This window comes from Xiphophorus hellerii, chromosome 12, assembly GCF_003331165.1.
Source record: "Xiphophorus hellerii strain 12219 chromosome 12, Xiphophorus_hellerii-4.1, whole genome shotgun sequence".
Taxonomy (NCBI): domain Eukaryota; kingdom Metazoa; phylum Chordata; class Actinopteri; order Cyprinodontiformes; family Poeciliidae; genus Xiphophorus; species Xiphophorus hellerii.
In genome coordinates this window covers 25,774,992-25,919,170 of record NC_045683.1, presented here as the reverse complement: position 1 = coordinate 25,919,170, position 144,179 = coordinate 25,774,992, and the positions used below count along the sequence as shown (strand labels likewise).

Below are 144,179 nucleotides of genomic sequence, written 5' to 3'. Positions count from 1 at the left end.
GAGCTTGCAAAGAACGACCACTCACGCCGCCATCTTGCTCGGCTCCCCCTCTCTCTGCAGGCTACACGCAGACTCGTTGCCATAGCAACTGACAACAACGTCCCTAAAAAAAAAAAACACTGAAATATTTCCCACACAAAGAGCAGAACATTCAGTCTGTTGCAGTAACATGGTTTTAGGCTTAATGTTTATTTTGCCTTTATTAATAAAAGTGATTGCTGTGGTAAGAGGAGAAAACTATAAATATATCGCTGCACTTTACTATATGGCTAGCTCCATGGCTAGCTCGCTGTTACTCTTACTCTGCAGTTGTGGAGTCACAATGTCTGGGATCATGAGCGCCCCCTGCCATGAGGCAAGAGAACTGCCTGCCTCACCTCGAATCTGTTCTCTGCCGTTTCTGATCGCTCCTCAGCACACGAAACACGTTACATACACAGTTGGTGACAAAAAACACTGTACATTATATACATAAGCTAAAATATGGAAAAGCAGTTCATACTGTATATGAAATGTTTTTTTAACCATTTTATTGCCGACGTACAGACAGGAGGAACTTGCTCTCATAGACTGGCAGTTGGCGAGAGGTTGATCAATCTCAGGTGAGGCTCACCGGAAGCTGGGCTTCCGAGCATTTGAATAGAAAAATGCGAAAATTCAGCAATTATATATAAACAATTTTTTTTAAATGGTTAAGCTAAATAAAAGAATAATTAATTTACAGTACAAACCACAGGGTAAAAATAGCAATATAACTTATTTTATCATTATATTTTTCCATTATGACAGGTGAGCCTCTGGCTCACTTGCGTCCCCTGACCGCACGTAACTAGTAACTATGGCAACCAGTGACAGTTTAAAAACCCGTTGACTCTTTCTGCAGACAGACTGAATTGGGATACAAAGAAATGCAGAAATACTCAATGAAACAGCTCGATGAGATGTTCGATACAAATAAAAAACTAAATGCTAAACTTAGACAGCAGCAAGAGCTGGTGAGGAAAGGACTCTCAGAGAGCAGACAGAGCAAGAAGTCAATGGTTTCTGTTCAGACTCAGACAGATTCACAAGAAATCCCAAAGCAGAAAACAGCACATTATCAATCTGCTTCAACGCAAACTGAGATGGATGGACAGGAAACCAGCTATCCATTAAAACCAGTCAGTCAAACAACTTCAACTCAAACTGAGATGGATGTGTTGGAATCTAGTTATCCATTAAAACCTGTTTACCAAACAATTTCGACACAAACTGAGATCTCTTTATTGCTAAAAAAACACAACTGAATGGGCATCAGGATCAGCAGACCAAGATATTGAAGAGATCTACAGGTAAGAACAGGACAGAGTCAGCAATGAAAGCTGCCTGTGAGCTGGAGATCCCCAATAATGAAAACGGTGAACAACAAGAAGTTTCTATACTAGGAACAGTTGTGGATCATATAGCCTCCATTAAAACGTACATTCATATGATTGAAACAGAGATCACTAAAGTAGAGCAGATCAATGAAGGAGAAACTGTCTCTGAAACCCAACTAAGTGGGGACCAGCAAGATGACAAAAAACCATCAAAGAAATCTAAGCGTAAGAACAAAAGAAAGGCAGCAATGAAAGCTGCCTGTGAGCTGGAGACCCTCAGCAATGATAAAGTTTCTCTGGAAGACACTGAACAAGATGACGTTTCAATACCAGAAAATTTATTTTCCGAAATTGTCGGGGATCAGACAGCCTCCATCATAACTGAGATTCATAGAAATGAAACAGTGATTGGTGAACTACAGCAAGCGACTGAAGACGAAATGGTCCCTGAAATACAACAGAATGGGGATCAGCCAGATGAGAAAAGACCATTGACTAAATCAGAATGTATAAAAAAGAGAAAGACGGCAATGAAAGCTGAACTAGAAACCGTTGTAAACCCAATAGAGACAGATCAAAACTTGATCCACAACACTAAGACGGCAAAAACAGATTTAGAAATACTAGAGATCCCACAGACAGATTCTGAGCAAATAGAGATAAAACCTTGCAAAGTCTCAGAAGACGTAACAGGTAGGGTTCCTGTAGTTTGCACAGAGGGGGAGAGTGGTCTCATAGAAAAACAGAGAACATCGCCTCCACAGATAAAGGTTGAATTAGACGAAGATGGAATCCAAACAACACCTGAGAATCAGAGAGTCAAGCAGCTGGAGAGTCAGCTGAGCAGAAGTCTCTGAAAAAGAAGAGAGCCCCATGAAAAAGATTTCTCTGTGGAGGCGAATCAAAAAGGCTTTAACTCCATCATGTCTGCGCCAGTTCAAAGACAGAAGCAACGTCCATCCAGCATAGACATCAATTTATGTCTCCAGTATATTAGATTTAAAAGGGGTGTGGGGCCACGTGTGGGTTGGGTGATTGGCGGTAATTGGAAAAAAAGCTACTGTTGTTAATTGGACATTTCAATATTAAAAAGCCAGGACTGCACGGTGGGAAACGTCTCCCCGTGTAGCTGTGGGTTCACTCCGGGTGCTCCGGCTTCCCCCACGTTCAACATCAGTACTCATGTTCATTCATTGTAAGATTTTTATTTCTAATTCTAAACAGAAAATAAGACAACCACATTTATTAATTAAAGAGAGAATTGGAAAAAGAAAATGTAAACAACATGGAACAAAAAGAGCCTTTGAGAAGTCTAAACCTATACAAATTGGAAAAAAATTTAGAAAATTATTTATCTTTCTGGGCAAGATATATATATCTAGATCTAAATTTAATTATATATAGAGACATAGATATCTATCTATCTATATCTATATGTAAATCTGTCTGTCTCTATAAATGTATATAAATCTATATGTAGATATCTCTCTCTCTATATATATAGATATCTACATATGGATATCAATCAATCTATATATATCTACCTCTTCCTCTCTCTGTACATGTACGGAGACATATATATATATATATATATATATATATATATATATATATATATATATATATATATATATATATATATGGGTGTGTGTGTGATAATCAATCTATCTATCTATCTATCTAGAACAGGGGTGTCAAACTCAATTTCACCAAGGGCCACTTCAGCATATTGGCCACCCTCAACGGGCCACATTGACGGTATAAATCAGGAATGCCCAAGTGCAGTCCTCCAGACTGCAACTTTTAGATGCGTCCCTGCTAAAACATACCCCAGACAAAAAGTTGACTTCCCTCATTAGCAGCAACTCAGTTCTGTAGAGGCCTATGAATGAGTCAATGATCCAGGTGTGTTAGAGAAAGAACGAGGCTAAAGTTGCAGAGTGATAGGTCTGGAAAACTAGACCTAGCATAAATGTATGAAAATACAATGTTAAAAATAAATTAAACAACACCTCATATTGTTAAATAACTGATTTTATGTATTCAAGTTTTAAATATTACATTTGAGTTTGCATGGATGTAAAATTACTGCTCGGTTTAAAATGACAATAGTTTTAAACTGATCAGTTTAAAAATATGCTCAGTATTTTTAAACTGCTCAGCTAAACTTCGCTCTTTAGCTTGTTAGCTTGTCGATGTTTCAGTTTTATTCGCTGGGGAAATTAATCCTTGTCTGCTTTAAAGATAAGCAGACAAAGAATAAAAACAAGTTTTGATATTAACTCTCAACTTCATTCACAAAACCTTTTCGTTATTTATTACACAACGAACATGCATTTCACATAAGAACAAAACAATGAGGTGATGTTGCCTGTCCTTGAACACAACGCTGATCCTCTTCACCCTGTCACCAACTCACACACATCCTCATTGTAATAAACACAAAACAAAACACAAGCAAAATCAATAAACTATATGCATATTCCAGTATACTGAGTTTTTGTTTTACATTCATTCTATTTAAATTTAGTTTGTTCGTGCTTACCAATGTTTTCTGGCCGGATGTCAGGCACCGTTTTCCCCTGGTCAGTTCGTCCATGTCTGGTTTTAGTTCTATTCTGTGGCAATCCGCAAAATGGCGTGTAGGTTTTCGTCAGTAATGCGCGATCTGTGCTTGGTCTTGTTTAAATTCATTATTGAAAACATCTGTTCGCACAGATAGGTGCTTCCAAACGTGGACAAGAAACACAGGAGCTGCATGGAGTCGAAGCTGCGGCATCAAATCAGGGCGCAGTAGACGGTAAAAGTCCTCGATTGAAACATCACGGGACTTCGCTCTTTAGCTTGTTAGCTTGTCGATGTTTCAGTTTTATTCGCTGGGAAAATGAATAATCAGCTTGAGGTGACTCTGCTGCACTCTAGTGGGGAGAAGCCGTAATGTTGGCTGGTAACAATCGGAAGGCATTATGGGAAATGTAGTTTGTAGTCAATTCGTGCTCAAAACCTATTTTAAGTCAACTGTGTGGAAGGGGGAAGGCGGCGGGGTGGGGGGGGCACATAAAATGACGTAGCGGGCCACATGTGGCCCGCGGGCCTTGAGTTTGACACATGTGCAGTAGGGGGTTGTTGACTTCTCTGCAAGAAGATCAGGAAACCAGAGTAAATGTTGGGTTTTTTTTATAGTTGGGTTTAGAACAGCGCCTGTGGGAAAAAGGCAAGTTCAATTTCACTCACTGACTACAATTGACTCTTAGAGGCTATTAGAAAATCCTCACTTTCGGCCATCGATGACTAATTTTCTTTGGGAAAGTATTCTGGGGACTGACTAGAATATTTCATCCAGACTGTTACGGCAGAGAGTTAGGGCCACGCTAATAAAATGGAAATAGTGCAGTTGCTAGAACAAAGTTGTCAAATTGAGAGTAAAGTCGTGAAATTGAGGGAGTAAAGCTGTAACATTACGAGAACAAAGTCAGAACAGTACAAGAATAAATTCGTATGGTGAATTAAACTGAGCTGCATAATTGTCATTCTGGTGATTAATATTTTTTATTTACAGAGACATAATGTTCTTTTTTTAATTATGGTTTTGGTTGCATGTAGGTTTTTATCTCCATTTTATTTACTGTGTTTGGTTGTTGTGTTATATTTTAGATATTTTAAATATTTCCCAGTTCCATATTTAAGTGTTCTTATGTTGCGTTTTCTTGTTCAGTACTCATGTTTCTTTTCGTCAGATAGCTGTGTTCGCTTTGTTGCTAACGTTCAGGTTTTAACTTCTTCTGTTTTGTTAGAACTGTGCTGCCCACACACAAGAACTCGCTCTCACTGCCCCCAGTGGACAACAGCAGTACAACATGCACATAAACAGAAAGTGACCGGACACAGAACTTGCAGCTGTGCCTTTCAAAGTAAATTAGAAAACATGAACACATAACACAAAATAACTCAAAGACAAGTTAAGATGAGAACAAATTCTAACAATATATTACATAAAAATGAGCTCAAAACAACATTATTGTTTGTCGCAATAGTTACTTGGACAACTCATTGTCCGGCAAAGTTTGTTTTGTTTGCATCCTGGGATACATTTCGGTAAAGAACATCACACCAACAGTCAAACATGGAGGTGGTAGTGTGACGGCTTTTCTTGCTTTATAAACAGCCGAAAACTACAGGTTTTCTTTTTTATTTTTTATTTACTGACATAATCGTTGCCTGATATATAAATAAGTTTGATGATCTGACACATTTAGGTGTGAACAGAAAAAAAATCTAAAAGAGAAAAAGTCTGTAAATGGCAAAACACTTTTTGGCAGCACTGCAGATCTCCTCCTCCAACAGGTGCAAAGATATAATCAGCATCACTCACTTCACCTGTCAGTAGACCTAATGTTATGCCTGGTAGGTGTACATTTTAGGCCCGAAGTGGGTTTAAAATGAACAAGTAATAGACGTTGGCCTTTTTTGTTTGGTTGGTTTTATTAAGGTAAGCACACATTATGCCTTCCTATAGGATCAGCTGAGAGGCTTGTCACCTGCGTTTGACGGCAAATGATAGTGGCTGTCATCCATGAAAATGATCACTTTGTCTGTTTTTGACAGCCTGCGGACACGAGGAGTCACGTTTCCAGTTTTCACATTCAACATGATATCCAGCTGATAACGTGTTTGTAGCGCTTGACGCCTGATCAGACGGTAAACGCGACGCACTCCCTCCCATCCTCTGCGCACTGACTATACCGCGGATCCTCCCTGCGCAGCGCCGATTTCAAGCAGCACCTCCTCTCTTCCACTCTTGAAGAGAAGAAGTTTGACTGGCATGTGATTCTCCTCAAACACGCGTGAGCCTCGCTGCCCCCCTTTTGAAGAGCGGATTTTATTTGACATTCAATTACGGGCGGGCGCGTCTACATACGTCTGGGAGCCACTGAATGAACAGAACGCCTCATCTCGCATCCTCTCCCGCTGAGATGCTCCGGGAGCAGGAGAGGCAAACTCACCTTTTCATTACGCAGACCCACATACGGTACGCTAAGTTTTCGTTTGGCAGAGAGCAACCCCCGCCTCTCTCTCTTTCTCTCTCTCCACCTCAAACCCGTGTAAATCCATCATGATTAAATCCTCAAGCCAAAACAAAGCTGGATGCTTTCAGCTTTGACATTTCTGAGGTCACAGAGTTGTGGCTCGGTATCACCAATTTAAAAAAAAAATAAAAATCCCCAAGTAATTTCACATTGTGAGCACAGGGGGTCGCTGTTACCACATTGTTTGACGTGGAAAGCTGTCCAATGACGTTTCCCAGAGTCTGTTTTGAAGCAGGGTGAACAAAGTGTGGAGGATGAGGATGGAACGGATCATAATGAGAACCGTCTCTGTCTGCCGGCAGACTCCGAGGGCGGCACAGTCTGACGCGTTCTGTTAATTCAGGCTATTGGTTTAAACACTGTTTAGTGCATGATCTCATGGCAACCGCGTCACAGACAGACAGAGGTGCGAACTGCTCGTCTCCATCACACGGAGGCTGTTTGCATAATTAGGCTTTGACACCACTCTAATAGGTGCAACAAGTGTTAATTATCGGTGCCGAATGACTGGTAACGGAGAAATGAGCCGTAAATTTAGAATCTGCTACCACCTATTTTAGCTGTCATCATCATCATCATCACCATCATCATCATCATTATGGTTGCTCAGTGTGTTGACTCTAAAAACTGCTGAGGTTTCAAACGACCTCAGTTGTGTCATCTAGCTAACCTTTGGTGAAGGTCGGATGATTGGTCTGATCCAGGGCCCAGGGTTAGGTTTTTAATGCAAAAAAACAAAAATAAAATAAAATAAATTAGACTTAATGTGACTTAATATTTTAATGTTGGGACCTAATTGATACTTTCCAGTCCAATGCACCGCGTGGCATAAATATTATTTGGGGCAGCCAGGAATGTGAATGCTCCCTGCAGACATCTGGAGCTTATTCTCACACTAAAGAGTAAGAATAATTTTCTCTGTCCAAGAATGGCACCAAACACACAGCAAATAAAGAAAATGATGGTTGAAGAAGAAGAAGAAGAAGAAGAAGAAGAAAAAGCAACGAAATTGTGCTGCTTGTGTTTTTTTTTTTTGTTTTGTTTTGTTTTGTGAAATGCAGTCAGAAAAGATCTACTACCACTCCGCCCCCGCCCCTCCAGTTGAATCATATAGCATATAGCTTTTGGGAACAACAAGAACATAAAACAGCATTGGTTTTCTGTTGAAAAATCACTGTATGCTTCCTTTTCAGGGCTTTTCTTCTTCTTCTGTTCTAAGGAGACTGGATATGAAGCCCCATATTTTGTCCCCCCAGGAGGCTGGAGCCTCGGAGTGGAACGCTGTGGATCAACACAGTCCAAGGCCTGAACCTTAAAGTGACGGTTGACGAATAATACACAATTTAGATTACCAAACAAATAATATTTGAGTAAAATACAGATAATTAAAATTTTAACGTGTACCCATGCATATATTGTAAATGAGAGACAGAATAATAAACTTTGCAGCTGCATGCTGGGTTTCCATTATATTTGTTTTTTTTCCCCAAAAAAATCTTAAATGGAAATTTATTGAAGGATATAATTGATTTTATTTGGAAACTAAAAGCAGCAATTATCCCTTCTGCTGCTGAAAATATTATAGCGTGTTTATTATTATGATTACAATGGCTTTTAAAACCTTTGTTTATTGCTATTTTAATGCGTGACTCAAAGCAAAAATAAGGAATTGGAGCGCTGCACCTTTTAGAACGGCACAAGTATAACAAGATCACATTATTTGGGTAATTAGTCGGGCTATTTGTTCTAGTAGAAAGCCAGACATACTGCTTGTAGCTTTCTCACTGTTGAAGCCAGTCTGAAATTAATAAAAGGGCTGACTGGTGCTCATTTAATTTCAAAGCAGTGAGAATCTATTTTTGCCATCAGAAATATTTCCAAACAGCCAAATGTGCCCTTTTTGCAATCAGGGAGCAAAAGAAACACACACACACACACACACCCACCCCCACACACACACACACAGCACATAGAAACAAGCACAACTCTATGCTCCATATGCTCCAGCACTTTCTCTGGCATTTCTCTAAAAAGACTTTTACACAGAGGGAACAGTGTGACAGAGATTATAAAGGGTTTTAAAAGCATCTCTCTTTTTTTTTTATAGCTTCTCTACTGTTATGTTGCTTGATCCTCACAAGGTCGCAGAGAGGGTCAACACTGCTTTGATCGTTGAAGACATCCCTGTCAATGGGCAGAAAAGACAAGCACGTCCCATAAGGGACATGTTGAAATAAGCTAGGCTAACACATGTCATTGTTATGGGAGACTGGAGTGCACAGAGATAACCCACAAACCCAGGAAAAGTGTAACTTTTCACCAAGTTTCACCAGAATTAGCATTAGCATTAGCATTAGAGCTGTTGCTAAACTGAGACGGAGTTTAACTATGCTGATTCATTCACAGCACAAATAAACATATCAGCCTTAATGGCTGTAATGGCTGATTCAACCAGCGTCCTCAGTTGTATTAAGATGTAGAAAGAGAAGCTAACGTTGGTGCTAACTGATAATAGTTTTATAGCTAATATGTCATCTCCTCTAAAAATGTTGGTTCCTCCACCTGACACTGACCACAACACACTAAATAAACACATAAAGACTAATTTGTTTTACTGTCAACAGATGTTTCTTGCACAAATTTCTGCATGATTGTCCATTCTTGATTTTTGCTTGACTGTTAGGTTAGCTAAATACGCTAAGCTGCTCTAACATATGAGAGTGTGTGTGTGTGTGTGTGTATGGTTTTTCTATTCTATTCTATACCTATTCACAAAATACATTTGCTTCAACCAGTTGTGTTTATTTTGTACAGTTGAAAATGGAGGTCTGTGAAGAACAATGAGGCCCTTTTCAGTCTGGTCAATCAATCTGGGTCACATATTTTAAAGGGGCAGTAGTACACGTTTTCCAGCCACATTTTGTGGCACAATGAAGTAACTATGTTACCTTCAGTTTTTTTTTTTTTTATTAAAATGCGGTATACATCAAATATGTCTTAAAATGAATTTTGCTTTGTAATTTAACGCCTTGAAATTGTGTCTGTGTCTCTTTAAGACCCTCTTGCTCTTTCTGAAACTCCGCCTACAGGAAGTCGTCACAACATCGCTCCTCTGCTAACCACTTCACAATATTTCTATGAGCGTCGCACTGAGAAGTAGCTCGTATAATGAGCTCACCAGACGCACAGTTCCATCAGGTGTTTGCTAATTGCTGCTGGCTAGTCTGAAGGGGCTGAGTAGGGGAGTAGAAGAGGAAGCACTGCTCTGTGAGGTGGAAGCTTGGAAACTGCAGCTTCCAAGAGGAGCTTTGTCCTCCAAGGCGGAGCTAGGTCAACCCAGGCGTTTTGCACAGCTGAATGGTTGCTATGGTAGATTAACATGCATTAAGGAATCAAGGCAACACTCCAGGTACGTTTATGATGAGGGAATAATATTATAACATGAAAAAAAAAAGTCAATCTCACATAGTTCTGCTCCTTTAATTAAATCCAATCACAGCAGATCAACACTGTGATTGGCCTTCTGGCAAACATCAGAAAAATGAACTAAATCTATTAAGATTCAGAAGAAAATCCCTGGAAAACTGTTTTATTTCACCCTTCATACCAAAGGGCACGGTCCACATTTAAATTCAACATCCCTAAAAACACCAGCGGCAATCCAATGAAACTGATAAACACTGCTAGCAATAATTAGTTAATGGCAGGATTTTCCGTGGCAGAAACCCATCATCATTTGTAAGCTTAGGTTCTTGAGGACGCCTACGCCTCCGAGAAAGGAGTGAGGTAAAGAGAGGCAGGAGGGAAAGAGAGCGCAGAGAGGAGGAGGAGGGGGTGATGTGCATCAGTCCACTGGCGCTCAAATGGGTAACTGCGAGCACAGCGGACTGAAGTGGAGCGGCGGGTCCAACTACGAGCCAAGTGAGACAGCGTCCCCGTTTCCGAAGCGTCACCCACAGGACCCGGCGCGGCTCTGACCGCTGCGGAGAAACTTGCGTCTGCTCCCCAAGTGCAAGCGCTCAGTATGCGGACCGACCCCTGCAGCTGCGCAGACTGACTGAGACCAGTTAAAAAAAACGCTCCTAATCCATTTTTTTCCTCTCCTTCCCCCGGAGGATTACTCCTTTATTCAGTGATAATGGGTAAGTCATTCAGTTCTTCACTGTTTTAGTGACACAGTTTCTGTCTCTTCAGTCTCCTTGTAGCCAGGACGACAGCTGTGATCAGCTTCAACTGAAAGATTTCTACTATAATGAGTCTGTCTCTATTCGTTGCCAGTATTTTTCTGCTAGGAAAACTGTTTTTTGAATAAACCTGTTCGCTTAATCAAAACTACATTCATCTCTAACTTGTCTTCATATATGCATCTGTGAATAGTAAAAGTACCTGCGAACATTTCTTAATGAAGCAGGTCTCGAAAACAGACCTCAAGCTGTTACCCAGAGCATATCCACTGTCTGAGGAAATGAAAGTCCTACCTTTACTCATTCAATCCATGTTGTTGCATGCATTTTCAGAAACTGAGTCATCCCTTTGATTGCCTGTGCCCCACTCTACCCCCAACAGGTTCTGTGATGTTGGACTGGAGGTTATCTTGTCTTCTTCTGCATGCAGCTGCTCTGCTGCTGCTCAGCAAGGGGGAGAGGATGTGCCCCGCGAGTTGTCGCTGTGAAGGAAAGATTGTTTATTGCGAGTCCGGCATCTTCCAAGACATTCCAATAAACATCACGACGGGGTGCCAGGGTTTGTCTCTGCGCTATAACAACCTGCTGGTTCTGCTGCCATACCAGTTCGCCCAGCTCAATCAGCTCATCTGGCTCTACTTGGACCACAACTCCATCCACAGCATCGACGCCTTAGCCTTCCACGGCGTGCGCAGGCTGAAGGAGCTGATCCTGAGCTCCAACAAGCTGAGCTTTCTGCACAACAACACGTTCAGTGCCATACCAAACCTGAGAAATCTGGACCTTTCCTATAATCAGCTGCAGTCTCTGCAGCCGGGCTATTTCTACGGGCTGCGCAAGCTGCAGAATCTGCACCTCAGATCTAACGGGCTGAAGCAGATCCTCATTCGCACGTTTCTGGAATGCCGCAGCTTGGAGTTTTTGGACTTGGGTTACAACCGCTTGCGCAGCCTCACTCGCACCACGTTTTTGGGGCTCTTCAAGCTGAGAGAGCTACATTTGGAACACAATCAATTCTCCCGGATTAATTTCTACATTTTCCCACGCCTTACCAACCTCCAGGCGCTCTACCTGGCGTGGAACCGGATCCGGTCGATAAGCCAAGGGGTTCCTTGGACCTGGCCGAAACTGCAAAAGCTGGATCTTTCCGGGAACGAAATCCAAACGCTGGAGCCGGACGTCTTCCGCTGCATGCCGAGCTTGCAGACGCTTAACCTGGAAACTAACAAGCTGAGCAGCGTTCCCGTGGAGGTGGTGGAGGCGTGGACCGCCCTGACCACAATCAGCCTGGCCGGCAACGCCTGGGACTGCGGCCCCAGCATCTGCCCCCTCATGGGGTGGCTCCGGACTTTCAGGGACCCCAAAGACATCAACATGATTTGCAGCGGCCCCAAGGCCACGCAGGGCGAAAGGGTGGTGGACGTGGTCAGGAACCACTCGATATGCACAGACGCTGCAAACATATTCTCAACCACAACTGTGGTCATTCTAACCTCCACCCAAGCCGTGAGCGTCACGGTTTGGCCGGCGGCCACTGGAGTCCCGGCCCTGACTCGTCCATCACCGCCGCCACAGAAACCTACCCCATCTCCTCTGAGTCCTGCCGGGACACACATAAAGATGGCGGATCCCAGCACCCTCAGCTCTATGCCCCCCTTCTCGCCACAGACCTCCACGCCATTTATCCCAGAGCTGCAGTTTGAACATATGGCTTTCCATAAAATCATTGCAGGCAGCGTAGCCCTGTTCCTGTCAGTGGCATTGATCCTGCTGGTTATTTACGTCTCGTGGAGGCGCTACCCCAACACCATGAGGCAGCTGCAGGAGCACTCAGTCAACCATAAGCGCAGGAAAAAGGCCCGCAAGCAGGAACAGGACCTGAACTCTCAGCTGCAGGAGTACTACCTGACTTACCACTCCAACTCGGAGGCGCTGGACTCGTTGGTGAATGAAAACAGGCCGTGCACGTGCACCATTTCAGGATCCATAGAGTGCGAGGTGTGAGTGCTCCGCCTTTAGGAGACACGCGGTCTCGTTTCCGAGCGGAGATAAATGGATTTTTATTTTTTCTCTGTTGGAAGATAAGGAGGCTTTATCTCTGATGCAAGCAGATAGTCTGCAGCGCTGAAGGAAATACTTGGGGCTTTTGGCACAACGATGTGCGCAGAAAGGATGAATTGAATGGGAAGATGTATTCGGAGCTAATTATCGCCCCGACTGACATGGAAGGAGTGGTGGGATTAGCCGTGTACGGCCCAAACTCACGACGGGACATCTGCTGCGGTACAAATGGGCTCTGCGGAGAGACTGACCTTGTTCTCAGTCGGAGCATACTCTCGTGAACCTACAAAGCCACTGTTTTTACTTACTCATTCGGTTCCAATCATGTAGCTCATAAAGCATTTAGGACATGTGCGCTCTGTGAGTCTGTACGTGTGCGAGTGCGTCCTGTTGCCATCTGGTCAGACGAGTAACAGCTCTGCACCTTCTTCTCACAGATAGCATTAGTCCGGTTGAGTTATTCCACAGTTGGCAGACGGGCTCAGCCGTAGCAGCCGTACCCAGTGTGTGTATGGGGTGTGTGGGGGTGTGTGTGTGTATGTTGAGGGGTGGGGGGCAATCACAAAGAGAGCATCATTTGCATGAAGCCACTCTCCTTATTAAAGATGCTTCTCTTCCATGGGAGATGATCTGTCTGAACGGATAAAAGAAAATGTGTACGTTTTCCGTTTGTATCGTCACAATCGACCCAAATGAGGGATATTTAAAGCTCGTGAGACTAACCTCAGGACTGAGATGTACAAATGTGTCAGGTCCAGTTAAGGCCTTGGATGACTGTGTGTGTGTGTGTGGGTGAGTGCGTGAGTGTGAGAGGAGTAACAGCGTTAATTTTCATATCAAGTTTTGTATTTATTATTGCTGTCATTCATATTTATGCATTGTTTGTGTAAAGATATATATTAATATGTGTGTTCTTGACTGTACAAATTAAAAGAAACACTGACGGTCGATGGGAGGAAAACAAACAAAAGAAAAAGAAATCACAAAGACAGAAAAACAAAGTCTGTATTTTACCCATTCATGACAGGAGCAGTGGCAGAAGTGTACACACTCTGGTTAAAACGTCATCTCATGAGGTGAAGCCTTTAATTTGATGCATATCAGTTCGGCTGAAGAAAGAGAGGAAAAATATAACAAAGAGAAAAGTGCAATAGCCCGGTTGCATAAGTTTGCACACCATCCACCTAATGCGCACCTTTTGGTTTCATCTCAGCATGAAGATGCACATCAACCTTATGTTGTTATGAATCGGATTAAATCGAGATGATGTTCATCTGTCCCGGTAGGATTTTGCTGATGTTTGCTCGCTTGCCTCTGTTAGCTCAAGCTCTCATTTCCAGAGAGAGGTCACAGAGGATCAAATGGATCTCGTTGCGTGAAGGTACCAAAAATTACACCGCAATGTCTGTATGCCATGGTCCACTGAATAAACTCATCAACAACTGAGGAGATTAATTGCAAAATAAGCGACACATTTAATAAAACAACAGCAGGGGGAGGGGGGAGATGGGGGGCTGCCAAGAGGATTACAGCAACACTTGGAAGAGTTATAGGACTTCCTGTTGCGTTCTGATTGTACTGCAGTAGAGCCTTACCCCCCACTTACAAAAACTAATTGTTTTGTTGTCTAGAAGCCTCTTATAGCTTTCAAATTTAATTGTAATTTGTAAAAATAAATAAATAAATAATAAGATCTTAGGTCTCTGAAAAATGTCTCTGCCCTGGTCATATGCCATTTGCCTCCCGTTCTGCTCTCTCTCCGCATGTAAACACAGTCTCCTCCATTTCTCTGTCAACTTTGTGGCTGAAAATCACTTATGAACATTTTCCTGGAAAAAAAACAAAAAAACATGCGGAATGACAAGAACTCAATAAAACAGCAGAAATGTTCACTAGGATGGAAATGAGGTTAAATATTTAAGGTCATCTATATCCAGTGAGATCTAATTTAAGTTATGTGGAAAGGAGAAATGGCCGGTGTGACCTCTTGACAGAGGTCACACGTATTGAAATAGCAGACAGCATGGTTTCTTGCGTGATGACAAGCTGAAGTTTCATTTTCTAAGATGTGTGGTTTAACAATACCACGCAGAACAAAACCTTATGTTCAAATTCTTCAACTTACATGTAAGAAATAAATTTTTTAATATAACCTTGTTGTCGGGGCTGAAATATTCAATACATTTTTTTCAAGTAGCCAAACAATTTATTGAGGTTTTATACTTGCTAGAACCAGAATCAGGAAGACATTGACACTGTTTGGTTAAGCCTGTGTTTACTTATACTTTATATATATACTTTGTCATATCGCTATGACATCATTCACCAACTTTACACAACACAGCAGCAGATGACTAAACTGCAAACAAAGCTCCAAAAGCAAAAGTAAGTTAAAACGTTCCAGTCAAAACTAACATTTCTATTTGTGCGATTAAGTATGGCTGATAGACAGAAGAAAATATGTTGGCCTGGTTAAAATCTCTGGTAAAACAACTAATGGTGGGGTGAACCCAAACTTGAACCTTTCACTGTGCATCACCAAAAAAAAACACACACAAAAAAAACATACCCTCCCCACAATGAAGCATGATGGTGGCAGCATCATGCTGTGGCGTTACTTTTCTCCTTATGAAATTGTTTTTTTTGTCAAGACTGATTAAGAAGTTCTGGAGGTTTTGGGTCCATTTTGACTCAAAATCAGCTAAAGGTGAAGAGAGCTCTCACGTTTGCCCATCAAAACGAGCCCAAACACGCCTACGAAACAATGGCTCCACCAGAAAGAAGAAGACTAATGAGTCAGGATGGCAGAGGCAGAGATGTAGGGTGCTGAGAGAGCAGTCTGCAAGCTGAAATTAAATAAAAAGGTGCTTCAACAAAGCGTTAGTTTAAGGATGTTCACTCTTATGTAACCGGGTTCCTCCTGCTTTTTAAATTTTTCATGTGCCAAACCCTCGCCCTGACAGATTGCTTCGTTTTTATGATTAAGTGTACAAAGCTAATGTCACATTAAAAGGTGAGAATAGTTTTAAAACTATTTATCATGGTGTCTTTTTTTTTTTTTTAATCTTTTTTTACATTAAAAAAAAAAAAACTTAACAGAGGGTATGCACACATATAAGAGCCACTGTGTGGAAAGAAAGAAATGCCTTTCAATCCGTGCCTTTTTGCCTGAACGTCACACATTTCGGCTGTCGTGGTTCCAACACGCCTCCCTTCGCTGCTTTTCTCCTGCGAGCTCCTCTGGTTCTCCCAAATCCCCGACGGAAATGTTCATTCGACCCACCACAAGTGGATTACACGCTCCACCTTGGACTCCGGAGAGGAGAGCCTGGAAACGAGCGGGTTTAAACTTTTAGGTTCTGCTTTCAGAGCCAGAGGAGCTTAGGTGGCAGATGTCTTTCTTTGTTTTGTTGTTGTTTTTTTTTTCTGTGGGATGACATGAAACCGATTCGGATGCAGAAACGTGCGGGAACCGTGGCATAGAGAAGCCACGGTTCTACCTCTCGGGGCGAGAAGAGTCGCTCTGGAGTGGGAACATGAAGGAGAGAGTGGAGGCGGTGCGGCCGGGGTCGAGACGGGTTAGCTGTAATTTAGTTGTCGTCCACCTTGCTGCGACCTTTTCTCCCCGCTCCAATTACTTGTTCATTTAGAGTGGGGAGCATTACATGAACGTGTTCTACTGGTTCTACTCTATAGACTTGGACGTATTTGTTGGCGGCCTTGGTAAAGATGTGTTAAGACCCATTGCGGATGTAGAAACTTGAAAATTTTACCTCAAGGCCATTTATTGATTAGAGAAAGCAATACTCCATAACGTCAGTGTTTACTTGTTAAAGGCTATAGATGGCCCAGCTGCTACCCCAACAATCCCTTGAAAATTAATTAAGAGAAGCATTTTTATAATGAATTCCTACTTTCCCTGCTGCATAAATATGACATGAAAATAGCATCGATTTCTTGAAAAGGAAAGCATAGCTATCTTGCTCAGTAGAGAAAATGAGGGTATGAAGGTGGAAAACAAAAATGTCCACTGCTCACTGATGGAGAATGACGAAGGGTGGCCACCACATCTCCATGACAACCATTAGTCACTAAGTGGCAGTGGTTCTTCTAGGAAAAAAAACAACTTTTTTATATCGTACTAACACAAGTGTAAGCAGGTGGAGTCTGCAGATCTCCATGGCAGTTTAGCTCAACTTTCGTCGGATGAAGGACGACAACGAACGCTCTGGGCAGGTTATGAGACCAACCCGAGAATGAGCAGATGAAAACATATGGTAGAAAATCTATGACGCCGTCGGCCTCTTTTCCTCTCCCAAAGACGTCTTCTCAAATTGCATGAAATTAATTTGTTGAAATAGCGGAGGATTTGAAATAAAAACCTGATGAACTCTTAACAGAAAATGTATTGGGACTTTAGATTACAATGGCTACGCAGTTAGTAGCACCGTTGTCTTGCAGCAAGAAGGTCGTGGGTTTGAATCCCGGCCTGGTGTCTCTCTGCGCGGAGTTTGCATGTTCTCCCTGTGCATGTGTGGGTTCTCTCCAGGTACTCCAGCTTCCTCCCAAAGTCCAAAAACACGACTGTTGTCTCTCCAAATTGTCCTCAGATGGATAATGATCCACAACTTACTATGGCCGTCTCAGTCCCCAGTTGTTCATCCTACAGAAAACGAGTGGAGTAAGCTGAAGAGAACGTAAGAGAAAAGTCCAGGTTGATCTAGAGAGATCGCAGAATAATCCGCCTGGTTACCTTGTGAAATGTTGCGAGGAAGACTGAATGCTCCCTTATCTAAGCGGGTAGCGTCTGCCAAAAACTATTCCACCATGAAAAACAATGATTTCTAACGTACATTTCTCAGAGTAGGTTTATGCTGATACACTAAAACACTTTTTTATTATAATTTTTTAAAACTCGTTGCACGTCTTTGCCAGGGGTGGAAACAAAATTTGCCCGCGCCGTCTGGAGCTGAAAACAGCAGGCCGTCGTGAGCGTCCTTTACGGTTCTCAGCCATAAACGAGCGTTCCGATTCCTCCAGCTCCTTATCGGCTACGTCAGCGGCTCACAGGCCTCCTGCGCCGCACGCCTGGAGTTTCTGAGTGGTCAAAGGTTGTTCCGATAAGGATTTATGATCTCCCACAGTCCACATTTAAAACATGACTCAGGCTTTCTTTATGCTCCGAGCTGGCAGGGAGAGAGGCACGCCGCCAACAGAATTTATGTCCATAAATTCAGGCCACAGCTCTTGCATAAATGATGAATTTCTTTCAGGGTCCACTGGGGAAACCTTCAGGGGAAAAATGTAATAAGACGAGCAAAAATGATTTGTTGGTATAATTTTGGCAGATATTGTAATTAGTGTTTGACTTGTCATATTGTGGCTGACGAAAAGGCAATTCCTTATGCTTTGAAACCTTTTGGTGTTGTGTAGCTGGGAGAGGAATGCTGATTAGAGCGCTGTAGTCCCGCATGCCGCTGATCATTACGCAGGGTATTTGTTTGGGATGAAATATTGTGGGAGTGTTGCAGGTATCGACCGAGCCAAAAAAAAAACAATGCACAAATACAACTCTGAGGGCAAAAATATTGCAAAAACTCACGCAGAGACACGGGAGAGATCATTACACCGTGAGGCATATAGAACGAAGTATTCTAATCAGATGAGCGTGGAGGGAGGCCAAATGTAGAATCAATAAAAGCATGGCAGGAAATACAGCAGGAGAACGGTGCGTTTCCTGGCCAGCTCTCTCTGTGACCAGAGTCTTATTCTTTAAAAAAAAAACAAAAAAAACACATGCTGATGTAGGAAATGTACTGGGTATTTTTGGAAAGTGTGCAAGTCTTTGCTAGCAGTTGCGATTGGTTATTTAACGAGAGAATAAAATCGTTGCAAAGCAAATGCGGCATTTCACCATTCGTCATCAGCAGACTGTGTTTATTGGACTTCCTGATAAGCAGAATCTGGTTCCGAGACGAACCTCAGCAGCTTTCCAAAAATGTTCGTACTCTCTCCGCTTTTTTTTTTTTTTTTTTTACATTTTGCCCCTTTCCAGCCACAAACTTAAATGGTAAGATCACAATCTAATACCCCTTATTGGGATTTCATATAATAAACCATTAAAATATGGTTAATAATTGTATAGTAGCACTAAAATGATACAGGTTTTCAGATTTTTTTAACTATTAAAAAGCAAATATTGTGATCCACATTTGTATTCAGCGTCCCCAACTCAATATTTTGTGGAACCACCTTTCTCTGCAAGCGTTTTTTGAGTATCAGCTTTAACATTTTTAACACTTTTCAAGCCTTGTCTCTGATTTTCAAATACACTCAGGTGTGAACTTTGACTGGGCCGCTCTAGCATGTGACTGAGCTTTGATCTAAAACAATCCACTACAACTCTGGCTTGTAAGATCAAAGTCGTCGTCCTACTGGGATCTGAGAGCCAGGTATAAGTCGGCCTCTAACTGGTATTTATCTCAGATCATCTCTGACCAGCTTCTTTGTCCCGTGCCGATGAACGGTCTTCCCAGAATTTGACCGTCCCAACTCCATGTTTCCTCCAGTGGGGGTTATGGCGTGTTCTGGTGAATGTGTACTGTTGGTTTATAACCACGGATTATAACAAACTGCAAGTGGGATCACTTGTGGGACTCTTTAAGGAGCAGATGTGTTCTTGCTCCTCTTCCACGAAGGACAGATCTGCGGCGCGCGCAAATAGGAGTTGACAGATTCTTTCATCTGAGCTGTGGATCCCCGCAGAAAGCCCACAGTTACCATCTGGAACCTTCTTCCACAGGTTTTTCCGTCTCCCCCGTGTGACACGATGCAAACTGCCAAAGGGGCTTGCAGTGGCTCTCTTTGAATATTTCAACTACCTTCTCTATCCACCATAAGCAGCAGATTTGCGGCGAGCACAACTAATAGTTGTACCGTTGACAGATTCTCCAAACCATGGCAGTTGATTGCTGCAGCAATCGCCTTCTGAACCTTCTGGCTGCTTCTCTGATTAATGCCGTTTTGACTCGTCTTCTCCATTTAGGTAGACAGTTGAGTGTCGGTAGGTCTGAAGTTGCACCATACTCTCTCCATTTCAGCCGATGGACTGAACCCCCAGTGAGAGGTTCATGTTTTAGGATACTGTTTTCTAGCATAGTCATGCTTTAAGCTGGTGTGTTCTTTGGCTCTTCATGATGATGTTTATTCCCTAAAGTGATCAGTAAAAACAAACTTTTGCAGCACATTTCAAGTAACATGTACCCAAGTTGACTCAATTGCACTACAGACACACCAATCTGTAGGCAACTAAGGGTGCAACTTGGGGTCAAGCTCTTTGACCAAGGGCACAACGACGTCCTGTAGGGCAGGAAACTTGAATCCAACCCGCAGTCTTACAATTAAAAGATGGATTTATTCAATTACACACAGGAAAACTACGTATTTACTAATTAGATGGCTTGTGAAAGCAATTGGTTGTCCTGGTTTTCCTTTAAATGTATCAAAATAAATGGGGCTGGATACAAAATGCATGCCTCACTTTTTCACATAAAAAAAATACAGAATGTGTTAATGCACCATATGGAATGCAAATAAAATAGAAGAATTTTTGGGGCTTAATGTGATTAAAAAAAGGCACAGTAACCTCTTAGACGCATGAATCTACGACTGGTGGTTGACAGGATGGTGTGTTCTCATGTATTTATTGGTTTCCTCCAGTTTCTTAGCATAAGCTTACATGTTGATTAATTGGGGTATTTTAAATTGATCTGCAGGATTGACAGTGATTTAGTTGTTTGTCGTGTGTTCTGTGACCCCTAATGAATTTGGACGGTGACCACTCACCCGGCCCTTTGATCACTGGGATTAGCTCCAGGCCTCCTGTGACCCCGAACAGAACTAAGCGGTGTAAAAAAGTTGAGCGAATAAGCAAAACCAAACCTTTCAGAGTACATAATGAAACCGCCTTGGGAATCTTTGTGCGCCGTATTCAAAGATGATGAAATTGATTATGTGCACTGGCTGGCGGGACTCGAGCTAAATCAGGCAGGTTTCTCAGCAGCACTATGAATTTGACTCGCATTTGAATGTAATGGCACACAGCTTCTCAATAATCCTGACGACTCTAAAGTTCCACAAATTCTCGCAGCTCCTGTCCTTGAGCATATTTCACAATTCTATGGCCTACTGCTTCCGTGGAGGGGCCGCCGTCCAATCTCTTCAAGGACGATTGAGCCGTCGAGCCTTACATTGGACAAAATGAGTCCCAGGGCCCCGGCCAGTTTCCTCCTTTCTCTCTAGATGAATTTAAGGATCCAACGCGCATTACCCTTAAGCTGGCACATTGAAGTAATGAGTTCCGGGCTGTTAAATCCAAACGATTAATGAAAATAGAATCAATGAAGAATAAAAGTACTCAAAGGGAAGTTGTCACAGTTTAGGAAGAAAAGTTGTTCTGTGCTCCGCGCTGCACAACAAGATCTCTTTGTTAAGCTCCCTTTTGTGCAGAGCATGTCACCTGTAAAATTCATTCGAATACCGAGGCGTTGCAGCCTTTTGTCGCATGTCCTGGGAGACACTCGAGGCAGGGACAAAAAAAAAAAAAGAAGCAAAAAAACCTCCTTATCCTTCTGTTCCTGCGAAAGTGGAGGGCGGCAGAAGACCCATGAAGAGCTCAGCATAAGGAACTTTTTCACATATAAGAAACATAACCGCGCCGACAAAAGGACTGCACTGCAATTTGTTCCTTCTGACATCTTTTCAAGGTATTATTTAATCCAAAAGTTGAAGAGAGACAAAGTTTGTAGAGGGAAATAACATTAAAATTAAACAAAGAACTGAAGTGTTCTACTGCAGTTTGAAGGACACGGCCGTTCTTTGGCAGGTATTGTGTTACGGTGAAGTTGTTTTGAGTTTTACATGCACTTATCATCAGGATGAATGTCACTATGTCTGGGGCTTTTAATTATTTATTTTTTGTTTTATCATGGATGTATAAAATACTCTTCATACAAGAAAGGGAGGAGGCTACTTGAATTGATTGCCGTAATTTTCAACAATGCTAAATTCAGGGTTATTCTAGAGGGCTTTTGTTAGCCTACCTTACCCATTGCAAAAATAGTGCACTAATCTCTTCTGTCTCATGCACACTTAAACCCGACTCATCCAACTAAGTGGCGAGAAATTGTGTGTGTCAGTGGGTAACTTGAACCCCCGCCTCAACACTTTGGTCCTTTCACCAGATTCAAGAGACGGTGAACAGGCCTCTAAGTGTTTGTCCAACATGCTTTTGTTTCCTGTGTCCATAGAAATGCTTCCAAGCAGTCATGTGACTTCTTCAAGTGGCCAGTCGGAAACTTTCATCAAAGTTGACGGTACTGACTTCTTGAAAAGGGGATTCTGTCCTCAGGCTGAGACAGACTAAGAAGGTGGTATGAGGGATGAGGGTCGGTGCCTCCAAATCCGAGGCCATGGTCTTGAGCCGGAAAAGGGTAGAGTGCCTTCTCCGGGTCAGGGGGGATGTCTTGCCCCAAGTGGAGGAGTTCAAGTATCTCGGGATCTTGTTCACGAATGAGGGAAGAAAGGAGCAGGAGATCGACAGGCGGATTGGCGCAGCGTCTGCCCTCAAGTGGGAGCTGTACCGGTCCGTCGTGGTGAAGAGAAAGCTGAGCCAAAAAGCGAAGCTCTCGATTTACCGGTCGATCTACGTTCCCACCCTCATTTATGGTCATGAGCTTTGGGTCGTGACCGAAAGAATGAGATCGTGGATACAAGCGGCCAAAATGGGTTTTCTCTGCAGGGTGTCTGGGCTCTCCCTTAGACATAGGGTGAGAAGTTTGGTCATCCGGGAGGGACTCAGAGTAGAGCCGCTGCTCCTTCACATCGAGAGGAGCCAGTTGAGGTGGCTCGGGCATCTGGTCAGGATGCCTCCTGGACGCCTCCCTGGTGTTCTGGGCACGTCCCACCGGGAGGAGGCCCCGGGGAAGACCCAGGACACGCTGGAGGGACTATGTCTCTCGGCTGGCCTGGGAACACCTCGGGATTCCCCTGGAAGAGCTGGGACAAGTACTAGATTTTTTCCCCCGTTTCTGTGTTACAAGGTAACAATCCCAAGCGTACATCAAAACTCAAAACTGGGTTTGGAGCAGATATAGAAAGCTTACTTGATCCTTTTGAAATACGTCTGACCATATTCCTTTGAATGTATATGGAACTGTGCTTCACATCCAGGCCCCAGCCAGAAAAGTAAGATGCAGATTGTGAAAACACGAGATTCCTCCGCACGATATAATGAAATTTCACTATCTAGTCATGCCTAGGCATTAAATTCTTGTTTTCAAAATGCATTGAAATTGGAGGGCTTTCATCATTCCATCCTAGAATATACATCATTCAAAGCCCCCAAAATTAATATGACATTAATGCTGAAGATAAGTGAATGTGGGTTACTCCCTGCCACTGTACATCTGCCCGTGTTTCCAAGATAAAAGCACAGCTAGCAGTCAAATCTCACTTTCACACATTTATAGAAAGAGAAGGTAAAAATGTCCTGTGGAATATGTTACATTCTGCGAGTTATTTTCTCATTCATAAAGAGTGATCCCAGAGCTACTTTCGTTTACTTAACGTCAGGAAAACCATTTCAAGCAGAAACTCGGCTGACAGCTTGACCTTTCCGGCTGCATTTCTACTTGCCTTTGAGAAAATGTCTACCGTATAATAGTGCCTAAAGTCATGTTCATAAATTTATATATGACCCAAATGAAATGATCTTGTAACCAATACACGTTGTGCCACGGGGCCCGTGTGATGCACCAGTTTGCGCTGCCTTCTTCTGAGATGTCACTGTGGAGTTTCACCTGTTTTATTCCGTCTGATTCTGCAGCCGCTCTGCTGCCCACACCTGGGAAATCACCCAAAGCTAACAACAGTTAAACGTATAAGATTTATGAGCAGAGGGCATAGTCGTGCTCTTGGTTCTTCAGTTATTAAGCATCAGCATCAGACGTAGTGATACCCCAAGAACTTGCTAATGTGTTGCAATGTTCCAACTACAATTTTTTTTTTAATGTATTTTAATTGGATTTTTTTATGATGGATCAACATAAATGTACCATTTGCAAAGTTGCAGAAAAATGGTACAGTAAAAAAACAAACAAAAATATCTGAAAAATATTCTAAGCTTTAAGGACTAGGAGGATCTAAATACAAGACAAGAGATCCTGAAACAAGCTTCACACTCGGGGAGAGGTTCACGTTACTGCAGAATGATTGGAAACACACTGCCGGGGGATACAAGAGAAAAGTTTAGATTAATACAAAATATTACACTGGGCCTAGTCAGACCTAAAGTCCAGACCTAGGTCCAAATAAAAATCTGAGATAAGACATGAACATTTGCTGATAGACCCTAACAGTGATTCACGAAAGCAGCATCAGTCCTGGACACGAGTTTGATAAAAAAAAAAAAAGTATCAAACTCATCTCAATAAAGATAGAGAAGGCTCCATGGTGAAGGTTGTTAAAGGGCAGAGTGGGGGGGAAAAAATGAGGCTTTGCAGGAATGAATGGACTGTTACATTAATGAGCTTTGACTGCCTTTAACGACTTGATCCTTATGGCAGCTGAAATTTACCCCACGGGGTTCTATCTGATTGCATGGCAGCTGATTCTTTTTCACCCGTCTGTGGAAGTTCGCTGTGGAAATCGGTGGCATTTATTGACCTCTCCTGTGAGACACTGCGGCGGCAATCAACATCAGCCTGGCATGTCTGACGCAAGTGTAAATATTAAAACCCAAGAAAAGAAAAAAAAAAAAACCCCATCTGTGAGCAAACGTGAATGACGGACAAAAGAGACGTCAAAAAGCCGCTAAATCAGAAATCCACTTTGTTGTGTTTTGTTGGTTTGAAAACCGTAGCATTTGGCCGAAGCTTCATTCTCCGCAAATCTGTCAACAATATATGCCTGATTGTAGCCGGCGAGGCATCAAAACTTTCTCTTGTTGAGTTCCAATTTCTGCTGTCAAGTAGAGCAATTTGGTTTTTATGTGATTGAAGGTCTTACTCTCCCAATCATCATTCATCACAACTATTGTTGACACAAACCTACCTCTTCAGGGCTGATTTAAATGGTTTGCTCTTGATTGTTTGACACTGGGCTTTCCATAAAAAAAGGGGGTTGAATTTGGCATTGAACTGCACCCACGAGAAAAGAAAATACATTGATTTGGAAATGAGTTTACGTTTATACCAAATGTTTCCTGAAGATTAGAGCTATGTTTCTTTCCTTTAAACACAACGTTGCACCCTTACGAATTTCTTGAAGTAGTTTCCCAAAGATGATTTTATTTTTTACAAGGTCAAAGCTTTCCCAAAGATACCTCGGCCTACGTGAGAGCATAACTCCCCCTAAAACAGAAATCTAATTATGCCACAGATGGCGGCACAGGAGCACAACTATCACTAATCGTTTACTGTAACTGGCAGCGAGCCTTTTACGTCGCTGTGGAGAAATTTTGATCCACTTCGTGTTTGCAGAATTGCTCTAAGTTAGCCACATTAAACGGGTTTTTGGGCATGAATGGTTCTGTGTAAGGTCAAACTTTAAGGTCGTGTCTTGGATTGTTGTCAATGTTCTGCTTCTTTACTGATTCTGGAATTGCACTGCTCACGGCGGTTCTGTGTTTTAGTTAAAGTGTTGGATGTTTGGACAATTATGCTGGAAGGATTTAAAAAAAAATCTTACTTCTCTACTTTGGACAGTGATATGATGCGCAACCATGGCAACAAGGTATAGTTTTTAAATGGTAGCAGTCGATTAGCATCTCAAAAGCTCAAATAATACCTGAATCATGACCCCAAATTTAAGAGGCGTTATAAAGGAGGCTTGGCTGCGAAGCATGACCAGAGTAGAGAGAGAAGGAGGAAGTTCAAGCCGTCTCTTCCATCAATCACAAAGGGCAAGGATCATAACCCCGATTCCAATGTCGCGCTGCCTGGTTTGGAGCTTTAAAGAGGAGCAGCAAAAGTAAATGAGGTGGATTAGCAATTGCTGCCTGGAAATCGACCTGTTAGCATTTCTTCAGATTCGCTTTAAGACTGACTGCCCACAGCATCAACGTCCACAACGGCTCTGTGAAAATACTCTTTTACGATAACATTAAATTTCCCTTCTGGATAAATAAAGTAATTTTGAACTGAATTGAAAAATGCTCTGATCTGAAAAAATGCAGGCCAATTTTTTACTTATTTATTTTCCATACTTGCTCTGACCCTGCTGTGGATAGAGGATGAAGGATATTTTCTATTGCTAGCTTCATTGTTAGCAAAACAAGCTATCTTGGATAACCTTACCCTTGTCTTGGCTAGACATTTAATAAGCACCCAATACCAAAGCACTGAGTCACTTTGAGTTATTTGTAGTTTTATGAAATGGTTTAAAGATGACAAACTCCTCTGTAGCTGATTTTTGCTGTTTAATCTTTCTAATAAATTGCATTGCTTGTAAGAGCGTTGAAATCCTGCATTCACTGCCACGTTTACTGTAAATGCCACTGATGCACATCGAACAGGAAGATAAAGGGGTCTGTAACTTCCCTTTATGACAGGCGTCTGCATTGTACTGCCATCAAATGTACAGTACAGGTTTTCGTTCTAAAGGAAGTGATGTCGTCCGTCCTTTTGTTTGATTACATTTGCGATTGACTTGCAGCAACAAAAGCAGAGGGTGGAGTCGCTGGAAGAACTAGATGTTCTTTTAATTTCTGCCCTAATTTAACGAAAACTAAACTTTCCCAAAAACGACCCACTGAGCCATCTTTCTCCTAGAGCGTCGGCTTGAAATTAATATTCCACAGCTCATGTTATGCCCAAGTTTTGCCAGCCCTTCAACTAAATGCAAATTGTACCACCTACTGAGAGGCTGAGTTTTGCTCCTATACCAACCCAGTTGAAAACTTTATACACGCAGCTGCTTATTCCCCGTCTGTGCAGAGTTTCCATGTTTTTCCCTTTAACTCGGTGGGGTGAAAAAGTCAGTCTTAAAGGGCCGGTATCCCACACTTTTCCCTGGGTCAACACACCTGAATCAAACGATGGGTTATTGGCCAGCCTAAACAGGAGAGTCAATCCCTTAAGACTCCAGTTGGTGAAGACCGGCGTCCTGCAACTGTTAAATGTGTCTCTGTGTACAATTATTATAACCAAAGATCTATACTGACGAAGGGCAAGGATGTTTGTTTAAAAATGTTTTGCACGTATTGAGGGAGCGCAGAAAAAGCACAGAAGAAGATGTGCTTTTCAGATTAGGCCTAAAATAAACTCCAACATGCAAAAACATTTTGCATGGCAGGAAACCAACACTATCCCCACTATGTGACATGCTTGGAGGCTTTTCGTCAGCAGAGACAAGGGAACTGGTCGGTTTAGACGGGAAGCTGGATGAAGTTAAATACAGAACTACAAAGGAATGGTTTTTATTTGAGCATATTCATGTGTCAGAGTAAAAGGGATTCAAACAGTGATTCTAAATCTTTTGAAATTCTCAGTCTACTCTAAGAGAATGCAGAAAAGAAAACATTCATGATGATTAAATAATACCTAAGACCTTGAGTTTGTGGTGAATTAAACTACACAGGGAACGAGCAATTCGGTGAACATTTATCTAATATTTAATACGATTAATGATAAAAATGGATCAAAATTAACACAAGTTTCTTCCCTGAAGTTCTTCAGTTCTATCTAAAGTGTTGTTAAATAGTTGCATGTTTTTACCACAGAAAACAATTACTGTCTGAGCCACTGAAGTTAAAAAATGAATTAATTAATGGCAACACAAAGCAGCGATGCTCCATACTGCTTTGTGTTGCTAAGCTAACGCCTTTAGTTCCCCGCTGTGAAATGTTTTAATAGCATTTAATGCGTGTCGTTCTGGTTTCTTAAGAAACATCAATCTTTTTTTGAGGGACTGACTGAATCCTCCGCGCTGGAAGGCAACGCGTCAGGCTGCTTCCTGTAACTCTAACGCTGTACGCGGTGAATAGCTGACGTTTAGACGGACAGCCTTTGTTTCCCCCCTCGCTTCTAAAAGGAGCCGAGGTTTTGCTGCGGGACATGATAAAGCTCTACAATTCAGTGTAGTGTTTTCTTCCACTAATCACACGAAGTGAACGCCGCGTAACTCACCGCATGTCTGAACGGCCGTGTGTGGCTATAAAACGCATTCAGCTCTGCGCTCCTCAGGGACGCAGGATAGATTTTCTAGTTCAACACGAGTTCAGCGATTTCCGGATATGAAACAATGAATTCCTCCGTTAGCGGCCATAAACAGTGAGTTACTGTTTTTATTTGACGTCGACTGTTCAGTTTTGAAATGATGTTAGTTACTGTAAAGGCCTTGAAAAGACACACAATTGTATGATTAGCACATTTTCATATCTTGCACAACACATAATATGTGTTTTATTAGAAGGCACTGCTCTTATAAACTCTGTTGTGGGTGCAGTAAAAATGATAATGTGATGATCATTTGTATAGCCATGTGCTGTCATAGATAGATGCTTGGGTCTGTTGAACCACAAAGAGATTTTACCATTTTAAAAAGGTTTTATGCATTCATTTATTGTAATGCATGTAAAAAGGCACGCGTACATGCCAGAGCGGCTAGTAAGCTGCTGCCACTCAGGGACAGTGGGGTTTTATTACTTGTTCTCTGTTAATGCGACTGTTTGACATGTCTGCGGCCCCAACCTTTAAAGGATTATGGAGCAGAGTAGCTGCCGGGCGTTTTAAACACATCCACATGACATGTAGAACATCTATTTGAATTGTAAAGCTTTTGCTCCAATCAAAAAAAGAAGAAAAAAGCAGTTGACTTAGCAAATCCTTACAGAAGTAGAACATCAAGCCTGAACTTTACAGTAAGTATTTCCCCAGGGGTTTTTTTTTTTTCTTCTTCTTCTTTTCCTGCTCCCTCTGGGTTTTCCGGTAACATCCAGCGGGGCTTCGGTTAAATGAAAACAAAGCACAGTTTGGTAGAGTGACATTTAGTAGAAAGCAGCGACTCCCGTCTTACAGGACTCTACAAATTTTCTGACAATTATTTTCAAAGAGAGCAAAAATATTTAAGGAAGATAACGAAAGTCAAAATAGAAACGATAAAAACTCTCATGTTTTGCTGCCAGCTTTATTTGAGAGGTTTCTCGCAGTGCTTGTGTGTATTCCACTGAAAAAAAAAATCATCTGCCAATTTAAATTTTTTTTATCTCGTATCCATGGATTTATCATAAATAATAAGGACTTAGAATTTAACCGAAAGTTATTTTCTAAAGAATAGTTCCACTTGTTTGAATAAGAGGGACATTTGGGCCAGATAATCACCCAAACGACCTCCTGCTGGTAAATATGTCATACTTGCAGTCAAACATTTTCTTACAGAAGTGATGTGAGAAAATGCTGCATGTTACTAAAACCATGAAAATAATAATCCTCCATTATCTAAGCTCAGAGACACTTTGGAGATAATCAACAGAAGCAGGTATCAAAGACCTTCAGCAAAACTGAAATTATTTTTTGTTGCCCCCCCCCCACTTCCTCCTGTTGCTGTTTCATAGCATGATCCAATCATGAGAAGATCTGAAGGTCTATCCGTAAAAAAACAGACCGCAAACTCGTACACATGACCATCACAGGGTCCTGGGTAATTGGTTTCCCCACATCAAACTTAAACAAAAAGGTACAATACCACATATAGTAACCTGATCAGAACAAGACATGGGTTCCTTAACTCACTAAATTCTAGAAAAAAGTGATTTTTCTTAAACTGTCCATCTGAGGATTTCTTTTGAAATTATTTGGTTCCCAAACGTGGACCCAAGGTTGTTGAATTTATTGTATTCAACAAACGTCCAGGAATGGCAACTCCTCTTCATATCCCCAAAAGTCTTTACAAAAGATACATTTTTTTTTATCAAATAGCCACATTTATTCCATTGCAGACTAACCTTAGATTACAGAAAATTACTTTAAATTATTAATAGTCAAAGGGAGAACAAAAAGTTAATTACACAAAAGCATCCCATGGCTCATGGTTCCTTCATGTACCTAAACTACAAAAGTATGAAATTGGAGTCACATATCCCTGTTTGGGTTTTTTTTTTGTAGAGTTTTGGGCAGTTTATAGAAAATGACACTGGTTCATAACTTGTCATAGTGGGAATGAAACACGGCAACAACTTGTGCAAATTTACACACGGCAGAACCAAATATCCTGTGGTGGACTGAAAGATATCAAACCTGCACAGGAATGGAACTGGAGTCACATAATTACTTTTTCAACAGGACACTATGTGGGGAGAGTACAAAACTTTCTCTAAATCCTAACCAAACATCACAAATATGCACATAGTTGGTACAAGGCGTCTTGTGGAAAGAGGCTCAATTTTGTTCTAAAAAGTGTGAAAAGGACTAAAACTGCAAAATTACAAAAACAGGGCCATATAATGTAAATTTTCTTATCTCTGTACATGATGAAGAAGAATATTAAGTCATCGAATGTCAAACTCACTACAAAAAGTCCAATCGCGTACAGCGCTTGAAAGATTTGGGTGCAATAAAGCCGGAAACATCATGCTGGTTGTTGGGGAAAAAATCCAAACGCAGAGCAATAAACTGTGATTGAATCTGAGAATTGTAATAAAACTCAACAAGCTACAGGAACAACGGAGAGTCATTAGGAACATGAGAACCAAAGAGCTTAAATACTGAAGCAGAGGGGGAAATGACTGAGCAAACCAGAGGAGCTAATCAGAGGCAAGAGGGGAACAAATAAAATCTAACATTCAAAAATCCCTCACTGAAGAACGTGCAGCCACAATTGCAATAACCATTTAATTTGATAAAACAAAAGTTAATTAGAAGTTTCACTTGGATTAATGTTTTTCGTCCAATATAATCTATCCATTTTCTGTTATTGAGAGGCTTCTCTGTAACATCCAGAGCCTTATCAGATCCTCTCCGCTGATTTATGCAGCCAATCATTAAATTCTCATTAAACCATCTTGATGAAGAGTGACCTGCGTGACTGCTTCGCTATCAGGGGCTTGTCACACATCAGCAGTCTGAAAATTGAATTTTGCTTCAACAAAGTTGAATTTATGAAACCTTGAGACATGACAGCTTGGTCTGATTATTTTGTCTCGGGACCAAATCCATGACAGGGATGTTTTTAATCGTCACATCTGCTTCCCTGCACTTCGACGAGTAACGAGGAGCTGGAAGGAAAGGAAAGATAGATTAATATAAACGGAGTAAATGTATGATATTTACTTTATAAATGTGACATTTTGTGTTATAGTTATGATGCAAAATCCAACAAAAACCTTGGTCTTTATGGACATTTTCCACCAATGTCATACTTTCTGATTGCATAAACCCTCTTGAAGGTTAAAACAAATGGAAATACATACTGTACATGTATCAAGTTAAACACTTGGGGTCGTCTCTTTTGAACCTTTCCTGTTGTTTCTTTTTTTTTTTTTATGAGATGGTTCACAGGAAAACTGCTCAGACTGGATGGTTCAGCCCATGTAATCCCTATTGAACCGGGTGATATTTGCCATCTGTGTGTTTTCAGTTGAGCTAGTCTGGTGTCAAAACTCTTCCTTTTCTCCCTCTCCAGCGAGAACGGGCAGCTCAGTTTAGCGCTGGCCCATCCGCCCACAGCGCTCATTCATCTGAATGACCTTGTGGGTGTACGTTTTTATACCAGCAGCAACAGCAGTTTATAAAAGGAGAAGAAAAAAACAACAGGAAAACAAAACTAGAGGTAGGACTCCATGTGTCTTGGTGAGTGTCAGTTCCAACCATATTTTTTTTTATTTTATAACCGTCGTGTCATCGATGGAGGGGGGGGAAAAAATCTGGTGGTCAAAATGTTTAAGCTGCAGTGTGAAGGGTTTGTGCTGCGTTCCAGATGCACTTAGAACTGGGAAATTCTGACTTCCAAGCTGGAAAAAATCGCCTGGAACGCTGGGAAGCTGGGAGCAACTTCAAATACCCTCATTTACGAGATTTAAGGTGGACTTCGCGCTTCGCACCAACACACTCTAAAAACATAAAATCCTACTGAGTATTTTTATCAAGTTTCTAGTGCAAATATCTCAGTACACTGTAAATAAGGCAAAACTATCTTTTCAGAAAAGTTTAGGAGCCTTCTTAGTCAATAATTCCTTAATATTGATGAAAAAGTACTTGTTCCATTGGCAGATTGTTTCACTTGTAACATGGGAAAATATCATAAGTGGGAAATAACAAAACTAGTTCTTCATCAATATTAAGGAATTACTGACTTAAAATTAAGTGTTACTTGTAAGATAGTTTTGTCTTATTTCAAGTGTACTAAGATATTTGCACTGGAAGCTGGACCAAATTACTTGAGATTTTGTAGTTTTGTAATGTAGTGGTAACGCTGCGGTGGAACTATGTTTACCTTACAAGACACTTAAAAAAGTGCATCTGAAAACCAATGTTGCATGTATCGTCTCCAACTGCAAACTGAACAAACTAAAAGTGGTGTTTGCCTATGGAGAGCAAAACTTAAAATCAAATTTGTAAGAGCTATTGCAAACAATGTTTATGGGCGTCGCCAGTTGAAGTCCAGACTTCGTAACTGGAACGCAGCATTAGATCCCAATTCAGGAACTTGACTTGCATTTTCTAGTCCTCATTTCTCACGTCTTCAATGTTAAAGTACCACAGATGTATAACAGGAAAAGCACTTAAGAAGCATTTGCCTTCTTTGACACTTGAATAGTCCAACACCGGATGAGAAGGTTAATGGCACTATAGAGGTGTAGCTATTTTTTTAGTGAGCATTAGAAGTAAAAGAGTGAGAATTGATGTGGACTCTTTCCTCCAGTTTGGAGACGGATCCGGTCTGTCGCCTGAAGAACGACTGGAGTCAAAAAAAGGGCAGTTCTCGATTTACTGCTCTGCTCTGACCCACACCTGTGGTAATACGATATATGGGTCACGGCTGAGCTTCCCCTGCGGGGGGGACGGGTGCAAATGTGCCAAAGCCATATTTAGAGTTTTGCTGACGATGACCCCTATGTGATGAGTTTACAGCGGTTACATCAGGTCACTCTTGCTGTAGTTGGTTTCCTGATTTGATTTCCTCCTAAAATGATCACAGAGCAATCTATATTTTAATTAAACCAAAAGCAGTATGACCTTCAACAAATTCAAATCAAACGTTTCAGTTTAGCTTCCTTTCTTCCGTCATTGTCGTTTTGTCAATTTGCTCTCCCTCTTGACTCTTTGTAACGTCCTAGAATGGCAGAAAGCAATTGGGAAAGTTCTTTGGCTCTACACTAAGCATATTTTGGAGTTACTAAGTAACCCCCCTGATCAACCGTTTGTGGAATATACGTAGAAAAGGTGACACTCTCCAATCAAGCGATGTAAATATGAAGAGAAATTTGCATAAAGATGCCGGTGGATATCTATTAAAAGGTGGTTTGAGTTGATTGAATGAGCTAATCAAGTCTGAACTTCAACTTCTTTGTTTGCTCAAAATCTCTACCAGAACCTTGTGGGGCTGAATACGTCACATTTTCAACATATTTTCTGACCAACCTCGGATAGCCATGAAGAAGATGACCAGCACTTTCAGCTTTTGGCTTTCCCCGTTTCTCTATTCTTTTATTTTTTTTTGAAGCCGTAGATGTTATCTGATTTCACATGCGCCTCTGGGCAACACCTCAGTGTGAGGCTGTGAGGACTTCTTGCCCTTTTGCAGTCCTCGTGTCAAACTGCTACCTGAGCAAATCGATGGAAACCAAAAATGCTTCAGCTAGCCAGGTTTTGCACTGCTCGCAGTCATGCCAGAGTATTTCCATGTGCGTGAACCAGAGGAAAATTATGAATTCAATTTAAAGCACTTTAAAAAAATGAGTGGAACAATGGCCTAGATATATGGTCACAGCCAGTTTGCAGTTAGAATTGAGCTCGCCTACATTTTAAATAACGAGATCAGACAGCAGCAAACGACGAGAGCGAGCGTCACTTCCAAACCGTGCGACGGCGAGAGGGCTGTTTGTTTTTTTTTAAAGCTTTTATTAAGACCGAGGAGGGAACAAAGTCACACTCGCCAATTTGCAGCTCTGACGGAGAACAAATAGCATCAATAGACTGAAAATTAATTTCCACATATAAGTGTGTGGAGGAAAATTGCCATTACTGCATGAATTCCTCTGTCGGTTTCAAGTTAAGAGTGCAGGCGAATGCATTCGGAGCAGCTTCAGCTCTCCAGAAATAATTTCCCTTCCAAATGAATGCCTGCCTCTTATTGACTGATGATGCGACGGACGGCGAGGCAGAACGTCTTCCGTCCAATCTCATCCTCATCACCAGTTACTCTCCACCGCGCGGCTGGTGGGCGAGTCCGCCGCGCCTCTCTCTTAATTTGTGTTTTCTGAAGAAGATGACAAAAAAAAAAAAAATGGGAAAAACGTAAATAAATAAATGAGCTCGGAATGGCATCGTTAAATAATAATTCCCCGATGTTTATGGGAAAATAAGAGCCGTCATTACGGCAGAGACCGCGGCTGAGGTTTTACTGTTTTTCTTTGATCGCAGAATGCAGTTTCCATCTCACTCTTTTACAAGCCAGGCTTAGAGGACCAAACTCTCCACGGTCCCCCTCTGTGTGCCAGACTTCACTGGGTTTAGCACAAGAAGCACAACTTATTGGATTATGGAGTCCACCGTCTATTCTCATATCGCTGCGGGCTGAGAGTTTGTGTATGTGTGTGGGATAAGTGGCCGGCTTGAGCACATAGAAAGGAAAAAAAAAGATGCATGGTTGGTAAATTCCTCTTTACCTTCTGGTTTTAGATGCCTGTTCATATCTAGAAGTTGGTATTTTAACACTTCAAGGCTCATTAGGGGTTCTTGTTTCACATGGATTTAACTGCTCCACTCTAATTTCAGTCCTCGGGAAGTGTTGTGTCTGCACAGACAGGATAAGTTTTTGGCACTCTCTCTGTTAGTTGGACTCCCCGCTGATGATATAATGCTGCATAATTGAGCACAACGAGACAGAGATTTGCAGTAAAAGTGATTTACTGGCATGCCTTCTATTTGTGCTCTCAGTCTCTTGTTCAAAGCATGAAACCCTTAACTTTTCACTGATTTGTCTCTAGATAAGGTGAAAAGTTCCCCCCCATGAAACCCTTATCCTCCATTGTCTTACTGTCATCTCAGTTTTTTTTCCTAATACACAAGGTTAAAACATTACAGAGCCCTCAAGGGGACATGGGAAAATAAAATTTTATTTTGCGTTCCCTCACAATATTTTTCTTCGTTCCCTCGCAATACTGGTTACCTCGCAGTAAGTTTGGCGTCCCCTCGCAATGTGTGTACTGGTCTGTTTTGTACAAGGCCACGAATGTCAATTAAACATTTCAAATATATACACATATAAAGAGCGTCAGTGAAAACCGTGTTTGTTATTAACTTTTTGGTGCAAAAAGCTGATTGAAAATTGATTTATTCCCTGTGTGTTTATGTCTGTGTGTGTAAGGGACTGCACATGAAAACGCCCTTTAAACCATTCAGGCTACCAACACAATAGAGACGCAATCAAAACTGTCAGACGACTCATTACCCTGTGATAATAACTCAGAAACGGTCCACGTTTGAATGCATTTTTTCCCCTTCTTTCCTACTTATGGAAAGTTTTTGTTTATATCATAGGCTTGTGGTGCATTTTTAACCTAAATAAAAAGATGTAAAACTTCAGATGTTTCCCAACGAGATATTAAGATACATGGGAAAACCTCACGAAAGCCTTATAGCAGAAAGTACGATGGCTACTGTAAGAAAGGTTTACTGTATTCAATTATGACCCGTGAACTGATCAGAACATTATTGCGAGGGAACGCAAAAGAAAAAAAGAAAATGTCCCCATGTCATGTGGGCTCCGGAAAGCATGACAGCTCATCGTTTTGTAGTGAGGAAAACGTGTTGCAGTGCATTTGAGGACAGCTGAAGACATGAGAAAGTTCTTCCAAAATCACCCAAGTTGGTTATTCTATAAATAATTACGTATGTGACAATTTGTGGTGGTGACATCCACCAGTAAAAAGCTTTAAATGGGACATGTTGTTCCCGAGATGTATGCGATGTATTTTAACTCTAATCATGGATCATACCCCGAAAAATAACTTTTATTCATCCTCCTAACCTTGCCGTTGCCAAAGGAAATTATCTCGCTGACGTGCAACCGGTTTATGCCATAGCTGTGATTATTTTGGGGGATTTTTTTTAAAGGTTTTTGTGGCACTAGTGGCCTTTATTCATCAGTAACATGACAGGGAGAAGGACGAAAACAGAAGGGGACGGCATGCAGGAATCGAACCTGAGAAAGCTGCGCACCGCCGCTGAGCTACCTGGTGCGTCACCACAAAAGTGGTTTTATCTAAATCTAATATTCTCCTAACTATAAAGATGCACCCAGCAGAGATTTGTGGCTGATTTCCAACCTGTGGTTTTTTGGAAAGTTATGAGCTGCCAATGCTGATATCAGCTGACGCTGTATTTTGCTCAGAATGTTTCTTATTGCTTTTTCTGCTGTCAGTGGTTTTAATTTTTCACATTAGGAGCAGAGACAACAGCATAGCCTGCGAGTGAGAGAGAGCAGTGAGTGTGAAGCGAGGCTTTTTACTCATTTAAAACAAAAGACAAACAAAGGTTCGGAGCTGACATTTTAGCATATTTTGTTAGCAGTTAGCACAGTCAGCATTAGGCTGCGAGCCTCGGCTTTTCTATGCGTCTTTCATGGGAAATGCAGCTCTTTACTATAGTAGAGATTTCCAGAAGACTGAAAACATTTTTAAGTCCATCTTGCTCCATGACAGACACAAAAGACTGGAAGAAAGCAAATTTGCTGCAATATATTCAGGCTTCATGTTATCAGATTTAGTTAACTCTGGGTGAGTTTGATCCATCTTAAATAATAATTATGTCAAAATGCTCAATATTTCAGCTCCTTCCTTCAAACCATATATGTAAACTATTGGTTTCAACTGAAAACTAGCACTATTTTGATTTAAAGACTGTTCCAACATAAATATTACAAATGTAATGCAGACTTAAATATGACAAATATGGCAAAATGTCAGGTCTATGTGTGTTTGTTGTTGTTGTTGTTGTTTTGGACAAACTGTTCCAGCTTTGGATACGGCGTGTTTGAAAAAGAAAAAAAAGAAAGACAGGAAAAAGATTTGAACTATGAGTTTTGCTACTCTGGTCTGGTCTGGCTAAAAATCATTTGATTCCAGTAAAAAGCCAATTTCTTGGAAAATTCATTCTTTATTGTTTTACTGGATAAAAAGGTAACCAAGGATTTATAACATGATGAATTCATTACATTTTAATTTCAATATCAAGGTTAGAAGACGACGGCGCTAGATGGTCATCTTTTCTCCGTTAAAAGGACAGTATGGATGTTTTGTGAGGTGACACTTGCTCCGCTCTGACTGGCTGAACACCTCAGTGGAAACTTGTGGCTGGTTCTCCAATCTGAGTCCCGTTTCCTGGAGGATGGACCCCGACGGAGGCCAGCTCCACAGAAACCACTTCAAAACTATCCAAACCGTCCCTTTTGGGGAGGCTGCTATTTTTTGAGGGAGAACTTAAGAATGGTGTGTTCTCTAATCCTTTACTTGTTTAGTTCTGATATATAATACTTCCTGCTGTCTTTTGTCTTTCGAGGTGGGTGTTATACTCAAGGTGGTACGAGATTTTTTTAAAAAAAGCTCCTTCTGGATGGTGACTCAATCTAAAGATGGTGATTCTCCTCTGTGGAAAAGCTTACTTGTTCCAGCAACAGACTGCAGAGTGGGCGCATACGGGGCAGAATAATTGAACTCTGATTGTTGTACAGATATATATAAAGTGAAGAGAAGCAGCAATTGTTAAAATCAAGGAACATGGTGTCTGGCTGTACTTGCCCTCCTTCCTGCCAGAGGCGACAACCTCATCTTAGTGACTTTCAACCTTTAGAAGACAAATGAATCCGTCTAACAGGCTCTCTGACATGGACGCATGGTGATTCATGACGCGGTGCCGTCCGAGCAACGGCTGCTGGCTAAAGCCACGATTTCCCCCAGCCTCTCCCGTCATTTGTTTCCTGCCCTGCCACGCTGTTTACATGTAATTTGGAGATCCGTCAAGGTGGCGCGCTCGCCACCCCTTCGTCTGATTAGGTCGCCTTTTGCCAATTCGGCGAAGATGAATGCGGACGGCAGCCTTCACAGACCTCGGCTGTGAAGGCTGCCAAAGTCTGGCTGCTTTTCATCCACCGGGATAATTAAGAAGACGCCGGGTGACGGGGGAGAAAAAGAAAAAAAAAAAAAAACACGGGGTTGCTGGGATGCAACAACTTCAGAGCATTTTCATATCCGCCTGTCTGAAACCCCACCTGTGTTGTTTGTTGTCGTCGTGTTCAGCGCTCTGTGATGTCTGTGTGATCCGGCCTTGTTTTTGTCACGCGGCTCGGTCCCGCGCGCCAGCAGGATCACCACCTGGGGGCAGGAAGAAGAGCAATTAGCCACACCTGCTTGTGAGGCAGCCATACTTCGCAGCAGTGTTGTATAAAGTACTGAAATCTCAGAGTCAAGTAAAAGTACAAGTACCTCTCCAAAATATGACTTTGGTAAAAGTCGAAGTCACTGACTGAAATGTTACTTGAGTAAAAGTCTTAAAGTATTTGAAACTTCTTGTACTTAAGTATGGAAATTACTGTAAAAATGGATGTACTCAAGTAATGTAATGAAAAGTACAAGTAAAAAGTAAAACAAAGCAAATGCAGTTTGAATGACATTTTTTATATTTTGGTAAACTTGTCAAATACACTTAAAATAATGTACCCAACCAAGTGCAGGCAAAATTAAACCTGCTAATAGATATACCTGCAGGCATCATTTAGTTAAGAAAATTAGGTGCTTTACCTATAGCACAAGGTTAACTTAACCTGCTTTACAACTGAACCAGCTTCTTAGTATACCCTCCAGGACAGAAAATACAAAGTTTTTGTAAGCCTTAAGTTTTCCCTTCAAGTAAGGTCAGTGCTGAAAATGAGAAAAATAAATAGTACAGAAAATGCGGCCAACATGAAGAGAAAGAGCTGTTACGATTACTCTACTTCACAAATCAGTGAATCAGTCAATGCTACAGTCAGTAGGTGGTGCACACAACTGGTCATTATGCAAAAGAAAAAAAGAATTGGGAGGGAAATGCAGCTTATTGGCATCTGTAAACCTGGTTTTGAACTTGCATGCCTTTCCTATATTCGTTAAATTTAGTCTAAATTGCTATCGCTATGGCTTCTGTCCCCCCTTGAACAGAGGAGTCTAGGTAGCCTGCTACAGTCAATATTAGGCCTAAGCTAAATACACCACGTGTGGAACTGAAACAATGCCAAACAAAGTTCATTTATGGTCAAGATTTCACAATACAGTAGTGCCTAGTGACCAAGCTATAGTTACTGAAACAGGAGGATTATAACCATTTCATAAGAAGTTACCTCGATGTGTTTCTTCAAGTTGAACGGGGGAGTTTTTGTAAGATAGAATTTCCATGTGACTGCTACTGATTGCGAGACTTGCTTTGTGTTTAATGGGAGAAGCGAAACAGGTGTATCCTAATTAAAAGTAAAGAAATCAAGAAATGGCAAAAAATGTGGAATGAAGATAAGAAAGGAAGAAGATTATATGAAGTACAAAAGTCAGTTTGAATTCGAAGCATTAATGAACAAAACAGAAGAGAAGAAATAATAATTAGTAGATTAAGAGTAGGTCATACCTACTTAAATGATATGCTTTATAAAATAGGGAGGAAAAATAATGATAAATGTGAGAGATGTGGAGAGAAAGAAAATGTAGAACACATATTGATGAACTGTAAGTCAAATGAACTCGAAAGGGAAGAATTAAAGAGAATAGTTAGAAATATGGGGCATGAATGGAATCTTAAAGGTATATTAGGAAATGAAGGAAACATAACAGATATTCACAAATTAAGGAAAGCATTGTTTATTTATCTTAAGAATACAAAATTAAAAAGTAGAATTTAATAGATATGAAGTAATGCTTCTACACACTCATGTACAGTAGGTGGCGGTATGCACCTTAAAGTTGCTTGTGATCCGCCATAATAGAAAAGAAGAAGAAGAAGAAGTATCCTATTGGTGGTGATGAACCAGCCCAGGCAAGCAGGCTACGGACTTTGTTCGGTAGCCTGCTTGCTACTTGCTAATCAGTAGGTGGGATCAAAACACTTGCGTTTCTCTCTCTCGCTTTTTTGTAACGAGTAACTAAACCACACATTGAAAATGTATCGGAGTAAAAGTATGCAATTAAGTTCGGAAATATAGTGAAGTAAAAGTGAAAGTCATCAAAAATTTTCATACTCCAGGAAAGTATGAAGTACTCCAAAATATACTTAAGTAAAGTAGTGAAGTATTTTTACTTCGTTACTATACAACACTGCTTCGCAGGAGCTGCGTTCCCAATAACTACATAACATAACATAGCTACATAAATTCACTTAAAGGAAATGTATCAGAAAAATACGTGCATTTTTTCCATCAAAGTTGTTACGATGGGATTAGTTTTTTTTTCTTTTTCAACCGTATCGATGTATGTCACAGAGCCGTGATGGAGACACTTTTTTCCACGTTACAGGAGTCACGTGATCAACAGCCGGATGTTAGTGCTGGCGAAATCCACGAAGAAGACAACAGGAAGTAGTCTTCTTCTGTGTTATGTTCGCTACAGAACCTCAATGGAACGTGACTTGCTTTATTAGACATTTTGCCGAAGAACATAGGGAGATCAATGCGCTCAAACGCCACACCTGGTGTTCTTCCACAAAGAACACAAAATAGTACCACTGAAAAATGTATTGCTTTTACCAAATACATAACATTCTGGTTTGAAGTTACTTCTTTTTTCCAGACAGTGTTTAGCTGACTCCAACAGAGCTCGCATCGCAAAGTTAATAAAAACCTGTGTGTCATTCGAACGTGTTGAATCCAATAACTCTAATGTAAAATTGCTGATTACCATTTCCCCAAAACGCTGCAGAAGTAGTCGCTCCCTTAAAAGTAAGAAGTTTTAAATTCCTCCAAAGCCCGAATAAGACTCCGGCTATTGCTGAATTATGAACATAATCTCATGTAACTGAGATTATGTTCATAATCTCATGTAACATCTGTTGCTGCCACGGTTTTTAATGGCTTATCGCTTAAACAAGCTTATTCACCCCTGATTTCAATCTCATTTCTTACTTAATGGGAACACCGCTATAGCGAAATTGTGTTTTGTTTTGTTTTTTTCTCCCCAACATTGGCAGAAAATGGACAAAGATTCGCTCACACTTGCGATGGAAACGCGGGCTACTGTCAAGCAAACTCTGGAACGCCCTGCAGCGCCGGCCTGTCGGGGCGCGGCGCCACCCTGCACAGAGAGCCGAGGTCACGGCCTGAAAATACGCAGCTCGGAGCAAGAGAGGAGGGCGGGTTGGGAATTTGCATTCTGATCATGTTTCATACCGAGCGCTCCTAATTTGTTCATCTCCTTAATGAACATTATTGGCAGCGTCGCATTAAACCAGCGCATAAGTTTCCTAATGGCCAACGTCACACGCCGTGCTCCCCGTCATACTGTACGCTCTCCTGCAATCGATGCTGAGCAATTCCACCAAAACCTGCCAACCTATACGTTCGTTGTCGGATTTTTGTGATTCAGATCCTTCACGTTCAATACAAAATTCAAGCCGTCTGCGGCTCTTGTGATAATCTCAATCATTTAACAAGAAATCTAAAAATAAAAACAACAACAACTTGTACTCCGAGCACAAACAGCAGCAGCTGTCACGCTGCAGTTTGCTTCCCCGAATTTGCAGCCGTCAAATCCTCACGGCTGCCATTGTCTGCCGTCTGTCTGTCAGTGAGGAACAACAACCGTGATGGGTCTGTCAAAAAAGAAAAAAAAAGAAGAATAGGGAGAATTAGGGGAAAACAACTTGTGGGGCCTGTCAGACTTAGTTACTTCTGTTATGCTGCTTTAAAAAAAAAAATCGTAAAGCGAGACAGTCATTATTTTAGACTAGAGCACTTCTGCCAAACCAAATTTACAGCATTCAGAACCCTATCAGCCAGAGGTGAGCCAGCACGGAGGAAGTTGAGATATGCACAGCTTCCCAATAACAAATCACGGTGGACGAACGGCGCCAAAAAAAAAAAAAAAAAAAAAAGCTGAACGTCAACATAGTTACTGAGCTACTCAAGAGCGAACAATATTTAATCTCTGTCATCAGCCGCTTCACACACACACCCGTGTATAGTGAGCAGTATCAGTCAGATAAGCACGGCCCTCTCAGGTAGTCCAATGTCTGAAATAGTTGTGGTTTTAAAACCAGGGAGAAAAAAAAAAAACTTCCTGTGATGCAGTTCCCACGGTATAAGTCTTTGAGATATACTTCTTGAGTTTTCTCTGGCATAGAACGCATCACTAGCACCTTACGTCTATTTATTGCTGCCAGTAAGCTATATGTCTTTACTATTTGTTGGTTTTATTCATTTACTTAGCTCTCATAGAGCTCATGCCGCCCCCTGAGGTCGAGGCACCCTGTGTGGAGAGTCAGACCTCCCATATTAAAAACTGCTACAAACTAGCATGTCTGTCAAGCAGCTGAACGTAGGCTTTACCGGAGCAGATAGCCTGACCAATATAGATAAATATCAGCTTGATTTGTTGTTTGTTTGTTATTTTGTAAAAAAAAAAGCAGGACAACAAAACCATATAACAATAAAGTCTTGAAAACTACTTTGACATTTAGCAGGTATTTTAATTCCTGACTTAAAAACTTAAGAGCGATATGATAGATATTTTTTTGTATTAATAATAATAAAAAAAATCAACTGCTGCAATCTGAGTTTATTTCTCCTAATTTCCCCCTTTTGAATCACAACGTCGAGGCGCTGAGTTCCAGTAAAAGGAACTTCAAGCCCATAAAAGCTGCGTGAAGGAAGTCGGTCTGGTTCTGCAGCTCTGGGAGGGGCCACGCACATGAACTGTGATCAGCGAGGGTGTGGCCATAGTTACAGCTGCTGAGTTTCACCTGAGAGCAAAATAAGCAAGCCTTCCTCCCTCTTCCCCCCCAGCAGGGACGCAGTGACAGGCCTCGGAGGACTCGCGTTTAAATTGGACTCTTTCCTTCCCGCGTGTCTTTAAGGTACATCAGAGCTTCCAGTGTTTTTCTTTCTTTCTTCTCATTGATCAACAGATCTTGACATTCTTGCGGTGCATCCAGACGGGACCCGGTTTGTCAGGCTTCTGGTAAATCATGATTTATTCCAGACCTTATTGTGCATTGAAAAGCTAAAGAATCTTTTTTGTTGTTGTTGTTTTTTTCTTTTTTTATTCGTTTCTTGTTCAGCTTCACGTTGAAGGGCAAAGACGTTCAGAGATAACAAGCTGTGACTGAAGCGACTTCCAGGACATTTATTTACCTTCTCCTTCCTCCTCTGCTCATAACGTCATGTTTGCTCTCAGGGTTGCGATGGATCCGGTGTGCGGCAGCGTGTGGCCGAAGGTGGCTGTGCTGCTGCTTCTCGCGGCAATGCGGCCGAGGACAGGTGAGCCTCAATCCCACATCTACACAGACTGCTTTGTGTCTTCCTCTCCCGCCTGCCCCCACCTGCTGCTGATGCTGATGCTGATATTTTCACGTTTCAGTCCTGATCTGACTGGTGGATTGCATTCCAGACACTTGGAAACAAAACAAAACAAAAAAAAAACCACATACATAAATTTCAGGTGTCTGATGAGCACCTTGAGTAACATTCATCATTCTTTTGCTTTTTCTTCCTGTTGCTAAGGATCAGAGCAGCGTATAACCCTGAGAGACAGGGTTTTTTTTCTTTTTTTTCTTCTTCCATCCCTGAGAGAAAAAGAAATTAGTTCTTGGGCTCCTTTCAAGCTTTCTATTTCAATTTACAAACCTGATAATGACAGAAGTAAAATGCAGTGAGTGAGCCACACGCAAGCAGGTATGCGGGTTGAAACACAGGCTGAAACGAAAGCATCCACACCTCAACATTTTCAGCTGCTAGAGGAAGGGTTACCCTACCCGTGTGGAACAGTGAAAAAGCGTGTTATCCACATCGAGGGGGGAAGTGAGAAGGATTTAAATATGTTTGTATCAAGCTTAGTGACTGGGCTCAATGGCAAGCCTCCTAAAATAGAAGGGTGAGGGGGGAAACCACATGGTTGTGCCCAGGAGGGCTGTTTCGCTGTGTAAACATCTGATTGACTAGTTTGCGCTGCTTTCCTGCCTCCTCTCATCACGTCTGACATTTCCGTGCCTTCATAAATACCTGCGACACACTTTGTTTTGTTTTTTTTTGTCTGTTTTGCTGCAATCTGAAGTGGTTTTGTTGTTGTTGTTTTTTAATGCTGGGTTAAAGAGGGAGCATCAACTGAGCAGAGAATGATTTCAACTCAATTTTATGCATTAAGTGAAGGTAAAAGATCTAATTGTGAGAGATGTGTTTTCCTCACAGTCCACTGGAGAAGCCGGGTGTGTCTCAATTTATTTCTACACCATTACAGCTTGTAGGTATTTCTTTTTTTTTTTTTTTTTTTTTGTGTGTGCTGGCGTGATAATTAAAAGTCGTTGCTGTAAACGGTGAGTCACCAGGGCGTGTCTGATCAGACGGTGAAACTGCAGCCTGTCGAGTGTGTTTTCAATTTTGGTTCTGTTTGTTTTTTTCCACTGAGTTTATCATCATCGTTTACCGATGTGTGTATTTCTTCCGGTTAACGAGCCGCCAGAATTATATTAGGACGTAGCTCATTTCACAGGAAATATGTAACTTTTTCTTCTTTTTTTTTTGTATTCCAGCTCTAAACCCTCAATTTTCCCATGACTTCAGAGGCCAATTAGTCTCACATCGGTACTCCTTTCCCACCCGGAGCATGCTCTGGAGCGCTGGCCCACAGCTTGAATATCATTAAGCTGAAAAACTTGTTAATGCACTTCTGAGTGAAATTAGTTTGATTCTTTTCTCTCTTTTACTCCTCCAAAGTTTTGATGGAATTAAAATTTTGGAGGGAGGGGGATTAAAAAAAAGTGGATTTGATGAGTTAATAAAGGGATGTTTCGGATCTTCTTTCTGTCACAGAGGCGATGACGATAACATCGACAGGGTCGCAGACTATTCAGCAAGCGGAAGGGGATTCTGTCAACCTGGGCTGCACCTACACACCGGCTGCAGAGGACAAAGGAGAGCTGGACATAGAGTGGTCCAACGTCAGCCCGGACATGACGCAAAAGGACAAGCTGGTGAGCTGCAGCATACAACATACAAACCTCAGTTTGTATGTCAAAGGGTTTTTTTCTGAGATCTTTAAAAACAACCTGCTAACAGTAAAACTTTGCATCTCAGCTCTTGTCTTACGCAGCCGGAGCGACGCACAACTACTACCCGGAGTTTACCAACAGGATGAAATTTTTGACGGAGCCGAACCAGGGAGACGCGTCCATCACCATCTCAGGTCTGAAGGTCTCTGACACTGGCACTTATCAGTGTAAAGTGAAAAAGGCTCCGGGCGTGGACATGAGGAAAGTCACTCTGGTTGTGCTGGGTAAGGAGGAACTTCTGCTTTTTTTTTTTTTTTTTCTTTCCTTTCTTTACCGGTTTTACCTGTTTATTATCTCTCTGTTTGTCGCCGTCATTCACCTGGAATGTCCGAGCTTTTACTACACACAGGGTTTTGTTTTAGCTGTAGGTTTTGGGCGTACACTTCTCAAAACCTCCCAAATGGATTCAGGGAATTACCCTCAACATGTTCTTGCATCACAACTACAAACTTCAGTGTGTCTGGGGATTTTATGCGATAACCAGCACAAAATTGCGACGCGAAGGTGGCTTCAAGTTGGAGTTTTTCCAACATTTGCGCGTTTAAATTGGAAGAACGTAATGCATTCAGCCACCTTGACCCTGACGACCCTGAAAGGAAAATCCAGTGAACCAGTTGCTCTCAATTCAAGAAATTTGAAGACCTTAGAGGGGTTTTTTTAGACAACATTGGTAAAAGTACAACTTTATGAAGACAAAGGAACTCAGCAGACGAGTCTGGAAGAAAGTCTTAGAGACGTTTAAAGCAGAGTTGGGTTATAAAACATCCCAACAACTGCAAACCTGGACTGGATAAGAGTCACAGATCAAGTTAAAAAGTGCTGCAAAAATCCTTTGTGGGGCAAAAAAAACCTCTGGACATTACCGTGGTTACCATCCCAACTGTGAAACACGGTGATAGCCATGTGCAGATATACTTATTATTCAATAACAGGAGCAGTGGTTAATATAGAATATGGACTGAGTTAAACACAGGCTAGTAGTACAGTACAGGCTATCTCTTCTGTGAGGACTACGACCCGAGACAGCCTGAGCTACAATGAAATGATTTAGATCAAAGTCTGTTCAGTCAGACAAACCCTGTTAAAGATTTGTAGCAAGAGTTGAAAGCAAATGTTCACAGTTGCCCTCCGTCCAGTCCGACAGGGCCTGAGTTATTTTACGAAGAAGAATTGACTAAATCTTCCGTCACATTTAAGACTCAGAAATATTTTATTCATCCTGGAAGGAAATTAAATGTCGTAATTCATATCGTTCAAGCGTCTAAGCAGAGTCGCTGTGGGCAGGATGGATCTCCAGGAGCAGTCAGTATCCTTAAAAAAATGTTTTTAAAAAAAAACTGATGAAGCTCAATTTCTGGCAGCAGAGATGATATTCCACCATATTGTGACATGAATAATGTGACATGAATCGGTTGTTGACAAGCGCTGCTAATCCACCTCATTTGCTTTTGCCACTCCCCTTTAAATCTCTGTTCTGTTCAACTCCTGTGGCGTATTCGCCCGTAGCTCAGGTATTACTTGAGCTTTTGAGATGTTGATCAGCTGCTCCCAGTTGTAAAAACAACACATGGTTGCAAAAAACAGACGAGCAAAAATCATTCCAGTGGCACAGCATCCAAAACAACCTAAACAATAATGAAGAATGAAATGTTCATTATTGGGCTGCTGGTGCAGAAATGAAATATGAAACTCTACATAAAGAGCAAATGTGACACTCCCGGAGTGCTTCTAGCATCGTAGTCCAGCATGGTGGAGACGTACTCCAAAAGACCTTTAAATGCTGCAACAGGTTGTTCAGCAAAGTCTAGACTCAGGGCAGCAACACACTTAATACTGTTACATAAAACCCCAACGAAATACTTGGAGGTCTGTGGCTCTGACCTGTGGAAATGTGTCAAAGACGTTCAGGGTTTGGTGATACTTCTGGAAGACCTTGTGTGCCCTGAATTTGTTCCGTCTCATCATTAGTGCCCCCCTCCACGCCAAGGTGTTGGGTTGAAGGCGGTGAGGAAAAAGGAGCCACGGTGTCCCTCCGCTGTAAATCCTCCAAGGGATCCACTCCTCTCACTTACGTGTGGACACGAGAGACCGGCGGTGCGATGCCGGCCACTGCGACGCAAGGTATGCAGACCTACAGGTGACGGCAGACGTTGTTGTTGTTGTTTGGTTCAGGTGTGTCCTGAAACATCTTGCCTGTCATTTAGACAAAGGTGGAGAGCTTCTGATAAAGAACCATACGGACAGCAACACCGGGACATATGTGTGTGAGGTGAAAAATGCCGTCGGACAAGCACAGTGCAGATACGACCTGCGTGCATACAACCGTACGTCAATGAAATCACTGTGCGATTTTTACTCGGAACATGTGAATATCCCGAAGCTACTTTTTAATTTTGATGCTGTTTTTGCCAGAGTGCTCATGTGAAATAATTTTTAAAAAATTCCACGCAAGCCTCTTGTGAGAGCTGGATTTTAAGGCTTCACTGACGTCTCTGCTCCGCGTCCTCTCTTCCAGCTACCAATAAAGTGGGTGTCATAGTTGGTGCGGTTATAGGCGCTCTGCTGCTGTTGATCCTCCTCCTGATTCTCATCTGGCTCCTGATCATCTGCTGTCAGAAGAAGCGCTACCAGAAGGAGGCTGCAAATGAAATCAGGTATTGCATCACAGCCGGCGAGCGTTTCGGGCCCCGATCGGAGCGGCATCTCATCGAGATTCGCCTTTTTGTTCCCTTGTTCTCACAGGGAGGATGCCCCTGCTCCAGAGAGCAGACCCTCCAGCAGGCAGTCAAGCAGGCACTCCAGTTTCCAATCGATGGCAGGATACCGTACTCACCAGGGGGTGCAGTACACTTCTGTAAGGGGTCATCTGCCCAATATCCACGAATCGGGTCCCATCTACAACGGCGGCAGCAACTCGCCAAGCATAGCAGGGGACAGAGCAACTTCTCTGAAATATGACCAGCGATACGGCTATGCGGTTTAGCTGCAAGTGTGTTTTTTTTTTAGCGAGGCCAAAACTGTACAAAATGTAAAATATGAAAAGCCACGTGAAGGAAAAATGCTATGTACAGTTACAAGTTACTCAAAGTGCAATCCCAGTGGGAGTGCCACACTGCGACGCTTCTCTGCGTTCATATGAAGGGCAGGTTCTTGTCGTTTAAGTCGCTATTGCACAAATGTTAGCTGAAGCTTTATGTAAAATATATGTAACAAGCATTTGAATAATTCATTAAGGTGTTTTTACCTCCAACATACAAAAGTACTGTATGATTGTAATATTTTATTTTATTTTAATATGTACAGATTAAAAAAATAAACCTTTGCACATTGGTTGGAGCTCGCACCGTCTCGGACGACTATGCACCAGAGAACAATATTTGAAACCAAAACTGAACGCGTTGAGACGCGTACATTTTTCAATGGGAGGTCCAGACTGGAGGCTAAGACAAGATGTCAGCTTGATGAGATGTCGGCAGCTGAAGAAAATCTATATTGTTACAAATCTACATTTTCCACAGTCGCCAATGGAAGCGATTTTTGGAACAGCAAAGTGATAGTCAGCCTAAAATCACAGAGTTTGGTCAGTAAACGAGGTTGCTGCAGACCTCCAAACTTCTTTTGTCCTTCAGATCAGCTCTGGAAGTGAATAGAAATATTTACTGAACATGTATCAAGGAAAACCTTAGACCACCAAGAGTGATGCTAGACTCCGGAGAGCGGTGGAGCTGCAGTATGTAGAGAGGAATCAGGCCTTTCTGTCTGGCAAAACAATGGATGAGCTTTTGAGATGTTAATCAGTTGCTCCCAGTTGTAAAACTGGCATTCACATACGTCCCCATGGATACGTCCCCATTGACCTGGGGACATTTCCTGCCACCATGTTTTCGTCACTGGCAGATGAAAACATAGCGGCATAGTCCATGGCATGGAGATGATGCTGGCCGAGTGTGAAAAATGCCGGTAGGCAGTGTGAGAGAGTACGAACTTCCTGCAATCGCGTGACTGTTTGGCTTTGGGTTAGGTTTGGGAGAGGCAGACCAACACATTTTTAAATAATGAAATGAATGCTGCAGCTCATTGATACACACTAAATTCTTAAATGCATATGTATAAAAACTGTTGGGAACATAAAACTGAGTAGGAGAGTCGAGAGTTTGTAAATACGGAGGCCGTTAGTCCATATTTGTCTGGGATCCAACTCTTGACCTTTGGACCTTTGCAACATGTCTTTTCTTCTTCTCTCTATGTCCATTTCCTGTCCGATTACTTTCGCTGCAGGTCACTAGTGCCACAAAATCTTAAACCAAAGTGTAAATCGGTCACAATTACTATTACAACATTCTTTGGGAGAAGCAGAGAAACCAAAAAGAAGTTTCAAATCCTGACCTCTGAGATTCAGCAAGGGTAAGAGACAAAAAAAAAGAAAAAAATCTATGCTTTCAAACTCAAAGTGAGAAAACAGAAAGCTCTCAAGTGTGTTTGTGGATCAATGTGAAATTGAACTTTGAGCTACTCGTGAGTCAGAGCGTAAGGATGAAGAGGTGAATGTGGTGCCCAGAATCCTCCTCCCTGTGTGTTTCCCTCTGAATTTTTTTTTTTAAGCAGAAGAAAGAAGTGCAAAATTGCCTTCTTGTGTTGTGTTTTTCCTCCAGCGTTTCCCAGCCCCCCCTCCAAACAGCCACTAAACTGGTTATTAGTCGACTGCAAACAGTTGCAGCCCTAACCTGCAGCTGACATCTCCGCGGGCAGAGTGCTGACTCTGCCCGCGGTCCAACCTCTTCTAAAACGCCCCGCGATGCTATGATCCCGTCTTCAGAAAGTCTGTTGAATTAATAACGGAGCCTAGAATGGAGCTGGAAGCTGGTGGGATGTCAGCAAAAAAAACAACAACAAAAAAAAAACACACCTCTTCTCCTGCTCCTCTCAAGGGTAAAGACAATCCTCTGCTAATATGTAGCAGAATTTATTTACCTTAGCTGCACCTCTGCTGTGTTTGACTTTGTCAATTTTTGTGCTTCTCTTAAAGGCAAATTGACACTTTGGTTAAAAAAAAACAAAAACAAAATAATCCTTTGCCCTTTTTACGTAGTTCATATATAAAGAAAATCCAGGGTACAATACACTGCAAGTCAATGAACCAATATTTTTACAATAAACCTTACAAACAACTTTTTCAGTGTTGCATTTCAAATTCTATTCAGTTTAGTCTGTGTGGTCTTGTAGAGACGCTACGAGTAATCAGTATGCTACGTGCAGTAGCTCTCTCTCCTAATGTATTTATTTGACGAAACATGATAGATTTCCAGCTGACAGCTGGTCAGAGGGGAGTCAAGTCATAACTCAACTAGATTAAATGTGGCTTCACTTTTATAGCGCTTTTCCAACAGCGGTGAAACTCAAAGTGCTGAAAGCAAAAAGATGATTTTACAAAAACCAGAAAGTACATAAAAATGACAAAACAATAAAAATGTATAAAAGTTAGCAAAAGGTTGTTTAAAAAAAAAAAAAATCCTGTTTACTTAAAATCACAGGAAACAGTTTTTTTTTTTTTTTAACATCACTTCAGTTTTCTAACTAGTTAGCCTTGGAAATTATTTCTGCATGAAAACAATTTTACAAATTAAAAATATAGATAGCTATAGTGGTTTGTGCCAACCTTTATACACAACACTCACAACAAGAGGCGTCATCTCTACATGATAACACTTTTAGAGGTATAGCGAAGTGAAAGTAAAAATAAATGAAGACAACAAAGTCACAGCTTCATAGTGGAGATCGTTCAGATGAAGATTTTTTTTTTTTTTTTGTAATTGGAAACTTCACTAAAGTCCTCAGAGGAGCTCTCCTTCTAAAACCTTTAGCACTCATCCAACACAATACCCATAAACTTGGCAGCTCTGGCATCCCGTACCTCATCATCAACTGACGACCTACCAGGACTTCCACTAAGATGATAATCACAAACAGGCTCTTGCTCTTTGCTGAGCTTCTAATATTTAGGAAATATATAATATTTTCAGGGTTTTAGAAGTGAGGCCCTTCAGCTTTCCATCCTGCACAGTAAAAAAAAACAAAACAAAACAAAAAAACTGTGAAGAAATCAGAGCCCACTGAAAAAAGCGGGCCGGCTCATGCTCTCCGGTCATTCAGGAACCATAATCATTAAGAAAAATGGGTGTTCATACGAGTTCTTATGAGATTTTAACTGAAAACAAAATGACCTGGACACTGAATTTCAATAAAGCTGTGATGTAAAGGTTTGTAAAATGCTGTTGGCAGGAGCTACGGTTGCATTTTTAATTGAAGATATTTCAACATGGCACAAATCCATTTTTTATTTTCAAACTATCAGACCAGTCTCAGTGTATTCAAAGTAAGAATAAAGAGAAACAGCAGCACCTACTGCAGGTAACAATTACAATTTATAAATCTGTTACCACTGCTACAAAACATGCAAGATTCTTTACATGAAATATCATTATATTGAAAGTTTTAAAAAAGGCTAAAAAAAACAAAAAAAAAAACATAAGTCCTTCTACTGTAGTCGTTTATTGAAGAATGAGGAGATTTTCAGCATTCTTTAGACACTTGATAAAAATATCCAGCTTGGCCCAAAGTTGTTCATACCTTGGCAGATTTGAGTTTAGGGTCATCTTAAATTCACCGACACTTTTCTACAGACTGAAAGTAGCGTCAGCGGACCCTGGCCAGGATCCCAACTTTAATCTGACAGAGAATCTATGGAGGGAGATGCAGATCAGTGTGACGGCAGCAGACTCGGAAAGCTGGAGCTCGTCACCAACGACAAAATAATCCAAACTCTGGTGGAAACATGCAAAAAGCTTTACACGTGCTGAAAGACGCCAACAAAAAAATAAATAAATAAAAAAATCGAAATCTACCAAAGTATGAATAACTAACAAATTTGTGCAATGACAAAATGATGTCACTAAAAACTCATCACCCGCCTTTAGCTACGGGACACAAACAAGCGAGCGCTGCAGGACCTCCCCGGTGAAACGGCGCCTGTCTTTAGTTTGAAAACGAACAACTTCCCTGTTTGATACAGAAGCTGTTTTCGTGCATACTTGCATGGGGTTTATCGTCTCTCATCATTGCAAGTTAAAAAAAAATAACAATAATCCTCCAAAGAGATCAAATTGCGTTCCATTAAAGAGCTCAGACTTGTTGAGAGTCTGTCCACAGACCTCACCTCCTCCACCGCGCGGCGCACAGTGATAAGGCGCCTGCATATGGACGCCTCCCAAAGGTAATTTTGTGATTATTCGCTTCCCTTATCAGGTAAACAGGTGTGCAGCTGGTCTGCGGTTTGTAAATGTGCGGCGCCGCTGCAGGAACAACCATTTGCATGCGGCATGTGGCAGACGGCGGTCTGTGGGCCGACTGAGCCGTCACGCAGCGCTGATGGACGTACAGTAAAGTAGCCGGACGCCCACAACAAGGAAAAAAATCCTGCCCGGCCAGAGTCCATGCAAACTGGGCCTCACCACTTACCTGAGGTCGGAAAGGATGCAAATTAGATGCTTTGATATAAATCCTTGCGAGGGAATTTCTGACTCAAAGGGCTTCACCTTTGACAGGAGAATGCTTCACTTGCAGATAAAACTACTAATTTAAAAACTTTTAGAGTTAAAAGAAGTGGGAAACAATTCATCTGGAGCTTCATTTCAGGTAATAAATAAATAAATAAATTAGCAAACATCCATTGCCTTATTGAAGCTTGATTTGCATGTTACTGTCTAAATTTCAGATTAAACCGTAATGGAAGAGTTTATCTAAACCTATTTGGGTTTGTTTTCTGTATTTCAAAAGCCAAATATGTTTTGTCCCGAGGCGCCCTCTCTGACAGTGACTGTGACCAATTTTATTCTGTCACACCAGTGATGAATCGTCTGGTTTGAAGTGTGTGAACCTAATCACTATTTTTTTTTTTTTTTTTCCTCCTTGTCATCTCTCTGAACGCAGCGAAATCGAGCCGCCGCAGAGTTTTCCCCCACCCAAACCCAAACAAAGACGCCTGACGCGGCGTTATTGAATTACTCTCAGGAGTTTACGGCTCCGATGCGTTCTGTGCCGAGATTCCCGACCCGTTCGGAATGAGCAAATTGGCCCTGTGGGTGCTGACGGGCCTGACGGCCGTCACCACCGTCTTCTTTAACGCCTACATCTTTCTGATGACTCTGTGGAACCAGACGGGGAAGAAGGACAGGAGTCCCAGCGAAACCATCATCATGGCTCTGGCGGCGGCCGACGTCGCCTACCAGCTGATGTGCTACGCCTGGATGACCATGGACCAGGTGGACAGCGACTGCCACATGGTGGGGATCTTCTACACCATCCTGCTGGTGCTCATCTCCAGCTTCAAGTTCACCATCATCTGGGACACGAGCTTCCTCACGTTCTACTACAGCACCAAGCTGGTCAGCACGCCCAACCACTGCTACACCCAGATCCAAGCCGCCATCCTCAAGCACGCCACCCTGGCGGTTTTCGTCATCCCGCTGCTCGGCCTCGCCACCTGCACGCCGATCCTGGTGGTGTTCCAATTGGACAACCGCACCCAATGGGAAACCAACGACATGGACTGCGGGATTCTGCTGCCGGAGTCTACCGTCGGACGGGCCTACGACGTGATCTTCCTGCTGCTGTCGGACGTGCTGCCCGGGATGGTCATGCTGAAGTGCTGCATCTCGATCTCCGTCCACCTGGCCATCCACCTGCGCCACATGAAGGCCAGCACCAACGGCGCCCACCCGCCGAAGCTCGGCTCGGAGATGAGAGTGGTCCAGATGTCCTTGGCCCTGGCGGGGAACTTCCTGATCTTCCTCGCCGTCGACCTGTACGTCAACTACGAGGTCGTGGTGAAACACGAGAACTCCCTGGCCATCGCGCTCTTCATCACGTCCGTCTACACGACCGTCACGGCCATGCTCCTCATCTACGGCAAGAAGACTCTGTGGAAGACGATGATACGCGACATCAACACCTGCCTGGACGCATATCCGTGTTTGTCCTGCCTGAAGCTGCCCGAGCAAAAGGCTCCACCCGGCAGTCCTCCAAAGGTTAAAAAGTGAAAATGCAGACGTTATGCCACCTTTCTTGTACTTCTGTCACGTTACAAAGCAGCAAATAACTACAATTATAGATAGACAAGTAAATTTGCTTAAAAAAAATTTAAAATTTGTTAGAAAATCTCTGAAATTTTTTAGAGAAAAAAAAACTGGACAATTTTCGACTTTTCAAGCTCAGACATTTCCATTATTATTTTTCTAAAATAAATTCTGAGATTAATAGACTCTTATTTTTTTCTAGCAATATTTTAACTTTTCAATTTCTGAAATGGTCACTTTTTCTAGGTTGATCTCAAAATTTCTTATTTTTTTCTTAGCAAATTGTATACCTTTAATCTCAGTAATGTTCTTGTTTTTTCTAGAAAATTTTTGAGATTAATCTCTTTTTTTTCTAGCTACAATGAGTTCGCTGTCGCGCATGACTGTAAATCAGAGTGCCATGGTAAGAAAATTGTAAAAGTTTGTAAAGTGTATCTGTTCTGACCCTTTAATTTTAATACCCCCAAATAAAATCTAGATCAACCAAGCTGTCTGTAGGATATATTTTGTAGATAAGAGTCCATCTCCACAGCTACTCTGTAACGGCCTTAGAAGAACATTAGTCAGTCCTGCCCAAAATTTTAAAAAAAAGGTCAAAAATCCTCCCGGCTGTACCGCATTATGGACGAACATCATCGTGAAAACCAAGGAGAAGCAGAAGACACTGCAGCCGTGTGGAAGAAGGTGCTCTAGTCACTTTTTAATTATTTTTTTGGCCTACATGGAAAAAAACAAACAAACACTATATATGGTTGAAAATCACTGTGTTAGTCAGAGTTAATGAACTCCATAACCAAATGTTTACCTGCTGCTGCAGCAGGTAAACATTTGGTTTGGCTCATGGTTGGACTGCTGGTGCAGTGGGTGAATAAACTTTTGTAGATTTCCAGCTGCAAAATATGTTAAAAAAGAAAACAAAAAACCTGCATCATTTTAATCCCACGCTACAAAAATAATGCATTTCTTTGTGCTGTTCCAAGTTCGCGGTCGCATAATGTGACAAAACGCGGGAGATTGTCAGGCTGCATGAAAGGCAGAGCGGCTTTGTGCTGAAGGTCTTTTCCTCCTAACTGCTTCAGTAATGACTGATGTCCTGCTGCGCCGCAGGTTCCCGAGTCGCAGAGAGACGGATCCAGTTTGTTTGCTTCTTAGGGAAGGAACAAACGCCGACCTCCTTCTTTTCTTTTTTTTTTTTTTGAGCAGGCAGGTAACAGCGCCACGCCACGCCACGCCACGCAAATCACAACCCTGCTTACCTCGGCGCGATCAGTGTTAATATTTCAGTGGGACAAATAATAGGCAGGCCCGGGAAGTCTGTCTGCGAGCATGGCTGGCTGGACATGATGCAACTCGGTGCCCATCTTAAATGTTAAAAAATACATGCGACCGCGGTGAGAGCACAGAGCATATTAATAAAACAAGACCGCACACACAACCTGATTTTTTTTTTTTTTTTGTTCCTCTCCTCCTCCTCCTCCTCCTTCCAGGCCAGAGTGTTTTCCTCAGCCAGGTCCCCTCTACCTCAGTGGGGCCGCCAGGAGCTGGAACTGTTCCCGAACACCCTGCGAGTGAGAAAACAGAAACGTTGATGAAGAAAAGAGGGTCCTCTTCCTCTTCTTCCTCCTCCTCCTCTGCATGTTGATTGGCTCTCCTTAAGACTGCGCGTGGCTGCAGTTGACCGCTAGGTGTGATTGTGTAGCTTTACATGTATATATATATATATATATTGGTGTGTGTGTGTGTGTGTGTGTGTGTGTAGCGAGGAAGCAGAGCGTCAAAGTGCACTCAAGCGCCCAAAAAAAAAAAAAACTTTGAGTAAACAGAAGTTTCTTAAGAATATAAAAGGCGGACTTGTGTGCGAAGCTACATTAGCTCACAGCCTTTGGCACCACCTAGTGAAGTTCAAAGCCGGGAGACAATAATGCGGTTAATCCGGCTGCGCGCAGAGGGACGGGGTGCCTCCAGCAGTCAAGTGGACAGTGAGAAAGGGCATATTTTCCTTTGATGCAGAGGGATTAAGTTGTGCCGAGGCCTCTGCTTTCATAACCAGTCTTTGTAGGCGTTCAGGAAGGAGCTGGGTCCAACACGACGGAGGCGAGAGAGGGTCAACAGGAAGAAAAACGCTTCACACAAGTAAAACAAATCCCGTCTTTGACTAGATAATAATAATAATTAAAAAAAAAAAACATCCGTAAGATCAACTTCTAAAATTAATTTTTATATCTACATTGTAAATATATATATATATATATATATATTACAGTTGCATACAAATTATTCATGGCTGAATTATTCATCCACATCCATTTTTACCAGTGAGCATGACGGATTGATCATTTTAGCATAAATCATTCAGCTATTTTACATTTTCAAAAAGGAACACCTCTAAATGTTGGATGTGCAACACTTTTCTAATGGAGGTTCCTCAACGCCGAGTCGTTCACGTGGATTCCTGTCCAACAGGAAACTCCAGAAGGAGCTGATATTAGAAAAAATGTAAGCTTGTTAAAAACATGGATGTTTTAGGATATCCAAGCAATTCATGTTCCAGTCATTTACCGTGTGATCCAGAGTTCTGCAGATCATCACCAACTTCAGCTCTTGTATGTTTCATTGATCTCACTCCTTCAGAACCAGAACCAGAACCAGACTGCACCCCAACCTGCATTAGCTTCTGACCAGGAACCTCCTTCAGAAACCAACAGACGATGCTACAAAATACGTAACGAAACAACAACGTCTGTAATGTTTTTTTAATCACTTCTATTCACTATTCAATCATTTGTACTTTTATATTGCATAAATGTTGTGTCATACCTTCTGATTTTAGTTAACAGGTTTGTTTCTTCTTCCAGTTTTCTCCACCGCAGGCCTGCTGGACGCTTCCTGCTGTCGTTTTCGTGTCAGAAACTTTTCCGTTTCGCCGCTTTAGCTCGAGGAGCAAATGAGCTCGATGAATTTGAAAAGAAATTGTGGAAGATGAGCAAGGAGGATAACAACTTCAGCAAATTATTTAAACTTATATATCATAATAATGATTGAAAACAACTTTGATTCTATAATAAAAAAAAATATGATAAAAAATTTAGTAGATTTAATTTTCTTTTTTTTTGCTAATCTTTCCTCCAGCCCCCCTAGCGCTCCCTGGTGGCCCCCGCTTTGAAAACCACCGCTGTCAGAAAACCAACGTTTCAGTTCTGGTCAGGGTTCTGGTCGGGTTGGACGGATCAGTAATTTCAACAGAATCTGATGATAATCTCTCAGGACGCTAACGGCTAGTCGTCGCCGCTCTCTCTCTCTCTTTCTGGATGTTAGCGGTTAGCATATAAGAACCAAAAGCGCTCCGTTTCCACTGTTGGACGGGGTTCTGCTGACTGGAGAATGAGAGGTCGCGACCTTTTTCACAAAACACTACAAGACCACACAATAGCAGAAAACAGAAAAAGTACAGCCACATTTATACTACCTAAACATATAATGGACGTGATAAGTCGACAGTTTTGGTGCATTGATCATAAACTTTGGTTTTTACCGAGTGGATAAAGGTTGGTGTTGAAGTTGGCGTACTTGGCTTGCATGTCTTCTGCCAACTGTTCCAATCATCGGGTGCAGCATCATGAAATGAGGATTGGTCTAATGAAGAACAAAGTTTGCATGTTCATCCCATGCATGTGTGGGTTCTCTCTGGGTATTGTTGCTTCCTCCCACAGAATATGCATGTTGGCTTCATCAGTCACTCTTCATAGTGACGGCGTGTGTGTGTGTGTGTGTTTCTCTATTCCCCTGTAATAGACTGGAATCCTGTCCAGGATGTACTCTGCCTCTTGCCCATTGAAAAGATGGATTTGGATAGAAAAAACAAAGTTGGAATTAAAGGTACTTACAGGGAAATGAGGATGAACGTTCAGAGCATCGTTGCGTGATTAAAGGTCCAATCAAGAGTTCGATCAACGTCTCTCCCCAGTGTTTCTCAGTCTGGACAGATTCTTCCCTGGCTTCTCCTAGTAAGTGCAACTTTGTGACATCATCAGGCACCCATCTGAATTAAGGATTGCATTTCCACTTGACATAAAAAAAATACAAGAATATAACTTCCATTATTTTTTCTTTACCTTTTTGTTAAGGTTTTTAGGAGGAGACAGTTTCAAAACAAAACTAGATGAGATATGTTTCTGGCTGCAAGCTGTTTTTGCAATCAAGCTTACCGATATGCAATAGTCTAAGGAGAGATCATTTCATGGATGTAATCCATGTTATGAAGGAAAAGCCACTCATCAATTAGCTGTGAGTTATTTAGAAAGCTTACAGAGTTCTGAACAAGGAGAATAAAATCATTCACTTTAAGAAACACCTTCAAAAGTATAGAGATGAATCCAAATAAAAAGTTTGTAACATTATATATATATACATATATATATATTCTGCAAAAGGAATGCTGGGGAAAAAGTGCTGACTAAGAGATTACACATTAATGAATTCCATTCATCTCAAGATTAAAGAGTACATTTTTAGATCTGAAGAAAATAAAATAAAATCCTTTTAATCGAGATGTTTGAAACCTCTCGATTCCAAATGTTTCAAACTTTCCTACGTGACAAACGTCCTCACGTGGTTTACTCCTCTCCAAGTAAAGCGCCCTGTTTGTTTTCCCCTAAAACGCATCACAGCAAAGCGTTTCTCCATGCAACACACGAAGAAGCTGTGTTGATTTAAAAAAAAAAAAAAAAAAAAAGATAAAAAAAACTCACGCTGCTTCAGGGAGACAGCTCTGTGTGTCCCTTGGACAGACACAGCACCAAGCTGTGCCTACAGTTTACGAGTAAACACACACACACACACACACACACACACACACACACACACATATAAACAGAAACAAGGGAAACAGAGCAGAAACGGCACTGAAAGGCTGCGGTTGAAACTATTACCCTGACCTGAACGAATTTTTACACAGATGATTTTCGTATTCTGCACACAAGTGTCACAAAAACTCCAAGATGAGACCGCTGGAGAAAACACACAAATGGGATAATGAACATTTTTTATATATAGGTTCCAGACCAGATTTAACTACAGATGCTTTAGCCTTTAGCTCCCTTTAAGAAAAATCAATACATTTTGTGCTGCTTGATGGGCTTTTTAATCCAGTTTGAATGCCTCAACGTGTCCAGATTCTGATGAAATGAGTCAAACGCACATCAGACGCTGTATGTAAAAAGGACGCAAACGCTACATTTTGTCACATGTCACATTTAAAACTAGATTTTTTATTAGTCAAATAAAAGGTGTGGTGTGCATCTGTATTCAGGACCTCGAGTCGATGCTCTGCAGAACCACTTTCTGCTGCAATTACAGCTGCAAGTCTTCTGGGTTTTCTTTTTTTTTTTCTTTTTCACCAGCCTTGCACATCTAGAGACTGAAATTTTTGTCCATTTTTCTCTTTCCAGTGATCAGCATCAACCTTGTGCTGCTGTTGCTGTGCGAGTGAGGGAAATGCAACGGCTCCGATTTGGACAAACACCTGGAGATAAGGAACTTTAATACCAAATATTTTAGCTTGTCCAATTTGTGTAAAATTCAGCGACCCGGATGATGCCGCCACGTCTATAACAGTTCCCGCTCACCTGGGAGTGCGTTTGTGGGAAATGTTTGACAGTCATGTCGGGAACAGGAAGCAACGATCTCCAAACTTTTCCCGCAAAGGAGGATGCAGCCGTCCAAAAGGTGGAACTGCTCCTGCTTAAGTATTAGAACTTCCCTCTCAGTGGAGCTAATCCAACTCCTGTGACTGTACTAAATGTAAAAGAATGAATTTTTTTCTTAACTTTTCAGAAAAGTTTGCAACAGTGTTTAACAGAACACATTTCCAATCTTCAGACGGCGAAGGAACTCAAAGGCACACAGACGGAGCGACTGGCCTGGAGTCAACCTGAGCTGTCAAAGAAGCTGGAAAGACACCAAAAGGAACAAAAAGAACGATACTGTTACAAATAACATGCTTTTTTCTTTCTTTTTTTTAAATCAATTTAGCATGAAGCTGTAAGCATGTTGCATTATGCAGGCCCACTTCCACAGAGGGGTTCCTGAGCGTCTAGTTAAAGCTGGCAGCTACAACACCGCTCTGTTTGCATGAGCGAACATCAGTACAAGTGTTCATTGCTCCTGAGGTTTCCTGGCAGAGTTATCTCCCTTACCTCACAATCTGACAGGAGGGGTACAGGCCATTAAAAATCCTGATTAGCCAGACCCAAGCTCACAACACACACACACACACAAACACGCGAGCATCCTCCATAAACATCTTATAAACCCCACCCCAGTCGATAACAAACCCCGTGTGAATCACCGTGAGCTACAGCAGCATCATTTACCTTCATCTGACCCGTGGTATTTGAAAAGCATAAATCACCTGGGTTTTCTTTTTTTTTTTTTTACATTTTTTTATGCCGGCTTGTTGGATGTGTTGAAACCGAATGTGTAATTTGTCACGCTATCAGCATCCAAACCACTATCGGAGTACCCACAGAGAATAACCTGTGTTCTCTGTGGTTGCACAACTGCACTTAAGCGACGGAGAGAAAACACTTTTCAAACAAAAGGAGACATGCTAAGCTTGTTTTTTTTTTTCTTTTAATCTTTATTTTATTTCAGTCAACAGCTTGTTCATTATAAAAATATCACTATATGTCTGTAGAATCACTGTTTATAAACATTTCTGCTTTTTAAAGAAATCTGCACTATACAATGAAATGAATCCCTTGTAAAACATCGGTCTAAAAATAGAATAAAAATAGCAAAGACATAATTATCAGTTCAATTTGATCTCTATCAAAACAGCATGCACTCAGATTCAGCACCCCGGAGGCACATCATTTGTTTTGCTTATTTAAAAATAATAATAATAATAATAATAAAAAAAAAAAAAAGATTTACAGTGTTCGGTAAAATGACTTTGCTTCCAACATAATGTAAACACCCGCTGTGCAAATCTCAGAAGTTTTTTTTTTGTATTTTTTTTATGAACAGAAACACCACCTGAATTTTCAAGCTAAAGTGACCTCCAGAGACGTTTTGTATTTATGGCTCCGTTAAAAGTCCCAGCAAAAACACATTTGGAAACTTTGCTCATTTACTCTCCTGTCAAGAAACTTTTATGCCCCTGCAATAAATATTTACCGGGAGCCTGAAGCAGACATGCTCAGCACGGCGACCCAAACCCTCATAAACGTGCTCATTAACAAGATCTAATTTGGGTTTTATATCATTTTTAAAGGCCCTGCTTCTCAAGCTGTGCTCTCTTGGTTTGCCTTTAGCGTTACCGTTAGGAAAGTTTGGTATCAATTACTGTTACAGATAAGTTTGTGAACACACCAAACAATGTAGAGGTAAGAGGCGATGAGAGCCAAAAAAAAAAAAAAAAAGAACTTAAGTTCATTTATGTTCTACATAAAAAGAACTTAAGAAGAGTACTAGAGCTCCCTGAAGCAGATTACATTGAAGAACGAAGTAGCTCTGGTAGCTAGCATGTTATTTACCTCTTGTGTCGTACCTTGGCTCTCACCCAACTGCTCCCCTTTGCTGAGTTGGAACACCAGCAAGAGTTGCAGTAAAGTTAAGAAGAAAAATAAAACAATAAAGGAATTGCTAATCAATGAATCTGATATTCAGGCTAACCGGAGTTAGCAAGGGACGCTAACAGTAATACATTTCATTTGGACTTTCAAATACTTTAGCAGTATGTTCATCAACAGAGGCCACATAATGTTTGTGCGAACAGTTTAACAAGATGCATCTGAACTATCAATCATGTATGCGAGGCGGCCATATTTTATTTTGGAACCTGTGATTTTTTTTTTTCCCCCACTCAGGATTTCAGCATCTGGAAATCTACTGTGGAACTATAAACTTGCAAATTCCTGCTTCTGAGGAGAAAATGGAATGCATCATTAATATCCATCAAATAAATCAGAACCAAGAAGGTTTTAAAAAGATATTTTCTTATTTTGAGGGTCACACGGGCTGCGATAAAATGAGAGAGAGCAAGACTTTCAGCAGATAACAAGAGGGTCTAACAGAAAATGCCAAAGTTGCTATGTTTGATTCTTTAAAGCAATCAACCTGTCCGTCATGGGAAAGGGTGGATTTGGAAATTTCGGCAGCTTTTTGGAATTAGAGACCAACGTAATCTAACTGCAGATTTTCTGACGCTAACTGCTCTAATTGCAAATAGAAGTTGCGAAGTCGATTTAAAATGTTCAATTGTAATCATTGTGTCTTTTTGCAAATTGTATAAAAATGAGAACAATGCTGCTTTTGCTTCAAATATAAATAATTGCTAACTTGGTCACTTTGTTCCTCTTTCATAAACAGACAATTTCAAAACGTATGTGTTGCGTTATCCACTTGCCTACATTTTTTATATATGCCATGCTTTGCACATGGACAAATAAATATATTTCTATTTATTTGGGTTGGTCATAGTGGTGGGTTATTGGGATAAAGATTAATCCGAATAAAAAATTAAAGTACAAACTTGGAAACCACATTTGTGCACTTTTCCTGAATAAACAAGGTCCATATATAGATGACTTTGAGGTAAAATGACCAAGACCCAGAAAGGTTAGACATGTATATATGTTTTGTTTGGAACAATGCAACATTGTTTAAGAGAAATCAAAAATAGCTCAAATCTGAATAGGAAAAATGGACCCAGAAAACTCTGTTTTTCTTTCATAACACAATAAATGGAAAAAAATCCAAATCCTGTTAAGAGACCATCAACATGTTTGTCAAGGTGATGGTCTGAGAGAGCTGCAAGATGGTGGATGTTATAAAAAGTTAGAGGAAAATTGTTTAAAGGCGTATTTAGGGAGCTTCAACACAACTATACACAAAACTAGGAAAAAAGTCCGTCAGGTTTTCAACATCAGGTTTTGCACAAAGCAGACTAACAGCATTTGACGCGAACCAATCGCGCTTCGTTTCGTTTGCTTTTTGGCTCCGGCTCTACACTTAAGCAGGTTTGACAGTGGTATCAAATGTTTCCTTTATCCTTTCTTTTTTTGGTCAACACTGCCTACCGCAGCGTAGCGTATCAACAGGTACGGCGTCGGGTTCGTCGTTAGCAACGAGCGCAGAATCTGCTGCACATTCAATAATGCCATCCAGTGTCTCGGAAACCTTGGCGGGTCGGAATGAAAGGCTGCGCTTTCACAAATAAAACAGGAACACAATCAACAGACACAGACCAACTCCGCTTCAGACCAACAGTTGCCTTCTGTACATGGTAATCCCTGCCTATTAGTTAAGTTTGACATTTATCTAATGCAGCTCTTTGTATAGGGAATGCTGTTAAACAGCCAGAGGGAGAGTGAGTCATCCAGTGTCGCTCCATACACAAACATAAAAATAAAAACATGACGCTGTACCATTATTCATTCCATTTGTTTGCCACTGATTAAACAGAAAATGCACTGCTGTGACCCATCTTGAGGGAATGAGTCTTTCATTACCTTAATAAGCCCACAGAGCCTAAGATTGTACCTTAAATCACAACCCAAATCATGCATCCGGTTCTGCTGTTTTGACGACGGATCCTTCCCATCAGATTAACGCTGCGATAATCACTCAAATTTAAGAGCGGAGGACAGCTTGGAAATCAAAGTGAACTGAAAAGAAGCAAATTACTCCAACTAAACAAAAAAAAAAAAAAACCCCGAAGAAAACAAGCCAGCCCTGCTTCTCCCCTCAATGTTCCGGTTCTCTACTGTACCCCCACTGTGGCGTCTCCATGACGTCTAAAACGAGACTGCGCTTTCATCACAGCCAAATCAGGGAATTAATGAAACTCCCAAGGTCGGCGCGTAGGTGTTGCCTTACTGGGGTGTTGCTCTTACGAGGGGAACATTGACTTTCGAGTCTTCGGAGGAGGCGGAGGAGGCTTGTTCTCAATTTTCACAGGTAGCGGAGGGACAAACTGTGGGGGAAAAAAAAAAAAAGGTTCGTGTTAAGACTTTAAATATAAATAAAATCCAATTTAAAAAAAAACAGAGCATTTTCACGTTTACTAGCCATTAAACATGCATTAGGGAGGGGCTGTTATTTCCTCTAAGCAGATGTACCTCTGAAGAGATGGCGAGGTTGTCAATCTGGTGCGGAGGTTTCTTCGGAGGCATGGGTGGGGGAGTCCCTGGGGTGTCGATAGTATTGGCATCGTTGTCGCTGAGGAGTGATGAATAACCTAGCGAGGGGGAGGGGCGAATAAAAACTCTTCAGACCACATCCGTCTGTGAATGTGTGTGTGACCTGATTAGCTCCGCAGACCAGAATGTGCTTACGCCCCAGAAAGAAAAAAAAAAAAAAAGTCTGTCAGGTTCCCCCCTTTATTGTGTGGAAAAGCAGAACTTTAAGACGGGGAGAAGTGCAGTGTGGTGCTTCTCAGAAGAGGAAGGAGCTCTTTGCTACGTACTGGAGCTGCGCGGCGTGTTTGGAGTGTGTGGGGAGGCGGCGAGCGGGCTGAGTTGGTTAGACAGGCTGAGCTGGGATGAAACGCCCTGGAAAAGGGAGAGGGTGAGCCGTCTGTCACCGAGCTGCAAACTTTTGGGTCTCTGCTGCTTGTCTGGTGAAACCTGGGTGGTAGTGGGAGGGGGGGGGGAGTCAAGAAAAAAACAAAAAAAAAAACAGGCGTGGAAAAATAAGATCTCCAAGAAAAGCACAGAAAACCATAAAGAAGTGCTCTGTTTTTCACTATTACACTTAAAATACCTTCAAATGAGCAAAAGCGCTCACACTTCTCCAACCGCGCTGGAATTTTATTGGGATTCTATGAGACAAATCAAGACCAAGTCCCAAACGGTTGAGATGAAAAGAAAAGGGATACATGGTTCTGAAAATGCACACCACATAAGCGCAGCGTTGATCTGTATTGAACCCCGTTTCCTTCTGGACCCCTAAATAAAATCCACTGACACCAGCTGCCATCAGAAGTGAGTTAAACTGTGAATACGGTCGTGTGTAGCTTCATCTCATAATAAAAGACCCAGATTCAGCTAGAGGGACTATTTGGGCTCTCCAGAATGAAATGGAGAGTTGTAGAGATATTTCTAGCAGGGTAAAGTTATAACAGGGTTTCTGCAACTCAAATTTAAGACTTTAAAGACCATTAAAGTCTTTAAACAGCTTAAGACCTACATCTCCACAGAAATGGACCAACTTTGTCCAGCCGACTGGCGATAAATGTGCACTTGCCCAAGACGGTCGCAAAAAAAAAAGAAGCTAGCTAGTTAGCTTTTTATTGCTAGCTAGATTTTTAAAATTTTTAGCAAGTGAGTTACAGCTAGCATAAACTGTCTCAAATCACAGAACGCAATGAATAAGTCTGAGCGTCACTCTCACAAGGGTTTTTTTTTTTGTCAAAACTTGCCATAAACTAAACACGATTCCCATAAGCATTGTGGGACATTACATATTACAAGTAAATAAATAAAAAGAAAAAAAGAAAACGCATACTCAAATCCCAATCTCAGTCAGGTCAAAAGGGTGTAAATACAGACGTTTGAAAACCGACCTCACCGGTCTCAGTCTCTTCTCCGTCCTTGTGGTTGTATTGTCTGAGTTGCTGAATTTTAAAGCCTAACTTTATAATTATTAATATTGTCGTGTTCTGCTCCTCAGTATAATATAATAGCTTACTGCCTGGCACCAGTTCAAATCCAAACAATATTAATGTGTTAGGAAGGCCCGGTCAGACTGCAGATCTAAATCTAACTGAAAGTCTGTGGCAAAACTCGAAAGTGGATCTTATGAGGCACTCTTCGTTTAATCTGACTGAGATTGAGCAGGCAGATTACAGGATGAGGAGGCAGTACTGTAGAATCTAGACATGCGAGCTGGCAGACGCTCACCCCAAATGACTTACAGCTGTAATCTAGGCAAACTGTTGAAAGCCAAGTGAAATCTCTTCTTTTTACGCTTTTCTTTTTCAGCTATTCACTATTTTCTGTTGGTCATAAAATACACAAGTGTATGCAGTTATCGCACAAAGTGAAAAATATCCAGAGGTATGGATAATTTGGTAGGGAACCAGAGCTTAACATACAGCAACTGTAAAAATGTATTCATCCCCTTGGATCTTTTGCCCTTTTATTGCTTTAACAAATCAATCATGATCAAAGCAATTTGGCATTTTTGGAAAAAAATATTTTTTTACCAAAAGCAAAAATGAAAACTGATTTCTACAAAGTAATGACAAGCAAAAATATTTCACATTAAATGAGTGACTGTGTAAATATTCGCCCCTTCAAGTCAGTATTTAGTAAACATGCTGTAGAAACTATAGAAATGCGTCTCCATTCTTCTGTGCAGAACTGTTCAAGCTCTGTCACGTGGGGATTCGTTGCGAAGTCCTGCCACAAATTCTCTATATGATTGAAATCTGGACTTTGACTAGACCAGAACATCCGCCTAGCTGTCTTCAAGGCATTTCTGTGCTCTGGGTTTTTGTCTCACTGGAAAACAAACGTTCTCTGAAGCTGTAGTTCTCTTCTCCAGCATTTCCCTATTTTTTATTGTATTTTTTTTGCTGCATTCATTTTACGAACCTTCCAGGGATTGCTGCCGGGACGCATCCCCACAGCATGATACTGACACTGCCGTGCTTCACAGAGATGATGCGTTTGTGGTGATGTGTGTAGTGTTTAGGGTCTGTCAAACATAGCGTCTTGTCTGATGGCCAAAAATGTTCATAGCCTTGGAGACTTTTTTTTTTTGTGTCCAGCTCCTGACTTTTACGTTTCAGTAAGCTTTTCTCTGATTTGTGTTCCTTTGACTTCATGCTGATTAACCAGTGAACGGACCTTCCAGACACAGGTGTTTTTATAATACAGTGACTGCACTCAGGTGATTTCCATCCACACATTGTGAGAATATTTTTTACCAGTTGGCTCGTCCTTTGTTCAATTAGGCAAGTCGCTTTAAAGGGGGTTGGATATTTACGCACTTACCTCATGTTAAATCTTTTCATTTAATTGCTACTTTGTAGATGTGCTTTTGTCAAAAAAAGCAGAGTTTTGCCAATTGCGGTTGATATGTAAAAGCAATACGAAGGGTAAAACATCCAAGAGGGCGAGGACTATTTATAGGCACCGTGTAACTGTACGTAGCACAGTTGCACAGACATAAGGCCTCACCTCATCTGCATCCGACTGCTTCTCCAGCAGCACTTGCGATTTGCTCACGCTCCACTCCTTTCTGTTCTTCCGAGCGATCCTGTTGTCTTCCTCGGAGCGGGACAGAACAGAAACCCTGCGATCACTGGGACAAGCCGACGAGGAGCGGTTAGCGAAACCACCCGAGGCACAGAAACAGACGCAGGAAAATGTAAAACAAAGGGGACGAATGACTCTGTTTTATGCAAGAATAGTAATTAAAGAAAAATGAAAAAAAAACGTGTGATTATCAGTCAGGGCGATGTGAGGATGTGGCTGCACTGACTCTTGGGAGGAGGCCCCGTCCGAGGAGCCGCTGGAGAGGCCCGAGGACGTGCTGGACAAGGTGGACGCAGTGGACATGCGGCGCAGGGTGGAAGACATGATGTAGGGCACGACGACCGAGCCCACGCGGCTCTTCTTCTTCTCAGTCAGAGAGCAGGGCTGGGACACACAAATGGGATTAAGCGTCACCGGGGTGCGGGTGGAGGGAGACGGAGAGGAGAGAGGGAGGGGTGGTGGGATCTTGGCAGGAAGATTCAGAGTGACAAGCGAGGCACAGGTTGAAAAAGCCTGGCTAAAAGAAGATTTATGGTCCTGTGCTAAAATAATGTACACTATCCTTTGAATGAGAAACGTTTGATAGGAAGGCAAGAGGGCCAATAGCAAAAGTTGGCACCCCGCTGCACGAAATCGAGTTTTCAGCTGGCAACCCACCAAGGTTATGACGCCGTACAGCTTCTCCACTTTCTCCCGGAGATCTCGGAAGCAAGTGACTAAACGATTGTGTAAGGGCTTCAGCTGCTCCGTCGCCTTCTCCCCGTGGAGGCGAATCCCGTCTTCCAGGAGCGGGATCTGTTGGGAGCGAGGGAGGACATAAGTAGAGCACAGGTGTCTGGCGAAAGAGAGAGGAAAAACAAGGGTTTTTGATAAATTTTACCTGCAGGGCGATGAGCTGCTTAAGGACCCCGATGCGTTCGCGGTCTCCCGGGTGCTCTTGGATGTAGGTGTCAGTGAAGAACGCCTGAAGAAGATGGAAACTGGGTGACGACTGGGCGGCATGTTGAGCGCGCTCATTAGAAAATGTGTCTGCGAGCAACAGAGAGCCGGCTGCTACAGCGTTACAAAGACGCTCCCGTGTGAACAGGACTCCGCAACTCCGAACACAACGGAAACCAGAAATCATGTCAAACAGAAGTGGGCATCCATTGTTAAATGACAGCCAGACGACTTTATTAGTGCAGCCTGGTGATGTTTGACCACATCATCCTCAGCTATATCCCAATGCAGAGAAAAGTGTTAAGTCACATCAGTTTTAATAACATGTATGACCTTATTTCTATGGTATAAAAATATACTGTTAAAACAAACCAGATATTTATTAAAAAAAATAAGGTAGCACTTTATTTGACGGGGTTTTTAAAGTGTCAATAATGCAAAGTTGGCACTTTTAATGGACTTTCAATGTAACTTTCACAGCAACTTTGCATTAAAAGTGTCATTATTTATCAAATGACATTTCATGATAACCGTCAGACATTCATGAAAACTCCTTCATCTTCATGACAGACATTATATCACATTCATCTCAGTCTTACGCACACCCCGTCAAATAAAGTGCTACCAAAAATATCATTTTTTATTTCCCTGTCTGAGATGAAAACAAAACTTTTCCTGGTTTAGGTCAGTTGGAATTACCAGAATTATTAATGTCCGGATAGTGATAGAGAGTAGGGCTGAGCAACATGCCTTAAAAATTAAATCTCTGATTTTTCGTTTTACCCCAGGCGAGATCTAATGTTAATAAATGTTTTTTTCCTCCAACTGTCTTTCCTTAAAAAAAAAAGAAAGATATTACAAATGACAAGATATCAATCCTCCCTTCTGTGAGTTGTACGCCCGAGTATTAGAGCCAGCTTATTTAATTACAACATAGTCGCAATATTAGCAACGAAAGATGCACTGTTACCAGGAGAAAGTTTTAAAACTATGAGGAAAAAAAGCGAGAAATGAAGAAAAGTCTTAGATCATTTTTTTTGTGTACGTGTTGGAGTTCTCATAAAGTTATGTCATTCTCCAAATATTCCGACTGTATTCTTTTAATATTGTAACTTCATTCTCACAATTAAGAAAGAAAAAACTGATTGATCCGTATATTTTGTCGTAGAATTGGCCTGAATTCAATTGAAACCGTTAAACAAGATGGCCGTCTGAACTATGGAAACCCAAGGAGAGAATTCGTAGGGAAAAAAAATGTAATCTTCAAAAACCATAAACAATCTTAATTAATAAAATATAATCAAACCTAATAGAATTATTTTTTAAAGACATTTATTTAAATGTTCCTCTTTTAAAACGTTCTGGATATCTTTCCGTTTGCTGGAGCACTGACCCTTTCCTCCCGACTGAACCGGAGTCAGGTGCTCACACACACCTTCACACATCCCACCACATTTTTCTGCACAGGACTGACAGCAGGATTTTGTGTCGGCCACTACAAAACACCGACTGATTTAACGGTAAACATACGGTCACTGTCCATTAGGAGGCTCCATTTGTGCCGGATCTTTAACTTCCTGGCTGAAGTCTTCAATATTTCCACTTAATGTTTTTTTTTTTCTTCGTGGTGCCATCAAGTTTCCTCGCCCCCAGCAGGAAAACACCCAACGTCATCAGGGCGGAAAGGTTCCTCTTTTTCCCTCCAGACATAACGCTAGTCGTTATGGACAAAGAGTTCAATTTTAGTTATATCACACCAGATATTAATGTCTTTGTCTCTGAGTTCATTTGCAAACTGCAGCTAGTCTTTCTATGTCGCTTTTTGAACTAATGACTTCTTCCTCTCTGATTGGCTCTCCAGGCACTTCTCTTGTTTTTCTTCGTCTTTATAAGGTCTACTGCTTTTGTTCTGGAGTCGATGCTCACTTGTCACATCATGACACTTTCACCTGTGGGAAACAAAACTCGTTTCCTTCCGTAAACCGTGTGAAGGCTGGTTTTTCATATGTGGCCTAGAGCTGCATATTATTGTTAGAACTGCTTAAGCAGATGTGGCATCTTCGGGCAACAGGAAGTGATGGCCAAGGATGAGGTAGACAGGTGCACAACTGTCGTCTCAATATCTTGGCTTACATTTCTTTAGAATTTTTGTCATGTCACTTAGAAAAAATTGTATATTTAAAGTGTTTTAAAGTACATAAATTGTTTCTCGTCTTGCAAAGTCATGATGTCAGTATTTGGGCTTTTGTAGAAAATTTCCAGTCATAATAGTCTTACTGTATGTATACTTCAGGATTAAAACGAAATCTCTGAAAATATGATCATCACTCCAAGATTTAGCAAATAAAAATTAAACCGTGAATCCCAACAAACCTAAAACCAGAAAAGTTTGGGCTGATTTATTGTCAGACAGTGATAAAAATAAATAAAAGTTATATCTTTCTGTACATTAAAAATAAATATCTGGTTTCAACTGTATGCTTGGTCGAAAAAACAAAAACAAAACCCACAAGAAATCTAGGTTTCAGTCTTCTTGTTCTTCATCCAGAAATCTTCTCCTTCACTTATTATTCAGCAGAGTAAGAAGGAGAAAGTGTTCACTGGAGTAAAAGCTTTTGGCATCGAGCGGTGGTTCGATATTGTTGTGGACATAAAAACATTTATTATAAAGGGAAGCGGAGGATATGAAGCTGAAGGAGTTGGAGAGGACGTTACTGTAGCGGCAGAGCGGCGCAGCGTTCGCTATGAGATCAGTTAAGAGAAATAGTTTTGTCTCGGTCGGTACATTTCTAACAGGAAACAAAAGCTAAAAATTTTATTCTGTTAAAGCAGATCTTAAGAGAATCAGTAAGCCTCTCCAGTTATTCACCACTGAGTACCTTTGCTTTACTCTCTTAGCAGAAAGATATTCATCGAAAAAACATAAAAAGGATTTTACAACAGAATAAGCTGACAGGGAAGTTCAAATATAGGACAGTGGGAGAAAAGACTGAGATCAGGGCCCAGATTACACATCTGAGTGATCAATTCGTGTGTTTGCTTATGTCTGAGCAAATATGAAATAAAATTGGAGTCTAGTCACCAAGCTAGATTTAGAAATAGAAATCTACGTTGTTTTAATGGTTTGTTTTCTTCACCAGGATTAAAAAAAAGAAAGAGTAGAGGAGTTTCTCAGAGTTAAAGTAAAAGCCTAAATTATCTAGAGGATAAAAACAGAGCTGCTATTTGTAGGCAGTAATGCTAATCATGCTGACTGATAAAATAATAGGCAAAAGACGGTTTGAAATGTCACTAGCATGAGCCGGTAATTGTTTTAAAAAGAAACGACATCTGTCAAAATGGTTTTTTCAATTGCGTAACTGAGTAGCAGCAGCTCTACTAATACGAAGCATTGAGGATCCATCACTGCAGGCGCACTCCTGTTTAGGTATAAATAAATTAATCCTTACACCGTGTTACGCATTTGAGTAAATTTTAGTCTTGTGAAAGGGGATGTGTTCTAATTCTGTTTTCATTGTGTTGTATTTACATAGATAAAACACCTGGAAGAGTTTATTGTGCTTGCAAAACTGTTACCTGGGCCTGGTTTTGAGAATAAAAAGTGAAAAAATTAGATTTTTAATTCGCACATTGCAATGCAAAGAAAATCATTTTTTGATTGACAGAAAAATGGAGTCAGTTAAAATACGAGAAGTTCACAAAGCCAGAGATCAGAAAATGGACACCACATCTCTAATCTAATTATATCTAATTTGGTAGAAAAACTGACAAAGATCGAAGAAATTGAGAATTAGTAGTATAGGATGTGGAACATGACACTGAAATATTGTTAAAACCTCAAAAATTAGGCAATAACATTTCCCTCATTTGAATGAAAAACATTAATTTTGATCGTGTTCCATTGATTTAGTTCTTAAAAGTTGGTTGGTTATACAACACCTATAATATTTATTTTGGAAAATATTGATCATCATGTAACTTTTGCATTAAAATCAGAGTATTTCATAGCTAATTTAAGCCTGTCCTGACCTAAGAATATTAAAATTGTATCGAGTTTTCAGATGTGAGGCCTCCACCAGTCCCCATGGAGGCCAGAAACTATTTTGATTAAATCTGTTGTCATTAGTAGGTTCACGCGTCATAACGTACATCCAATTATTGTTCATTAATGACGCAGAAAAGCACTTAATAGAAAAAAAAAAAAAAAAAAACATACAACGGGAGTGGATTTCACAACTCAAAACGCTTAAGGCCTCTCTGTTTGTTGGCTAAACACTGAGAAATTACTCATTTTGTTACATGGCACTTATTATTTTTGTAAAAAAAAACAAAACAAAGGTGATGAAAAAAAATCTCTGTTTCTATGTTGTGAGTCTAAACCAGGTTACAGGATGACTCAGTTAAATTACGCATTTGATTTGATGCAGTCCAAATTAAAATTAGCACCTTGCGGCGGCATGCCTCTCCAGTTCACACTCAGTGCCACTCAGTCTGACCTTTTGATTGCTAAATGTCAGCGCATTATGATTCTACCCAAGCAGACATCCGCATGAGATCGTGTTATTACTACCTTACGACTATTTAAGACTCAACCGAAAAGATGTTCGGAAAGGTCAAAGTGGCAGTGCCCTTTGACCACCGAAGTCAAGTGTGTGGAGTCTGAAGACAAAAAGAAAATAAAAAATGTATTAATTAATAAAAAGTCACTCGTGTTTGTTCTGTAGATATTGAATAAAAGAAAGGATATGTGCATAGATGACATGAAATATTTAAGAATCCAGTCACTGGAGGCAGAAAAAGTGCACTCTGCAGCAAATCTGTCATACTAAATCACAAAGCCAGACCTTCTCGTAGTTGGAGAAGCCGCCCATGACGGCGGGGTCGACGATGCCGCTGAGCATCATGGACAGCGGGTTGATGGACAGTGACCGGTCGCAGGCCTGCTGCTGCACCAGGTTGCTCAGCTTCTCGTTGGCCATCTCCATCGTTTCAATGGCGTTCATCAACGGACTGATCTCCTCCTGACACGCAGACGAGCGTTCGTCATTAATAACTTAAGAAACGACAATACAACAAAACAACATGATTTAGGAATGAGGGCTGCTTCTCACCACCGAGACGGATTTGACTTCAAACCATTTGAGGATCCCAGGGAAGCGGTAGGCGGTGATGTAAGTGGTTCTCTCAATCCACATGGTCTGTGGGGCGGAATATTAATACAATGCTCAAGGGGTAAGACATTCACTGCTTTATTCATTTAAGGACTTTTTTTTTTTTTGCTGCTCCAAATTTGTGCTTTTCCATCGTCTTGAAATAATCCGGTTGACTCAGTCCAATTGGGGAGCAAAATTGCAACATTTGTTACATTTTCAGCTGCGCTGTGTCAAACGAACCAAACGAATTGACAAAATTGTTCTCCTCCCCGTCTGTGGTGGCGCTGCACCAAAAACTAATGAAGGAAACGACATGAAAACCTCTGAAGAAGACATGAATGCATCGTGACGAAATGTAAACAAAAATGGAGCAGCGTCGGATCACGTGGTTGCTCAGTTATATAGTAATAGGGAAAGAAAAAGCATTTCATTTGGACTCATTGAGGGAATTTGAGGAAAGAAAAGGTAGAAAAACCAGAAAGATGGCAGTAGTGAGACAGTGATGGATGCAAACTGCCGTTAAAAACTAAAAGAAGAAGAAGTACTGTCAGATTTTAGCAGTGGTTGGATTTCTTTTTGTCTTTGGTAAAGATACAAGCACTTTCTCCCGCTAGCCTTAGACTCTCACGTTTGTTTTGGTTGTATTTACCCAGAATGCCCTGCAATATAGTTCACTTCCTGCTTTTGGAGCGGTCTCCAGTCCTATGGCATCCACATATGCATACAAACCGAGACCGAGGTTTTTAGGCGGATCATTGTTCGCTTTTTTTGGTCCGCGTCAGAGTTGAGTTTGATTGCGCGTTCACGCCTCCCCAAGCGAAGTCTAGTAAAACAAACTGCAGTCCAACTGAAGGGGACTAGCCAGGGCTGGTGTGAACAAGAATAAAAATAAATGTAAAAAGTGCTCACAGCAAACTCGTTGTCCGGGTCCTTTTCACCTTTCCTGAAGGGCCTTGAGTACTGGAACTGGTCCACTTCATTGTGTCTGTAATAGCTGCAGGGGAACAAGAGAGGACAGCGATGAGTTAGCACTTTGTCCACAGAACTACACCCCCGCCTGCGCCCCCACCCTGGGATTGAATAGGAAATAAATCAGCCTTTAAATGTTGTGTCACACACTTTAATATCTGCTCTGGAACCCCCTTGTCTTTGAACCGTTGTGGCACCGTGAGAACAGGCTTCACAGTGAAGCACTGGATGTCTGTCCAGTTCAGTTAAGGATAAAAACCAGAAACAACGAGCGAGACGAGACGAGACAAATTGCTCTGAATCATTCGGTGTTTTTTTTTTTTCCTTTCTTTTCGTTGGAAGTTGCGAGGCTGCAATTAGATAGAGTGGTACTTGAAGCTGAATGTTTACAAGGGAAACTTAACACACGTTGCACCGAGCTGGTACCGTTTATTCTGAGCACAATACCTCGTCGGGATTCATCCCTGTTGAGCTTTTCCATATTTTGCCACGTTAAAACCACAAACTGCAACTTATTTTATTAGGATTTCATGGTTTTTGGGGGCGTCGGTTTGTCTTTAAGGGTTTCACTAGAACTGCTTTGTACATTTAGATGAGAATTTTTTTCCCGCTCGTTCTTCTTTGCAAAGCGGCTCAAACTCAGATCGGATCAAGAGAACCTTGAGGTTTCACCACAAATTCTCATTCCCATTTGGGTCTGGGCTTTGACTGGGCCATTCTATCACATGAATATGTTTTGATCTAAGGAATTCCATAGTAGCTGCAGGTGGTTTTTTTTTATTATAAAAACAGAGAATGTTGTGAATTTTAGGGAGCAAAAGACTGGGTAACTTTTAAGTGCTTGGCTTCTGAAGGATACGCTGCCCAGGTGAATTGCAGATGTCGTCCCCAGGGGGCGCTGTGCTCGTCATCCGGACTGCATTTGGGAACTGAGAGAGCAGCTTTAAGCTGAAATCTTCCAGCCACTCGTACTCTTTGCCTCGGTAGATGAACATTTTGTTCTGCAGGATGTATGAAAAAAAAAAAAAAAAAAAGAAATATTGTGTAACCCATCAAATCAAAGCCTATAAACAAAAAGAATTGTCATCAAGGTTAATTTACATACTTAATGAGGTTGTGTGTGTGTGTGTGTGTGTGTGAGTGAGGGGGAGCGGGGGGAAATGATTAAACCTTCAACGAGACTGCATTCATTCTGACATTCTCTTGTGGCATCAAAAAGCCAATAACCTTTATTGGAATTATTGCACATTGCCCCAAGAAATATTTCAAAATGCCAACCCGTTGCATAAGCCCAGCAATATGAGGTTGTCTCTAAGTCTCCATTTATTGAAACAGGTAATCATTTTCTTACCCTGAGGAAAGAAGGGAATCCAAGGCCATAATATCCGACAGCAAAGTACTCCGGCTGCGGCCGCATGGCGTGCATTATTTGCTCATAGAACTTGGCTTGTTTTTTCTGCGACGACGAAAGGCGTTGAGGCAGCATGATGTAATTAAGTTTGTTGCAAATATGTCAGCGGTCACAAATTGAAAAAGAAGAAGAAGAAGAAACAATTATAATACAGCTGAAAAGAAGAACGCTCTTTGTCCTTGGAGGCGGTTTTAGGTATATGTCTTTAATGGTTTTTTGCAAAAGAATCACTTTTACATCAGAATTTAAATTCTTTTCTAACTTTAAATGTCGGACGCTTTAATTGCAGAGCGCGCCCGCCCCCCCGCTCGCTCTTACCAGCAGCTCGCTCAGCTCCATGAAGTCAAACATGTGGATCTCGTGCATCTTGGCCAGCTGCTTGCCCAGCTCGATGGCCTTCTCCCACATCTGACAAGACAGGGGATGCGCTCAATTAACAGAGGGGAGGAACCATAAAACACCAGCTTAGAAAGCCGGAGCACAACCCAGACCGCCACCTGCACGGTTAATAAATGGTCGGCCGTTACGACACAGCATCTTGCGGCGGGAGTCTGGGCTGACGCAAGCTTCCTTGTGGGTTTCGCCATGCGACCACAGACTAAGTTAAAGGTGAGGTTATTTTGTCATGCTAAGTAGTTACCTTCCCCTTGTCCAAGTAGCGTATGATCTCCTGGAAGAGCCTCTCCTTGAGCTCCTGTTGGGTCCAAACTTGCTCCCCGTCCCGAGGGATCAGATGAGGGGCGCAAGGTTTGTCTGACCACTGCAGGAGCCGAAACAAAAAAGCACAGAAAAACTGGTTGAGCTTAGACGCTGAAAGGAAAATAAATATTAAAAAATGATTTCTAGGAGTCTGGAGAGTGACAGACCTCCAGTAGTTCAGCATGTAGCAGCAGTGTGTATGCGGCCTCCGTGTAGTTTTCGCAATCCAGATGCAAATCTCGCAGCTTGTACAGATAGCTGGTTGAGAGAACAGAGAAGTTAGAGGCAGGCGAGGGTAAAAACAAACGTCCTCACCGATTCCTTCCGACTCACCGGATATAAATGTCCTCTCTCTTCTTTTCTTTGTAGAAATTCTACAGGCAAAAGAACAGTTTCATTAGAAACACTCTCTTAACCTCTTGGAAATAATTACATGAGTAGTGTCAAACGGGATTGTTTGAGATTTTTTGAGGTAAAAGGATTGTGATGGGAAATCTCTTAGGGAATGTGATGGAATATTGCATTGTGCATTATTTCACATCGGAAGCCGTTAGCTATTAATATTAAATATGTTTTTATTTTTTTTTAAGAGTCAAGAAAAAGAAAAGTGTTTAAGAAGTTTTAAATTTGCTTGTTTTGTTTTTAAGTCAGAAGAAAGGATTGGAATTTGAATATAATTAAAATGTTTCCATAACTTTTTTTTTTAACTTTAATGCTATACGACATCAGGAAAAGGTGCTTCTACTAATAAATTCCTTATTATTCTGCAAACAAAATCTAAAAAAAAAAAAAAAGATTTAGTCATTTCATTTACCTTTAACAGTAAAATACTGCCAAAGCAAAATTCACAGATAATTCACAACATGATGGTCAGTGAAAAGTTCCTAAGCGGTCAATATCTGACCTGCAGAAAGCGCACTGATTGGCGTCTAATACAAACATGGGGAACGGTTTAAAAATTCACCAAATTCAGTTTCCTTTTTAAGACAAGAGTTGTTTTAAAGCGGCAGACTCCTCCTGAAGCAGCCGTTAGCATCAGCCAGCGGGTAAGACAGTTTCTAACAGAACCTCACAGTAACCAGCCCTTCACCCCCTTCCAGTGGGAGCAGGCTGCCGGCCTCACGGCTCACCAGCACGTTGACGGTGCAGCTCATGCGGTGCTCGGGACTCTCGTCGTGCGTGATGGTGCGGTACGCCAGCAGGTTCTCCAGCAGGCTGCTCAGCAGCAGAGCCAGCTCCTCTCCGGACTGGGACAGGTATCTGTGGCGTCTGCAGTGCTCCAACAATCTTAACAAGCAAACACCGGTCCACCGTGAAACTCAGGAAGCCGTGTGGCAACCGACTCAAAAATCACATTTGCTGTGTAGTTCGCCATAAATTTAATCAAGTTGCTTTAGCTTTAGCGTTGACACGGTGTACTTCAAAGACATTACCGTCTAGCTGAGAGAGAAGTACTCTCTGTTTTGCTCTGATCTTACATTTTCTCCAAGAGGACTTTGTACTGCTCATCTCCTCGACCTCCTTCGACTTCCTGATCCAATTTTGTTATGAGTTCATTCTCAAACTGCAAAGAAAAGAGGGGAATCAGAGGGAAGCGTTCGCACAAATAAAATTATGCATTTTTTTCCTTGTACTTGGATCCCTGGCAGTTGCAATTCCCTGCATCCACACTTCCTGGGGTTCAACATAAACAACTAGAAACGCATAAAAAATTCAAAATAAACTACGAAAGTAAACAAATACAGAATAGAGGGCATATATTTAAGAAAATGAATAGAACTATAATGAAAACTATTCTACAAAAGGATATTCACTTCAATATGTCAAGCAACTCATACACACAATAAGAATAATTCAGTATAGTTGTTTTTTTTGTAAATACCTGTGAAATTCCTTCTTCTGATGCATCTCAGGTAAAGTGAACATAACTCTATATGAGTTCAACATCTTCAAAGAATTAGTATGAACCTCTGGAAGTATAAATCTGCCTTCGATCGCATGTCTACTTTGATAATCATGAACATTAGTACTAAGGCTGGAAAATAAACCAATAATATATATTGTGATAGACACATGATCAATATCAATAGGTAATATCGATATTGAGCAATATCAATATTATTGATGGAATATTCAATATTCAAAATATAGAATATTCACTGAACTTTGACCCAGAACCGCACAGCATTCTGGGAGATGTAGGCAGAGGAAAGGATTTAGCTGCGCAACCTCTCACAGTGAGCTAAGCTAGGTTGGTGGCATCGACTAACTCACTCGCTCTTTGGTTACCTAGCAACAAACCGTTGAGTAACTTGCGCAGCAGCAATTTCAGGTTTCGCCACTGTGCCTCATAACTGCTTAAAAATGTTTTAAAAACCAATGACGTGGCAAAAAACTATGGACACAACACAGTTTTCACTCAAACAAAAAAAACCTAGTGATATGAAATGCTTGTATCGTGATACGTTTTTCGGCCACATCATCCAACCCCAATCAGTACTAAAAAATTATTTAGAGTATATAATCTCTGGTTGTTTTGAACTTGTGTTTCTTCTAATACCATTTTAAATATAAACCTGAATTCAACCCTGAACCAGGGCAAATTAATATGCATCATATGTGTTGTATTTATCTCCCCCCAACCCCACAAAAAAAAAGTCAGATTCATGCACAGAGCTCCACTCCCGAGTTTTACCATTTGAAAAGTGCGCGCCGAGCTGAAGTTGTGCTCGCACTGCATCATATCGAAGAAGATGGGAATGGTATCCTTCCTGAGCTCCGGCTCTGGCACCAGCGTGACCTCCAGAATGGGGCCGACCATGGAGGGGATGAACTTCATTTTGTGCGGGCCTGAGGGACGGCAAATATTATCGCGCAGAAATATTACAGCATGACTTGAGAAGGCAATATGCTGCCTCTTCGAGTCTCGACAAACAGAGGAGGAATCTAATAATGTGCCTCAGAAACCACCACCGACAACAACAGCGGCGGCACACTTTCTGAAACTGGACAATAAAAAAATATTGTCTTGTTATTCCCCTCGCGTCGCAGGCGGCCCCCTGATAAACAGTGTCAACGGCAACAACGACGTTTTCAGAAGGACAAAAAGCTCACCGATGTTGTACCACATGTCTCTGATTCTGAAGCCCATGTTCTTCCTCATGTCTCCATATCTGAAACACATTCAGATCAAGCAGTTCGATAAACCTCCTGTCTTCTAGGTACAAATGAAGACACATTTACTGGTAGTAAAGGTAAATATGTAAATAAAAAGCCTTAAAAATCTGTCTAATGAACCACTTCTGTGCAGATTTGGCCACTGGTTTTGGAGCATCATCTTGTTGAAACACCCAGCGATGCCCCATGTGACATTTGCTTGTAGAGATAACCAGATTTTTATTTAACATTTCTCTATTTCTCCCAATAAGGAAAAGGGCCCACAGCATCACAGATCCTCCACCGTGCTTCAGAGCAGTGGCCATTATCCACAATGTGAAAAAATAAAAAATAAAAAATTCAAACCACTGTCAGACACACCCACACACACGCACACACACACCCCCACACACACACACACACACACACGCACGCACACACCCACACGCACACACACATCCATGACAGTATGCTAAAATCTCATGGGCAATGTTTTTTCTGTAACATAATTTCTGAGGCAACAAGAGCAATCTTTGGGATGGATTCTTATTACTATTATTATTACTGGTGAAAAGTGCAATAGTGTACTTTTGTTCTGTGCTCTCTATTCTTTTCTTTTTTCTCATTTTTGCTGCTCTTATCTTGTACTGTTCACTTCCTTCTATAACGATGGAAATTTCCCATTTGTAATTAAGGCTATTTAGCACCAAGAGTGAATTAGCCCAAAAAACAAATCAAAATAAAAATGAAAATTGAATTTAGTGAAAAGTTTTGAGACAATAATTAGCAATAAATTAAATTACACCTGAGATTTATCCCCATAATTCATAAAAAAAAAAAGCACTTATGGATTATTAAAACACTGAGCTACAGTGAAAACCTTTCTCTTCTGCCACGGCTCGAGCGCAGAGCCTTGTTTACAGGTAGGAGGAGAAGGAAGAGGAGATCAAATGGCGAGACGCTATTATAAAATAGGGGGTACAAATTGGCGAAGAAGCAAACTAACCCGGAGCTGTTGGTAGCATCTCATTGTTGCCATGGAGACTTCAAGATGCCACTTTTTGCTGCGGTCCCCAGAGAGTGAACTTTTCTCACATTTTTCTATCACGCTGCACACAGTGGCAAGATAAATACGAGCCCTCATCTAGCTCTGTTTGTCGCAGTTCCAGGTTTGTTTTATTTATAGTTCCGACTGTAGGTAACTATAAAGCTTAAACTTTAAGCTTAAATTTGCTTTAAGCTTAAACAAGCTTAAAGCAAGTTTAAGCTTGAGTGTATTATCTTTTCGCTGTTTGAATGTCGGGTCAGAGCTGCGTTGCTTGGATGGCATGTTCTCTCGTCTCTCCCGTTATGAAGAGTGGCTAAGAGAAAAGAGCCTGTGGTTTTTACTCAGGGAATGAGCGACTAATGGATTACTGATTAACACTCTAATGAACTTAATGTAAAAATGCTTCAGCTACATTTACTATGAAGGTGGAGTTAGTTAAAAAGAAAGGTATTTTCCCGTTTAGTTTTACTCTCAAATTATAGGTCTGACTCGTCCGTATTTTTATACGCAACATTACATTTAAAAAAGTATTATATTTTAAGGCTTTTTCCATATTTTTACCAGGGGTACCAAGAATCATGATCAGCACTGAAGCCATTACGGATTACGGGTAAAAGATCTCACTTGTTCAGGATCTTAGTTCGTTTTTCCTGGGAGAAAGATTCCAGCTGCAGCGTCTTGTGAGTGAGGAAGGCCACGGTCAAATGAAAGTAATTATTCCAGAGCTACAATAAATGAAAAAAAAAGAAAGGAAAAAGACACAAGCTTTTAAAAATATTGATAGTACCGAGCACCAAACCCTGATCTGTGTTTAATAAGCGGTCCGTTCTGTTAAAGGGAAACGGCGCGGACCTGCAGCTCAAAGTGCACCGGGTCCAGGAAGAGCCTGTTGAGCACGTCCGAGTACTGGTTCATGGCCCTCAGGAAGACCTGCATCTGCACCAGGTTCATCACCATCCAGTCGGCAGGGAACACGTTCCCCATGAGGTCCTTAAACATGATGAACGTCTCCATCAGGAAGTCCTAAAAAGAAAAAACGAGGGTTCTGGGTAAATTCTTTACTGCAAACGCATCAGTTCTGTCTCTTAAAAGAAACGCATTGAGTAACAGTGGAGAGATCAAAAACCAAACACACACGAGGTAAATCAGCTGCACCGCTCTTGATCGTCACTCACACACACTTTACCCCCACCCCACCTCCACATTTTAGTTTAATAGAGGTCCAGGAACATCCTGATTCTGTCAGTTTAATCAAGTGCATGAAATGTCTGTAATCAATATTCCCTTAAGGAGCAGTAAGTGGCCGGGTTGCTTTATTGCCCGTTATTGATGGGATGCTCCGGGACACGATGTAGCCAACGGCGGAGGAGCCGAGACACTTACAATGATATCCTGTCTCGTTTTGAAGGTGCTGATGTAGTGGGTGTAATGCTTGTCATCCATTTGCTTCAGGATGGCCGTCATGCAGGCGAGATAGTGGCCCTGCCAAAACAAGTGACAGCCATTACTCATCGGATCTCTGCAGAAAATCCCCTCCTCAAAAGGCAGCGTTTGCACAACAAAAGGCCCGAGTCGAGCTAATTCGCCGCATTGCTCGTTTATTTATTTATTTTTTCATTTGGAGTGTGGCGCGCCTTACGATGAGCGGCGAGGTTCGGTCCATGCTGATGACGGTCCGGTTGACCCTGCGAAGGAGACGCTCCATTATCTGCTGGAAGTGGACTCGGGTCGGACCCTGCACAGAGAGAGAGAGAGAGAGAGAGAGAGAAGAAACGGTTATCAGCTGAAACATATCGGTGTAAAAAAGGCCACTGCAAACCAAACATCAGTGTATTTTATTGGGATTGTTGTGTGATAAGCCAATCTAAATTAGATCAGAACTGTGAGGTAAAGGGACAGCGGCGTCGTTTGTTACAAATTAAAATCTGCAAACCTCGGTGGGCGTTAAGAGTCCGGCCTCCCTGGTCAACATTTGCAGAGGCACAATTTGCTTAAATTACAGCTTTAGGACCTTGTGGGATTCGTCTCTGCCAGCGCCACACAAGTAGAGACGGATATCTTTGCTCGGTCTTTGCTAAAAAGGTCAAGTTCAGTTAAACTCTACAGAGGGGGGCTGTGAGCAGAATTTTTATACCTCACTTGGATTCACGTCTGAACTTTGACTTGTTTGTTCTAACATTAATATATCAGCTCTCAATAATTTTGTTGCATTTTCTGCCTTTTTCAGGTTTCAGGTTATTAGATTATTTTAGCAATTGATTATTCTATCCATCGTTCTGATGATTAATCGGATAATAAAATTGTGTCCATTTTTCATCACTTAAGTCTTTCCTATACAATATTACAAATATTGTGCATACTTTCAGCATCTATGCACCACAAATTTGGAACAAACTTCCAGAAAACTGTAAAACAGCTGAAACACTGACTTCTTTTAAATTTCAACTGAAAACCCACCTGTTTAGAATTGTATTTGAAATGTAATCAATTACAAATTTATTGATGGAACTTGACTTAATGATTGATTCTATGTTGCATTGTGATTCTGTGTTTGTAATGATGTAAAGCACTTTGAAATGCCTTGCTGCTGAAATGTGCTATACAAATAAAATTTTATTGATTGATTGAATGATACATTAATAGATTCAAACAAATACCTAATTATATTCAGTTTAGTTTTACTGCCTATACTGCAATGCTACATTCGTCTAGTGTGTATGCTTAATCATTTGTAGCAAAGGATGCAGCTGCAGCTAAAAAACACTTCTAGCGTCTCTACAATGTGGAGTTAATCTGTTGACTATATTCGGATTAACAAATTAATAATTAGATAGCATAAGATGCTCAGTAAGAGGTTTTTTTGTTTTTGTGCATTTTATTTTTTCTACAGAAGCTAAAACTTTGCCATTTGATGAGTTCTCAGTTTTTTATTTTTTTTAATCCTTACTGGGAGATGTGTATTTTCATGAAGTTTTGGCTTGGTTACTGCTCTGTGTTGTTCTTTCAGAAAATTGTCTTTTTTTAGAGTCTACACTCCAGTTAACGATTAACTGATTGCTAAATTTGTTGACGATTATTTCAAGGATTAATCACGATTAATCGTTTCAACTCTAGTTTCAAGCCTAAACGTGTCTTCTTCTAGGATTGCTCCGTTTGATCTCCATTCATCTTTCCACCAATTCAGACAGATGCAGAAGAAAGCATCCCCACAGAATGATGCTGCTCCTACCATGTAGTAGCATGTTTATTCTGTTTTTGGATCATGCATTGAATGCTGATCTTTAAAGCGTGGGACATTGTTTCATAACCTCTATCTGCTGTGTTTCTTGGCCTACATAATGGTAACTAATGTTCTATAAAAAAAACTTCTTAAGACATCTGCTGTTCTGGTTTCTATTTAAGGGAATCAGAGTAAAAGTGGGCTGAATGTAAATGGTTGCCATGTTTTTTCAGATTTTTATTTGTGAATACGTTTGATAACAGTGCGTTACCATCCACTTTATAATTTACACAACTTTTTGTTGGTCTTTCATAAAATGGAATCAAAATTTCTGCAGTAGGATCAAACTAAAGCTCACGTCTGCACCCAGAAGGATTAAAATAAATGAGCCACAAATAGAGGGAGTGTTGAGAATGATCAGTAACTACATCTAAAAAGAGAATCTCTTTTCTAAATGATTTCTAATCAAAGATATGTGCAATAAAAACCATTTTAACTGTGAGATTTCAATCTGTCCTGGTAAGTAGCAAAACAGTCGTCTCAACCTCAGAAGGATTAAACAGTTATTATATTTATAATACAATGTAGAAATGAATCTCCCTCATATTTTGGCAGCAGCAGAGAGCCGACTACAGCAGCTACAACTTGATGCAGAAGTTCTCTGAAACTCCCCCTTTTTTTTTTTTTTTCCTTTAAGCGCGTTTTCATTTCTCATGCTCAGACAACATTTCAATCAGGTCTTAGTCTGGATTTTGACTGAGGTTACGGCGACACTGTGACTCGCTTTTTCTTTTTTTTTTTCTTCCAGCCATTCTTTTGTAGATTCCCTGCTGCACTTTTGGGATCACTGTCCTGCCGCCTGACCCAGTTTCAGAAAAGCCTCCGCTGTCACACAGATGGCCTCGCATTTCGCTCCAGAAAACTTTGTTCCACTGGACTGTGTCTTTGTCTGCAAGGTGCCCGGATCCTGCGGCGCGAAATTAGGTCCAAATCATTAGCTCTCCGTCACCTTCACAGCAGAGGAGCTTACTGCCGATACGCCGTTTGCTTTTAGACAGACGCGGCCCTCGTTTCGGTCCTATTTATGTGCAGAATGGTTTTTTTCCAGAAGTGTTCTCGATGGGGCGTGCTGTGGTGGCGTAGGGGATAGCACAACCCACGTTTGGAGGCCTTGAGTCCTCAACGCGGCCGTTGTGGGTTCGATTCCCGGACCCGGCGATATTTGCTGCGTGTCTTCCCCCTTTCCTGTCAGCCTACTTTCATATAAGGGACACTAGAGCCCACAAAAAGACCCGCTGGAGGGGGAGGAAAAAAAAAAGAAGTGTTGTCGATTGTTTCAGATTCAACTTCATAAACATACACTTTCAGTTTTCTTTACGGAGAAAAGAGGCTTTTCTTCTGGCACACGTTGCATCTTCTTTTTTCCACATTTAATATGCCGAGTCTTGAAGGAATTCATTTGCAGCTCTTTGGCTGTTTTCCTGGGAATTTTCACTGAGTATTGCACGATCTGACCATGGGGTAAAATTTGCCTGCTTTAGTAGGATGGACCGTCACATTGATTCAAAATGGACCAAGTATTTCCCAGATAGACCAGCAGCCAACATGTTTTTTTCTTCATTTTCTTAAACTGTCTTTCCTCGTTAACCTTGGGTTCTCACAAACCTAAATGTTGTGAAACGGGGGAAGTACCAGTCTCATTAAAAGTGTGTTTGATCAGCATCCTCTGCTCTGAATGCAGAAATAAGCCAAATCCTCCATGGCATTTTAAGTAGTATTTTATATTTTAGTTTACTTTAAAGGGCCAGTACTACATATGTTTGTGGCCCATTGTATCATTTTATAGCACAATCAAGTAACTACGTTTCCTTCAGTAGTTATGAACATGCTGTATAAAACAAAACTAACCTTTAATTTTACTTTGCATCATAGCTGTCTCTGATGCCTTGAAATTGGCTTTTGTCTCTTTAAGAACCTCCTGCCCTTTCTGACACTAGTCATCACAACAACGCTTCTCCATGTTGTCCGCTGATGTCGTATGCAAGCGCTCTTTGGAGCTTAGCAGACGTGCAGTTCCACCAGGTTTTAGCTAACTGCTGCTGCCGCTAGTCTAGAGGAGCAGTGTGAGGATGGCTAAGGGGAGGCTGTGAGGCTCCTTGAGGCTGGGGACTCGGCTAGGGACTCGGCTAGGGACCGAAGCTCCAAGGCGAAGCTTTGGGCAAAAGGGGAGATTCAAGGATTCTCCTGAATCAGTCCAGGCATGTTTTTGATGAGGGAATGACATTACCACATGACACAAAGCTCAAAAAGGTTGATTTTGCATAGCACTCCCCTTTAACAGGCAATTCAAAATAATTCATCGATTTCATTTCTGATCTCATGATTTCATGTTTGAACTTGGTCAGGTTGCTTGTAATGACCTGTGTGTTGTCTTGTGCCCTATAGTATTATAATTATCTCTTTTATGTTATCTTAACTGCTACTGTAACCCAAATTTTCCGCTGTGGGACATTAAAGGTCTGAACTACATCAGAGTAGAATGGAACAGAACAGAATATATTATTTACACACAAAAACCATAAAACCGATAAAACAGCAGCATCTCCAATGTCACATTATAAACTTAATGGCAAGCCAGCGTAAAAAAAAAAAAGAGTCAAAAACAACACAAATTTATAAGAAATCGAAATCACGTCATTTGAAATTAGCATTATTTTTAAACGCTTTCTAAAAGAATGAATATTACTAGTGGGTTGAAGAGCTGGTGGCAGGTTATTCCAAAGAGAGGACCCTCTATAATTAAGTGTCCTTTGCTTAATTACTGTTCAGATGCAACAGTGTGTTTTTGAATAATCAGAATAATAAGAGGGGAAAAGGAATAATTAGGAAAATCATTTTGGTAAACTACTTAGAAATCAGTAGCTAAATGTACATACTTCTACACAGAGACATATTAAAAGGTCACAAAAGTTTAGTCAAGACCTCATGTTTTATAAAAATAAAAGCAGATGAAGGCAGTCTATTTGAAAAGTTCATTAAAAAAAATATTTTTGTAATATTGTAACCTTATGGAGATATGATTGAGATGTACTGTAGCTCCCCAAACACTACTGAAATACATTAGACTTCAATATATCAAGCTATGATAAAATGTCAACATACAAGACGGTTAATAAAATAAACTCTACACAAAATAGCTATCGATTTTACCGTTTTTCTTTTTACAAGTTTATTATGTTGTCTCCGAGTTAGTTCCTCGTCATCGACAACAACTTCATTGGTTTTCGAATTTGGTTGGAGTCTCTTGGCTGGTTTAGAGGTTCGGCAGATGCTTCACTTCTTTAAAAGTTTCAAGGTTGGACTTAGTTTTTCTCAAAAAAAAAGAAGAAAAAAATCTACTCTTTTTTTTATAGATAAATACATATATTTTCAATTTAAATAAATAAAACGGCGTAATATGTTGCGTTTTCATAAAAACGCGTTTATTTGAAATCCTCTGAGGGCTTCCTGCTTTGATTGCTCACCCCCTATTTCGAATATATCTCAAATCCGCTTGAAGACAAACCTCTCTTATGTGTAACGTTCAAAGTGTTGCAAACCGCAGCCTGAATGAACAGTGGCTCTGCATCATCAGCTTTTCCCTTCAATAAAGCATGCTTCAACTCATGCTACGTACAGATAAGCAAGAACCAAATAAATGTTCCTTTGCATTTAGACGATTCGAGGGCCTCTTATCGTGTTTGTCTCTTTGATACTTCTGGTTCATTTCACTCTGCGGCAAAAAAAAAAAAAAGAAAAAGAAAAACAAATTACTATTCAGCTGCGACTCCGGATTCTTGCCGGGCAGCTGGGATATCTAATCCCTTCCAGCATGCTCGGGGTTTGCCTACAGGCCTCCTTCCCAGCGGAACTTTTCCTGGATAACCTCTGAAGAGAAGATGAATCATCTCCGCGGGATCCGCAAAACAACGGTTTTTTTCCTCTCGGGTCCCCGTGGATGTCTGAGTGCCTTGGCCCCGGCTCGCGCGGCGCAGGCAGACGCCATGAGGATTAAACCCACTTTGGCCACCGATATCCAGCACAGCAATCCCGCTCCGTGCCGTGCCCGGTATATTTATCCGCACCCAGATGTGTAAGGAGCCTTAAAAATGAATTAGGGTTTTATTGCCGTAACATAAGCTGGTAGTTAATGAATCTTTCATCTGAGTCCAATTATTTTGCATTTATTTTTCACTAAAATCACAGGTGGCATAATTATTAATACATTTTTTCTCTCTCTCTCTCTCTCTCTCTCTTCAGCTTAAAAAACAGGTGTTTTTATTTGATTTAGCATAAATCCGACAAGATTTTGATTTTGTTGATTTGGCCTTACGTTTTGACTTGATATACACTTGATGGATCTTTTTTTTTTTTAAAGTTTTCTGTCAGATTTCTATTCAAAATGTTGGTGTTTGCGAGGTTTCCAAGTCTTTTCGAGCCCGCAGCATCACAGATCCTCCACTGTACTGAACTTTGAACAGGAACTGTCCGAAGTTCATCCTTTGTTTCATTTGAGTTCATTTGTTCTGGTCTGCTTTGCATTCCCAGACACAGAACCAAACATTAAAAAAAAGAAGTAGCACTCAGCTTCTATGCACCACAAATCTGGAACAAACTTCCAGAAAACTGCAAAACAGCCGAAACACTGAGTTTCTTTAAATCAAGGCTGAAAACCCTCCTGTTTAGAGCTGCTTTTCAACCATAATAAATGGCACATTGACAGAAATATCTGATGATGATATATTGACGATTTTAATAGAGGTGCGTGACAAAATGTAACTTTTGTTCCTGGTTTTTCAATTGTGTTTATGATTTCTTTATGTTTTTCTGATGTAAAGCACTTTAAACTGTCCTGTTGCTGAAATGTGCTACGCAAATAAATTTGACTGAATGTTGATGAAAACCTTGATCTTAGTTTCAACCGACTAACAACACACAGTTCCAGTCGAAGTCAAGAATTTTGCATATTTACGTCTTCGACGGAACAACTGATAAGTTTTGTAGGGTTTGGCATCCTGGTGAAATAACCGCAGTGATATATAGACAGTGTCTAAAGATTGTTATAGAGCTCATGATGCTGCAGGTCATCCTACTCACCATGGTTGGTGAGGAGACAAGCAACAAGAAGCTAATGGAAAAGGCCTTGTCCCTTTCTGCTCTGCTGTGAAAGAGGGCTGAACGACAGACCCGCTCACAAATGTGGCTAGCAGTAGCAATCCCACTGTTGCCAACTTTGCCATTATGATTAGTGACGTTTCAGAAAAAAAATATGCAGAATCAGTTGAAAACAGCAGGTCAGACTTTTTAAAAATCAGCAATTGACCAGAAAACTGCAATGTTCTTTTCAATTATCCACACCAGGGGAACTAAAAAAAAAAAAAAAGTAGCTTCTCTGCAATTCATACACTTAAAGCGTCTTCCACAATTTATGCCTCTGTACGTGGTTTTTTAAACTCCTTACCACATCTTTGCGGTCCAAGGTGTCCAGCACGGTGCTGAGCAGCTGGATGCAGGCCTCATAGTCGGGTTTACTCGAGTGGTCATCCAGCTGCCCGCTTAGCTGGTCGTTCACAAGCGGCAGTAGTACATCGCGACAATCTGGAGCCAAAAACAAAAGACAACAACGGCATTTTTAAAATCAAACCATAAACTTATACTTGAGCTCTTCTTCCCCTCACCCCCTCTCTCATTCATTCTGTTTGAAATGCCAATATGTGTTTTCGGGGTTTCAAAAAAAAAAACTTACCTGGTTGCTTGAAAAGGTCACTCTCAATGATTTTACACATGCAGCCCAGTTTCTGACGTACAAACTGCGAGTCGGGGATGCTCTCGATGAACTTTGAAAGGAGAACGCTGAAAAGAAGAAAACGGAGGCATGAGGCTGCTGTGACAATCACAATGCAAATCCATCTCACATCTTGTGATTATAGCCGCTGAGAGCTAATGAGGAGCCCACACAGGACTGATTTTACAGTGCCGAGAATTAGAGTAACACCTTTACTCTGAAGTAAGCATAATCAATTGCGCTGAGACAGGCAATTACCATTTCCTGTCGCGCAAAACCCTCTGGAGAGTTACCTGAGCTCCACGGGATCAAACACAGTCTGGATGTCATTAATGATGCTGGGGAGGTATTTCAATATTGCCCCCTGCAACAACAACAACAAAAAAAAGCATCAGACTGGAGCTTGGGGAGTTTTTTTGTTCTCTAGTAAAACAAACAGCGCTTTCCCTCGATTTACTGAAAGTGCCAACAGGGAGTTCTCTTCATATTGCTGTCAGTTGCACAACTTTTCAATAACAGCCATAATAGCACGAGGTTCTTTCAGCTGGATTACTGAATTCTTCATGCAGCAGTCAAAAACAGACAGAAAATAAGCATAAACTGCACACTTTACCTTTATCTTCACTCCCTCGTCCAGAGGTCTGTCCATAAGCGTATTGAAAGACAAGAAAAGCAATCGTATGGAGTTGGAGAAAGCGCCAGGATCTTCACTGTTCTCGGGAAATCTAAAAAAAAAACAAGAAGAAGAAAACCGACTTTTCTTTCAGAAAGCCCTCCTTCATAAAATATTTCAATGCAAAGAGAATTCATGCCCCACATACCTGAAGGAGAGGACTCTGGACTGTACAATAAACCTGAACAGATACTTGAGGGCTTTGAGGGCTGTGTAGAGCCGTTCTGTCAGGGAGGGCTCCTCGGGATGGCCCACATAGTAGTTTAGCACTATGGTTAGCTTCCTGAGAAAAAGGAAGAAGCCTGCTGTTAGGGGGAGGGTGGGGTTTCTGCTAATTTGAAGGAGTGAAGCAAAAAAGAAAACCTTGTGCAGGTGAACTCACCTGTAAGCCAAAGTGGCACTGAAGTGCTTGCTGATGTATGTTTCCAGGACGGGATTAAAATGCTGGAATTTGATGTCCCCAATAAGTGTGATTATGAATACCTGGTGATAAACAGAAAGACGGTTAAAAAAAAAAAAAAAAAATCTGTCTTTTATGTACGCCATCCTCCGCAGTCAAGGCCAACTTGTGTAAAAATGTCTGAAGGGTCTTAAACTTATCTTTAATCACGTTCACTCAATTTTACACACAAAATATACTGCAGTTCCTTCACCAGGGTTGGGGTTAATCACAAAAAGCTATATTGATGGCTCATTTTCAGTTTTCTGGGAAGATGCTAACTGTTTTTATTTAATAACAGGTCCGCAGCATCACAGATCCCCCACCATAAAAATAAAAACACTTGGCAGTCGGCCGTTTTGCACATTATTTCAGTTTTCTTGGTGAATATGTCCAAGTAGAATTATGCAAACTTTCAAGCTTTCAGATCCCAAGTAGCAACTAATAATGTAATAACAAGGAAAAATGTAATACCTGCCAATAACGTAATCTGAACCGTTTTATGCAATAAAATCAATAACAGTGACTTTGCAAAATTTGCTATATTTTTTAAGCCAATGACATAACATTTTGTTATCTTGCAAATAACTGTATAATAAATTTAGGTCACATGACGGGTTCTATATCTAGGTTTTGTTCAACAAATAATTCTTAATTTGGTTCCCAGAACTTTTAATGAGTGCTGCATATTACAAACCACTGAATAAATGAAAATATGACTGTCAAAAAATATGTGTATAAATAGTGTGCTTTCAAGGGGCACAGTCCTAGTTATCAAATATTACTATTGACTGAGGTTAATACATTTTTAAATAAATTTTTTTGGTTATTATATTATTGGCAAAATGTTATTGCCTGAAAAACATACATTTAACTAGGTTAAGTGATATTTATTAGTATTATTACATTTAAAATGACCAATGCCATTATAATGTTGGCAATATGGACTCATGTTATCGGCTGCTACATCCCAAAAACTGTTAGCATAGCAACGATTGTTTCTTTTGCTGCCCAAACTGTTTTACCACTGCTGGTTCCATGAGAAGGTCAATAAAATCAGCATTCACCACCATTAACAGCGTGTGGCTATGTTTCAGACGTTTGTTTTGAAGTAAGAAAGTAAGCAGGTGTTTAGTCGCTTAGTTGTTTAGTTGGCTAATGCTACTTGGGCTAGCTGAAAACACTTTGTTACAGAAGCAACAATGTAGCCTCCACAACTTTTACATTTTTTGTGTGGCTCCATTTTGAGAAAAATAATAAACAATGAGAAAGTGACAGGCAAGATAAAAGTGATTTGTAAGAATTGTGAGAATACCGGAACTGGCTAACTGTTAGCCGCTACTGATGCTAAAGTTAGCATCTGCTTCGAAGCCTCAAATCAAGCACTAAACTAAATGTGTGTTTCACAAGATTTTCTATCAAACGCATTCTTAGAGGGGCATTTATCAGCTCTAAGAGTCTAAAAGACCAAACACGAACTGGATAATTCTCTTCAAAAACAAATACATTTTAGTGTTAGTAAGATTGGCGCAGGTGATTTTGTTAAAATTTTAACAAAATAAATTTTAATAAATGTGTGCACTTTAAAGCTTGTGTTTTCAACCATTTCTAGTTTAAAATTATGTCACATTTATATAAAAATTTCTTCTTTTAAAGCGTAGGGGTGCCAATAAGTCTGGAGGTTAACTTTAGGTCTACTGTTCACTCCTCTTCTGATATGAAAGAGGGGAACTAATTCAAAGAGGGTCTTACTTCTGTTTTACATTAAGGGTAACGGTTTGCTAGAGAAGTGGCGGGTAATGTGATGAAGCAAAACGCGCTCTCTGCTTTTCTTTGAATTGCCAAATTTGCAGCTGCAGCCAAAAGGCAGCCTTCACCACGAGAGAGGGGAGGACATGATATCATTTAAATATGGAGCTGACAACAACCATTTTCTGGCTTTTTCTTCTTGAAGGCATTCAGCTGTTTACATGAAAAATGCAGGAAAATTACCATGCAAGATTTAGGGTGGAAAAAAGGCTGAAAGAGAAGTTCAAATCCACATCGCTTTGTAGAAACAAGACAGCTGCTTTCTGAGGTCATAGGAAGAATCTGTTTTTGATGCCTTACACTTCAGCCTTAAATCTTTGTAAGGGGAGGAAGGAAAACATCTCAGAGCAAATCTGCATACTTCATCTAACAGCTAGAACTTTTTCCTCCTCCTGACTTATCCTGCATCTTCAATAAGGACTAACCAGGGCATCAAACACCAAAGTGTCATAGGTGTCTTTTTCTGAAGTCTCCATCATGATGTTGAACAGAGCATCAAGAGTGTCCTGGAGAAACTGTGGACAAAACAGGAACATGTTACACAAATGCCAGTCAACAGGGCAGGAAAGAGTTTTTATTTTAAGCACATTCAAGAAATTACTTTAACAATCTCCCCTCCTTCCACTTCCATGAGCCTTTGCAAGATTTGGACCAGATCCTGGGAATTAGACCTCCAGTTCAACAGACCCAGCAGATCCACTACAGAAAAAAATAAAATAAATCAAAACACATCAACAGTCAAGTAGAGGCATTGAATGGATCTTGAAATAGTTGGGTTTTTATAATACAGCAGCATAATTTCTAACTAAATTAATATAAAACAAAACAAGAGGTTTGCTGCAAGTTCTAAGGTTTTATGAACTAATGTGAACTAAATATGAAATGTGTTCAAGTTAAGTTTCTATTGATTGTAGTTGGAATGACGTTCTAAGAAAAGTTTTGGGGTAGGAATAATAAAAAAAGTCACTTTGTTTAAATAGCAAATGACTTAGGATATATATGAATTATGCTCATTGTATAATTCAATGAGCATAATTGAATTATGCTCATAATTGTAAGGATTCAAAGTTGGGCTAGCTGTTGCTTGTAACCAAAAGCACATGCCCATAAACTAATACCAAATAGACGCACAGTACAGTATAACTAATTAAATGTTTGTTGTTGCTCATTTTGCATGATTTACAGCATCAATATTACCCTTTTTCAAAGTCACGTTTTCCTTCCACTCAACCTTCCATTATTATGCCTCTTTACTGGCTTACCTACCCTAATTATGAAAAGAGACGATGACTGCTGAACAAGTGTTACGACTGCAGTCTTTCATGATTACACAGGTTTTAACATTTCTGTATTAATAATCACTATTATTGATCTTATATTATATTGTTGTTGTTTTTTGGGGGGGGAAATGTGTGTTTTCATTGTCCGTAAGCTAATATAAGCAAACTTAACAGAAATAATCACCAGAAAAATGTCACATAGTTTCATTTACTGAATTTGACTATAAAAATGATCTAATTTACTGAGATGCACCTGCAGAAATGTTACCTCCTCCTCATTTTCACAAATGACCTTGTTAGATCTGGAAGCGTTGGAACCTTCTGCCTCCACGTTTCTCTTTTCTTCATTTAACAAAGGAGCTGCAGTTACAAAGCTTTGGTTTTCGTGGATGTTGTTTGAATTACTAAATCGCAAAAAACACACCATTTTCATTTTTCATTCATCTGTGCTGAGATTTTATATAAATCACTACAAACGAACCTCTTGATAAGTTTCCTCACTGATAAATGCAGTTCTGATGTGTCAACTTCTGCTGCTGCACCTTGTGAAGTTCAGAATATACAGTTTTCCTGTAATAATTATTTTACTAAGGAATCCTGCTTTATTGTGATAATTGAAGTAAAAGTTTGGTTGGATATAATATTCAATAATTTATCCAATTCTAAATTTTTTATTCAGATTTTTTGGGGGTATTTTTTTTGCTCCTTCAGCCACCTGGCACTAATTTATAAATTATTCAGGCACAAAGTTTTTAATCGACTAAAGTATGATGCTTTTCTCACACCTTCTGTCAGGATTTTTGGAGGATTTTTTTTCTCCCTTAGTTAATAATTTTTTTTTTTTTAGACTTGTCACTCCTTCTGTGCTCCAGTTGTCAGCTCTGCTAATTTTTAAAGCCTATAGCTACTGCACAATATGACCTGGTATAAAAGGTCATGATAGAACTAAATCTAAAGGAAAACTTTGAGAGGTTATCATAACGAAGAACTGCGGCGGGAAAGTCTCCTTATTTACATTTTTTCCCATCTGCTCTAATAGGAAAAAAATGTAATTATTTTCATAAGTTATTTGAAAAACATGAAAAATATCTGCCATTACAGCAGCAGCAGGATTAAGCTTTCTCTCCTCCACCAGACTCAGTCACACTTCTCTGGAAACCTTCTAAGAACAGTGAGTTACCTTCTGCTAAATCTTGTAATACCTGATCTAAGTCACTTTGAGGAAAAAAAAATCCCCGGCTGTGCGTGTTCACGGTGTAAAAAGGGCAACATGCGTCTTTAGCACAGAATCGTTAGTGGCGGCTTTTCTAAGGAATGACTAAAATACAGGGGAAATGCAACAAATGTGTTTTTTAAACAAATTTCAAGACCTTTAATGGTATTTTCAGAGACCAAATGCAGGTTTTGAAAGATATGCTGAACGTTTTAGACTCTTTCCTTCAATAAATTAAATGATCTTTTATCGACTGCTTTAATTAACCGCTGTCTGTAATTGTGACAAAACATTCAAAACAGAAGAAATCTGTAGGAGGGCACACACTATTTCCCAGTATTTTTATCTTCCTGATAAACAAGCATTTTGAGCTTCAGCCATTTACGTCCAGGTCCAACTTCTCCCGTCCTCCTTCAATCCTGCGCAGCCGAAGGTCGCCTGTTACAAATTCAATTACGCTAATTCTGTTAAACGTCGGAAATTTAAATACAAACTTAATTAAACCTGCAGCTGGTAACATCGTCGCGTCAGCGTGTTATTAGCAACTCACATCGTTTTGCCGGCCACAGCTTCTCTTGCTGTCCTTCACAGAATGTCTGAAGGTCATGTGGGCTGGTTAGTGGTTACTGGTTAGTGGTTACTGGTTTTGTGAAGTAGATGAGGTTTAAAAAAAACAAGAAAAAAAAGAGTCTAAAGCACTCAAGCTTTCCACTATACTGTTGCTATGGCTTTTAGTAAAATGCCTGAGAAATTGCATTCGTGTTTTCTCTACATAGAGCACAGAGTCATGAAAAAGTGTCCCTCCTCCACCTGTTGCTGCACAAACCTGTCTAAAACAAAGGCTATGAAGATTTTTCTTTGCTTGCAAAATCAAAAAAGCTTTTTTTATGCATCTCCTACTTTGTCATAACGCCATCATTTTTCAGTGTGGACATAAAAAATTCAGGCAAAGTATTGCACAAATATAAAAAGTAAATGGAAAAATTAATAAAAGCAAACCTCAGACCTAACTAAATATTGACGCGATTAAAAGTTTAAGACCTTGCAGAAACCTTGTCCAAGTTATCCCCCCATAAATAAATGATAAAAAAAAATCTTAAGCCCACACTTATTTCTGACAGGACGGCTGTCAATTACCACCGAGCCCTTTCAACACAGGTAAAATTAGAAATAAGCCCGGCCGTACCATTCTGGGTGAGTTTAGTGGAGCAGGTGAGCGTCGCGATCTGGAAGCTGTCTTTAGTCACTGGAATAACCCCTGAATGGTGGAACGGCTTCCCGGTTTGCCTCTGAATCTGCTCCACTGCGGCCCGGGTGGCCGGCTGGCTGAGATAAACCTTTGCATCGTCTGCCTTTTTCACATCAGCCTAAAAAGAAAATAAATAAATAAATAAATTCCAGACAGAGGGGGGATGAATAATGAAGCACATTGATCGATGGAGATGTAATCTCATATTTATTGACTAAAAGAGAGGCCCGCGCATAATCCACCTGCCAACGGGCAGCTATTCATGACACCCCGTTGCATAATTAGGATAATCATGCTTATCTTTTACGCTCTGTGAATTTATGATGCGAACACTCGAGCGCCATCCTGGAATGCTACCTTGTAGACGAAAAGCTCATGCCTGCCATCTTTCAGCGTGGTCCCGTCTCCTCTCATTAGCTTGACGTACGCCATGCCAAAGGGCTTCTCTGATTTGTCCCTGGCTGAAGGATACACAGTAGCGTGAGACAGGAAGGAGCGGATTCACCTCCAGCTATGCTTAACATGGTGGCAGGATCTGCCATAGGAGAAAAAAAAAAACAAACAACAAAAAAAAACACAAGAGTAACTCACAGTCCTGGGAGGATCTGTGTCGGAACATCACCCTCAGGTGGCAGCGGCACACGTCTTCAATGGGAATTGTCACCTTGCAACATCGTGGGGAGAAAACAATAGACGAAAAGGTGTCAGATTGGTATGACGGGTACATAAAACACATGTTTTCTCTCAAGAGTTATTTGGCTGCACGCACGTATCCAAAAAAATTTAATAAAAGCAAGCGAAAGCAAACAGGATAAGGGAACATGAAGTGCAGTACCAGCTGTATTTGTTGCCACATGTCCTAAAGATTTGGGAAAATTCAATGTTTTATTGTAGTAGTATAATATCACACTGAAAAAGAAATATATATATCTACAGTATATAATATCTTTAATATTTGAGTTATTTACATGGCGGGGGAAAAAATCCTATGTCAAGGAATCACAATTTTTTTGGCGCAATCAGTTGTCTGAAAAACTCCCATCAAAAATCAAATTTAGATATATTTTTTAAATTCACACTTGAATTTATACTTTAACATGATCAGAGTTCCTGAGAAATACCAAAGAGTAATCCATTTCTTTCTGTTCCCATTGCGTATGAATATCACAACCCACTGAGGCCAATTTCTTTTGCCGCTGGCTACTTGGCTGACCCATATTTATGCTGCAACCATGGATCATAGTAAGGATGGCAAGAGAGATAAGAAAAATCTCCAAAGCTCACTAAATCCCAGGAAGGGATGGCATCTGAATTTAATTTTTTGTTGTCTCTTCATACATGTATAATAAGATTTCGTCTTGGGGTCATTATTCCAATTCAATTAAAAAATATTTTATTCATCCCAAAAGGAAAATGAAATGTTTCCACAACTCCTATCATCCGAGAATCTTCAAAGAGACACTGAGGGCAGGAAGGATGTCAGGCAGCAGTCAGTTTTCCAACAAATCTGAAAAGGCCTCTGATTGAAGACACTGCGGCTGTATGAAAAGTGACATGCCAGCAGCTCAATATCCGCCAGACGGAGACGACATTTAACATATCCTGGATGACACCATCGGTTTTTGACCAGCACTGCTAATCCACCTCGTTTGCTTTTGCCACTCCCGTTTAGATCCAGGTTTGGCTGGACAGAGGGATATTGGAGTCAAGGATATGATCCACTCGGTTTCCCAGCAAAACTCCATGTGGGTTTGATGTGAAACGAAGACGGGTTTGTGGAAAAGCTCTTCGAGTGAGGATAGGGGAGGATATGCGATTCTGGGTCTGTTTTTAGAGTGCAAAACATCAGGAACTTCTTGAAATATTAGGACATTTTTAAAAAGAAATCTAGATAACTACCAGCAGTTATGACTCAATAATGACTCAAAACATAGTTATAAATGTGAGGAAAGCAAGAGAGGATCCATCATGCTAAAGAGAAAGGATCAGATCCCTCTCTCTGTATGCTTCTGTCATGTTTTTTCTTAATATTTGATAAGACATGCTTAAATTAAGAGTTTTCCCCAAAAATGTTAAACGTGGGGATCATACGATAAAAGATTAATTTGATTTCGAGGCTTATTAAACCTCTTTACTAGGAGTGCAGATAAACCTGATCTGCATTTATTCGCAGTTACTCTGTGTGACGGGTGCAGAGCCAGTCCTGACAGGTGAGCTTACCTTCACCGTTTCATTCCAACATGGCTGCTTCACCTGGTAGTAAATGACAGACTTGTACTCCGTTATGCCGTCATAGCCGGCCCCGGGAAATATTGCTTTCTGCCGAAAATTGAAAAGAGGAGAGGAGTTTTACATGACGGGAACACTATCAGAGCTTTCTCTGGTGCTGCATTTGATATCTATCTGCTTTGACCAAAAAAAAAGAAAAAAATATATATTTATGACAGAAATATATGCACATAATAAATATTAAAAATCTGAATCATAGCAGGGACATAAACCTGTTGGGGGGAGGAATATTAGCACAGAAAAATGCATATACTAGCAGTTCATTCAGACTGAAATATTGCATTATTCATTCCCCCTTTCCATCGTCTGGTGAAACACAAACTTACCATCACTAAAGTAAATGAGGATATCTGAGGTAGGAGCCCTGAGTGATTAATTTTGGAACTATATGGTCATAAAAAGAAAATAAACGTAGCTTCTCACATAATGACGTATCCATATTAAACATAAACCAGCAGATGCACCAACTATTAGCAGATATTACAGGAACTCCTGTACAGTCATTATGATTGTAGAGAAAAAGCAAAAAAATATATTGGACACAAATTTATTCTGCAATGAAAAACACTGACACAGTGCATAGCAGAAGTATTCAACTCCTGTGAAGATGTTCTCATGTCACATCGATGAACTTCAGTGTATTTTATCGGGGTTTATGTGATAAACAGAGGTAAAGTAATGCATCATTTTGAAACGGAAGGGAAAGGAGACATGGTTTCAGTTTTTCACAAATAAAAATCTGAAAAGTGTGGCCTTTGTGCCCAGCTTCCCTGAGTTAACACATGGCAGAGCCACCATTTGCTGAAGTCACTGGACATCCAGAAACAGAAATTTTCGCCCAGCCTGCTTTGCAAAACACTTCAAAATCTCAGTCAGACTGGACGGGAGATACAATTTTCACTTATTCTCAATTCGTTTTCAAGGTTTGGACGTTGATCAGGACATGCTGAGCCTCTGTCACAGCATTTTACAGCCTCCAACGGGATTTTCCCCCTGGGATTATCTAGTATTTAGCTTCAGCTTCCATGCCTCTGCAAATACGAATGCTGTGGTTAACCACAAAGATGAGATTTTCAGGGTGAACACATTAAAACTTCTGTATGAAATATTTTATTACAAATTCTTTTTTAAAATATTTTTACATAAAACTAATATGTCATGATAGTGTAACATGAGAAAGATAAAGTGGAAAGATTGAGATCGTCTGGCTTCTCCCAGTGATGCTATTGCTAAAACGCTCCTGATCAAAAACAATCAGAGCCAGGAGGAGTGTCTTAGCGCTGTCAATAAACCTTGCGTACATGCTGCTAAATGTGCTGCCGGCAGAGAAACGACTTAACCTTTCAGGAAACCTGTTTATCTGCTGTCAGCAGAGGCCATGCTAACTAGCTTGACCAGTGGTGGCAGGCTCTGCTTTCAGGAAGAAGCCGAAGCATATCAGAGGGTGTGAGCAGCACACACACGTGCATGATTAACAGCATTAAGACCCATTTCCTGTCTCTGACTGATTGTTTCTGATCGCGCAGTGTAGTTAGAGGCTACAGATTATCTGTCTCATATTATGCTGTCACAACAAGGTGACAGTTTTAACAAATATGTAAAAAACATATTTTTTACCTACATACTGCAGCTGTAAGTTGCATACCTGGTTTTCTCACCTACATGCATTTGTCCTGTACCAGAAACTCCCTAATAGAAATGCGCAACACACTCTTCAGGCTTTGAAGTTAAGGGTTTGAAAAACTGTCCTGTATGTCCCTACTAATGGACTACTTCGGTCAACTAGAAAAACGCAAACACAGTAATTTCTTGTAACAGGAGCTGAACAAAGGCACACAGAAAAAGGCCTCACTTCAAATAAAAACGGAAGAGCACGCGCTGCGTCGACGCAGACGTTTTACCTCCATCGGATTGCCTTCATCGTCATGCACGCTGAGAATGACCTCCACGTTTTTCGGGGTCTTCTTTTTGCCTCGGTCAAACTCTCCCTGAAGCAAGGTTACGTAAATATCATTCCTAACATTTCCTGGAGAAGGAACAAAAGGAGATCATTAGGTGGACGGGCCAGGCATTCGCAGCACGCCTCAAATGAGCGCGAGACTCAAATGAGCGCGATCAGAGCGAGCGTAGAGCAATGCCCAGCAACATAAAGGCTTTAAATCCCACCTGGGAGGATGATCTCTGGGAAGCCCATTTTCCTGACGATCGCTGCGCTGCGGTCTACTAAGTGGGGGAAGTCCTTCCTGACTTGAGCGAGGTCTCCCGGGAGGAGCTTCAGGGTCACAAACAGCCCTGGCGGACGGCATGTAAGGAAATTCAATGAGGCAGACACCAAAAGGGTACGTTTCGCAGATCCCTCACACTGATTTCAACTTTACTCCAAAACAAAAGGGTTCATTTAGAATGACCCTCGAGAAAGAAAAAGAAAAAAAACACAGGGGAGTCTGTGATCGTTCCGCCTCACCCTGGCCTTTATGATTGACCTCCCGCGTGGCAATGACTTTGTTGAAGACAGCCGTGAGCGGCTCATTCTCTCCTATGACTCTGGAAGGGATGAGCGGAGACATGATGATCTGCCTCTGGCGGATGTAGGTCTCCATGGCTATCCTGGGGGAAACATTTCGGAATGAGGAAAACAACTAAATCAGCCGCCGCCGACTCCGACAGGTGACAAAGAAATGGACGGCAGAGACTCGCAGACAACGAGAGGCTCTCTCTTTCTGCTGACAAGGTGTGCCGTTACGTTTCCAAACATGCCATTTACCGCGGCTGAATGCAAGAGAGAAATGCTAAACAACTCAAAGTCGCTGAAGAGATGTGAAATTGCTTCTGACTAAAATAAACAATTTGGAAATGGCTGCATCTCATATTAAAAATAATTCAATTGTGATAATTAGCAAAGCTGCAAAATTCATTATTTAAATGCATAATCCAGCATCACACCATCCAATCTTACTCATTTAACTTTTTGTCTAATTAGCAAAGTACTTTGGTGAACTTTGAGTGAGAACCTTAGGTCAGGATTTCTAAAGTGAGGTCAATGTTTAAAAACATTACCTTCTTTGCAAAAGATAATTCTGTTGACATTTTTTCATTTGAGTTAGTTTGGATTAATCATCTGGGAAACTGAATCTAACGGCTAATCCACGGCTTCCTAAATCAATTCCAGTCATAAAAACGTCCCAGCGGTTTATGATAACGCTGTTTTATGAATTTCTTTTGTCACATTTGCAGTGTCCAGGTATTTACAATATAGAAATAGGTAACTATTTACACAAGAAATTGAGTTTGGTGTCAGTGTCACACAAAAATTGTCCCATTCTCAATACATTCTTCACTCAGGAAGATCATTGGTGCGTACCACCCCCGGTCTCCATTTCCTCAATCAATGTTCAAGAATTAGCGTTGGCATAAACGGCTTTGTTGTTTTTGAGATTAGAGTTATTAAAGGAATTTCACTTTGTTTTTTGTCACTTTTATTCCTACAGCACAAACAAAACATATATGTTAAAACGAAGAGAAAGAGATATTAATAATGACAAGTTATTAATTATGGCTCTGTTAATCTAATTTTACTACCTAAAATCATCAGATGGCATTTATGTTTATTAAAACTGCCCTGATTCCCCATAATCTGTAGTCAAACTCAAACTCTGAGCACAAACATCCAGTACCGTACCAGCTAATCTTGGTTTTCAACTTGGATTTGGCCATTTGTCTAATTAGCTATGTACTCAATGTCATTTTGATCTAGCAGCTTAGGGGTAAGTCATCGAATGGTGGATATTTGGCCTACTCCAATTATCAAAATGAAATGTTTTATGAACTGTGAAATGAAGAGGCCACACATTTGCTCGTCGTCATCACCGTCTGAACAAGATCAAAGAACCGTCCAATGATATATTCACTGCTCACTTTATCATGGTTCACTGGTTAATGTGTCTGTTGTGTCAATTAATGTGTCTCTGTTACATTTTAGATTGGGTGTAAAATAAATGAATGTAATCCAACTAATGTTAAGCAATGCTTACTGTGTTCCTGTTTATGACCCAGACAAAATTTTAAAAAAAACAACAAGCAATTATCCATACGCAGGGGAAAAGGCGAAAAACACTGTACTGAATTAACAAAATGAAAACAGGAAAGCAAAAACATGCAGGGCGGGCGTTTACATGCTAAGAGGTTTTTATGTACTGCAGGAGCTGTCAGATTCAGGTTGGATAAAATCCTGCATGTTTACAGATCTTTCCTCATTACTGTACAATCTCCCATTTTGTGTCTGTGTTTTTTTTTTACACTGTGTGCATAAATATTTAGCAAGTGAGTAGTTGAGCTCTTCATTATGTCTGGGGAAATTTTACAAGCTACACTGAATCCAATTCTCGTGGGATTGTTGTTCAGGTGACGCGTGTTTGTGCAACGAGCAAGGTGCGACGTAGAATAATCAACACCTAAAAATCTTACGGCAAGGAGAAATGGACCAAAATTTGGGATTCAACAAGCACTTTAAAAATTAAAAATAAAAAGTCTTTTTAGAAGGTCGCAGCATTCTTAAAATGACTAAGCTCTTAAGCCGTGATTATCAAAAAAAAAAGCCCAAAAACCAAAGTTTTGGTTGTAAATCCTCAACAAGGTCGTACAAATATGTTTGGAGAAGAAAAAGAACTAAGAAGAAGTCAACATAAAACTACAATGAACACCTTATCCTAAAAAGTTGTTCAGAAATGCAATCGACTTGTAGTGTCCAGAAGGAAAGGCTGGATGGACCAGACGGATGGACTCATGTTTGGACAAAGGGCACCACTAAGAGTTAGACTGCATCAAATTCCACGATTAACTAGTTGGACCATTTTAGGTTAGAAATCAAGTCTTCAAGCGCAGACTTATACAGCACGTTTTTTTAAAAAAGCAAGACGGCGCAACACTGTTTCTATGAAGGTACTCGATCAATCAGCCAGCTGGGTAAAAGCCTCAAAAAACAAAAGAACTATCCATGGAGTTTGTGAACTTCTTCAGAAGCATAAGATTTAATATATATATATATATACACGAGGGAAAAGTTCAGCTCTTAGAGCAGGACAGCTGAACAAAAATACGACTCTATGGAAGAAATCCAGTTAGTGGAGAAAAGAGAGCGGCTGCATTGGGTACTTAACATTTTTTAGATGTCTAAAGTGTTCATTAGTTAACCCTGACGAGTTCATTTGTTCGATTTTCTCTAATTAAATTAGTAAGAAGGAATTTGAGAGAAATTATGCATCCTGAAAGTTTCCAAAGAATTGTGCACTCACATATCCTCCCACTGAGAATGTTAATGGTCACATTTCCTTTGCTAAACATTTCATCTTCAAGTGTATTAACGCTTAGCACTGAAAAGGCCAACACAATATATTAATCTATTTTATAACCAAGCTTTAATATTTAATAGGACCACATCAATTCACTGATTTTTACTGAAAAATGTGGCTTCGATGCACCTAAATTCTCTTTTAATTTGTTAAGCTTGGCAATTTAAAGCAAAATTATTAGCTTAATCGAAGTAAGCATTATACAACATTTTAACTTAATAACTCTGGAAACTTGGGGTGAACTTTTTTTTTTTGACATTTCCTTACTTATGAAAATCTGCTTTACTTAAATGACATGTTTGTTTTCCCCATTTTTAGTTGCTAAAGCACATTATAACAAAGGATCCGAGATAAAATATACCAAACGGTCTTTACTTAGACCCCTTGGTCTAAGTAAAGACCGGTCCAAGCGCCGCCGCCGCTTCAGTTCGGCTGCGGAGAAAAATTACGCACATGTAATATTTAAAACAAGTACCCAAGTGTAAAACAGAGGGGCGGACTCTCCATTGGTCTGAGATGTTTGGTTCATCTCGTTGGTATCGTTTTATAGAGCCACACCTACCGTCAATATCTGGTCAAACTATGCTTTTCATTCCCTTGTAAGGTAGCTGGAACGCGCCAAATTCTCATTTTATTCATTTGTTTTTTCCTTTTTGGCTATATTTTAAAAGTTTGCTCAAAATTCGCAAGCCAATCGAATGGAATTATAGCTACTGTGTTCCCTAAATCTGCATAAATCTCACCAGTTTTCTGCATGACCAAGTGTTTTTGGTCTAGTTTCTATGGAAAATACCCTAATACACTTGAAATAAGACCAAAACTGACTTACAAGTAACTTTTCAGAAAGATAAAGGAGCATGTTTTAAGTCAATATTTCTTTAATATTGATGAAAAATTTCTAGTTCCATTGCCAGATTATTTCACTTACAAAAAAACATTTTTACCATGTTAAAAGTGAAATAATCTGCAAATGGAACAAGTACTTTTAAAAACAAATCAATATTAAGGAATTATTGACTTAAAACATGCTCTTTAATCTTGCTAAAAAAGTCTCTTGTAGGTTAGCTTCGTCTTACTACAAGTGTACAATGATAGTTGCATTAGAAACTAGACCAAAAACATTTGGTACAATTTTGTGGTTTTGCAGCGTATTGTTCTCAACCTATCCTTTGAGGTTTTTGCAGTACATCTAAATTTATACTTCGATTAAATGAGACGCAGGTGGACTCTACAGACCGATTACGTAAATACTGAAGGCAGTCAGTTGCACTGGATTTTATTTAAGGGATGCAGAGCAGAACACAATGTTTTTTCTCAGATTTTAATTTCAAAATGTATTTCTGTTGTCTTTTCAGTTTATTAATGTGTTTAAAAGAAGTTCAAAATTGTATGTGCTGAACAGATGTTGAACAATAATCCAAACTCTAAATAATAATTTTAAAAAATGCTCCTTCTACAATATGATAATGCACTACTCTGTACTGGTCACATTTGTTGTTTAATGTTACAAACTCAAAGGGGATGAATAATTTTTCCAAATCCCTGTAAATGTGAAACTGGTTTCAATTTTAAAGCTTCTCTTCTGTGAGACAAGTCATGATGAGGACACACGAAAACCAGACAGAGCTTCATGCGGTTAAAATCAGGAAGTGAGTGCGCACATGTAACATACAGGAGGTGGCATAAATACAAAACAGAGCTCAGCATTGTGGCTCGTTTGTGACATTTTCTCACAAAACCTGGCAGCACAGCAGAACCGGCGGTCGATAACGACTTCGATGGTTTTGCCGATGATTTCAGAAGCATGGAAGCGTTTCAGAACCACCCAATCAAGTAGATATCGGTGCTCCCCGTTATCCCACTTTTTAGCTTTTCTAAAATTTCATTTAGCGTGACCTTTTGGTGGAGTCATTTTCGAACCATCCAATTTGCTGTTAGGACAGCAAAATAAGTCGCCGGGTGTTAATGAAAGAGAAATTCATTTGTCACGGCAGGAGAAGACCAACAAAGGATCCGGCGGGTTTAATTCATCCTCTGCGCAAGAGATAAAATATACCAAACGGTCTTTATTTGCACGCAACCCTCCGAGGACCGCTTCAGTTCGGCGGTGGAGAAAAATTACGCACATGTAATATTTAAAAATTTACCCAAGCATTTGATAGATCCTGAGTTATATTCTGGGCTAATAAAACATGTTTGTTTATCTGTAGGTTCTCGAGGGGGGAAAGCAGCCCATTTACGACGCAGTGAAGAGAAACAAACCACGGTTCAATGCAGACAAAATTTGGTTTACATAACAAGAATCAACCAGGCTGTGTTTATGACTCTTCCATCTAAGATCTCTGTGAAAACACCATCCTGATCCCTCCTGCTGTGCATGAACCACGAAAGCCCGGTCGGCCTATGAAGAGCCTCAACACTCAGGAAGTTCTTTTTTTTTTCTTCATTCATTCTTTTAAAAACAGCATGATTGGAAAAGAAAACGATGGAAACAAAGGGAGAACACTAGTCTAACTTCTTTGTACAAGTTCCCCTCACTGAGGTGGCATCACATAAATGAAGCATGACAACATGAGGAGACTCACTGCTGAAACGGGATGAAATGCTGCTTGTCCTCATCGTCTATTTTGCCGCGGGCGACGTCTGTTATGTCCATCACTGCAACGATAAACACGTCGGAAGGATAACAGCAGTTTGGACACTTTTCAAGTAGAAACAGACACAAAAAAAACAAAAGACAACTGTATTTTCTTGCTTTAATTAGCTCAGCAGCTTAGTCCCCCCCCAAAAAACCTCTAGAAACACTTTTCTGCATTTTTACAAGAAAAACTTTTCCAACTTACAGTGGCAGCTGTATTTATTGGCATATATTGTTCAGATGTGTACAAAGCCTTAAAAATAATTTGTCTTTTATTGCACTGGTGGAAACTCAATGAAAATAGTTAGAAGTAGTCCACTTTTATTTTACCATAATAAAAAAATTTTTAACCTGTGTTAAAAAAAAATACATTTTTAAACAAAATCACCAGTGATACAACATCCATCTAATAATTAGTTTGAACTAAATGCATAACTAACTAATGCATGGTTTTCATAAGATTATAAATGTATTGTTTGTATTTCCCTGGAATATAAATATAATGAGCCTTAGCAACTAAAAATGGGGAAAACAAACATGTCATTTAAGTAAAGCAGATCTTCATATGTAAAGAAATGTCAAAAAAAATAAGAAAAGTTCACCCCAAGTTTCCAGAGTTATTAAGTTATAATGTTGTATGATGCTTACTTTGATTAAGCTAATAATTTTGCTTTAAGTTGCCAAGTTTAACAAATTAAAAGAGGATTTAGGTGCATCAAAGCCACATTTTTCAGTAAAAATCAGTGAATTGATGTGGTCCTATTAAATATTAAAGCTTGGTTATAAAATAGATTAATATATTGTGTTGGCCTTTACATTTTTCATTATGAGATTTTAATTAGTCGTTAAGAACTTTGCTCTATTAAAAAATAAAAAGCTTCCATGCACACGAATCACCTAAATTGAGAGGTAAAACTACATCATTCTTGGATTAAAGAAAAATAATTTTTTTTTTTTTTTAAATCTCTCTGGGGGCCACAAATAGCCACCAGGTTGAACTTTGGACACCTTTGATTTAGATAAGTAATTAAAGAAGAATGGCTGAAGATGCCTCTCTCTAAATGCCCCAATTTTGCGAAATGCTGCATAAGAAGACTAAGTTCTTCTTCCCTTTTAGCAAAAACAGAGGCTGTTAACAGCAGGGGGGAGTCTACTGCATCACTGGCGACTTTGCTAAGAACATGAAAGACTCATTTCTCCAAATTAAAGATGAGACTTTTCAGCATGAGATTTTGCTGCTGTAGGAGAAACAAGGTGAACGTTGGCGAGTTACTTGGCACATGCAGCTAAACAGATTGAGGAGTTCTCGATCTCCTGAGCTGATAAATTCCTCTAAATTCCTCCCGGTTCTGCTGCCAGTGTGGCTGCGTTTTAATTTTTTTGTTGTTTTGTTTTTCTTCTCCCTTTTTCCTGGCTACGACTAACACTCGGATTTTTATTCCATTTGCTTAAGAGCTGGAGGAAACCATTTCTCATTTAACTCACTAACCATGTGGCCGGAGCCTAAAAGCCAGTTTCCACCAATTCTGTCGCCAGGGCAGAGCAAAAGCATTTTCTGGGTCAGGAAACAGGTGTTCCCCTTTCTTTTTGTTTTTTTTGTCCCATCTTTCATTCCTGCATCTTAAAAGAACCACCCTCTGCAGCTGTGTGGCAACAAAAAAGGGGCTTTTATTACCGGTGATTATGAAGAAATATTAGCAGCTCACCGGCGACGCCGAACGGCCTCCGTAGGCCACCTGTTTGTTTCTTGCCCTCTTTGAGCTCCATGCTGCCCACTCTGATGATCTGACACACCAGGAAGAGCCGCTGCCTCATCAGATCGCTGCTGCTCAGGTCCTGGAAGGCAAACAAAGCTGATTGGCGGTGACATACGAGGTACATTAGATACAAAGGCAGTGACCTTCTCCTGTCATCGATAGTTTATTATGAACGATCACATGGTCAGAGTTGCAGACATGACAGTAAAGGTTACAGGACAAAAGCACGGTGTAAATGTTGGGAGAAAGCATGCTGATACAAGTATGTCTGTGTTCTAGTGTCTCAGCATTTGTTTTTATGGATGCATATAATTAAAATATATTAGAAATCAATACTTTAGTAGTTTGGTTCAAAAAGTAAAACATACACTGCATCCAGAAAGTATTCACAGCGCTTCACTTTTTCCACTTTTTAATGTTATATCCTTGCGCCAAATTGTATTAAATTAACCTCTTTCCTCAAAGTTCCACACACATTTTGACAATAGGGAAAATATTTCTTCAATATATGCGATTTCTTGTTTTTATTATTGTTAATAAATGTGTAAAAACACACCATTTAAAAAAAATGTTTTCAACATTAGCGTACTTGTACAGACTTCACACTGTTCAGTGTACAATTGTCTGGTTCAGGTTTGGCGGATGCTAACTTTAGCATCATTAGCGGCTAACAGTTAGCTAGTTGTGATGGCCAGCTAGTCCAGAAATAGTGTTTATTCACTGACAGTCACATAAGCTAACAAATCCAGAACCATTTCCTTTCTTACTTACTGTAAATGAAGACCTGAGGGAGGGAAGACATTAATTTAATTCAGTTTGGCAAAAGGCTGCAATATCACAAAATGTGGAAAAAGTAAAGCGCAGTGATTACTTTCCGGATGCAGTGCGGCTAGATCAGATTTATTACATACAGGATGACATATCTTAAGCATTTATTTCTAATTTAGACATTTACAGCTGACAGCTAATTGAAACGTGAAATTCTGTCAGAGAAAGGAGACTGGAGTCCTCAGGTTTGTCCGTTTGGTGGTGAAATCTCCACGTGTTAGCAGAAAGTGACACAGGCCAACAGCAGACACCATCTTGGAAAATAAACTTTGCCCATTCGACAGACATTCTCCACAAGAAAGGCACATCGCTGATGAGCAATGATAAAAAGCTGGCTGTTCACAAAGTATTGAATCTAACGGAAAGTTGAATGGAATAAAAAATAATGGCTGAAAATAATGGTACACATGCAAGTCTTGAGAAGATGCTCCATACAATTGTCAGGGAGAAATCCACTATGGACTGAATCTGGAATTAGGGCTTCAACAGGAACTATACACACAGATGTATCAGGAAATGAGCTGCAGCCGCTGAGTTTCTTGTGTTCATAAAAAAGACGGTTGGGAGTGTCTCAACTGGACGAAGGAGAAAAATGACAACTTTTTCTCTGCGCTTCAAAGCCCTCTTTTTAGATGAAACTGCATTTCGTTTGGAAAGCATGGTCCCAGCATCTGGAGGAAGAGTGGAGATTAATCTAAGCTGCTTGATGTCCAACGTGACGTTTTCTACAAACAGTGATGCTTTGAGAAGCCGTGTCATCTGTGGATGTTGGTCCACTGGGCTTTATGGAGTCCAACATCTCAGCAGTCGCGCACAAAGAAATTTGACAGCACTTCTTCATGCTTCCCCATGCTGACAAGCCGTAAGGAGGTGCTGGTTTCATTTTAGAGCGGGAACTAGCTCTAAAATGACTGCCACACTGAATGTGTTTCATTTTCAAGAGGAAGATGACGCCAATAAACCTCAGCAGAACCGCTGGTTGATCACCTCCATGCCACTCCGCATTGATGCTTAATTCATGCAAAAGGAACCCCAACCAAGTACTGAGTGTAAATCCTGTGGAGTAAATCAACATACTTTTCAGTAGGCAGACATTTCATCGATAATCTTTATTTTATTGTCCTCGTGCAATATTCAAATTATTTCAGAAACTAAATGTTTCTGCAAGTTGAAGTAAATACTGAAAACATTCCACTTTGTATCTGAAGAGTCTGTAAGTGTCTCACTTTTTAATTTGAAGGACACAAATAATTAACTTTCATATGCCTTTGATGGTAAGGGTTTGATTCTGCTCCAAAACTCCACTTCCTGGCAGCCCCGTTGCTTGTTTTCCCAGAACTGCCGACTCTCCGAGTACAACAAACAGCAGCAGCACAACTCATTGACCTAGCCACCCGTGAAAGTGAGTAATTTACAAAAACTGTCATTAAATTTCGAGCGACCCAGAAACAAATAGTCTTTCAGGTAAGGTTCAGACTGTTTACATCTTTAAAACCAAGGGAATACAGTCAGCAGATTGAGACTCAGTTACCGTGAATAAGGCCGGCAGGTTGTTGAGTTTTTCAATTTCCTTAGGCATTCCCGTACTGTCCCAACGCACCAGGAAGTTCTCGCTGCATGAATTCAAATAGGAATCACAGTTAGACAGCGCATTATCTGAGCCATCGGAAGAAGTGGAAAAATGGAAGCAGGCCATGCAGCAATTCTTCATAATTTCCTTCCAGTCACCTGATAAACAGAAAATATGCATCACATAAATCTTAAACTACTTGCACTGTTTGATTAGTAACCATGTCATCTCGTAGATCCCAACAGAGCTTTCCGAAAATCTTGACTCTTAAAAATGAATGAGTCGAGCTTATTGTCTTAATTGCCGCCTAATGCTCCCGCAGTCGAGCCATGTTCAGACTCTTGCTTTTATTTTTAGTTTTACGATATTAAAATTCATAAAAATCCATGCTGTTTATAATCAGTGCTGTCACTTCCCAAGAGCAGGCACGGCAGCGGCTTAGCTGCAAAACAAAGCTGCCCTCCATTTTTTTAAAAACGCACATAATATCCTGCTTGAGGTCTCAGTGGCATATCTGTGACGTGCAGGGCCACAATTACCAGAATGTGGGCCCCTGGGCTGGAGCCAGTTTTGGTGCCCAAATTACCATATTTTAATAGCTACATATGTAAAGTTAAAAACAGATTTTTGCATACTCTGTATATATAAAATAAAACATTTTTGCCTAATTTTAATCAAATTAAATGCTTCCTGTCAAATGTTTCCCAAATGCCAGAATAATGAAGATTTTTTATGCAATTCTTTAAATCAGAAGTTTATATATTGTCAACTTCCTAAAATAATGGCCTAAGTCTTTTTTTTTCTGCCAAAAGTGAATGTTTTTTTTTTTTTATTTCCCTAAATCATCTTTTGGTAATAAAAATATGGTGACTTGTTTTGTGCCAAAATCACATTACAGCGGAATTGTGGACCTACACAAATCTGGTTCATCCTTGGACAAGACTGCAGAATCCCAAAGAATGCCAAAAGTGATTTTGGAAAAAAAAAAATAAAATAAAAAAATCACCACCTCTTTCTTTCCGAAAGATGTTTTAGGCATACAAAAAAACAATCACTTTTGGCAACAAAAAATGACTTGGGTCATTATTTTAGGTGGGTTACAACAGAAGTCCAGAAAGGGCACCGACAGGAGAAAGAGAGAGAGACGTGAAGTAAATCCTGTACCAAATGGGCTCAAAGGCCACTCAAAGAGGAAGAAGCCATTACTTCAAATGCATCATAAGAAAGACTGTTTCAGTTTGCAGATGCTCTCTGGTACAAAGACCTTCATATTTTGGAGGCTTGCCCTGTGGCTTGATGGAGCTAAAACTGTTTCACCATATTGCCCATTGTTGCATTTGGAGGGCAAAAAAACAGAGCGTGAGAACCTCGCGACTATGAAGTACAGGGTCGGCAGTATCGTGTTGTATGGGGGTTTAGCTGCTTGTTCGTAAAAATTATGAAGATAGAGCATCATTTAGAAATATTAAAGAAACATCTAAAGATGTCAACCAGGAAGTCAAAGTGTGGACACAAATGGGTTCTCCAAATGGGGACTGGTCCAAATTGGCTACAATGTGGCTTAATAGCAATAAAGACAGAAAAAGAAACGGTAAAGTGCTTTTATGGTGCAGGAGCTTAGACCTGTTTGATTTATTTTTTTTTTCTAAAAGCAAAATCATAAACAGCTTTTATCAGACAATGACTTCATTCGCACACAAAAAATGACCCAAAATATTGTTGTAGAAAATGCTTTATGGTTCCTGTTGTTGCCTCCGTCGTGCGTGGAGTGGAGAGCTAGGTTTTGGGCTTGTGTTATTGTCATGTTAAGACAGACTTGTGTTGTTTATCAGCATAAAACCATTCTAAACATTGAAAGTAATTAGGGTTTGATTTCTATAAAAACGTCTAAAATAATGCATAAAATATCCATGCATTTTACAAAAAACTAAATATTTTCACCCAGATCTGGGTCCCCAGATTGCTGCGCTGGTGACCCTGGCCGCAGGGCGGTACATCACCTCTAAAAGCTGGCCGCTTTGCTTTACACCTTTGTTGTGCATTCACATCATGTAGCAGCAAAAACGGAGGCAAAACTGATTAAAAATATTCCTCTTAAAGTAATATTTTTAATCAGTCTCTAACAGAGACAGATTTTCTCTGTTAGCTGAAAAGAAAACCCATTTCACTCTGCAAATCGGAACTGCTCCCTGAATAATACATCTTTAAATTCAAGGCCCCCCCAAAAAAGAGACACTAGTGGGGTTTTTTGTGCTTTTTCCTTTTTCTCCAAGAATTTTTTGTTGCAACCTCAGAAAGTCCAAAACATGCTTTTAAGCTCCTAAACAATGCATTTCATTATATTATTCCACCCTCCACATATTTATTTAATGTACTGCTGGAGCTACAACATCAAGCACAGAGTTACAGGACAGTAATGAACAACCTTTATAGGTTTTTATTATTCATAGCTGAAAGAAATTCTTCATTTATCATGTTGTAACTTTTGCCGAGAAGTGACAGACCAGGGGAAGTGGTAACATAGTGTGGCTTTAAAATCAAAAGACCATTTTATAGTGGCTTTACAACCAATTAGAGGTAAATTATTGACTCCGGGTAACACAAATTAATATCACACAAGCGACATTTACGCCTACTGACCTGATAAATTCGGACTGGTCGGGATCGTAGAGAGACATGAGCAGCTCGGCGTCCTCCCCGATGTTGCACACAAAGTTCTTCAGGTTCATGAGGAGGCTGTAGGTGTGCACGGAGCTGAACAGCGTCTGCCGCCTCATCTCCAGGTTTTGCAGTCTTGTCTGCGTGAAAACGAGTTGGCGTGAGCGAGTGCGAGACCTTAACCGGAGCCGGCAGCCGCGGCAGGACTGAAGTGAGCGTCGAGACCAAACGGGAGTCGTGCCTTCTCTTCCTGTATCCTGTCGTCCACACTGCGGGACGCCGTCTCGTGGGCCTGAAACAGGCTGACGGTGCTGGTCCGGTCGGGATCCAGCGTGTTGCCCGCCTCGTCTCGGACCACCAGGTCCAACCCGAGAATCCTGCACGGCAGAGGGTCAGTCAGGTGTGGCTCAGGCAAACACGGTGTTGGAAACATTTATTAAAACAGCTGGTACAGATGTGCAAAAAAACAAACTCATCTTTTATTGCAGCGTCATAATCTCACCATGAAAATAAAAACCTGAGGATAATCTGACAACAGAACAAAATTAACACAAAGCGTAAACAAGTGAGAGGGACTTTAGACTATTCTGTTTGGTACGATGCTTAGAAAATCCCTCCTCTCTGTTCAGCATCAGGGTCATTATCCTGTTGGAAGACCCAGTGGCAAATACATCTTAACTTTGACTAGGCCATTGAAACATATAAATTACAGTGTTTGATGCAAATAATTTCACTGTTTTCTTCCTGGGATGCCATGTTCAAAGCTCCATCAACTCTGACCAGCTTCCACTTCACTGCATCCCCCACAGCATTATGCTGCCACTACTTTGTCCTGTTATGGGGATGTTGTTTTTTTTAGGTTAACATAGTGGCAGTTTCACACCTTCTTTTGAGATTACTTCGAAAATATTTTTGCACACATTTGCAATGAAAATGTGTGTAACGAACACACATAATTAGGCTGAGATTAAAATACTAATGGGTAGAATGTATTCAGTAATTACTAAAGGAATTAGTTGCACTGAATTTTGTTTAGGGGCATCAGAGTAAAGAAGTGTAAATAGAAATGCATGCCACACTTTTCAGATTCCTATTTGGAAAAAAAAATAACTGTGAATATTATTTTTCTTCCATTTTATTTACTACTACTGTTACTAAATTGTGTACTGATTTGTGTCTGTCTGTCACATAAAATGTCATTTCAATACGTTAAAGCCTGTGGTTATTATGATGAAACTGTAAATGTACCCAACTCAGATTTGTAAGACTTTTCAGTGCAGGATTATGTTGCTGCATAAAAAGACGCGTTTATTTTAAGATTTTTTTACACAACTTTACCAAGAGTGCCCAGCACTGTAAACTTCACAATTCTTCCAGCAGAATATATTTCTTTTAGGTCCGTTGAAAAGAGCGGAAGCCGTACCGGTTTCCATAATCAATCTTTGCTGTGACTTTCTTCTTGAGCTCCACAAGGTCATCCTTGGGCAGCGTTCCTGACACAATCTGAGATCGATACTCGATGAGGCTGTAGGCCATCTGCTGCACACTCCTGAACAGGGTTATCTTGTTTGCCTGTCAGGAAAACATGTGCACGCTTTGTTATATACACGCCGCAGTTCAGAGGAAGAAACAGCAGTGAACTTTTCTTTTTTTTCAGCAAAAAAAAATAAATTTGAAAGATGAAAATGCATGCCAGCAGTGAAAGAACTGTGTGTACTGGAAACGAAGTGATCCACACGTACCACGAAAAGCTTTTGCCATATCTGCACCCATTCCCTGAGGGTAGCCCCTATCTCTTGCACCAAGGGTAAATCTGCAGGAATAATTATTTCCTGTTTTCTATAAGCCACAAGGAAAGAAAAAAAAATAAGTAATGAGATATCAGAAAAGCAGCTCGTCGCTCACAGATCATGTCTTATAATCTGAAATGACTCGAGTGCATTTTTATTTATTTTTTACATCGAAAACAGTCGGGACGGTTGGTCTGCACGGCCAAGAGAAGCATTACTTAATTCTTACTTATGATAATTACAAGTGTAGTGCTTATGCTACGGGCAAACAGAAACGCAGCACGGCAAACTCAGAGCAAAGTGGATTATCATCAAAATGAAGTGCTTGCTGACTTGAGATCTCACCCTATTCCCTCGACTGTGGCCTCTTTTAAGTGGATGTAGGAAGCCGGGAAAATGCCCTGAGGAAACATTCAGGAAGTAATAGTAAATGTATCGGCATCACAGGATGAGCTACAGCACAATGCAGCTCTTGTGATGTCTATACCTTCTGTGCCTTCTTTCTGAGTGTGTAGCCTCTATACCAGCCTGTGAATCAGAAATTGACAAAAACAGATTGGACAAAATAGAAGTGACATGGTGTAGAGGTACAGCACAACACAGAGTCACATACACATAGGACATCGCTCTAAGATCATGTTTTTAGAGCGGTGAACAGGGAGACGTCATGGCTGCCACTCACCTTCCAGCTTCTCAAGTATGTGCACCGTGTCCCCCACCTGTAGACGCAGCTCCTGTTCGCCACGGGAGTCATAATTGTAGATTGCTAAGGGGGGAAAAAATAACTGTTTCATTACTGTGGCAAAAAAAAGAAAAAAGGAAGTGCTGCTCACAAAAAAAAAAAAAAAAGTGGTTTCAGCTGACTTTTTTTCTGGGATTAAAGAAAAATCCTCACCCTCAATCAATTACGACACAGTGAGTGAAGCAAGAAAAAAAAAGTTCTGCCTGAGTGGTCTGGAGTTTCTCACCAACAAATCAAGCCAGTTCACCCTCGTTGTTGCTCTACAGAGGATCTAAAGCTAAGATTTATTCCTCATCTGGCTGCCCGAGTTTTAGAGCAGCAAGCAAGCTTGAGTGACCTAGGCGACTGAGGCCTTTTGACTATTTTCAACTGAATCTCACGCCTTGAGGCGGGGTTTGGCGTTTCATTGGGCTGCTACACTGTGAGGTTGCAAATAGGTATAAGACTGGTAAGTAACTTTGAATAAAAATGTCAGTTTTATGCTATTTAAACAAAAGTTGCCCGTTGTATAGCTACCTACTTGTTTGTTTTTTCAAAGAAAAAAAAAATCAACATGAATAGTTACTGCTGCTAAAACAATGTAACATATCGAGTATTGCACTTAGAGCTTTATAATATTTATTTTTGTTTCTACTGTCAAACACAGGCCCAATCAAAACGTAAAAATTATTGCAAAATACAGAGAGGACACCAGATTTCATGTCAGATTGAAGTTTTCTTTGTAAGCGCACAGTGCATCAGGAAAGTATTCACAGCGATTCACTTTTTCCACATTTTGTTACGTTACGACCTTTTTCCAAACCGTTAAACAAAGCTCTTTCCTCAAGACCTTTTTTTTTTTTTAAGTAAGAAAGGAAATAGTTCTTCAGTTGTTCGCTTGCATGACAGATTCAATAAACACCATTTCTGGAGTGGCTTACAATAGTAAACAGCTAACTGTTAGCCGCTAATGAGGCTAAAGTTAGCCCCAAACCTTAACAGGATTGTTGCAGTGAACAGAGGTTCTTTAAAAGAGTGAGACCAGTAAAAGTATTGTAATAATAAAAACATTTTTAAAGAAACATTTTAATTTTTTAGGTGGAAAAATATTGGGACCACCTTACAATGAGAAAAACGCAAATAGGCAAGTCAAACTTGGACATAAATTATAGAAATGATAGAAAATAGAGTCTCATCTCTAAACCCTGTAACTTCTTTGTGAAAACAATAAAAATATATACCTTAAATTTTAGATGGGTTGCAACATACATACATACCAATTTTTTTAAAGTGTATTTTTGTTCTAATGAGCCCAATATCATGTATCTGGTCTCCTAGGCTGAGTGTATTGTTACACCACTATTAAATAGTACATGTGTAAACTTGCTTATTTCAGAGAACATAAGTCTCGCAAAAAGGAAAAAGGAAAAAGGTGCAAAAAGGAACTGGCTTTTGCCCTTACCAAAATGATAACTAGAAGTTAATTAGTCAGAATCTACAAACTCTTTGCTTGGGCACAATTAGGTTTGAATTAAGGTTTTACTATCAGAGGATTTTGCCACAGGAAATAGTTCCCAACAGTAAAATTTCACTGTAGTTTTTTTTTTATTTGTTTGTTTTTTCCCCCAAAGCAGCTTTTTAACCAAATTCAAGTTTGTCAACTATTGTTAAAAACTTCACCATCATAAAAGTCATTGGTGGTCCATATTTAGTTTTCAAAATATATCTACTTTTTCCCAGCAAAAGTGGAAATATTACCAGAACAGACAAATCTGTCTGTCCTGTCAGAGGACAAGGGTAGAAGCCAACTTTCAGCCAGCAGGTCAGCAGTGTGCAGCAGCAAGTGGAAAAGATTTGAGCAGTTTTACTCTAAAATCCAGAAAAATTACTCCAAGTTCTCTGATATCCTTTAGGAACAGTGTCAGGAAAAAGTTTGCACACTTTGAAAATGTAACTTTGTTACCAGTAACTGGTCTACTGGTGGCGCACAGCAACAGGTGGGGGCACTACTGCCATGTCCCTCCTAGATCTGGGGAGGGTTTCAGTCAGTGTGTCAATTTCTCTGGCCTCACAAGAACAGAAGTTTAAACAGCAAGACAAACAAAATTATGTCAGTTTTAACTAACTAACAGTTTTAACTGTATGCCTTTTTAACCTCGGTGTTCTCTGACGCAGCCAATGAGCTGATAGCGTTTGATCATCCGCCTTCTCGCAGGCCTTTGATAAATACCGTCACCGGTTTAGTTTGTGCCAAATGGCACCAACTGCAGACGCCGTCCTCCTGCACGTTCCCGCGTCCACCTACCGGTGCTGCTGAAGGCAACACCTTTCCCTCTCACCTCCAGCCTGCACATTTATGGCAGGGATTGCTCACCCGGACGTGTGCTTGCAAACCAACCAAAGTGGCATTGCGAAAGAGAAGCCCTTTTAAAACAATGCTGCAGGTTGAGGTCTTTGTCTTGACTTGAGGGAGTCGCGGCCGCGCGCACAGCTGCTTAATCTCGCAAGAAGGCGCAGGAACTATGAGCAGAGCCGTGCCCCGACTTGCACAGCGATAATGCTCGTTACTGGAGGCCAGATTTCTCGGCACGCTTCGACTGGCTCAGCTCATCGCACCTCAGCCTGAATGCGAACATTTGACAGATCAGTGAATGTGTGTATATGTGTCCTCACTGTGACTTCCTTCACAGATGAAGATTTTCCACCGGCTTGTCTTGAAACGGACATTCATCCCAAACCGTCCCCATTATACAAAGTCAGTTTTCAGACTTGTTTTTAAAGCATAAGTTTGGATCACTTCCCCCCCATAAACTATAACATCTTAGGTTTTGACCTGCTCCCATTTATGCTGTTTTGATAGATATTGTATTGCTCTGACCTAATTGCATTAATCCACGATGCCGGCAGTCTTCTGCATGCATGTCCGCAAGTGAGAATAATCAGGCTGTAATTGTGAGATGCCTTATTGAGTCATCATGAAACAGAGTGAAAAAAACAACCACCAAAATCATGCAAATCAAATTAAACTAATAACCTTTCCCCCCCCCCCCCCCCATTTATAATTTAAAGAGATAACTGTCAGAAGTGATTCCTTCACAATACAGACAATCGCATGAATCACCGGGAAATTACATTGAAGAAATGACATCTGCCTCCAACCATGCCAGGAGAGACAATGGTCCATTCACCGACTTGACACGGCGTCTGGGGCCTGGCAACGGCGTGGCAGCACGCCCAGGGTGGGAGTCCAAGCACAGCAAGATGGGACGCCACGCTGTTAAAAGCGAAGGCATCGCGGCTCATCTGTGCAGCTCTGGTCCGCTCAAACTTCAAATGCGGAGCCCCACCGCCCCTCCTGTGCGCTCTAATAAAGCCTCGCTGGCACAAGTTCAGCTATATGTGCATACTGATGTTGCATCAAATTCAGCCTGATTCACTCTAAATCATTTAGCATTGAAGTAGATTAGACAACAATTAAGGAACACCGCGCGGCTGAAACAGTCTGAGCAGCAGCTGGCAGCCAATCAGCGTTAACGCAACATGACCAGAATCCGTTGTTCTCGTTGCCAACTCGGGGAGAAAGAGAAATATATAAATCGGCATTCCATGATAGGGACTTTATCAAATTTGATCTGAACCGGTGCGCGCTGACGCAGACTTGCATGCAATCCTTGAAAATACATGTTGGAATACAAGTACAGCTTTTGGCACACAACTTGGAAGCGAATACTAAAGGCACTAGTGAGGAAGGCACGCACTGCTGTAACAAAAACAACAACCACCCGTTTCATCTCGACGGAGGCAAATTAAGTTTCTACAGAGCCAAATTTTTAAGATTTATCAAGAAAACAGCTAAATGTATCCCAGGGTGTTGAAAATAGGCAGTATACTACTTCAAACTAAGAGAAGCATCAGCCAAAAGAAAATTATCCAGTAAAGTACCAAGCACAGCACATAATATGTGTGTAAATATGTAAGGGTTCGAGAAAATATCGAGACAAAGAAGTGATTCCCTGCGATTGTGCAGCTGATTTTCAATCTTCAGACGCATGTCTCTCCTGACTTTCCAATACAGGATTTTAGATAAAACCAATTTGTTACAGCAATGAATTTTTTTCTCCTCACCTTCTTGTCACAAGAGGTAATACATTTTAAAAAAAAGACTACTGTGAGAGCACAATAATGGTGAAAAAAGATTTTACTGATTTTTAAAGCAGAAATAGACTCAATTTTGTAGTCTTTAATATCTTATATTAGCATTTAGCACAAAGCTAGCATTACCAAAATAGCACACAATGCCTCTATATTGGTGCCTTAACTTTTGCAAAAGGCTGCCAACATTTCAAAATTATTATTTTACTTATTTTAAATACAACTCAGAATGAAATTGGCAAACTTTGCTTGTTTTTCCCGGAATGACATCAAAAATTGTCAGATGGCAACCAAGCTAAAAAAAAAAATCACCTGAATCCAGTCAACAACACTGAGAGTTTCAAAAAAAACTCAAAATGCATGAAAAGCATCTTTGTTGGTACATTTACAAAACAGAAACAACTATCTGTTCAGCTATGATGCTGCTAGCCACAAAAAAATGAATATAAATACATGCAGACTTTTCAGCATTCAGCCCGCCAATCACCTTCCAGCGCCAATCATGGGGAAAATGGCTGATATAGATCAATTCTAAGATTGTTGCAATCAAACACTTACACTTTCAACAGACCTCTTCTCTACGGCACTATTTGATGACTCCTTGCTAGACCACTTTTCATACAGGAAACTATTCAGCCAAGGAAGAGACAGTTTACTGTAACAGTGGGATAGTGACAGATGGTGGTGGGAGAAAAAAAAAAAAGACTACAATATAACTAGATTGGTCCAATCACATTTATGGCCAGTCTAAACTTTTCATTACTCGGCAGGGGATCTAAACAATCTAAATTTAAGCTTCACTGGAAGTTGAAGAACCAAGCAGAAAAGAAAATGATACTATAGTCCGTTAATGTGCCAAAGCAACGGTGCTAATGTGAACTGCATGTATTCACAGTTTCACCTGAGGTAGCAAGCCTCGGTTTTAGCTTTTTAAAAACGATGTTATGATCCACGAGAGGCTTACCAGCCTACTTTAGGGGATACAAAAACATTCCTACAAAGGTATACCTTCTGCTCATGATACTGCACAGTAACATTTATGCTTTACCAAGGGCCACTTAAACGAGCGCTATAACAGCGGCTTACTTTAGAAGAAATACACCAAGGGCTGACTCCCAGCACCAAGGCATTCTAAAGTTTTAAGCATTAAGTACTTTCAAACTTGCTAAAAATCTAACATCATCCCATTCCAGTGCTTTAAAGTCCTTCTCTCCAGTTGTAAATCATTTGCTGTCCCTCCCACTAACTTTTGCTATCCACTGTTGGTTAGCTAGCTAAAAGAAGGATGCTAACTGCACCTCTCTCTTGCAAAATGCAACTTTATGCAAGTATTTCTGGATCGTCCGGGGACGAAAACAAAAAGAGCACCACCTATCACTCTTATTGTGGTAATACGGTTTAAAACTATTATTGCTAAGATCAGCTGAATGCAATCTGGCTACCTGAGCAGGTAGCCAGGCTAATTATCAAGCTAATCTCGGCTAGCTTTTGGCTAGTTGATTTGTAACACAGACGTATAGCAACTCTTAAGATACTGTTTGCACAAATGCTTCTTTCTAGTGACATAAAATTATTTAGTTTTTTCTCAAATGAGAAAGAGGAAAAACTTATAAACAATGCTATTCAGGATTTTTTTTAAAATAAGCATTTTTGTAAAATACAAGCTTCCAAATATCACAATTTTGCAAAGATCACAAAACATGTTCAGCCAAGCAGGGTGGGGGGTGTGGGGAGTTAAAATATGATTATCATCTAAACTTTTAAGAATACAGTGTTTCCATATTTGACCATATTTACAGGTATTCTATTATTGCATCCCCCAGAAAAAGAGTAGTGATATTAGCAGCCACTAAAGCATTCAGAGGTACAATTTCCCACCAGGTAAACACCAGTTTGTACTCGAGCCAGTTCGGCTCAGGCAGGATGTCTCGGGGAAAAAAAAGAAAAGTAAAGGGCTCAATTGAAAAGCCTTGTGCCTCACACTTACTGTCTAGACAGCCAAAGATGATCTGTGGCTCCTAAAACTGTTCTCTAGCTAATCAGACTGTATAGGGCTACCCATAAATCAGAGAGTTAACTCTAAAGTTCAGAGCTAATAGTGCAAAAAGGAACAAAATTAGATCACTGTGAAGCTTCATCTCTTAATTCAGCTTTTTTTTGTTTAAATCCTGCCTCAACATTTAGCCCAGAGTAGATTATGTAAGGCTTATCTAAATTAGGGGGAGAAAGAGGAAAGAGAGTATAGCGCAGTTTGCTGAATATTAAAATACCTCACAATTTATTTTTATTTTTTTTTAGGCTTTAAACATCATGACTGGCTCTCCATCTTTGTTAGCCTATTACAGCTGGGAACAAGGTCAGCAGTTATCTCCGAATCGCAACCTGCAATCAGATCTGACACTGCAAGGTGAGCCTTCAGATTTAATCACCATGATTCATGGGCGAGTTGGAAATCCGGATCGCAAACAAGAAAGAAAATAATTCGTTTTCTTATGCTGAAGAAGGAGGGAACGTCTGAAAGAAAACACACTTTACGTACGTGACACATTTTCAATACGTTCAAGTCAAAGTGCTGCTTAAAATATTTCTCAGCGGACCAAAGCGAGTGTGCCCGTGATTCAGCCTCTTTGTGACGTTAATGGCTGCTCCCTGCAGAAATCTCAGCATAGTAACAGACCACAGTGGACCTGCAAGTATGGAGGTGTAAGGCATCATTATCACGGTATGTTCACCAAACAGAAATATAATGCACACGCCGCAGGAGTCGTCGATATACGTTTTGATCACAACTTGCCTACCAATTATTTTTACTTGAAGTGGCCCTTCGCTGGGGGTGGTCTAGTAATACATCCAGGGAGCACTATTGCTAAGATGGGTATAAACACTACCTGTAAACCTGAACGGCGTAAAGGCGGCTGCTGTAAAGGAATTCATTGGAAGAAACGTTTTTGACACTTTCCTGTTACCTGCATTTTGTAGGACAATGATATTCTCAAGAATTATTTAGTGCGAACCTTCAACTTGAGTTTGAGCATAATTTTTTTTTTTTTTTTTTTGTTTGAAAAGCCATATTGGATTTTTCAAGAATTCAATTCAAAAGTACTTTATTAATCCGAAAGAACAATTCAATTCAATTAAAATTTCTTGTCAGAAATCATTGTTTACCCCTGATTGTCATGCGGACACAAGTGTCCTCATGAACCCACTGACTTGCATGTAAATGTTTTGAGGGTGACAGTTAAGGGATTAAAGTAAAACTCTTGCAAGTCGCACATGATTCTGTTTAAAAAAAACAGTCAATTTACCAATAAATCTCCAACAGTCCTTAAGAAAATCTTTGCTTAACCGTTGTTGATAGTTACAAATCTACCAGCTGGTATTCAACACCAGGAGAATTTGCTCATCTAAAAAGAAACTGGGCTGGTGGATCCCTGACTCAAACTCATACAAGCTTCGTAGTAAAAAAAAAAGTTTATTCATGTAATAATATCTTGGCACAGTTTAAACCTAGTATTAACATACCAAAAACACAGATTTACTGCTTTACCTATTTTTGGCAGGTTAGGATTAACAAATGATTTCCATTTCCTGACTTCCGTAATAAAGAACGAAAAAATATTTTTCACTTTTGATTTCTTGAGTCAGAAGAATCTTACATACACCAAGATTACGATGCCTTTAAACAATTAGAGAAAAGCCCAGATGATGAGTTTGGGCTCTTCCAAACAGACAATGACCCCAAACATTGCGCCACATTAGCTACAAAGTGGCTGAAGGACAACAAAGCTAATGTTTTAAAAACACAATCTAAATGCTCTGATCTCAGTCCAATAAGACAATTCTACCAGATACTAAGAAAATGGGAACTTTTGAAATTCAAAAAAGCTTTAAAAAAAATTCTAAAAGCAGATCTAAAACAGGAAAGGTCAGGATGGATTTAATGTCAGACAGCATTATTCTCATCTCTTTTTTGCACGGTGTGCGTAAACTTATGGTTTCAACTGTATGTATGCGCATATCGAAGACAGGCAGAGCTACTTTATATTGGAAGCGCCGATCGCTTTTTTGACTGGTGACCAGAATCATTTAATTTTCAACTTGACCTGCTTTTACGGATGACCAGCAGATCATTAGGCTAAAAGAAATCTATTTTAGTGATCAGCACGGAAGACACGTCCTCACAGTGACACAATAAGCCACACTTGCATGTAAGCATGTTTATGGTGAGTAAGGTTTCTGCAGAATCAGGAAGGAATTGAACAAGCCTCATCAAACAGGCCAAAAAAATATAAAAAGGTGCAAAGTGAGAAGGGAAATGGCAACTTCATATTTATAGCTAATAATATCCATTAATCTGTAGTACCTTTACCATTTTAGCACTATACAATAGTGGAACATTTGAATTACTGGCCTTAAATTCTTCTATGTTTTCCAAAGGAAATATAAAATACAGAGAAGTTTGAACGTGAACATTTTCAGTTCTAAATTTATATGTCCTTATTTCACGCCACACTTGGAACCAGTTGAAAGCTAGCGGAAAAGCTGCACCAAGAGTCACGGTTTCCAGTTTTTTTTTTTTTTTACTCTTGAGCTGGATTGTAATTTTACCCTCATCCAGTCACCTGGAGACAGCTCCATTTTTCGATTTCAAGACTGGAGAGCCGTGTAACTCGGCGAGTTCGAAGCAAATCTAGAAAAGTTACAGTGAAAATCATTCTGATCAAACTTTGGAAAAGTAAGGGATAATTCTCACATAAAAAAAGAATTGTAGTTTTGGCCAAATATGTACACCTTGGCATTTCCAACCATCTGGAACAAACAGCTCTCAAACTGTGGTACAAGTATCAATTGTGGTACTCGGGCTGAGCTTTACTGGTGCCCAGAAGACATTTTGACACATTATCTGCATGGTAAACACAGAGAAACTAGCTGGGATGTCAAACTAATGAGCGCAGCCAAAAAGAGGAGTTGCTGAAGCACATGAAAAACTTCTCAAAAGATTAAGTGCAGTGGAGAAAATGTTAAGAACTCCCAGTATGAACCGAAGTAGATCATGATAAATCAGGAATAAGTGCTACTTATTTGGTTGCATCTGAGAAAGGTATCACACAAAATGGGATAGTTTGCTTTTTTTTTTTTTGAAGTGAAGTTTTGTGGAGTCATTATCAGTACTTGCCCCCAGCCTGTAGCAAATAAATCTTATTTCACACAGAGTCAAGAAATCGTCAAAGAAGCTGATTTCACTTTGGTTCATTTTGTCAAATTCAAACGACACAAACTGAAAATGCTTACATCCCTGGAATAGAAAGTCATATTATAGTCACACAGCGGGGAAATGCATGTGTCACAACAGGAAGTTAAGGTAATTGAGAGCATGCAGAGTTGCAGACTATACATTAAGGGCAAAGTTGCAAAACAGGAAAAAATAATACAGTACAGTTCTTAAAAATAGCACACTCACATTAAAAGAAATGTGCAGCTGGAATGTAAAGAAAGAAATGTACTGTATATATGTGCAAAAAAAAAAAAATAAAAAATTTGCAAATAACAGGAATCTTATATGAGATGAGGAAACTGCAAATAACAGCAGAATTTTGGGATGGGAGGAAGAATCTGCAGTAATAGTACTTTGTGCATCAAGGATGCAGAAATCTTTCTTAAAGTCAGCTAAAAAAAAAAGGAGGGAGTCAAGTTGTTGACCTTTTTCCGCTCTGGAGATTTCTTCACTTTTCTAAAACACTCAGTGATATAACATCAGGCTTCTGCAGGTAAGAGAACTATAATAATCTCACACAGCTTCTCTTCATGAAACTTTAATTATCCCCTCAACTGTGTTCTAGTTCCAAGTTTGAAAATCAGTCTGAATGCTGTTCAGTGACCAGGCTGATCTACTATTAGCAAGTCAATGCATTTCTCTGCAAATAGAAAGAGCCTTTCATATAAATAATGTTTCACGTTAGCTCTATATCGGTAATGACATTGGTGTCGGCTGATGATAGTGATTTATTTAACATATTGGTGTAATAAGTAAAACCGGGCTGGTGATAAGAATCGATTCCATCTTGTTTCTGTATGCGTTTCAGAAGGGCAAAGGGCTGATCATGTGGCGTTTGGTCACGTGACAGCGACTGCGATGCAGCACAGGATTATGGGGTGTATAATTGAAGCATAAAAGCAATGTCAGTGGTGTGGCCATTTTTTTTTTTTTTTAATTAATGGTGTTAAAGCTTGGTGTTGGCTTTTATATGCGACCACATTGGATTTTGCAGCGGGTTTGGTATGAAACATCTGATTTTCACCTTGTGAATTCACACATCAGAGATGGGGAGGGTTCTTTTAGTTGACCGTTTTCAGACTTAATCTTCAAATTCTGAGTAAAAGTATAACCTATAAATGAAATACGTCTTTCAGAAACATCGTGTAGCGCGAATGAGACATTTTCTTTCTTTTAAATTCAAGTTCTTCATCATTACTGTTTGAAAGTGTTAACCACCAGTAGAGTGATCCTTGGAAAAGCTTTAATGAAGTAGACTTCAAAATGCAAAACTGTGTCACATAACAGGGTGTGCTGTAATTATGAAGTCTGGAAAACATTTGCAACATGTTTCACTGGGATGTATGCAACTGGCTATACAGTTACGAGATGTGTGCATAACTGGGTGTGCCGCGCTTGTAATAGTTAAAGAAGTCACAAACGCCTCGTCTCAGGCAGATAACAACAGCAATAATAGAGGCCTGCTAAAATCACATTGTGCCCCCCACCCCACACACACAGCAGATTTATTTGTTTTTCAGGCAAAGTCAACTAAAGTGGCATCAACTGAGGTGATTCATCCAAAGCCCCTTCTGGAGGCATCATCTCGTTCCAAGACGTGCCGGTTTCAGCACTTCATCTGAGCCTCAATAGGGTTTTGCTCCTCCTCCGGATGTAAAATTAGGAAGCTCTCCCATTATGACTTTGTCACAGATTCGCCATAAAAGATAAGCTGTCTATTATCAACATTTTCCTGTTAGCAATCATGATCTAACTGATAGTGTTGAAAAACTTTTTTTTTTTTTTTTAAAAGCCTCTTCTTCTCTTCTTCCACCCAAAGATGACGCCGTCTGTGTTCGAGCGCAGTCGAGGTTCACTAATAGGATTAAAAATGTAAGCCTTCGTACAGGGTCCGATGGCATTTTGAAGATTAAGAACAATGTCAGTGACTTCTGCCCCGTTTCCGGGGAGAATGGCTGCACACTCAGGCAGGCTGGCCATTTCGGAACACCTACGGTTGATCGTAAAAGATTTTCCTGAACATCAGCTGTTTACGCAAGGTCATATATAACCAGGAGGTAGGACTGTTATGGGTTGAAATATTTTCAGTGACAACAGCAGCGGCGGCTCAAGCTCAAAAGACTTTGCTCAAGCCTTTTATATTGTCAAGAGGAGAGATTAGTCAGGTCAGAGTACACATTTATACCTGCTGCAAAGACTATCTGAACTGGATGTTTTCACTGCTGTCACATTCTGGCTTTTTTCTTTCCCCTCCAGGAGAAGGGCATTTGCTTTTAGATCAGGAAATGTTCATAAAGTTCTGTGTAACTTCAAGCTAAGATTTATTGATTCACAACCTAACAAAACCAATAACCAGCCTACCTGTGCTGGTCATAAAACAATAACGGTTAACCTGATAGAGAGCACTACTGCAGCTTCTCCCACTATATACCAACATTTTTCATGCGGGGTCAGTTTCTGAAGCAATATCCAAAGCTTTAGAGATCTAATACTGTCCTGTTCGAGCCGTTATACCGATATGCAAATAGTATGGCACAACTGCAAACAAGGGATGCACCAATCCACTTTTTTCACTTCTGATACCGATACAGGTATCTGAGGTTTACTATTGGCCGTTACAGAAAACAACACAGATTTAATTTGTTCAGTCGGTGCAATTAAGAGTAGAACAGCCAATGTAAAATAAATAAAGAAACTGAAACTGACAAAAACAATAGGTTGACTACTTTGGATGTGCAAAAATAAACTGTAACAAAACTTCTTTCAAATGGTTCAAAAAGGAAAATTAGGAATTCTAAACATAACGTAAAACAAATAATGAATCATGACGTCCCTCAGAGCACAAAAATTAGAATTACACTGAATAGATTGGGCACATTGTCACCGATACCCGATTTAGAATTTTTTTCAATATTGGAACCAATACAGATATTAATATCGGATCGGTGCAAACCCAACAAGAAATGGTCTACCATCTAAATTTGTCTATATGTAACAGTGGCAAGAAGTGCACCCTGTAGACAAACCCATAACACATCCTTCCAGTGAAACATAGTGCTGGCAGCATCATGCTGTGGGAATGTTATTCATTAAAAAGGGTAGCTGGTCAAAGCTGATGGTAAAAACAAATGGAGTGAAATGCATGGTTACCTTGGAAGAAAACCTGTTGGAGGCAGGACAGCCACCCAAAACATAGTGAAGGCTAATTTCATGGTTCATATCAAAGCTTATTCATTTACAAGAATGGCCCAGTCAAATTCCAGATCTAAATCCAGTTATGAATCTATGTCGATGCTTACAAAAATGTTACTTTCAGATGTTCTCCATCCAATCTGAATAAGCTCAAGCATTTTAGCCAAAAGACTCTAGGTCTGAATGTGCAAAACCAGCGACTGCAGCAATATGTGGGTTCACAGAGTATTGATTCAGGAGCGTTCGATGCGAATCCCCATCACAATGTTCTGATTTTCATTCACAAAACATGTTTGCTTGTCCTGCAACTTTGAATTTATGAGCCACTTTGTGTTTGTTTTTTACATAAAAGCCTAATAAATTCCAATGAAGTATGTGATTAAATGCGGGAACGTTCAAAGTGTCCGTACAAACACATAAAGACACCAACACACAGCATTTATGTGGAAGCAGTTGTACACGCAATTACATTCACACAAGGAACAAGACATTTTGAATCACATTTAGAGACAGAAGCTAGCTCAGGATTGGGGTTTTTTTTCTCTTATTTTCTCAAAAAATTGTGGGAGTTTTTAATTTATGAAGGACTGAAATCAAATTGTAACAAGACAAAAATCTTGTTTTTCCCTCTTTTTGTGAAGCTACTCTGAACCGACACTCAAAGGCAACCAGACCCACATTATTAAATGTTTAATCTGCCAGTTCAGGACACACACACACACGAACGAACGCACGCGCACGCACACATACACACACACCAAATAACAGGTTGGGATTACTCATAAAGTGAACTGTGCAGATTATTACCTAGTGGGCATGAATAGCTTCCTGATATCATGCACATTCATGCAGACTGTAGATACAATTGTAGGTGAAAGAGCCACACCTTGTTGCAAAACCCTGTGGAAACTACCTTTTCTTGAAGTAACATAAAACTGTGGTGCATTGTAAAGTTGACTATGGTGTTGCAAGTAAAGCCACGCTAAATAAGACGTATGTACTCTGAGTCTACATACAATACAGTGCAGACTCCCTCAGGCGCTTCCATAGGGAGTCCCTAAAGGAGACCTTGAGGGGGGGCAATAAAATACCTTAAGGCAAAGCGAGGACTCATTTATGTTCATTGGTACTTCAACCGGTTCTCTTCAGTGAGATTAGGCTCAGGAATGCCTGGTATGCTCTCTGAACTCCTGGCCTTTTTCCATGTTTCCATAACACCTATTGCGGATCATTGTTCAGCTTTGGTATTTTCTTTTCTCCCCCCAAAACTAAGTTACAAACAACCAGGAAGGTGAGCTTCCTTGTATTTGGAAAAAGAAAACACAGAAGAAAAAAAAAAAAAGCTAGACCTTTGTTTTAATTCCTAATACGCGGACAGAAGACATAACGTGAAAACATACAGTTCCCCAACTTTTCCCCGAGTTCTGTTTGTTTTGAAGTTGGAGAAGTTGCTGCTGGGAGTTAAGAGTCGGCTGAGAGCAAAACACGCCAAGTTGAATGCGAGCACTTACCGACGCCGTACTTCTCTTTCTTAGTGGGAATCCAGCGGGTCATAGCGGGAGGGGTGGGGGAGCATGTAAAAAACTGGCCGAATAAATAAATTACTATGTACACTTGCTCAACGAGGACGGGTGGTGCGCTCCAGCTCGTCCCGAAGCCTTACAGTTCCGCCATCATGACTCGTAGACGGGGAGGGGAGAGGAGGGCGCAGCCCGGCGGGGAGAGGGGGGGATACAGGCGGGAGTCACTCACACAGACACCCGCTCTACCAGCTCGGGCTGTGCGTCTCATTCAGCTCCTGACATCATTCCTCCTGTTTCTCGAACTGTTGCTCATAAATCCCCAAATGAGCTCAAATTGAATTAGTCATATTAGATTTAGACAACTGTGCCTGGCTTTTGCTTCAAGGACTGTTCCTCTCGGTGTCAGTTGTTTTGTTTAAAGCTGAATCCAATTTGCTAGAGTTATCTCAATCACTAGCAGTCATTTTATTCCTTGTCGCTTAATTAAGGTAGTGGTTAAAATGTCCCACTGAGAAAAGTAACTGTTCTTAAAGGGACAGGCACAAACCACTGATCTGATTCCTACCAGTATGCGGGTTGGACATGGCTCACTGCCACTACCCACAACCTTGAAGGCACCTTAATTTTCTGGCATTAATTTGCATATCCTGCTAATGTCAAGTGGACAGCCCTCAAAGTTGTGCAGGGTAAGTGTGCATAACTGTGTATACTGCTGCTGCTGACTACAGATAAATCAGCATTCAGACTGATTTAAAATCTAAAAAGCTGCACTGGTCTGCCTTACCAATTGATTTAATGAAATACAGTTTGATATTTATGGCACCTTTGCTCTGTTCCAGTCTGCTTATTCCAAATTAGTCTGAGTCTGTTTTTTGTTTTAATTTCATTCTAAGGACTACATAACATAAAACAAAGTATGTTCTTCTGCATATTCTTTGATTGAGATCACAGTTTTAAATTCCATATTTAAAAAATCCTATAGACCTCGAAATGCCCATCCCGTGTTCGACTTACATCCTCTGTTCCTTTGCAGCCTTCTTTCTCTGCCCCCTTCCTGTCAGACTACTATCAAATAAAGGCCACTAGAGCCAAAAAAAAAAGCATACCTGCAGTAGCCATCTGTCTGGTTGTGTGTTGACATATTTGCAAAATGGCAGACTTTGAAAAAGGTTTGTACCCTTTAAATGCTGTATTTCATCTGGTAACAAGTTATTGAATGAATTTTAAAAAATCATGTTTTGATGCAATATTAGATCACGCATGTTTTTAGTCATACGTATATAATTTCTCTTACGTCTGAATTCACAAATCACCATTCTGTTAAATGGTGACCTTAGCCCATTGTTTACTTACATCCCTTATGTCATGTAGCTCTGCCGATCTGCTTTCGACGATCTCAATGTTAGAGCTAGCTGACTTATCTCGTCCTACTTTACTGCCCCTGAATTCACCCTAACAGCTCCTCATTAGTTCCCAAATGAGCTTCATATGTCAAGTTAGATTGAAGCCACTGTCGCTTGCTCTGCTTGAAGGAATCTCTCTTTTAGCGCGAATAGTTAATTTTTAGCAGGAAACTGCGCACAACTTGACATTAAGAGGGGACTTGGGGTAATTAATTGAAACTGAGATGTAAATCACCGATGCGTCATAAATAAATGATCGCCCGGTTATTGTTTTTTAATTAAAGCTTGATGAATTGCATTGCAGGAAGCCACGCTGGCCGTTTCCAACAAGCACCTTCTGCGAACTCCGGGTGAGCGTGACATTCTCACACAGGCTTGATTTGCTTTGACTGCACGCAATACTTCATACAAGCCCCGCAATTAATTGATGCATCTGGTGGCTTGTCCGTCAATGAGAAGAGACTTCCCAGCCCAGGGAAGCAATTTACAGCTGTTGGCTCGGAGACTTTGGTAGTCTGCTCAGCCTTTTGTTTGCCCTCCATCTGTGTTTCTGTTTGTGCAGCCCCACCGGTCAACCAAATGGCGCTGTGTGCAGCGCTTAACCGTCAGCGGCTTTTTGTCATTCAGGAAGGCTGCCAATCATTCATCCTTCGCCATCTATCGCGGAAAATGGCCGCTTTAAAAACAGCTCCTGATGATTTGCGGCTGACACGATCTGATTGGGAGATTTCATTGAAGGCTTTTAATTTTGCAAATTCAGAGCAGCGGCGTTGAAAAATGTACCGTATATAGCAGCAGCTTTGCTATATAGGCTGTCTATGGGTGAAAAGAGAAGCTGCTTACTCAGAGCCGACCCCCTGCTGGCGTAGGGGGCCCTTGAGAACACATAAAATAACACAGAACAGATTAACAAATGTGCTAGGTTTAAAGATGCAAAGGAAAATGTTGAAAGCGAATACATACGGCTTGAGAAGGGTTTTAAGGAGATAGTTAATCTGTGCAGTGGCAGTTCTTGCATGAGGCCCTGAGGGGAGCCCTCAACACCTCAAGCCCCATAGATGGATCGATAGGTCTGTCTATGTGAACAAACATGTTACATTTATCACAGATCCCCTAATCTAAATTAGTCCTAATATTTAAAACAGTCTTGAAAATTACTTTTCTTGTGTTTTTACCAATAAAACCAACATTTTATGAATCTCAAACTGGGCTTAGAAGTCCAGATGATCAACTGCAGACCCGATACTATTAGAACAACAGTGAAGAGGAGCTCCTCTTATATTGCACTTCAAATATGATGGCAGCTTCAGGTTTGTTTACCAGTGCCTCCGCTATCCTCAACGCTGTATCCCTTTCTTCTTTGATTGACCGGAAGTTAAGTAAGTCATAAGTCAGCTCTGTGCTCACTGGACACTGTTTTGTTGAACTGATGCCCCTTTTTTTCCCCACAGAATGATGTCGAGTTACACGGAGAAGTTGCCAGGGGGATCACTTGTACTTACTTGTGTGATTGTCTTTATCTGCTCTGTGGCTTTATCCATTGGGCCTGTAGTAAGTAATAGGGGGGCTATACATGTACTTTATGTTGTATCTTCCTCGGTTATGACTTGAGCTTTTCACAAGATTACTGTGACCTATTTCTGGCTGAGCTGTAGGTGCTTGCAGAGAATTCAGATTTATTACATGGCGGGGAGAACGGAGGGGGGAGGTCTTCTTATCTCCTCATGCCAATTTCACCTTTGATTTTTATAATAAGTTTAGCAAACACAGCTGAATCAAAGAGAAAGAACAGCTTTTAGGCTTTCAAAATGTTAAAAAAAAAACGACGACTTTTTTTTTCTCAAAAACAACTGCAACATTGCCCTCACCTGTCTGCCCTGCGTTATTGCATCTTGTGAAACGTTCATTCCTGATCAAATCTACACACATGCAGAGCTCTGCATTCCACTTGGAGATGAATTCACCACAACCAGCAAATAAAAAAAGAGAGAGGCAAGCCGAGCCTTTACAGGACATCCTGTCTGCTCTCATCTTCGACATTAGATCACCACGTGAAACGTCTCAGATGTGCTGCAGAAGCCTCAAACTCATGCGGTGCCATGTTTAAGTAATAAGTTTTTTTTTTTTTGTTTTTTTTTTTAAAGCGGGGGCGGGAGGGTCTATATATATCTAAATTTATAATCAAGCCATGAGCAGATGTGTGTGGTAAATGGAAACAGGTGTACATGTCAACAGAGATCCCGAGCAGCTGGGACTTAAAAAGGGCTGCGTGCCTCGTTTTCAGCATGAAAGGCTGGAGGAAGTCTTGGTGAGCACCGGCTTAGTCATTGTAGATTAAAACGCAGCCATGGAAGTACCGTTGTTGTCCTCATATGGGGATATACTGCCTGTTTACTCTGCCTACGGGCTTCTCAGTGTGTTGCCAAACAGATGAATGAACATCGAGAATGACAGACAGACTAATAAATATGCTCCCCACCTAACACTCTTTCTCTCTCCTACCTTGCACAGCTTTTTTGTTTTCTGCTTGTGTGCGTCTGTGCTTTAGTGCCTGTGCATGCACGACTGTTTTATTCATTCAAGATGAAGCACATCCAGCATCCATATGTATGAAATTCTATCTATACATATATATATATATATATATATATATATATATATATATATATATATATATATATATATATACATAAAGCTTGACCTGAATTGTCTTCATCAGTAGCTGGCATAACTAAACAAAATGAAGTGTAATTCTTTTTATGGAGTGCGAAACTACAATGCCTCAGAGAAAGGAAGGGGATGTGATCAGAGTGATCTGAACATACAGGCGGACGGCCCGCGGGAGGGGTCCTATTCCTCAGATACAGGCAGACCAAACACAGGCCTAATGGATTTATGGGTCCACAGCCAGAACCGCATGACGCCAGAAGCATATAGGGGTCGAGCATCCACCTGCTTGTCTGCCTACGGGTTCCGATAATTGGTGGGTCTAGCAGCTCTTTGAGGATAGGTCAGCACACTGTCTGTGAACAAGTACTCAACATCCCGCGGCTGAGGTTACGTCTGAGGCTGGCTTTTGTGGAAGGATGCCGTGTTCACACTTAACAACTTTCACGGCTGGGAATAATTTCATTTTTATTTTATTTTTTGGGGTTTTTTGAGATACAGTGCCTTGTATAGCTCCTTAAACTTGAATTTTGGGATTTCATGTGATAGACCAGCACCACATAGCGCATGATTTTCACTTATTTTCTAAAACAAGAATGTCTTTCTACAACAATGATGTGCTGCTGCCTATATTCTGATAACCCAAAATATGATCCATTGATATTTATTCTACTGAGAGATCAATTAATAAATAAAATCCACCAGTGTGTAATTTATGCTCAGCATAAATCCAGTGATTCTGTGAAGGTCTCATGCATTTTGTGAAACAAGCTTCATCATAAGGACCAAGAAACACACCAGTTGCAGAAAATCTTTAGCAGTGTCAGACTGTAAAGAATTCAGTTCAATAAAACTTTATTTGTCCCCAAGGGGAAATTTAAAGACAAGGTGGAGCAGTACCAACAACATCTACACTTTAAAAACATCAAAAACAAAGGGTTGTCATGTAAAAAGGTAACTCTTGAAACTAAAAGCCACATGCATTTGTTTATGAGCGTGAAAGGGTTGAAAAGAAGCTCAGGTCTAGGACCAAAAGCAGTAATCTCTAGTTTTGACAGTCTGAGCACAGATCAGAAAAATGATTATAATCTTTTGAAAAGGGACAAAGTAGGAACAGCAAACCTGCAACTTAACCCGACATGTCTGGCAAGGTCATCCTCAATACGAGAAGCATGAAAGACATCCACGGTAATGCTTGAGGATCTGCACAGAACCACATTCTAGCAATCTTTCATGGTCATGGCAGCATCATGCTGTGAGGAGGCTTTCTTTCAGCTGGGATTTGGAAACCGGTTTGGGTTATTTGTTAAAAAAAAATGAGTGGCATTAAATATAGGGCAATCCTGGAAGGAACCCCGTTACAGGCTGTAAACGACCAGAGAGCAGGGCAGAGCTTCACTTTTGAGCTGATTACATTCCGGCTGCTATTTTAGCCCCACCATTTTTTTCTCTTCGTGTAAACAGTCTGTTGTTGGGGGAGTTTATGGTACAAATAAACTTACGTATTTTAAAGAGTAAATAGTTTAGTTTTTTTTAAAAATTGTACTAGGCAACAAGTGAGCCAGTTTTCCGCAAGCAGCGAGTTAGCGTTAGCGTCTCCTTGAGGGAACTCACTTCTCTGCTCCCTGACTGCGGCTGATGAGCTCAAGCTGGAGGCTTCACCTGCCGGTCACACCCTATGGAGCAGGAAGGCCAGACAAATACAAACACATACACCCACAATCCAGCGCGCAACCTTCGACATTCAGTCAGAGCTACAGTGGAATCATAGCCATGAATTATAGGCAATATTTAAACATGTAAGTTTACAGGCGCTCTCCCTCCATTCTCACCGAGCAGCTTGAGTCATTTTGTGAAAGAAAATGAACTCCCTAAAAGTGCAAAGCTGCTGAGACCATACCCCAAAAGATTTACTGGTGTCACTGCAGTGAAAAGTGGCTCTACAAACACATATTTCAGATTTTTCTTTACAAAAGCATTTCAGATGTGTGTGTTATTTTCCTTCTGCTTTGTGATCATGCACTAAGTTGAACTGGTAACCATGAGATACACTGAAGATTAAGTATGTGGCCAAGTCAAAGAAGTGTGAATACTTTCTCAAGAGACTGAAACTGTATAAGGTCAGATTCGTGATTTAAATTACTATAACTTTATGTCTTCCAGGAAAATTGTGTAATTTTTGCACAGCCATTTTTTTTTTTTTGTCATCTACTTTAAAGTAAAACTAACCTGACTGCTGGAAGCGCACAGTTAAGTGCAGGCAATCTCAGAATTTGATTCTGTACAGGGAAAAAAAGACCTTTAGCACAGCTTTATTCACGTCTTATTTCCAGATTGCTTCACAAGACAAGATTGTACCCCGAGGCCGTACTTGTCAGTGTGGTGAGCACATGAAACCATCTGACATTTGAAGCTGTAATCCTTATGTACATCAAGAAAGAAATATCTGGTTTTCAAATTGCAGTGAGATGCCTTTGCATGAAACGGCTCTTGCGTGGTGTCCTCCAGGAGACCGGAAAGTCTCTCTCTGGGACGCTTTTTAATTAGGTGATTGCCTTAGATCAGCAGAGGGAGCCCCAGCTCTTATCTAGATTTCCTTTTTCCGTGGGTAGCCTCAGCGTAGCTGTGTGATATCTGAAACGACGGACCGCAGTATGACAGCCTGCGAAGGCTGCGTGTGGCCACCAGGAATTTAAAACCCATTATCCTGATGAAAAATGGGCTTTTTCATGAGGAGAAATATCATCAATCTTAGAGGGGGAGGGAAAAAAACACTAATTTGAATTTTTAGTAACATATCTACTTAAGAGCTTTGTTCATTTAATTTCATATTTTGCTGAAGTTTCAACAGTCAGTGTTGCTTATGTTGATACAAGTATGTTGATATGTTGCGTATGTTGATACAAGCAGTAACTTCAGTGCATTGTAGTGGGATTTTGTGTGACAAGAAAAAAAAAGAAATGCGTAATTGCAAAGTGAAAGAAAAATTATTGATAATCTTAACATTTTTTTTAAATCTGAAAAGTGTTGCATGCATTTGTATGAAGACTTTAACTGCATTTTACTACCATCACAGCTGCATGAATGTTTCCAACAGCTTTGTACTTCTAGGGAACAAGGTTTGTTTTTACCCACTCTTTGCAAAATAACAAATTAAGTTCAAATTCAAAAGTACTTTATTGAGCCCAGCTGCTCTACCAGAGAAAACAGGACGTTAAATCTGTTTTAAACCAATGTTAAGGATTCATGTGTCTAACCGAAGGTGAAGAAGAGGAGAGAAATCATCTGCAAATTTTCAAGTTAGGTCTGGATTTAAACTGGAATATTGCGATTAATTAATGTTTTTTATTTTTCATTTTAATCCATTCCACTGTTGCTCTGACCGTATGTTTAGTTTGATTGTCCTCCTGGAAGGATGAACCTCACTCTGGTCTTTTGCAATTATGAACGAGTTTTCTGTCAGGATTTTCCCGAATGTAAACATCTCCTGTACAGCTTCTCAATTCCTGCCGATGAAAGGCCTTCTCACAGCATGATGCTGCCACCACCATGGTTTATAGTGATGTGCTGTTTTAACTTTCCTCCACAAGCCATGTTTTGCATGTAGACCAAAGAGGTTCTGCTTGGTCTAATTTTACCAGAGCATCTTTTCCCACACCAACTCATGCTTTACAAAGTGCTTTACAAAGAAGAATAAGAAAAGAGTTAACCCCTGAAACTTTCACAACATTCAGAATAGTTATTTCTTCTATTTTTTTTTGTGTTAGCAAGCTGTACAATCATTTCATCTCCCCTTTCCACCGGAGTTGTTGTTGACGCCTCCTTCTGCTCCTTTAAACTATTCTAAGTCTGCCCTCCCTCTGACATAGTGTGCCCCCGGAGGAAGCAAAGAGTCATAGGATTTGTGTAGCAGTCAGTTCACAACCCAAATGTGGAAGATGAAACGCGGATGGAGACTCGGTGTGTGAAAGATGAAGTGTGATAAAAATAATACAGCAATGCTTTGATATGCTACATTTACAGGGGATCTGTGCCCCACTGTGCCCTCAGATGCACTAAGACACACTAACGGAGCTGTGGAGGCGAGGCAAGTGGGAGAAGGGTTTACGGTGTCTGTTGTAAGAGGCATTATCACTATCGCTGCAGCTTTTTTGTAATCCAATGAGGAAGCATTTGCAGTGTTGCTGTCTCTTGTAGTGATGAAAAGAGAACTCAAAGGAAAGCATCTTTTTACAAAGTATGATGTCAAACAATTAATTTAAGTGCTACTTTGGGCGGGATGGAGTCTGTAGCAAGGGAAGACGACAGATGCTGGTAGACTGTGGTTTGTTTTATTTACAAATGCAGTGTTTAATGTTGTCTTATTTGTGTTAAAAAGTGATGAGTTGGTATCAAGGGTATTTCAAATGGATCAAACATAAACCAATCTTTATGGTCACAATCGGTGCCTTGTAAAAGTATTTATACTCCTTGAACTTCTTGGCAGTTTGTCAGATTGCAGCCACGAGGTTCAGTGTCTTCGACTCAAAGAAGTGCATAATTGTGTGGTGGAATGAAAAGGATCCATCCATTCATTCATCCATTGTGTTCTACTTGCTTGAGTTTGCTTTGCCAGACATACAGGTCATGGTTGTCCTTAGGAGCCCCTATATATTCCTTTGCAAGAAGGGGTTTACCAGCGAGTTTTGTGTGTGTCAGGGTCTTCTCATACTTGTACCTGGTACCAGACATCCTTGTCCTTCCAATTCAACTACATTCTACTTTGTTTTGGTCTGTCCAGACAACATACATTGAAGATTTCATCATACGTTTTGGGACGCTTAAGTGCTTTTAGAAGACTCTGCATGTGGTTATGTTAGAGAGATAAAGTGGTATCCAGGGCAACAATCAGTCAGAAGCTCAAACCCATGCTCGGGATATATATTTATATAAATCAGAAAGAAGAGGAAGTAAAATAGTCGAAATGTGAATTTACGTCTTGGGTTTACTTGAGAAAAATCAAGTGATCTTTATGTTTGACAAGTGGGATGTGAAAATCTCTGGGAATGCCTTAGAGATGCCCTCATCTCCACCACCTCGCTGCACAAAGAATAAACAGTCTGTCCTCTGTCAAGGTTTTACTTGCAGGGAGATATGTCTCTCTTCCTCTCTTCATCCTCCTCCACCTCTCTCTGTCTCTCTCTTCCTAATGAAATAATGGCATTCCTCTCTTCCCCCCCAAAGCTCCCCTACTCCTCTTGCCACTCTGCTTAAATCGACACTTGGCTAGATTCTCCAGTGCAGCAGAAGCTGAGTCATAAAGGTTTCAGTGGCCTGATTTATGGACAGTGATGTGGATGAGGGGCTAGTGTGTTGCAGGTTTGGGGGAGGAAGGGGGGGCTGGAGCGGTGGGTGAAGCAGCGGGAAAAAAAACACTGGCGTCAGCTCGCTGATCACAAAGACATATGTCAGCACAGAAACCATCTGCTGATTTCAGACGAAGACGCAAGGAGTGCAACTGCAGATTGAAACATGATAAAATGTTGATTGTGCAAGTTACCCAAAATCTGTTGCTTTGCTTTGTTTCATATTTAAATCTGGAAATTAGTGTCTGATCAACCTGTATTTTTATTTATTTTTTTACTGCATCAATTGACTTGCTGACTATGCTGGTCTCCTCCAACACACTCCCCCACACTTCTTTCAGCCGTGGGCCAATATATCACTGCGGATACAAGCTATGGACTTCTGCCCGTCATTTATGTTCCTTTATTCCCCTCCATTAACCTCCATTAACATTCTGTTGAAAATGAGGTGTGTTGTTTTAAGCTCTGAATAAACAGGCAGCTCCAGGCAAAAAAAAAAAAAAAATGCATGCAAAATCCCTTTTTCTTGTTTGTGAGTCACACAGCTTGGGTTTTGAGTCTAATTTTGTGAATATGCGTTTTCTGTGTGTGGCGAAGATGATTTGAATTGACTCCTTACTGCACCCGCCTGTTTATGTAAGTGTAAAATGAAAGGCGTGGAGGCAGCTTCAGGTTGACAAGGCTTCAAGGCTTTATTGGGGTTCAATGCAGCACATTTTGAGACTCAAAGCACTCAGTGGGGAGTTGAGGTAAGGCATTTTTAAACCGCGCGTTGCACCCAAAGACAGTCGGATAAGCACATTTTTGGTGACAGTTAAAGCACCTGCGAATAGATCCACACACAGCAGAATCTATTCCTGACGTCTCCCGTCTTTATTATTTTCCTTTGTTGTTGCCATGTAAACATGTGCATACATGCTGTTAGTGTTTCAAGTAAAACATACAGAGGCCTCAGTGACCGAATATTCCGAGTTCATGAGATTTTTTATCTTTGTTTTGTTTTGTTTTTCTTTTCGATGAGGCATCTCTGCATATTGAGCACCAGAAAACTGATTCGTCAGTTTAAACTTTCTTATCAGTTGTTTTGGCGGATTTCTCTTTAGTTTCCACCTCTTCTTCTGCTTCTTTTTCACCTTCCTCCTCCTCCTTTGCACCCTCTTCATCGCCTTCTTTTTGCTCACTGTCGTCTTCGCCTTGGGGTTGGCTTTCTTTTCCCCCTTCTTCCTCCTCTTTTTTGTCTTTACCCTCCTCCTCCTCGTGATCCTCTTCATCTGTAAGGAGACATTTGAGCACAATGGAAATGTTCTATTCATTGTCAGAAAGGTAAAATGGCAACACTAACCTTCTCCTTTTCCTTCCTCTTCTCCCTCTTCTTTCTCTACTGCTTCCTCTCCCTCTTCTCCCTCTTCCTCTTCCTCCTCAGCCTTTTCTTCATCCTCTTTCTCATCTGTTACTTCTTCCTCTTCTCCCTCCTTCTCCTCTTCTTCCACCTGCTCTCCCTCCTCCTCGTCCTCCTCTTCCTCTTGAGGAGGGCTGGACTCCGCCTGCTGGGCTTGGCTTGCGGTTATCATGTCTTCAGTGAAAAGCGACGGAGAGTACAGGCGGGAGCTCAGCAGGTACGGAGCAGCAGAGCTCAGCAGAGACTGGGTGGAGACCTGCGCTCTTCCGTAGGCTGGAGCAGGACCCATGGCCTGAGAATAAACGGCGAAGGATCCTTGTTTTGACACGTTCAAGCGATTCTCCTCCCCTTCAAGAAGCTTCCTAGTGGGACGAGACAGCAAGTGAAGGTCTCACGGTTACAATGCAGTGCATAAAACTCTGCAGTGAGTGTGACTTGAGCACTCACCTATATGCCGCAATCTCAATATCCAATGCCATCTTTACGTTCAAGAGGTCTTGATAGTCTTTTAGGTAGCGAGCCATGTCATTCTTGTTTGCCCTCAATTCCTCCTCCAGTTCACCTATTGTGTTCTGCAAAAAGAGAAAGCACGGTAAAGTTCAAGTTGATCTGACATCTAAAATGAGTTTACCCATTGCTCTTCTCCTCTACTTTCCAAAGTTGTGTTTGCTTACCTGCATTGCAGAGATTTCAGAACTCTGTTTCTCCTCCACCTCCTGCAGTTGGTTTTCCAGAGCCTGGATCATCTCCCGGCAGGCGTCAATCTCCAGGGTTCTGTCTTTGAGCAGTCGGCGGTACTCTCCGGCCTCGTCCTTGGCGCTGCGTGCGCTCTCTGTACTGCGCGTGGAGCCTACCGTCATCACGCTCATCTTGTTGCAGAACCAATCCTCTGCTGCTTGCAGGTTGCGCTGTGCCATCGTCTCGTACTGGCCCCGAATGTCACGGAGAGCAGTGGAGAGGTCCGGCTTGGAGACCTCCATCTCCACGGCCACCTCGACGCTGTACTGAATTTGGGCCTGCAGCTCGGCGATCTCACTCTCACAGAGGCGCTTCAGGAAGGCCAGCTCATCCAGAAGGGTGCCGACACTTTTCTCAAGCTCAGCTTGGCCCAGCGCGGCTTCGTCCGCTCCCTTCCTGGCGTCCATGAGCCGTCCTTCTGCCTCCTCTCTGCCAAGGACTTCGTCTTCGTAGCGCTTCTGGAGGTTCTTCAGCACATCCTCCATCTCATCTCTGTGGTCCTGGGCCGCTTGCTTCTCGTGGCGGGCCTCTACCACAGCGGCACGGAGCTGGCGGACCTCGTGTTCGTACAGGGCCCGAAGATTGGAGGGCTCTGCCTGCCTCTGCCTGAGCAGCAGCAGCTCCGTCTCCAGCAGCTTGTTCTGCTGCTCCAGCTCATGGACTCTCTCAATAAAGCTTGCAAAGCGATCATTGAGGTCCTGGAGCTCAGCCTTCTCCTGGGTCCTCAGTTGTTTGAACTCGGAGCTAACTTGGACCGCTTGCTCAAGGCGGAGCTCGCTGGCAGCTGCAGCAGGAAGGATGGGGGAGTAGCTCGAAGGAGCTCTGGTGGATGTCGTATAACTTCTGCGTGAAGATACATAAGACGGCATTGGGGCTGAATGCGTGGAGTAAGCAGACCTGGATCCAATTCCTCCTCCAGCTCCATATCCTGCATTGCGCACAACTACTCTCCGCTTGTAAGTGGAAGGGAGATAAGGGTCAAAGCCAGTTGAAGTCATGATTTCGGAGCTCTGCCGCGTCGTGCCAGGGTATGTAGCTGTGTTGTCTGCACAGTGAATCTGCATTACTCTGGCTTTTATAGAGACCGTAATGACTGTGACGTAAGCTTTTTTTTCCCCCTTCCACAATGCTGACGGAAAGAATTGATTATGGTCCTTGCCAGCCAGCAGAGATGGGGAGGAGTGTGTGTGTGTGGGTAGATGAGGCGGGGATAAGTAACGATGGAGCAAAATGGGCTGCAACACACAGGGTCACCGAGGACATTAACAGTCTACTGTTACTCCTGAAAACTGCAGAGAAAGCTGCAGTTTTACCGCATAAATCCTTAGGAAAATATCAGCCTATTGATATCAGTCTATCAAGCAGTTTTGGAGTTTTGCATCATTGTTTTATATGTCATGTGAAAGAAAAGCTAAGGGATCAAACAATTGGGTGGTCCTGTGAAAGAACGGAAAAAAGGAAGGAATGCAGGAAGGAGGACAGGACAGAAAAAAGGACAGAAGGAAGGAAAGAAGAAAAAAAGAAAAAGGAAAGAAAGAAAGAAAGAAAGAAAGAAAGAAAGAAGGAAAAGGGGAAGAAAGAAAAAAGAAAGAAAGTAAGTTAATTGAAGGACTTCATGAACACGATTGCCCTCTAGCGGCCATGTGTTTAGTATGCAGCTCGAACATTACTGAGACATTTGAGTTTAAAAACATAAGTTTAAAAACGAATTATACAAATTCATGTTTGTACGTTACTTGCAGTTTTTACATTATACATTTCATACGAAACAAAGAAAAAATCATCCTAAAAAAAAAAATCATACAGTGTCCTAAATGCATTTATTGCAATGGTCAGAAATTCTGTAAGACCTCCTGTTTCAGAATTGAGTTCAACACCTTATTCACTCCAGATATAAATTATGTTACATTGTTGTCAATTCTCTAACATAAAGAACATACAGTTCTCTTTTCATAAACGCTTCGTATAATTGGCGATGCATTGCTTTTGTCAAACATTGTCAAAATACATCGAATGTGTCACAGTGGAGGTACTGATCATTTGTGACATGTCTAAATAAGCTAACGCTTTATTTCTTCACTCCACTTTATCACAAAACATTTTTTTTCTATAAATAAATTCACTGATTTGTTACATGCCGGCCTAAAAATGCGTTTTAAAAGTTCCTAAATGGTAAATAACACAAAAGCACGTTCTATGGTCCTGAATTGGCTGGGTACGCTTTTT

At 40.7% G+C, this 144,179-nt stretch overlaps 5 protein-coding genes and 1 long non-coding RNA gene across 7 annotated transcripts; 4 read left to right on the top strand and 2 right to left on the bottom strand.

Moving 5' to 3' along the window:
- The first annotated feature begins 9,532 nt into the window (after positions 1 to 9,532).
- Positions 9,533 to 15,724, top strand: LOC116730479 (leucine-rich repeat transmembrane neuronal protein 4-like). Its single transcript, XM_032579749.1, has 2 exons — positions 9,533 to 10,587; positions 11,012 to 15,724. The coding sequence occupies exons 1-2, from the start codon at positions 10,584 to 10,586 to the stop codon at positions 12,631 to 12,633; spliced, it is 1,626 nt and encodes a 541-aa protein (XP_032435640.1). The 5' UTR covers positions 9,533 to 10,583; the 3' UTR covers positions 12,634 to 15,724.
- Positions 15,725 to 42,859: 27,135 nt separating this feature from the next.
- Positions 42,860 to 48,507, top strand: vsig8b (V-set and immunoglobulin domain containing 8b). Of its 2 annotated transcripts, none has more exons than XM_032579164.1 (8): positions 42,860 to 42,992; positions 43,313 to 43,395; positions 44,944 to 45,104; positions 45,208 to 45,406; positions 47,151 to 47,303; positions 47,387 to 47,506; positions 47,698 to 47,836; positions 47,925 to 48,507. In XM_032579164.1, exons 2-8 carry the CDS (start codon positions 43,320 to 43,322, stop codon positions 48,163 to 48,165), a joined length of 1,089 nt encoding a protein of 362 aa, XP_032435055.1. In that variant the 5' UTR covers positions 42,860 to 42,992; positions 43,313 to 43,319; the 3' UTR covers positions 48,166 to 48,507. The 2 variants fall into 2 exon arrangements, with proteins under 2 accessions (XP_032435055.1, XP_032435056.1); XM_032579165.1 differs by having other exon boundaries at positions 42,987 to 43,096.
- A 128-nt stretch (positions 48,508 to 48,635) lies between these two features.
- tas2r202 (taste receptor, type 2, member 202) lies at positions 48,636 to 54,367 on the top strand. Its single transcript, XM_032579166.1, has one exon. It carries the CDS (start codon positions 53,300 to 53,302, stop codon positions 54,275 to 54,277), a length of 978 nt encoding a protein of 325 aa, XP_032435057.1. The 5' UTR covers positions 48,636 to 53,299; the 3' UTR covers positions 54,278 to 54,367.
- A 3,791-nt stretch (positions 54,368 to 58,158) lies between these two features.
- Positions 58,159 to 61,254, top strand: LOC116729669 (uncharacterized). The gene is made up of 2 exons (XR_004341188.1): positions 58,159 to 58,317; positions 59,761 to 61,254. It is a non-coding gene; the product is annotated as an uncharacterized LOC116729669 (long non-coding RNA).
- Positions 61,195 to 130,583, bottom strand: dock5 (dedicator of cytokinesis 5). The gene is made up of 51 exons (XM_032578344.1): positions 130,390 to 130,583; positions 116,221 to 116,304; positions 116,026 to 116,066; positions 115,884 to 115,939; positions 115,491 to 115,587; positions 115,172 to 115,320; positions 113,990 to 114,125; positions 113,731 to 113,888; positions 111,052 to 111,133; positions 108,642 to 108,771; positions 106,883 to 106,955; positions 101,414 to 101,556; positions 101,116 to 101,241; positions 100,851 to 100,975; positions 98,881 to 98,979; positions 97,252 to 97,324; positions 97,018 to 97,121; positions 96,598 to 96,778; positions 93,520 to 93,617; positions 93,344 to 93,433; positions 91,053 to 91,153; positions 90,819 to 90,953; positions 90,611 to 90,722; positions 90,291 to 90,361; positions 89,959 to 90,065; positions 89,674 to 89,810; positions 82,593 to 82,688; positions 82,337 to 82,435; positions 81,806 to 81,976; positions 81,578 to 81,678; positions 79,864 to 79,922; positions 79,445 to 79,599; positions 78,228 to 78,313; positions 77,880 to 78,036; positions 77,083 to 77,123; positions 76,917 to 77,007; positions 76,691 to 76,810; positions 76,369 to 76,458; positions 75,991 to 76,095; positions 75,499 to 75,640; positions 74,790 to 74,871; positions 74,580 to 74,664; positions 73,629 to 73,715; positions 73,362 to 73,538; positions 68,459 to 68,542; positions 68,236 to 68,373; positions 67,805 to 67,962; positions 67,501 to 67,624; positions 64,782 to 64,941; positions 64,435 to 64,553; positions 61,195 to 64,289 (listed from the first exon to the last, which is right to left on the bottom strand). Exons 1-51 carry the CDS (start codon positions 130,430 to 130,432, stop codon positions 64,206 to 64,208), a joined length of 5,562 nt encoding a protein of 1,853 aa, XP_032434235.1. The 5' UTR covers positions 130,433 to 130,583; the 3' UTR covers positions 61,195 to 64,205.
- Positions 130,584 to 140,483: 9,900 nt separating this feature from the next.
- Positions 140,484 to 143,263, bottom strand: neflb (neurofilament light chain b). The gene is made up of 4 exons (XM_032579494.1): positions 141,890 to 143,263; positions 141,663 to 141,787; positions 141,159 to 141,577; positions 140,484 to 141,087 (listed from the first exon to the last, which is right to left on the bottom strand). The coding sequence occupies exons 1-4, from the start codon at positions 143,015 to 143,017 to the stop codon at positions 140,879 to 140,881; spliced, it is 1,881 nt and encodes a 626-aa protein (XP_032435385.1). The 5' UTR covers positions 143,018 to 143,263; the 3' UTR covers positions 140,484 to 140,878.
- Between the last annotated feature and the right edge of the window lie 916 nt (positions 143,264 to 144,179).

Excerpts from the sequence above, each read along its gene's own strand:
- vsig8b (XM_032579164.1), top strand. The coding sequence starts at position 43,320 with ATGGATCCGGTGTGCGGCAGCGTGTGGCCGAAGGTGGCTGTGCTGCTG. Across the intron at positions 43,396-44,943 it reads GGCAATGCGGCCGAGGACAG|AGGCGATGACGATAACATCG; the intron begins GTGAGCCTCAAT and ends TTTCTGTCACAG. Across the intron at positions 47,837-47,924 it reads GAGGCTGCAAATGAAATCAG|GGAGGATGCCCCTGCTCCAG; the intron begins GTATTGCATCAC and ends TTGTTCTCACAG.
- tas2r202 (XM_032579166.1), top strand. The coding sequence starts at position 53,300 with ATGAGCAAATTGGCCCTGTGGGTGCTGACGGGCCTGACGGCCGTCACC.
- dock5 (XM_032578344.1), bottom strand. The coding sequence starts at position 130,432 with ATGACCCGCTGGATTCCCACTAAGAAAGAGAAGTACGGCGTCG. Across the intron at positions 89,811-89,958 it reads TGACCTTTTCAAGCAACCAG|ATTGTCGCGATGTACTACTG; the intron begins GTAAGTTTTTTT and ends TTTTGGCTCCAG. Across the intron at positions 64,290-64,434 it reads ACCTCGCCATCTCTTCAGAG|TTTGTCCCTCCGCTACCTGT; the intron begins GTACATCTGCTT and ends TTTCCCCCACAG.
- neflb (XM_032579494.1), bottom strand. The coding sequence starts at position 143,017 with ATGCAGATTCACTGTGCAGACAACACAGCTACATACCCTGGCACGACG. Across the intron at positions 141,578-141,662 it reads ATTGAGATTGCGGCATATAG|GAAGCTTCTTGAAGGGGAGG; the intron begins GTGAGTGCTCAA and ends TCGTCCCACTAG. Across the intron at positions 141,088-141,158 it reads AGAGGAAGGAAAAGGAGAAG|ATGAAGAGGATCACGAGGAG; the intron begins GTTAGTGTTGCC and ends GTCTCCTTACAG.